We start from the raw sequence: 144179 nt of genomic DNA, 5'->3' as shown, positions 1-144179 counted from the left end.
TGAACCATACATAATAATAATAATAATAATAATAATAATTCCTTACATTTATATAGTGCTTTTCTAGACACTCAAAGCGCTTACATAGTCAGGGGGTATCTCCTCATCCACCACCAGTGTGCAGCATCCACCTGGATGATGCGACGGCAGCCATAGTGCGCCAGAACGCCCACCACACACCAGCTTACTGATGGAGAGGAGACAGAGTGATGAAGCCAATCAGTAGATATGGGGATTGTTAGGAGGCCATGATGGTCAGAGGCCAATGGGCGAATTGGGCCAGGATGCCGAGGTCACACCGTTACTCTTTTCGAAAGACATCCTGGGATTTTTAATGACCACAGAGAGTCAGGACCTCGGTTTAACGTCTCATCCGAAGGACGTTATGAAAGTTATGTTATGTTATGTAAGTTATGAAATTTGGTACACTGATTGGGGTTGTCCTGAAAACTATTCTGACCACATTATGTGTCTCTTGGACAAACTCTATAGTGTCACCAACATTTCAAAATTAACTTTTCTTTTAATCATAAATTTTCAACCCTTTGCTCTAGAAATTAAATTCTTATTCCCTTTTTACTCTTTCAATAAACACTACTTTATTGAAGTGGTATTCAGGAAGTGTGAATAAATTACTGAACAAATGACAGCAAATGAATAATAATAATAATAATAATAATAATAATAATAATAATAATAATAATAATAATAATAATAATAATAATGACATCCTCAACAAACAAGAACAAAAAAAAAGAGATTACCTTAGTTTGATTAATATGTACATACAGTACCAGTCAAATGTTTGGACGCATTACTATTTTTATTGTTTTTAAAATAAGTCTCATCATGCCTGTTCACCATTTAAAAAAACTGTCACCCTGGACCACAAAAACATTCTTAAGGGATCAGACAATGTTTGGCAAAGATACAACAATTTGAAAATCTGGAATCTGAAGGTGCAAAAAAAAAAATCTAAATACTGACAAACTCGCCTTTGAAGTTGTCCAAATAAATTCTTAGCAATGCATCTTACTAATCAAAAAAATAACTTTTGATATATTTACCATAGGAAATTAGCAAAATTACTTCATGGAACATGATTTTTACTTTATATCCTAATTATTTTTGGCATAAAAGAAAAATCTATAATTTGCACCCGTACAATGTTTTTTGTTTGGCCATTGCTAAAAATATACCCCACCAACTTAAGACTGGTTTTGTGTTCCAGGGTCACAATTTTCCTAATGATGGTATTTAAACGTTCATCTGTCAGCACAAATTTTGCTAGAGATCATCATCAGCATGTCATAAAGGTGCCTGAAATCTGTGAAGTCCTATAATATAAAGATATAAAACAACTTACAAAATAACGTTGATGGAGGAATGTAATGACACAGAGAAAATGAATTTGGGCAGCAATGTCACCATTTTGAATTATATGGATTTTTTCCCCCTCTACTCCTTTGTCTAATTTGGTCCAAAATCTAATCTTTGGACTGAACTGCACGAAATTACAATTATTTGATATTTACTATTAATTCCAGGAAACACATTTTCAAAGTTGACCGTTTTTGTGTATGTTAGCTTAGCATGCTAATTGGTTAACATGCTAAAACCGACTTTTGTTTCTAATGTGGCTCTTCAGCATTCAGGTAAGCTACATCAACGGTTAAGTTAGCTTAGCATGCTTATTGTTTAGCCTGCCAGATACTGCTTTTGTGTGTTCCTTCTCACATTACCCAGATAGCAAAATACACTTGGGCCAGTTCCGGTTCGATTCTTGCATGCCGGACACTTACCCTTCGCCCTGACTCTGTCTGCTGGACTTGGGCCAGATGTATGTGTACTCACTGACCTCTTTTTAAAATCAGTGCAACTGTTTACTTGGCACATATAAGTTATGAGCACCTTACGGTTTGTGGATTCAACGGATGTGCGGCACATTGTAGATCCTTTTGAATATCATCTGACATGCCTACTCTATTTTCTGTGACTTCATTGCTTTGTTGAGTAATGCTGCTTGCAACCATTTAATTTCCATCAAGATGTGGGGGGGTTAAAATATCTTTGATATTAATGCAGTAATAGTGAAACAGAATGTCCAGTGAGGTTATTAAAGTTATGAGCATGTTTGACTTGCATAATTGTGTATAATCAAACATAGCCACTTGAGCGGTCTCTGAACACCAATGGGAGTCTAATAGAGCATGACAGCTTGATTACAGTGCAGGCAATGGGATATGCTATTATGAATAATGTGTCTTAATTATTCTTACTCCTCCTTTAGCTTCCTCCCAGGTGATAACACACACCCATGCATGCATTCTTATTTATAGACTCATTATGGCAGGCATGCCATGGTTACATTAGCATGCATCAGTATTCACAGAGCTCTATAAATATGATGCCTTTTTTCAGATAACAGCTCTGCGTCTAATTTAAGGTGTGCATGCTGGCATGAAGCAGCGATTTTATGTCCAGCTGTTTTCAAGGGAGCAGTTATGTGCTGCTTTATCAATTAGACTAATGGCTGACCAGAAGAAAGTGTGTGTGAATCTATAAGAACATCAATTGTGTGAGATGTAGCAGGTGGTGTTCCATATAAGTTCTGCTCTGCTGCTGCGGTGATGCTGTCCTTTCCTCAGCTGCCTTTTCTGTCAGCCTGGATTTACATTAGTGAAAGGCTATATCACTCCGAGTGCTATGCTGACAGCTGTGTCAGGAGATAATATTTATTTTACTGAACTGCCTCCCTTTCAGCTTTTTTTGTTTGTCCACACCCTCATCTTCTCCCCCTGGCGGCTCTCTAGCAATCTGTCTTTCTGTCTCTCTATCTAGCAGTCACCCAGAACACCCCAGTGATTCAACAGTAAAAGAAGGGGGGGGGGGGGGGTAACCAAATAACCCCCCCATCTGGGAGAAACCCACTACCTAAAGTTTCAAGTGGATTAAAATTGCCCTTATAAAATATGTTATACCTTAAATTTTGACATATCCTCACTTTTACTTTTGCTAGACTGCTGTTTGGATTTATTTAATTAAATTAACTAGAAAAAGAAGTGCACTTTAGCAAAAATAGTACTTATTACAGGGATTTTTTTTATTTTTTTTTTATTATACACTTAAGTGTAAGCTGAATGCAATTTATGTATGTGTATTTATAGATTGACTGATTGATTTATTTGTAGTTTAAATATATATTTAATGTTATCAACTGATCTTTAGAGTGCTTTTTGACCTAATTAAGTAGGATTTAAGATTAACTTTATTGAATATAATGACATTTGTAATAATATGACCTTTGTAATCATCGGGAAGAAGGAGGCGGGAACCGGCACACAATCAAAACATAATTTTAATATTCAAAATAAACACAAAACAGCGCACCAGCCCCTCGCGGACGACTGGTGCGCGCAAATAAAAAGCAAACATAAAATAATGTCCCAGGCCTGGTCCTCTCTCGTCCTTCACGGTCGTCGCTCCAGTTTTATATCCTTCCATCTCCTGCGTGGGACTCGATACCGGCGGTGGGGCTCAGGTGCAGCTCATCTTCAATCACTACACCTGGCCTCACTCCTCGCTCCCACGCCTCTCGGCCCCGCCCCACTCGCCACATAATTCTTTAATGGTTAGCTAAAATACACTTTAATGTCATTTCTGTTGAAACTTGCATGTCATTTATTTCTTTTTTACATTTGTAATGATGTAGCGGCAGTTCAGTACATTTAAAATATTAACTTTAAAGGTAAAATTGAATAACACACTGCAGTTAATATGTTTTGCAGCTTTAATGTGTCAGCACAACAAAATAAGTATACAGGACGGAGAAAATAAAGGTCAAATCATGTCACCTTTATTTATATAGCGCTTTAAACAAAACAGATTGTGTCAAAACAACTGAACAACGTTAATTAGGAAAACAGTGTGTCAATAATGCAAAATGATAGTTAAAGGCAGTTCATCATTGAATTCAGTGATGTCATCATCCAGCTCAGTTCAGTTTAATTAGTATCTGTGCAATCATTTGCAAACAAGTCAACGATATCGTTGTAGATTAAGTGACCCCAACTAAGCAAGCCAGAGGCGAAAGCGGCAAGGAACCAAAACTCCATCGGTGACAGAATGGAGAAAAAAACCTTGGGAGAAACCAGGCTCAGTTGGGGGGCCAGATCTCCTCTGACCAGATGAAACCAGTAGTTCAGTTCCAGGCTGCAGCAAAGTCAGATTGTGCTGAAGAATCATCTGTTTCCTGTGGTCTTGTCCTGGTGGTCCTCTGAGACAAGGTCTTTACAGGGGATCTGTATCTGGGCTCTAGTTGTCCTGGTCTCCGCTGTCTTTCAGGGATGTAGAGGTCCTTTCTAGGTGCTGATCCACCATCTGGTCTGGATACGTACTGGATCCGGGTGACTGCAGTGACCCTCTGATCTGGACACAGACTGGATCTGGTGGCTACGGTGACCTCGGAATAAGAGAGAAACAGACAAATATTAGCATAGATGCCATTCTTCTAATGATGTAGCAAGTACATCGGGTGTTATGTGAAGTGTTTCCGGTTCCTGTTTACCTAATAAATGCAGCTTAAAAATCCTTTAACGGATTTGGATATTAAAAGTATATTAGTATGTTATGTGTATGCCAGGTTAAAGAGATGGGTCTTTAATATAGATTTAAACTGCAAGAGTGTGTCTGCCTCCCGAACAATGTTAGGTAGGTTATTCCAGAGTTTAGGCGCCAAATAGGAAAAGGATCTGCCGCCCGCAGTTGATTTTGATATTCTAGGTATTATCAAATTGCCTGAGTTTTGAGAACGTAGCGGACGTAGAGGAGCATAATGTAAAAGGAGCTCATTCAAATACTGAGGTGCAAAACCATTCAGGGCTTTATAAGTAATAAGCAATATTTTAAAATCTATACGATGTTTGATAGGGAGCCAGTGCAGTGTTGACAGGACCGGGCTATTATGGTCATACTTCCTGGTTCTAGTAAGATATACAACCACGATCAGATGATAAGAGCAGATCATTTGTAACTCTAAGGAGAGCAGTCTCAGTACTATGATACGGTCTGAATCCTGACTGGAAATCCTCACAGATACCATTTTTCCCTAAGAAGGAATATGATTGTGAGGATACCACCTTTTCTACTACCTTGGACAGAAAAGGGAGATTTGAGATCGGTCTGTAATTAACTAGTTCTTTGGAGTCAAGTTGTGTTGTTTATTTATTTATTTGTTTTTTTATTTTATTTTTTATGAGATGTTTAATAAGAGCAAGTTTGAAGGTTTTTGGGACATATCGTAATGACAATGATGAATTAATAATAGTAAGAAGAGTGTTACAGACACGCCAGGTTCCAACACCAACCAATCACAGTGCACTCCCTCACCTGAGTACTAATCACTCCCACCTGCTCCTCATCTGCCTGCAATCACCTCCTCACTGTAAATACCACACACAAGCACTCAGTCAGCGTCTGGTCTCGTTCGCAACAAGGTCTCACCTGAATGCCTCTCTCCAGCGATCTCCAGAAGCCCCCTGTCTTTGTCGTGCGTGTGTGTGGTACTTCCTCCAGCATCTGAACCCCTTCAATACGGATCCCTTTATCACTGCCTCCAGCACCATCACATCACCCAGCACTACCTGCTCCTCTGACTTTGCCTCAATAAAACTGTGTTTCTGTTACTTTCAGCCTACTGTCCTGGTTATCCGTAACAAAGAGGATCTATGACTTCTGGAAGCACCTCTTTTAGGAGCTTAGATGGAATAGGGTCTAACATACATGTTGTTGGTTTAGATGATTTAACAAGTTTATACAATTAACAATAGTAGAGAATGAGTGGAATTGTTCCTCAGCCAATCTATAGTATGCTATCTGATGCGATACTGTAGCTGACGGCTTCATGGTTACGATTTTACCTCTAATACTATCGATCTTAAAAGTAAAGTAGTTCATAAAGTCATTACTGCTGTGCTGTTGGGAAATGTCAACACTTAGTGTTAATTTAGCCACTGGTTATGTTTGTTTTCTTCGAAAAGAGATGAAAAGTAATCAGATCTAGCAGTTTTTTTTTCTTATGTAGGATTGGTTACTTTCCTGCCAAGCAATATGAAATACCTCTTTTATAGAAAGAGAGTGAATTTTATATATTTATGGAAAGCGAATGATAAAAATTTATAAGATTAGATTTATAGATAATATCAGAAATATAGTGGGAATTAAGTTATATTTTATCCATTTAAACAACAAAGAGTGATAGTAAGATAAAGATTCTACAAAAAAAAAAAAAAGAAAGAAACAGACCTACAATCATAAACCAGCAGCATGAAAAACAGGTAGCAGGAATAAAACTGTCCCAGTGACACAAAAAGGTAATTATAAAATTTTAAGATTTGATGTACACTACAGGTGCACATTTAATACAATTAAGTGCATTTCTTATTACACGAGGCTAAATATTTTACTAAATCTGCATATTATTTCTAAAATAAAAAATAAAAAAATAAAAAACATCCATGCATTAGGTTTAACCAGGGTTCCAGCTCATTTCATCACAGATTGTTTTGTGATCTTGTCACATCTTGTAATCCTGAGAGCGGGTAGAAAATGCTCATGAAAACCAAATTATGTCAAAAGCCTTAGTAATATCATAAGGGAACCACAAGGGGAAATGGAATATTGTCGGCTATATGTGCCTTTAATAATATGTGTGAGGCAGTTGACAGGTACTGTCTGCTCCCGCAGGGAAACTGAGGAGAGCCTGAAACAACTGAATCATGAATTCATTACATGGACAGTGTGACAATTAAGAAACTGTGCTTTCATGATGATCTAAGCTCTATTTAGCATTCTGTTGCAGATATATGGTTAAGAAGCTGATCTCATCTTATTTCAGCCCAGAATAAAAGATGTGCAGTAAGACCACATTGGATTTACATCTAAACAGAAAATCAACAAACAAAATCTAATATAAAATGGAGAAAGTTTGCACCCCAGTGTATATGTGTAGTATATGTATTTGGGCTATGTTATGGAGACACTGAGCACATTGTCAGTGGAACTAAAACTGGAAAGCAAATTAGTGCAAATTAGATTAGTGTGCTGCCACTCTCGGGAAGGGAACCTAATTAACCAACGTGTTCTTTGTCCTTGCTGCTAAATTCTCCTTGATAAATTCGCCACTGAAATGAGAAAGGAAAATCCCAAGGTAAAACACCTCTTCAAACTTTGTTAGGCTGGTATTTTACTGGTCAGTTAGTTAATAAAAATTATAATAAATTGTAATACAATGAGATGCTATTAGGTGACAACTGACATTTGGTTACTCTGTAACTGCATAATTTACTGGGATTAAATGACAAATTAAAAAAGAAATCATACTGTACTATGAAATGTAGACATGTATCTAATCTATTATTTTCTATCACCACAGAACATGGGAATTATATGGAATTATGCACATTTGTGTCATGCAGTTAGTTTCTAGTCTGTTTTTTGAATAAGTGTTACAGTTCACATTTTTCGCACATGTGTCATTTGATATCAACAAAAAATGGCATCTGCTTTACCAGTCAGGTGGCTTTATATTTCTGTTTGATGTGTCATTATATTAGAGGCACTGTTACCTAGTGCGCTTCAATATTTCAAAAGAGGATATAGACGTGCATTAAATAAAGTAATTCTACTGTCAACAACAAAGTACTCTGTTGGATGGACCCATTTGCATTTATGAGTGCTGTCATTAAAATTAATAATCGTGAGTCCCGGGACAAGAGCAGCCCTAAATAGAATCCATAGTTGTCAGTTGCACCCAAAAACCTCAATATGCACATAATACTGTAGGTGTTGACACTAAAAATACATAGAATGAAATGTATATTTGTAAACAACAGATAAGGAATTTACTGCATATAAATCCACGTCATTACAAACGATGTTTCAGTTCCGAACGCATAACTTTGCAATGCTGTTTGCGAATGATCATTGGAACTATGGTTTTGGGGAAATACTGAATCGTTGAACTCTGCTGGTAATGACAAGTCTTGCGACCACAGAAACAATGCTTTTTGGAAATACACCCATGTTTGACAGTTTCTTCTGATGAGCACTTAACAACACACAGGAATTGTTACATCTATGCTCTTTTCAGAAACTCACCAGGTGAAGGTATTGTAGTAAACACGATTAAGAATAAACTACACGACTTTTGCACAGATTTCGACAAGTTGTTGCTAGTATATGGTAAAAAGCAGAGCCAATTTGTAGATTTTGGGCAATCGAAGTTCAGACAGAAATTCGTGTAGTGTATGATGGGCACAGACTTTGATTTTTTTAGGATGAGACTTTAATTCCATCTGGTCAGAGAATATAATTTTTTTTTTATATGAGAAAGTTTTAAAACACATTGTTTTCATTTGTCATATGTCTCATAGCAATGAAGCAGTAGTTTCTGTGTGAGGCTGTTGAGTTCAGAACAACTTGAAGGTCTGGTAGTGGATGTGTATATTGATGTATTCCAGCTCTCAGACAGTAATTCTGACACAAATACTGCTTTAATTGCAAATGAACTCTGGTATTGAATCTGATTAATGTTCTCTGTCTGATATGCAGATATGTTAAGCAGAGAGAGATGGACATCAAGGTCCTTAAGTCTATACCATGTGTAGAATTCCTGTCTGTTTCACTTGTGTGCTATTTCCTTTCTTCTTTCCCCTCCCGTTCCTGCTGAAGTGGGCTTGTCCTGGATGTTGGATGATATCTCACCAGACTGCATGTTTATGTTATGTTTTTCAGCTTAGTAGAGCTGCAAGTAATAAAGCATTGTTCTGACTGGCCGGTACCAAGGTGGGCACATAAAGGTGGGCACATAATCATCATCATCATCATCATCATCATCATCATCGTCTAGGCAGTTAGAGCCCACTGCAGCATCTCGCCTGCTTGTTTTAGAAGAAAACTTAAACTGCACTCAGTCACATGAGACCAGCCTCCATACTTACATAAACATTCGTTCATTTTGATCCATCTAAATATTTAATAATACACGAAAAATTTAATTTACACAATAACTTCGGTAAATATACACATTGTATCTGTTTTATTTCTGAATTAAATTTCATTTAGATGCTTTTGAGGGGTGTAAAGTAAAACATTTTCAGGTGGTGTAACTGTCCAGAAATATGTGGCAGTGGGCTCATACCATAGACAGTAAAAGAAATGGACACAGCGACCCCATTGGAACTCAACTGAGACAAGTGAAGCCCATTTTTAGCGTTTTTTAGCACTTCTGTTTCTGACGCGCAGACTCAAACGAAGCTTGATGACGTCAGCAACCTGTCTGACAGATGTAAATCTTCTAGTAGCTGTGCGTGCAAACTGCCATCGTTAATCTTGCAGAGACGGCGAGCTTGAGCGGGGAGTTCTTTGTCGTGAGTGAGCAGGAGTAAGTATTCTGATTAATTATTTTGTGTAGTATTTTAAAATATAACGCCAGTACGCCATATTAAGTTAATTGCCTGCGAGCTTCTCCTCCTGTCTGTACGGTAATTTCTTTACTGTGCTACAGAGAGTCGAGTGGTTATGACGCAATCGTTAGCCTATTTTTACAAAAACTGTTTCTACGGGGCCATAATGTAACATAGAAGGTAATGGAGTCCTATATACATTGTTGTGTATCTTTAGAAATAAAAAATGGACAAATGGAGTCTTTAAACGCCTCAGATGTAAAGTTACTCGCTGTCAAAGTGATGCCAAAATGAATGGGAGTCAATGGGATGCTAACGCAAGTGAAGTTCTGCTACAAGATGGCGGCACGCGGCCGACTTCAACTTCCAGTCGACTTCCTTGCCGCCTGGCTCATACAATATATTTAACCACAAAATTATTTAAAAAAAAGGGCATAGTTATATTTATATTCATAATATTTTGTCTATTTAAAATGTGTTTTTTTTTTTATTTAAATGTCAAAATGTAAGATAATAAAATGTTATAAAATAAAAGTGAATTGGTAAAATTGGTTAAAATATTTCACCATTTCACCATATCAAACAAGGTCATTCATGTTACATACAAGTGTTTTAAAAAAGTGAGTTTAAAGAGTTAATTTAAAATAAAAGCACAATTAAGTTATTTTTTCCCTTCCTTTTTTCCCTAATAAAGCCTATTAAAATGCAATCGGGTCATGTTGAAATTCCAATGAAAAACAAGCATTTAAAAAAATGTTTTCATTAAAACTGTATTGTCTATCAAATGAGTTTACCACTACAAGTTCTGTGTCTGTGATTAGTCATCTTATTCTGAGCGAGCAAACTTAAAATCTCATGCAAATATTCATAAGTCATTTATCAATGTGTGCATTTAAATCATAACGCGTAACACAATTACAGAGAGATGAAATGGACTGAGCTCTACGCAGATTAGATATTTCATCTTTGCCCAAATAGACTGTCAGCATTAAAAGGTTTGAATGTGTTTCAAAAATGAGAGTTATAAAATATTCACTGCATGCATAATGGCTGATCACATATCTTCCATCAGAGCCACTTCCAAACTAGTGAGATTCGTCTCATCTTTATTAGTAAATTTCTGCACAGCTTCTTGTTTGTGTCAAAATGACTTGTTTGTGCAGCTGCAGTGAATCACGACGGTATTGATCGTAAGATCAGAGCGGGGTCATCCTGTGGGTCTAAGGGTCATCAGGCTGGAAATGAAACAATAACTACGGGCCAGAGAGGCTAATGGGTAATTAGCGCCAATTTTTGAAACTCTGGGGATACATTCACTTCGGTTACTTCTTATTTTTACTTACTTAAGGCCTGTTCGCACCAAGGATGATAGCTATAAAGATAACAATAAAGATGTAGTTCTAAAAAATCGTTCTCGGTATTAAATGATAAAGTCACAGAGAAACAATATCATTGGAATCACTTTCGGAACAATTTTTTATTTTATTTTTTCCATCTGTTGAATGTTATAACAAGCTTGAGTATTTTATCAGCTGTTTGGACACTCATTCTGGTGGCACCCATTCACTCCAGAGGATCCATAAGTGACCAAGTGATGTAAAGCTCAATTTCCCAATACCTTCCCCATACAAATTTGACATGCAATTCAATCAAATACATACATTATAAATTTAGGCCTAAGTATTTTTTGAGTGTGTGTACTGTATATCATTGGCTAACAAAAGCAATTGAAGTGTTGACTGAGTATCAGCATACACAAACACTGCATGGTTTTTGGTTTTAACAGCAGACCTCTGCGACTTACTGTACACCTCAAGAATCACAGTGTGCCACTCAGCTTTACAAAGCCCAATCATCAGACTCATGGCTGGAACAGAGCCGGCTGACTGCATCTGACTGGATGAACAGACTGAACATACTGAGACTCTGACACTTGTTTTCCTGAGGAAGAGAAAATCAATTGGAAAGTAACTGCAGACAGACCTAGCATTGAGCAGCAAAGCAGTGACTCCATGCATCAACCCAATCGAGTTTTTTTTTAGTAAAACGCATGGATTTAGACTCACATTTGATTTAAGTTACTAGGAATACAATAGCATAACAAGCAACAAAATACAGAGAACACACAAACATTTAAGCCTGACACATCAAAAAATAGCGGCGGTCTGACTGATGAGGTACAGCAAGATCATGGATCAGCATGCAGGAGATTTGGAGGCATGTGACCTCAAACATGTATCAGCCGCACAGCATTCAGTGACCTCCGAGTGACTCAGCATGAGAGGCTGCTGTAAATCTGTGCGTCACGTGTTTGTGGGAGCAGCAACATATGCTTCTGTTCAGCTGTTGGATATTATCAGATTACAGTCTCATTACTCATTCTTCTCTATCTTTATATTTTCTGTAGGATGCTTTGGTTTGACCTAAACCTGTTTTGACACTGTCCTCCTAAAGGCAGCAAATCTTCCTTAAAGGGGGGGTGAAATGCTATTTCATGCATACTGAGTTTTTTACACTGTTAAAGAGTTGAATTCCCATGCTAAACATGGACAAAGTTTCAAAAATTAAGTTGTACGTTTGAAGGATTATTTTTGTTCCCAAAATACTCCTTCCGGTTTGTCACAAGTTTCGGAAAGTTTTTTTTCGAGTATGGCTCTGTGTGACGTTAGATGGAGCGGAATTTCCTTATATGGGTCCTGAGGCACTTCTGCCGGAAGAGCGCACGCTCCCGTATAGCAGAGCACTGAGAGCAGAGACATTTCACTGATCAGAGCGAGAGCGTCGCGAAAAGTCACAAAAGAAGTGTGTTTTTGGTTGCCAGGGCAAGACAACCCTGCACAGATTACCAAAAGAGAAACAGCATTAAGGGACCAGTGGATGGAGTTTATTTTTACAGAGCATCAACGGAGTTGTGCAAGTGTTTTTGTTTGTTCCCTGCATTTTCGAAGATGCTTGTTTTACAAACAAGGCCTAGTTTGGCGACGGACGTATCGTTTATTTCTTAAGGATGATGCAATCCCAACGAAAAAGGGTCACGATCGTGTGTTGAAACCACAGGCGGTGAGTAAAACTGCTTCAAATATCTCTGCCTCCTTGTTAGTGCGTCCGCCTCCCATGCCGGAAACCCGGGTTCGAGCCCCGCTCGGAGCGAGTCGTTGCTGCTGCTGCTTTCGTTCAGTTTCAGCCTCGGCATCTGATTCTGGATCATAAATAAACGGCTGAATTTGACTGTTAGCCATGGTTTATTTTGGATGATGGGTTTTCCCTCAAGGTAATGTCACAGTTTCCAAACGCTCTCAACGCAAAAGCCTACTGGCGCTCGTGATTCTTTAGCTCCGCCCACACGTCACGCCTCCAGACGCTCGTGTTTTTCCGGGAAAAATCGGTACAGACTATCTTTCTCTTATGAATATAATAAAACTAAAGACTTTTTGGAGTTATGAAGGATGCAGTACTACTCTATAGGTACTCAAGATTAACAGGAGATTGAGTGAAAACGAGCATTTCACCCCCCCTTTAAGTTTAGATCGAAACCCACAGTAATCAGACTTTAGATGTTTATTAAACATGTTCACACTGTAGAAAAAATGTGTTATTATTGTAGTAGTATGCTCTCTGTACTGCAATCTCATCTGTGAATGAGACATGTTCTCATAAGATCCCACCCTCACAGCAAATCACTCTCCAAAGCCACGCCTCCTCATTGTCATGACGAGAGACGGTGTAGATGGAGGGTTGAATGCAATGTTTTAAGATCAACCCTCCATCAACACTGTCTCTCGTCGTGACGCTGGTTAGTTCATGTGTTTGAGGAGACGTGGCTTTGGAGAGTGATTTGCAGTGAGGGTGGGATCTTATGCTTGCTAACCTCTCCAAAATTGCCCATCTTACCTTTAAGAAAAGTTTATTTTTTTTGTTTTTAAGACATCTTGAAATGAGATGTACTTACTGTAATGAGCGTGACGATATGTTGCACTCTCCAATTTTTAATTTGAATTTATTTCAAACTTGAATTGCTGAGTCTTAGGAAATTACGATCAAACCAATTGAGAGGACGGAGGAGTGAATGGGCGTCAAAAACAGTTCTGTCTCAGTATCTGTATAGAAGTATAAGGCCCAGTGCTTGCTGAGGGAATGATGGGATTGGGATTAACCTGCTTTCAGTCTGGTGTTCATCTTCATTCAGAGAGCAGCTTTTAATCCAGATCTCGCTCCTCTGCACCATCTGTCCCATAATCCCACCGCCTTCCAGAGCCAAAGTGACGTTGGTCAAACGGTACAAGCGTCTGCGTGATTTTCATTCACCTTCTTGCCTGCCCTCACTCTCACACCCTCATCATCATCATCATCAGTCGGTGTCTTTTCCAGGAAGAGCGTTGGCAAGCCCACAGTAAACAACATCAGCACTTTACACAAACTGCGGCCCATCAGGACTGAATCATGCTGAAAGTTTCATGAGCTCTCGACTTCTGCTACAATGCGAAAACAAAATGAAGTTTGAAGCATTGCAGCCATTCTGCTACATTACAGCTTTATGTGACAGCGCCAATAAATCGACTTCTGCAGGATCTACACTTCTTTTCCGCAGCCATTTCAGCCAAACATGGAGGAGTTTGAGTGCTGACACTTTTATTCTGAAGAACTTTTTGGCTCAAGGAGTTTTGTATTCATTGTGATTAAGTTATGATAGTTAATCAGGACAGATATCAGTGGGAAATCTGCTTGTACTGCTTCTCTATTTAGAATACATCTGAGATTATAATGAGTTCAAATAAGACTCAGTTGTTCAATACAATTTTTTTTAATTGTTATACCGAAAAATGTCAAACATACCTGTATTAGCTATTACTGTGAATAATTGATGTGACTGGGATCATTAAATATATTATTATCGCATGCTGTGTAGCAATTTCATGCACAAATCCTTACATAAACAAGCAGGTATATGACAGAATTTTGATAACCACAACAGAATTGCATAATGAGTTTGTAATGTAATTTAGTGACGGTCTTTAAAGAATATGAAAAAAGAAGAATGAAAGAAGAATGTATCCTATATATAATGGTTCACATGTATATTTAAAGCAATCATCAATTATTTTATTTGATTTTTAATCTGTTTTTGCATACAGGATTGGCAAAAAGTTGCTTAAGAGAAAAACTATATAAAAAAATAAACAAATAAAACTTAAATAAGCTATAAATAAATAAACCTAATCCCAAGCCTTTCTTCTCAAGTAAATCTGCCTGTTTTAAAGATCTTTAGAATTTTTGTTTTGTTTTGTTTGTTTTTTTGCGAAAAAACAAGACAAAATCATTGAGATTTTGCTTTACGTTCTATTATGTAAAGCATTTTGAATTACCATTGTGTACGAAATGTGCTATATAAATATACTTGCCTTGCCTTGCCTCCATTTGTTGTCAGTGAGGAACAAATGAGATCTCATTTATGTGTTTTTCTGTCATATGACATTCATGGCAAAAGAAACCCCAAAAGAATAACATTTAAAAATAGTAATAATCGTTTAAGCGCTGACCTGAAGTTACTGCTTGATTACAGCACCATAGACACCCTGCAGGCCTACGGTGGGTTTTGTTGCCTTGTCGAGGGGAAACCCGAAATCCAAGGACAAGGACCAGGGGAAAATGTCACAGGCTTAATTTGGAAGCGCTGAGGCTGGTCCCAAGTGGCTCTCCTGCGAGCGGTGGGAGATGATTAAAAAGAGTGAAAATAGCTTCCAGATGAGCTGTTGAGTAGAGTAGGGTTGAGAGCGCTCCTGTACACAGAGGTCATGTTCACCCGCTCGTTTCTCTTTTCCCTAAATAAATAGAACCTCGTTTTTGTTCGATTTAGAAAGTTCTACATAGGCAGCAGATGTGCAACACTATTCCAGTACTTACACTTTTCTGGGGAGTCAACGTATTTATGATTTACTTGTACTTATGTTTGAGTTTATATATACTTATGTTCTCTTAGGCAATGCTATTATAAAATCAAAATATGCTGCTGACACTTATAACTCTGCTAAACACGCTGACTAAACAAAACAGCAGCAACTTTCTCTTGGCGAATTTGAAATATAACTTTCTCGTAAAAGGCGATAAACTTCTTAACAGACTTGGAAAAGGTTTTAAAATCATTTTCAGTTTGTGCGTTCTCCCTTCTGGGATGGTTTGATTGAATCTGTGCTTGCAGAGACCTTGTTAAAAGATTTCAGATTTCAGATTTCAATACAATATTAAAAATCGTAGTTTTACTGTCAGTATAGTATCCTAGCTGTACTAAAATTGTTCTATACTAACAGTTAGTCGGGGGGGTTGCAAGCACATTGCAAAACATTTACATTTAAGTTGCTAAAAAAAGTCAAAATCAAACATAATTAATTTCTTCAAAAGCTTTTAAAAGAATAACAATATTCGTCCACATCTAAATTTTTTACAGTGCTGTTATTGATTTAATCGAAAACCAGATTTTCAAATATATATTTTTTTCTAAACCTGGGAGGTTTCTGCTTCTCCATTAAAAGTCTAGGTAACCAAATCTTAAAAGATGCAAATAAACGGTCATCAAAGCATCATAAAATAAATGTAAACGAATCAAGAGCTTTAACCCAAGTCTTGTGAAGAGATTTGGTCACATTATGCATAAGCATCACACCTTTCATAATGCCTTTATGATCTTTTTGGATCATCTAAAGTAAGTCTTGGTTACCTGACTTTCAGAAGAGGGAGAAAAAATGTGTTTAGAAGATTAACCAAGTCATCACATAAGTAACAGAATTAAACATTTTTGTCTAACTATCCCTTCAATGGTTGTTGTAGAGAAAAAAAAAAAGGATGACAATTCTTCAAACATCCTCCTTTTGTGATCCACAGAAGAAAACAGTCACACAATTTTTATATTGGTGTGAATTCTTCCTTTGACAAAAAGCACTGCGAATAGCATGACGTGTTGCTCTAGCGCAGGGACGTTACCTGAAACCGCAGGCCCTGCCCCAGCCACACGTCTGACTTTGAGCTTCTGTGGAGGGTTGTGCTGGGGCTCCGAGAGCTTTGAAGCAGGCCTCACTGTGATGCTGTCACCCTCACAATCATGCCGACACGTGGGGAGGTGGATCTCTCCACTGTGAATTCATGAATAAATAACACCACTGGAGGCTTTGACAAATGAGGGCTGATCAGACAAGCGGCTTGTCAGCTCAGCAATAGGGCGAACAGAAAAATGAGTTTGAGAGAAAGACAGAGAGACATGGGAAGATCAGAAAACAAGACACTTTTGAATAGAATAGTGGGTGATGAAATCACCAATGGCTTATACACTTTTTTGTGGACTCAGGTGGCAATAATAAATATTGCAGTCACACTTTATTTTAACATCCAATTGTCACTATTGGCAGACCATTAACTACAACATGTGCCTTAATAAACTCCTAATTATGGTTTTATCAGTTAGTAAGGTCGTTTTTAAGTTTAGGTATTGGGTAGGATTAGGGATGTAGAATATGGTCATGCAGAGTGTGTGCTTTATAAGTACTATTAAAAAGCCAATATGTTAATACTAATAAGTGTCACGTACGGTGATACAGGAAACGAGAAGAGATCCAAGTGCAGGTATGAGTCTTTATTCAAGGGCAAATCCAAAAGGGTAAACAGTCCAGGCAGGGTCAAAACCAGAATATCCAATAACATCACAAACAAAGACAAGAAAACACACGGCAAGAGCAGTCTCAGGAAAGTATCACATATAAGACAAGGACTCTGTGACACCGACTCAGACAGACCGGGTATAAATACACAAAAGGACAAAATAGAGACCAGGAGGGAGGCGGACAGGTGGAGGCTCAGGGGGAGGGACGGAGGGCCAGAAAAGAAAAACATGGGGAACAAGTACCAGAATGAAAACACAACACAGGGAGACCAGGAGGGAGGAGGACCAGAGGAGGTTCAGGGGTAGGGACGGAGGCCCAGACTAACAGAGGGGAACAGGGACAGGAGTCAACACACAAAACAAAAAATAAACAATAACATGAAGCCCCCCAGAGCGGAGCAGAAGACCACCATGTCCGTGTGGTCAGAGCGGAAGCCCCACAGGGCGGAGCAGAAGACCACCACGTCCTCGTGGTCGATGCCAGAGTCCCCCAGGGCGGAGTGGAAGACCACCACATCCTTGTGGTCGACGTCGGCCAGACCAGCGGAACGACGAAGCTCTGGTAATCCTCTGGTGTTCTTACTGGACTCCAGAAGATCGGTGCTTGCCTGACTCCTTTCGCGAAGATAATTGGTGACTGGTACTTGTTCATGAAGATCACCGGTGACTTGACTCAGTCCTTGACAATCACCGGAGACTTGACTCAGTCCTTGACCATCACCGGTGACTTGACTTGACTCTGAAAGGTCAACGGTGACCAGCCTTGTCTCTGGAAAGTCCATGGTACCTAGCCTTGACTCTGGAAGGTCATCGGTGACTTGACTTGACTCTGAAAGGTCAACGGTGACCAGCCTTGTCTCTGGAAAGTCCATGGTACCTAGCCCTGACTCTGGAAGCTCATCGGTGACTAGCCCTGACTCTGGAAGCTCATCGGTGACTAGCCCTGACTCTGGAAGGTCATCGGTGACTAGCCCTGACTCTGGAGGGTCAGTGGTGACTAGCCCTGACTCTGGAAGATCATCGGTGACTAGCTCTGACTCTGAAGGGTCCACGAACACCTGACTCGACTCTGGAGGGTCAACTGAAACCTGACTCGACTCTGGAGGGTCAACTGGAACCTGACTCGACTCTGGAGAGTTCACTGGAACCTGACTCGACTCTGGAGAGTTCACTGAAACCTGACTCGACTCTGGAGTGCCTGTGGAGACGTGAGGCACCTCGGCTTCGGGCACCGCCTCTGGAACGGCCTCGGGCACCGACTCGGCCTCCGAAACAGCATCGGGAGCGGCATTGGGCACCCCCTCGGCCTCCGGAACAGCATCGGGCACCTCCTCGGGGACGGCAGCCGCCTGCTCGGGCACCGCCTCAGCATCGGGCACCGTCTCGGCCTCCGAAACAGCATCGGGCACCGCCTCGGCCTCTGCAACAGCATCGGGCACCGTCTCAGCCTCCGGAACAGCATCGGCCTCCGGAACAGCATCGGGCACCGCCTTGGCCTCCGGAACAGCATTGGGCACCACCTCGAGGACGGCAGCGGCTTGCTCAGAAACGTCCTCCTGGACGGCAGCGGCCCGCTCGGGAACGTCCTCCTGGACGGCAGCGGCCCGCTCGGTAACGTCCTCCTGGTTGACAGCGGGCTGCTCAGGAACGTCCTCCGGGCTTTGAGGAATGGTAGACGCCTGTCTCTTCCTCCTCCGCCCTCTATGATGGCGAGTCAGTGGCACCTTGACAGAAGACTCAGGCGTTGAGTCAGCCATCTTGTCTGGCAACACAGGTGTAGATTTGGCCATCCTGGCGGCCATCTTGTGCTGTGGCGCTGGGCTGGCGGCCATCTGGTGCTGTGGCGCTGGGCTGGCGGCCATCTTGTGCTGTGGCGCTGGGCTGGCGGCCATCTTGTGCTGTGGCGCTGGGCTGGCGGCCATCTGGTGCTGTGGCGCTGGGCTGGCGGCCATCTTGTGCTGTGGCGCTGGGCTGGCGGCCATCTTGTGCTGTGGCACTGGGCTGGCGGCAGTCTTGTCTGGAGATTCAGGTGTGGTTTTTGAGCTTTTGAGTCAGAGCAGGAACCTAAGTAAAGTAAAGTTTAAGCTATAAGCAAAACTAAACATGCTGGCTATATTCTTAGAAAAATATGTGCTTTTATGATTTATAAGGTCATCAGTAGTAGGACTGTGATCATTGGGACATACAATTTATGGCTGCATAATTAATATAGATTATTGAAAGTTCTTATTTGATATTGCAGAGAAACTCAATGTGCAGAGTGAGAGAGAGGGGGATTCAAGGAAAGATGATAGAGACAGTGAATGCCTTGATACTTCTTGATACTTAATTTGATTATTTTGCCTGTCCACAGTCTAAGGATTAGGATTTTGATTTATTTTTTTAAGTATAACCCAATTCAAACCACTGAAAGAGCCAAATAGTTTATCAGTCTGGTGGACACATGAATTGAGCGGTGGTGACTGCAGCAACAGAAGAGGCCTGGGGTGGAGTCAGATTCCCGGCCTGATTTACTGTCCCAGTCCACCACTGGTCCCTATACTAAAGTGTTACCAATATTTCTTACCAGCAGTGCTGGGGAAAGGGGTCCTGGTATGCTTTTTCACTTTTTCAACTTTAGTTAGTCTGTAATGTTGTTGTTTGGGTATAAAAAAAGATCTGCAAATTTACAAAGCTCAAAGTCCACATCAAAAAGAGATACTTTATTTAACAGAAATCACTTTCCAAAACTACAACAAACGACACAATTACTGACAAATGGAGTGAGATCTGATCCTTGCTATGATAAGGCGTGCTTTCATTTGATACAGAAACTATTCAAGACGTCAGTAAACACTGACATAGGAGGCAAATATAACTTCACGCAAGACAAGGAAACTGAGAGAAACACAGGGCTTATAAACACAGAGAACATAATCAGGCAGAACTGAAACAGATGGAGTAATTAATCTAAACAGGTGAACAGAATGGACTAATCAGAAAACAATTTTGTATCCAATGATTGAATTAGCTAGGGGTTTATTCATTTTTATACTCAACCCACATAAAGTTATGACAAAACAGAATTAAAACAGATGAAAATATAATAAACATGACATTAGATATAATGACAAACACTGAATTCTCCCATTTGCTTTTCCTATTAGCTGTAACTCAGTATCAACAGTGTAACATCAAAGATTCTAAACCCCACACCAGATGGCATACATCTGTGCTTTGTGTAATTGTTCTGTGTGCCTCAGACAGAAACCTAGTGAAAGTATCATTGGAAATCTGCGAAAAGCTCCTTCAGGTGTGTCTACCATTGGAAATGGTAAAAACTGCTTCTGGTGTTTTACAGTTTCACAACATAAATGTTGTTCTCATCATATTTTCATAAGGGGGAGTGAGATCCAACGATCCATTAGCTGCTAGATGTATGAGATGAATCATACATCATCCATCGGGTCTTCACAGGCTGTCATGTTAGTCATGCCCTCATCAGTGACCTTTCAGAGACGGCCAGCACATGATGGAAATGAGCAAAGGTCATGGGTAACAAGCTGTTACTTCTGTCTAGTGCATGTAAATTATTTCTACACAAGCAAGCACATTAAACAGCTAGCTTCAATTCACTTGAGCAGAAAATTAGCAAGTATATTCTTTTGCCTTTGGAGATTTGCTATTTGTGTTTCTGACCATTGTGGCACTTGTTTTTATTGTATTTTTGAGTAACACTTTATGATTACTTTCATTAATAAATCATTAACAAACATTTTATAATGCTTAAAGCTTAATGCATATATATATATATATATATATATATATATATATATATATATATATATATATATATATATATATTCAAATAGTTAGAAACATGAGATATTGTGCTCGTTAATGTTTGCTAGTAAACTTATTAAACATTAGATTATATTTAAAGACATAGAGGTCTACACAACGGACAAAGACCAACAAATGAAGATCATGTGAACTGAAAGTTTACTGACATCTGTAAGCATTTCAGTTTACAAGAAATAATCTATATGTTAATATGTTAATCATTACGTTTAGTATCTTTATTAGCAAACATTAATAAGAGCATTATCTCATATTTCAAGCTATGTGAATATATATTAACCAATGTTCTGTCAAGCATTACATAATGTTTGTTAATGATTTATAAATGAAAGTTATTATGAATGTTACCTATTTTGTATTTGAATTAATGAATTAATATTTTGCCTCAAAGACAAAAAACGTTCAGTAAATGGTTTATTTATTATAAAGACTATACTTAATATATTAACTATGATGTGAGACTAGAATTATATTTTAAAAATTTTAAGATAAAATTCAGTAAAAAAAAAAAAAAAAGTAAAGACCTTAATATCGTTAATATCCAAATTTGTGTAAAATGTAAACCCTGAAGCAAAGCCTTCAGAAAACCACTAAGCTACAGCTGTGCTGTTCTTCACACATCCACCCACTGATTTTTTATTTTATTTGTTTGTCATTGAACAATCTCTGCAGTTATTCCGTTAGCCCTTGATCTGTTGTTATTGCTGTTTTTACTTCTCATTGTTTTCCTTCCAGCTTCACCATCCTCTACGGTTGCTGCATTATGTATGAGAGAACGAGGGAAAGAAAGAGCATAAAGCAGCGGAGAGGTCGTTGTGTCGTTCATAAGGGTGCTCTTGCTTTTAGTTTTCTAGCGGACTGCAGCGCTGCACTTCGGGTCAATAACTCAAGCCTCGGGCCTCGCTCTGCAGGAAGGCCAGCACACATTACCTCCCTATTACTCCCCCACTTACAATTACCATTAATGACTTTCTCCCACTGACAAGCGATCTCTCACTCCTTCCGCAGTCTGCTGCACTGTGCTGTGGGGACTGCGGGAAATCCCAGGTTCATCGTGCTGGAAGAAGACTGGACCTACAGTAACAATTCACTTGTTGGTCTTCGTCTTTCATAGACGAAGAGAGTAATGGTGGGAGAGAAAAAAAAAACATTTTCTATTACTTTATTATAATCTATTAAGCCAATGGATAATACATTTTGTCTAAGCGCATTCAACTTTTTTTATCATCCTAGATTGCAGATTAAAATATATATGTATGTTTAAGGGAAAGTGCAGTAAAAGTTCACCATTATTTTTTTTCACCATTACAAATAACCTTATTTGTAAAAGCCCATGTCATAAAAGAATAAAATAAATAAAAACATAATTATAATAAAATAATGAAACAAGTCATAATAAGTCATAAGTATGACTCACTAAGTCATATTTATGAAATAAAAAGAACAAATTATACTTGTCTCATACTTTTTTTATCTCATAATTTGGACTATTTATGTCAAAATCTTAACTTTTATGTCATTATTTCATAAGTATGACGTAATTATGACTTGTTTGTGATCATTTCTGTTCTTTCTCAAAATCATGAATTTCTTATAATTGTATAAGTTTGTTAAAAAAAGGTCATTTTTGGAAAAGGTCATTTTATGGAAGTGAGCAGCGGGAACATTCTTCAAAGCTTTTCCTTTTTTTGTTTCACAAAAGAAAAAGAGGGTTTGGAATGACGTGAAATGCCTTTTAGGATGAACTATCACTATACTATTGTATTGGTGTCCAATTATATTAAGTAAATAAATAAATAATAGTTAGAATAAACTGTGCAGTATGCAATAGCTAGACATTTTCTTTAAATGTCATGTTTGTGTCAGAATAACAGAACTCAACATCACACTCGTTGGCTTGCTTCCGAAACACAAATAGGATCAAACAGTTGTTTTCACTCAGTGCTTGTTTTAAAGCTGAATATGCAGTGTGCACTATTTGAGACAGTTTCACCTCTATAAGCTCACAGGCTTTATGCAACAAAGATTCCTCCATGCAGTTTCTTTGGGGAACTTTTTTATTGCTTTTCAACCTTTCAGGGTAAAAGAGGCATCCAATATGATGTAACCTCTGGAGTTCAACCCAGGACAGAGTCTCACCTATTCCAAAGATGTTCCCGAAGGTAAAGTGGCATGCAAACAAGAAAGTGCAAATGGGAATCCCCCCTGATACTCACATATCTCTCTCCACTCAATCACAGAATGTTCTCAGCCTCTCCTCAAACGTTGACAGCAATATGGTGTTGTGATAAGAACTTTCTGATGTGGAAAATGGAAGCTCACATGTTGCTTGATGCATGAGAACCAATGCAGTTTTGTCTTGTGTGTCAAGCATGCAAGACTGAGCTTCTCTTTACCATATCTGATGAGCCCCATGTGTGTTGATGTATACTGAGATTTAAATTAAATTGTGTCTCATATAAATGCTCTCATGAGTGAGTCTCTTCAGAAGAATTGGATTAAACTGCTTGATTCACATGGATTGCTTTTAAGTCTGTACTAATTTTATGAAAATTGTGGTTGGTATTACTTTTTTATAATTCCATAAAATAAAATAAATTGTATTCATATTTTGAACATGATGAACAAAAGTGGGTGAGTAAGAGAATACGGAATTTTGGGGTGTACAGTAACATATCACCACAACATTATAACAATGTAACAGACAGATAAAAACTTAGGATCAATGGAAAAACATGCCTGTTGTGAAATTTACGAATAAAATGATATTATATGCTTCTGGCACGTTTACAACACTTTCAAAGTGAAATATCCAGTGAATGGTGCTAAAAGTTTCAGTGCCATTTAAGCTGGCATCTACAAGTTTTTCAGCTCTTTTATTGTGACGTGTCTTTCGCAGGACTCACAAGTGCAATACTGTACCAGGTGAGCTATCAAGCAAGTTTACTAACTGACAAATTCCATTTGAGGCAAATGCCAAAATATCGTAGTTTCAAATCATGCATAAGGCAAAAGGGTTTTGAAGTAATAAAATACTGTGCAAGGAAGCACATGAAATGAAAATCTTTATTAATCTGTAATCTGTAATCATTATGAAAATTAATGAATACATGTATGTAGAGGCACATTTTTCATGTTGCAGATAAATGTACAGTCACAATGATTTATAAGAAGAAGAACAATTACAACAAGACAACAAAAGAGAGCTTGGCAGAGCATTTTTGTTATGTGTTCCCTATCGTGAAGCTTGCCAGATCTGCTCTCAGTTCAGTTTAATGGAACCTGATAAGAGCCCTTCTATAACATGGATAAGGTGTAAGTGAAGGACCCGAGGAGCTCTGCATTTTCAGAAGTTAAAACGCTAAATGATAGATGCTCCTCGGCCCTATATGCTCTGCACATCCACTCACGCAAGCTCAGTCCTTTCATTCCTGTCTCTATATTTTACATTTCCTCCAGTCCCTGCAGACCTAATGTAGCTTCACACATAATCTGGTAGAGGACACACTCCACTGACCAGTCACAAAGTGAGTGCACCAAACCTCCAGCATATAGAAGCCTTCCCTTCTAAAGTTGTGTACATGTCAATGGCGCACTGTTCTTGAGTTATATCCATGAGGCAAAAAAAAAAAAAAACAGCTTTTACTCTCAGAAGGTTACTCTCTCTCAAATTAAACTGTCACATTAAGTTACATGTTTTTCTAAAATGTTTGGACATGCTCTTTAACTTCTGTTAAAGAGCTTTTGGTGTAATGTAATGGTAAATGCTCGGAAGGTTGCCTGTTTGATTCCTAAAAACAATGAGCCATTGTGCATTTGAGAAAGATACTTCACCCCTAGGTTACTCTAACTGGACCAGCCCTGCTCATTTGGCAATAACTAAAAATTATGTTCTGTTTTGCTGTGATTTTATTCATACATTAGCTATTAACACAGTCTAGGCCCTTACTTTGACTTTTACAGTTTATTGATCAAGATCTGCCCAGCTAATATTACCCTTAAAAATCATTTTGTTGGTTTAACCTAATGCAATCATGTATGGATATGTACAATGTTAACATATTTCTTGATTATCTAAATCTGCTACACACATTGTTGCTGCCACTACAAAGCATTTTTGACTTGCTACAGCCAAAAGATACACAGGCAAGCTGTAAGAATGTAAGATATACTGCTCAAGCAGGCATACATATAGTAAATGCTGTAGCAGATTTAGAAAGGTGGAGCTGGGGGAGGTAGAGGGTTTCAGAGAAACTCTGATGACATGCTTCAGGACCAGTTTACAGCAAAAGGGTGGCCACACACTTGAAGACGGAGCACCTCAATTTGAGGCTTCCTGCAAATTATTATTTTGTTGTTGTTGTTGTTGTCGTCGTTTTTATCGTTTGTATTAGTGTGTGGTCTGGCAGTCTGATTGAATCATCTGTCGTGCGCATAAAAATCGGTCAAAACTGTCTACATGTCTGTGTTCTCCCATGGTTTTAAAATCTGGGGATAGTGTGTTCCAGGCCTAATTTGACTGTTTAAATGTTGAACAAGCAATCTCATTGGCTGCAAAATTAACAGAGGCCAGTCAGCCTGTGCCATGTTGTAAATTATGTAATTGTGTTGCACCATCTAGGGTTTCATGATTTAAATCTATTTACTTGCTATTACATGCCACTTTAATTTGTCTTTTAAAGATTTGAATCCAATAAGTAAGCAAATCCAGTACACACAACAGTTGTTTAAAATCCAGTTTCCAGGTAGGCTGGTGTAACCAGACAAACTGCATCAAAGTCAGCCACTCAGTTTGGAACTGTTGATTTTTAAACAGTTATTGTCAAATTTGTATGTCGTCTTAGACACTTCTGGGCACCATATGACTGAAAAAGAAAGAAATAAACACAAAAAACACCAGATAATCTGTAGGCTTTGAGGGGAATGTTGGCACTTCTCACATACTCCTTATAAAGGACGAGAAAGGATGTAGTAGAGGGAGAACTTCCACATGAAAGACAGAGGAAGTCTTTGAAATCACACCTGAGACCTGAGAACAGCAGGGGTTGGGGTGGAAAGCACTTGTCTCACATGTTACTCTTTCCCTTTTTAAACAAAGAGTGGAGCAACACCCTCCCAGTGCATTTGACACAATTAACAGTTATCATATAAAATAATGCACCATCTTCTGCCTACATCGACCCATTAAAGGTGGAAGGTGGATCTCATGGATACAAAGACTTATTTTATCCAGTCTATATTCTAGATCTCTGGAGGATGTATCGCCATGGCAACACAAAGACTCTCTAACCCCAAAAGCACAGAGAGCTCAAGGGCTTGAGGAGCTCAGCTAAGGCCAGGAAAAGGTCCACGGTATACAAACACATTGGGGTCAATTTGCTAAAAAAGTTGCACCACTTCAGAGTATGGATGCAGAAGTACAGCAGAATATTAAAGATTAAGAGCATTGATAATAATACTGTTAAAATAGAGTAATTGTCATTCTTCCTAATGCAAAATAAGCATTTTATTGTGGAAGATTCATAATCTAATTAACAATAAAACTTTCAACCTTTACATCAAAGGCTGCATCCAAATGTCATACTGTCAAATGTCATCTAATGTCAAATGTCATCTAGTTTATACTTCTTTTAATTTAAAAGTTTGTTCTAGTATGAATGAAATCCAGGCGTACTACATGCGTCACTGTCATGGTATTTTTACTGTTTTATGAATACTGTGAATTTTGGTCATTCTGATGTTAAACTAGGTAAAACATCCAAAAGTTGCATCTTACAATGCCATGTCAAAACAAAACCCTATTAAAGAATAAAGGTTTAAACAGGGAAGAGGACTGAATGAAGTTCACTCTGTTCAGCTGCCAGTTTGATATTCAGACCACATATGATGCTGTTCACCTTCTACACTCACGCTCAAACTTAGGTCATGTTCGTCAGATGTCCTTTGTTGCTTTACATGACATATTTTCTGCCATGAACGAATCGTTAAAGGGTTCAGGTTGTGGAACACTCTGTTCAGATTTGAATTTGACGTCTAGTAGGATGCTCTACTCTTCACAGCACAAAGCAGTCAAAACTAACCTTTTGCCCATGGTAACTGTAAAACAACTTGTTCAGAAATATAAGTAATTTTTTATATATATCCTAGTTTTTCTTAACTTGATTAGGACTGTAATTCAGGTGGCATTGTTATTATGTTGTCAGCATGCTAGCAGTGTTCATTCATTTGCATTTCCCCCTCAGAAATATCCTCCCGTTCGAGCTTTTAGCTCTCCGTCAGGAAGATCAGTGTCAGTGCCTGCGATGCGTTCAGGGGAGGCTGCCAAAAACAAGCAAAAAACTAGAGCAAAACATTGCAGTATCACAAATCATCACAGCTTTGGATGCATGCTAGTCACTGCCCAGAACACTCAGTTACTAGATTAAAAATTCAGTGAAAATGCCTCAGCCTTAACACTGGGGCTATATTCATATATCAATGTGACAGATCAGAGAGAGAGCTTGCTGGGCATTTTGCCTGAGGAGAGTTTCCTCCGATCCATGTTCATCAAAGACAGCCCTGCTGTGGGCTTGTCATGGGCTGGTTTGTGTTGGTCTCCTGGGACTATTCACAGTCATGTGCAGCGGGTTACCAACCAGCCAAAGGACACCAGTTAAGAGAAAATGTGAGGTGTTTATGTATTCATACTTTGATCACAGATGGACCCCCAAAACCAGTGAGCAATGTGTCCAAAGATTACACCACCTCCACAAATGCAGCTTTTATATAAAAAGATTTCCAACTTATCATCCAGAAAATTGATCACTGAGGCTTCATTTATGTGCTTAAAAATATATATATTTACGCATATATATATATATATATATATATATATATATATATATATATATATATATATATATATATAAATGTAAAATCAATTTGAATTGCTTATAAAATTTCAGTCTTTTGGATTATATATATATATATATATATATATATATATATATATATATATATATATATATATATATATATATATATGTATATATATGAGATGCATATTTGTCAGTTATTCATAAATGAAATGGTTTGTTTACTCAAAAAAAATAATAATTCATGATTTAGATTACCGTATTTTTCGGACTATAAGTTGTTTCAGGATAACAGTGGTGGCAAACCCTTGCAGGGAGCCAACCCTCTGGGGACCATCACTCCTCTTGCACCTCCGAGCCAGTGGAGCAACCCACGGAATGCGCTGAGCCCTCTTCAAAAAGCGTACCAGCGATTTCCAGTGGGCCTTCCCCGACCAGATGTCGATCTCAGCATCAGAGGGAGAGCTGTCAGATGAAGATTCGGCCATGCTGCCGCCCTTCGGGATGGTGGCAAAACCTGAGTCGGATCCAGATATGGCAGCTATGCTTTCCCGGGCCGCCGAGATGGTAGGGCTTGAGTGGAATTCTCCAACTTGTCCCGAGCCATCCAGGCTGGATGATTGGTTTCTCTCAGTGCCTTTCTTCCCGGAAGTGCATGATGAGCTTACCAAGTCGTGGAAGGCACCTTTTACTGCAAGAAACCAGCCGGTGAGCTCCTCCTTCCAAACCACCCTTGATGGCGGTGCACCGAAGGGGGATCTGGTGATCCCACCAGTGGAGCGTGCGGTAGTGATGCAATTGTGCCCTAAGTCTGCCTTCTCCTGGCGTCGATACACAGTACTGTCTTTCTGGGCTGGTAGACATTAATTGGGTCTAAACGGTGGTGCCTATGTGGCTTGTGGGGAAGCTGCTTCTGGCTTACATGCCATGGCGTTATTGCAGGTGCACCAGGCTCAGGCACTGAAGGACTTCTGGAAGTTCTGGAAGAACTCTGAACCGCCACTGACCTCGTGCTCTGAGCGGGCACCGGACCTCACTCATCCTCCTCCTTCGCCAGAGAGCGTCAACAAAGGCCCTAATCATGCACCCTCTGCCAACCTGTGGAAACAGGTGAGCCCTTCACCCCACACTCCAGCCTGCTCACAAGCTACCCGAGTTGGGTCCCTGGGTTCCAACTCACTGCCCTGCCACAGGTATCCGCTTCACTACAGTGAAAGCCGCCGATGCCCCATTTTGCAGGCAGAGATCGCAGCCCTACTGGCGGAGGACACGATAAAGCTAGTCCCTCCAGGCGATATGAGGACAGGGTTTAACAGCCCTTTCATCTAACATTCCTTCCATGCCACAGACCTTTTCTGCAGTTTGTGTTCGAAGGATGGACATATCAGTACAAGGTCCTGCAATCTCAGGGGTTTGGACGGGCCCGCAGCTGCATTGGCATATCAATTGCCTAGAATTGTTAGCATTGTTCCTTGCCTTGAAACGGCTCAAAGGTCACTTATGAGGCAAGCACGTTCTAGTCCGAACGGACAACACAGCGACCATGGCATACATCAACCGACAAGGAGGTCTGCGCTCCTGTCGCATGTTGCAACTTGCCCGCCACCTCCTCCTTTGGAGTCAGAAGGTTCTGAGGTCACTGCGTGCTGTTCACATTCTGGGCCTGCTCAACCGTACAGCCGATGAGCTGTCTCAAGCAATGCTCCTGGGAGAATGGAGACTCCATCCCCTGATGGTCCAGCTGATTTGGAGACAGCTCGGAGCCGCTCAGGTAGACCTGTTTGCTTCTCCAGAGAACTCTCAAGAACACTTGGCACGGACGCACTGGCACATAGCTGGCCGCAAGGCCTATGCAAATATGCATATCCCCCAGTGAGCCTTCTCACACAGACACTGTGCAAAGTCTGGGTGACGAGGAGCAAGTCTTGCTAGTGGCGCTCTATTGGCTCACTTGGACCTGGTTACGGGAACTAGTGCTCCTCATGACAGCCCCTCCCTGGCCGATTCCTCTGAGGAAGGATCTACTGACTCAGAGACGGGGCACTGTTTGGCACCTGCGTCCAGACATTTGAATACTCCATGTCTGGTCCCTGGATGGGACGCAGAGGTTCTAGTTGACCTACCCCAGGAGGAAGTGGACACCATCACTTCGGCAAGAGGCAACGATCTATGAGACACGCTTATGCCTTGAAGTGGAATCTGTTCGTCGAGTGGTGTTCTTCTTGCCGAGATCATCCCCAAAGATGCTTGATTGCGGTCGTGCTTTCCTTTCAGCAGCAAGGGCTGGAGCAAAGGCTGTCTCCCTTCACCCTCAAAGTCCAGATTGCTGCTATGGCTGCGTACCATGACCCTGTGAATGGGAAGTCTTTAGGTAAGCATGACCTCATCATCAGGTTCCTTAGAGGGGCCAGGAGGCTAAATTTTCCCTCTATACCCTCTTGGGACCTGACTCTAGTGCTTAAATCGCTACAGCAGGGCCCATTTGAGCCTTTGCATTCAGTTGACCTAAAACAAATTTCATTGAAAACTCTGCTCCTGCTTGCACTGGCCTGCATCAGGAGGGTTGGGGACCTGCATGCATTTTCGGGCAACAAATCATGCCTAGAGTTTGGGGTACGTTTTCCCAGTGTTATCCAGTCTCAACCAGTGATGTAGTACTTTGACAATGGTGAGTGGAACTACTTGTTCCGAGCCCCGGCACACACCTAATAGGGTCACAGGTGGCTCACACAGGGCACTGGAAGGGGCAGCACCCATGATGCTTTGGTAGGGATCCCCGTTTCATCGGTCACTGATGTGACATTGAGAGTGACCGACTGAAAGGGAATGTCTTGGTTATGTATGGTAACCCTCGTTCCCTGAAGGAGGGAACAGAGATGTCACTCCCGTCGCCACAGTTGCTGTACCACCACTGAGCTGCCAGGCCACCAGCTCATCTCCTCAATGAAAAGCTGGTATGCATTGCACCTTCTGCCTTATTATACTCATGCTGTGATCAGTGGCAGCTGGATGCAATAATTGCATGCCAATGTGCATTGGCTCATTTAGTTATCAAAGTGATAACCCAATTTCGTCGGTCACCGACGTGACCTTTACGTTCCCTCCTTCAGGGAACGAGTGCTACCATATGTAACTGAGACGTTATTTGTTACAGTATTTATGAATCTTTTTAACATGGGTAGTTCATGTCAGCTGAAATCCAATAAATAATATAGAACAGATACACTTTTAGAAAAAAAATTACAGAGACTTGGTACAGCTAATACATCCACAGACAGTAAGAAATACACCTCCTGCACATATAACAAATACAGAATAAACCCCATGTATAACATACACAAAGTTGTCCTGTGGCAGATCTATACAGGTGGAGTTGGGGATGGTGGAGGGTTCTGAAGCGCACTCCAACTACTACAGCAAGCACTAGACAAGTTTCTGAATTTTGAGCAGCAAGCTCATTGGCTGCTGATGTGAAAAGAAACCAATCTATTATGTTATGTGAATAATGATGTGATTATATCAGCCTTCTAGAGATTCATGACAAGATTGTATGGATCTGATTAAGTGATATCATTCAGCAGTGCCATAAGATACACAGACACTGCACAGAAATTACTATAATGTTACAATTACACACATATAATACATAATCTCTCTCTGCTGTAGACAAATGGACACACTGATGCAAACATGTGAACCTGCTGACACTCTCACACTGATGATAACACTCTACAGAGACCCTTACAAATGGGAAGCAGAGATAAAGGCCTGTGATCAAAGAAGGCTGCTGGAATAATGGAGGAGAAGAGGGAGGAAACTGCAGAGGGATAAGGAGGGAGAATAATTGGGTGTTTATTTCCACCACATCTGCTGTAGGTCTCTCCTCCTCTCTGCATGAGTCTGCGACACTCTGAAGATCAGAAAGAGAGACAGCTGGATCATACTACTCTAAACAAGTGAAAGAGAACGAGACCCAGCTCAATCCCAAAATCCTCTGCTCATCGGGTTACTCAGATGTTAGTCTTTAACAGCTCTGAATACTTAATGGAGTTCTACGGTAGGTGATCTCTTAATTAGGATGATTTCTCCTTAAAAAAAAAAGAAATATAGGAGAAATAAAAGTAGACACAGCATTAATTTAAACAAATGGTCTTGTGATTATTTGATAAGAAATGTTTGAGTTCATATTGAGAACTTTTTATTGCATGCTTTGGTATCAGAGAGTTTGTGTAATTATATATATGCTTGTGGCTTGTTTTTATTTTCTCAAATAAACACTAATGTTCAAAAGTCTATTATGATCACCAGAGATGCATTTATTTGACTTGAAATACAGTAAAAACTGTAATATTGTGAAATATTATTACAATTTAAAGTAACCGTGTTCTGTTTTCATATATTTAAATTTGTAATTTATTCCTGTGATCAAATCTGAATTTTCAGCAACATTACTCCAGTCTTCACCGTCACAAGAGCCTTCAGAAATCATTCTAATATTCTAGAATAGCATTTATTTGAAATAAAATGTTTGTAATGTTATACATGTTTTTAACTGTTTGTTTGAGTTTTTGCTAATATCTCTTGAAACTCTTGAGGAGACGCGTCTTTTTCTCATGAGAACAGCAGAAGCAGGTGGCTTGGTTTCCATTAATTGCTGGCTGGGAGAAATAATTGAGATATTGAATTGAGAGTCCCTTTAGGATATATATTTTTTTTTTAAGTATAGCTTTCCTCCCACTCTGTTCTCTAACTCATGCATGTGAACCCGTCCTTACCTGTTCCCTACAGGCAGTTATTCGCAGTTCCTGCCAGCTGAATCTTTTCCAATTAATAGTTTTACAGTCTGCAATGCAGTGACTGGAATCAGGCTGTCCCTGAACTAACAGGTTGCCATGACAACTAGCCTTGTTATCGTCTGATTAAATTTCCGTAATATGTAATAAATTCACCGGAGTGGCAGGCGTTAGAAGCACAACGGCCGAGCTTTTATTGTGGTACAGCCGTCCAAGGCTACCCTTCTGTTCTGATCAGACAGGAGAATGAATGGCTGATATTCAGACAGCTCTGAGACCGTCTGAAAACTTTCACAATGGGAATTCCATTTAAAGTTTCAGCATTATGCAACATTCACCCCAAATTTCACAGTTGGTGCCATTTTATCTTCTTTCGACGAAGCCAGAGCGACGACTCACAAAAAAATGTTTAATGTATGAATATAGACAGATAGAGAATATATTTCTGGCTGATGAAATGAACCTTGGATACACTGTCATACATTATGAAGTTCGGCCAAATTCAGAATCTAGGAACTGGCTTTCTTTCAAGTCACGAGTTGAATTTGAACAATAAAGTGGTCTTTTATTGCTGGATAGATTACTTATAAATTGTAGTCTGTTACTGATTCCAAATGATTTCAAAATCCAATACATAGGTAATATAATAAGACTACTTTCTGATTACTTTTAGATTCATTTTGACCTAGCTCATTAATCACATTGATTTTAATAGGATCATATTTTACAATATTAAAATAAAAATACAAAGGGAAAGAAATACATGTAAATATATTCCATTCGTTGCTATAAACAACATGAAGTGCATTAATTATTTTAAATAGTAATTAATTATTAATGTAACATTAAAATACATTATGTTCATCAGAAGCTGATATAAGTGGTGGGCTGGTAGGCAGAATTAAGGCAAATCAATAAATTATGAATAATTTATTGCTATTGCATGAATAATATGTATTCATGTAATTAAATTACCTTATTAGAAGTAATTTAAAATGTAATAGAATCTATTTACAAGTGCTTGATTATGTAATCCAGATTATATGTTATCCCAACACTAGTACAAGTACAGTTTATTAAAATTAAATATTAAGATTTGCAGTACTCATTGGATTGCACATTAAATACAATTACACACACTTCTTTTTCACAAAATTGACCAAGTACACATTGATTAACATGTATACATGCTGGACAAAACCAGATACAGATGCATTAGTCAAATCTGCTCATTTGATTTTGGCAAAAACTAGAATGGACTTGTTTTTGATTTCACTCAAACTAAAGCATTGACTTAAATTTTAAAAAAGAGGCAAATTATTGCTTTTGATTGACTGAAATTGATCTTTTAAAGTGCATGTAAACACACTTAATGAAACAGCCCACTAAAAGACGAGATCTGATGATGAAAGGTAAACACAAGGGTCTATAGGCACACAAAACAATTAACATACAAGAAAGCAAAGGCGTAGGTTAGGTTTGAAAGTTATTAAGGACATGTTGAGAGGAGGCAGGAGACAACCTTGACATTATCCTTTTTAAAACAAATCAGCGATTAAAGCACTGAGTCACAAGACCTTGATCGTATTCACAAAATGCCATTGCGTGGATGTAAGCAACACCGCTTTCATATTCTCCGTCTCTTTCTCTCATCTGAAAGCTTTCTGTTCCTGTGAAGTCACTAAATAAAATGCAACCAAATCTGTGTTTTTGACAAAACTGTTCAGTCAAGCAAGAATCACACTCACAACCTTTGGCACTTAAGGGAAGACGTGCTCCATTGAGCCACAGCAGCTCATGTTCAGATTTAGGACTGACTCTCTTAAGACTCAAATATTTAATACAACTGTTTGTATCATCGCATTTCTAGAACCACTCCATGTTGTGCATGTGAATATGTTTATGCATAATTCATACCGAACATTTGAAGTTCACACTTCAAAGAAGTTTCTACTTGCCAAAATTGAAAAACAATCAGCGTCTCACCTGTTACCTCAATTCAAATTCAAAAACCTAATTTCATTTTCAATTCATGGTTCACAGCGCTGGTTGTTATGGTGACAATGAGGGAGAGTTTGAGTTATTTTTCTAGTTCTTTACCAGCTCTCAGTCTCTCTCCTCTCGGCCCATCAGATAATGCCATTCACAAGCACTTGACACAAAACACATCTGCAATCGCCAGATCTAACAAAGGCATGTGTGAAAGATTTGAAGCTCTTCTCTGCCCCTTTCGTCCTGTACCCACACTCCTCTCAGAGGTCTCATATTTTCTAACACAAGCCTCAAATAACACACTTTTTCCATTGCATGACACAGCGTTGGTGATTGATTGACAAGTCTGTAAATGTTGTTTTTTGGCGTATGTGTTCTATAGGATTTTGTGGAAGGTGGAACCTAAAGATTTCAGAAACAGTGACCATGTCATCTCACTGCTGGTGGGAAAAAATAATTGCATAATGAACGAGATCTCATCTGTAATTTTTAATTCCTGCCAGTGTTAAAAAGATATTTTGAAGAACGTTGGCAACTAAACCGTTTCTGGTCCCCACTGACTGCCATAGTGTGTTTTTTCCCTGTACTATAATAGTCAAAGGCTCCCAGCAACTGTTTGGTTACCAACATTCTTCAAAATATCTTATTTTGTGTTCTGGAGAAGAAAAACTCATATACTGTATGTTAGGAAGTTTTACTGTATGTTATGTCCATATTTTAGTTCGCTTAATCTGACCCCATAATTAAACTAACAACTAGTTATTGAGCAGCAAATTAGGAGTTTATTAAGGCAAAAGTCATATAGCGTTACCTGAAAAAAAACAATGTATTTGAATTGTTCCAAGAAACATGCATAAAAGGGCCAGTAAATGTTCTAGATCTGTTACTATGAAGATTGAAGGACCTTCTCTCTTCAGAAGTATTATGTTATAAACAACAAAAATGAAACTTCTGTCACTCATAATTTGGGAAACAAAGTTTCTGGTCTCCTTTTATTTCCATAGTACTTTTCCTCACTATAGAAGTCAATGTGAACCAACAACCATTTGGATGGTCACATTTTTCCTTATTAGCCAAGAGACACTAAGCTTTCAAAACAAAACAAAAAAAAGTTTAAAAGCACAACTAATTTGTAAAAAATAAAAAATAAAAAGCAATTTCCAAAAACTATCTTTCAGAAGCTAAGCAAGGTTTGATTTTGGTAACAGCAAACTGGCAGCAGGTGCAGAGTTAGCAGCAGCACATTCAGATGATTTTGGTGTTTCTAGAGGGGGTCTCTGTCGTGATAGAAATCATGTCCCGGGGGGCCGACTGGCCATACATCCAGGGTGTTTCCCTGACTACACCCCAAAAACACTGAGACAGGCTTCTGTGTTCCTGTGACCTCCATTGGACAAGCAGTTTGGAAAATGGAAGGATGTCAAAAGTAATCAGAGCATTCCTGACATGATAAATTATTATTTAATAACATCATATCCAGGAAGCCAGTGAAATGCAGCTTTAGGGATTTACTCTGTATAATGCAAAAATATTTCCCCCCTCACTCGTCTCGGATGGAGCGGCCAATCTCACAGTCACGCAGAGACAGCTGACAGCAGCATTGCTTTTCTCTCGCTGATGTCACTACTGATTTGTGAGTGGGCTTTCCCGGCTTTCCTTGGCTCTGTGGCGGAGCAGCTCATTAATGAAAATATGGAGAGAAGAGAGAGAATTATCAAGTTCTGCGTGATTGTTGGAGGAGTTCGGGGGTTCCTGGCCTACTTACACAACCAACCTCCCGATCCACCCTCAGACGATGAGACAAGCTTGACGGGTTTCAGAACTATAAATGAGAATCCATAGGAATGTAATGATGGACCAGCGCTGTATTCAGACTATTTTAGAATATTTAGGAGGCAGTCAGTAATAGATCATGAAAACAAACATTATGCAAATCATTCCGATTATTTTATATTTAAAAAATCTGTCCAGTTCTGAGCAAGAAACTGTTTGCAGTTCAATCATGACTCCAATGTGCGCCCATAGGGTTGATGCAATCCTGTAACAACATTACATCCAGTGTCTTTGCCTGTGAGACAGATACACAACACAGTATTTGATTTCGGGTTGACATTTCAAAGAAACCAAAAATATAGTGTTGCGTAGCTAGAGGAGAAGATTCTCGTGGCAGATAAAGGTAGATCAATTAGCATTTTAGTGCAGAATCACTCTAATATTGATGAAGGGCTAAATGATGACATCTTGTAACTCTTGGTATTAAAATAGCAGCAGATAGGAAGGCAATGAATACTAGAACTTTCTCCAGTTTTTTTATTATTTTTGTATTCATTTTTCATCTGTTTATGCTGTGCCATCAACTATAAGAGTGTGGCTGCAAAACTTTTGAAATAGCCTGGAAACTTTCTTACTGTGAGGCAACAGTGCTACCTACTTAGTCACCTGCCACATAACATTAAAATAATAGCTCATCCAAAAATGTAAATTCCCTCATCATTTACTTGTGCAATTCCAAATCTGTATGATGTTCTTCAATCTGCAAAGTGCAAAAGAAGATATTTTGAAGAATGTAGGTAAACAGACCGTTTTCTTCTTATCCTGCAAAGCAAAAGAACACAGAAATGTCTGCATAATGCTGCCTTCAGATTTAGGTTATTGCCCCCAGAACCTACAAGTGTGTGTTTAAAGACTCTGTAGAGATGTTCTAGTGGGCTTTTGTCCATGAAATACTGCTTGCAAGGATTTTATGGTAATGGTCTGTGATCAGCGTTGAGGTGAGAGTAGTGTGTAAAGATGATGGGCCAGTGGGGAAAACTGTGGGTCAGCGAATCTGGAAGGTTGTATCACAAATAAATTGGTCCTGAGACCTTGATGGCATCATTATCACCATTGTCGGGGAATAAACTTTCATTATACAGTATAAACTGACATTTAAAAGTGCCATGTTTTTGCAACTCTAGTGTCACCAATCTGAACTGCAGCAATAAGGATAGTTTTCAGACAGCCTTTGGATGAGCCTGAAGTTCAGTGTTGGTCTAGTTAACATGAGCTGGTAGATGCAACTCCATTATGGGAGCGAAAAGCATCTTTCTCCATTGACGGCCATCTAATTGCATGTAAATATTTCATTATACTATTATAGATGTTTTACAAGTGCCCATTTCGAAGTGCTCTTGACAACATAAAATAGACTTATCTTTCCCTGTCTGCTGTTATTGATGTCACAGAACTGTATAGACTAATGCTGCCTTCAAGTGCTCCTGGAAAACTCGTACCTTCAAGTGTTCATTATTACCACATGCCATGCATTCAAGTCAGAAATTATATGGAAGTAACCTAAACAATTCACTCTGCCATCATCGCGATTCAGCAACTCATCTAGAGTTTCCCATTTGTAAACATGACTTCATTTGATCGTTCATGTGCTCAGAGCTCATAATTATGACATTTCAGTCTCCACAAAACAACACAATAGAGAAGAGTTTGAGTCTTCAGCAGCTATCAGTCAATTAATCAATGCTATCCTGATGTCATATTTGGACAGAGTGAATTGGCTCAAAACTAATGAGCACCCATAAGCAAAGATAGCCGAAATCTTATCCTTTCAAGGGGCTCTGCACCAACCGAGCAAGTGCTACTGAGTTAATGTAGCCAGGTATTATATGAAGCTAAATAAAATGTGTCTGCAACCCATGTACACACTTTTTTTGAATTGGCTGCAAAAATCCTGCCTTAACATACTGTGTCAGTTCTCCCCAGCAACTGGCGGAGTAAAAGAAGCAGTCATCTAAAAACTGTTCATGTCATGTATTATTGACGGAAGACAGAAGGGAAGAGAGACAGAGAGATAAAAACAGAGGAGGATATGAACATGGATGCACACGAGTGGCTCTGTCCTAAATGGCACACAATAAACTGTGGTTTTAATCCAAGTTCACAGTTTCTTGATATAATGCAGCTTTTTTTTTCCTGAAACCTTAAATGTCAAATGGGACACCCTATAGTCTTAACTTAATTGATACACACACAATATTAAGAACATAAACTTGAAGAAAAGTCAATACAAAGAGGGCTCAATGAAAACTGGGCACTGGGCAATTCTGTACCTTATTTTCCCCTTAAAGGTACATATTGGGTACAAAGCTGTTAAATGACCTGATGGATGTACATAAAATGAGTACAGTCACTCCTGAATTAAATTAAACCGCCTATGGGGGCTTGTTTAAAATCCTATGGGTAATGGTGCAGAGTCAATATAAGAGATTCTCTCTAATCACTATCAGTTTAATTTCTTTCTTCCTTTCCCCATGGGATGAATTTAGATTGGATTTATCACTTTAATGTAATGTGGCTGATAATAGCGTGAAATCAGCTAGTGTTCTAGATGGAGAGAAAAAAAATACAGTTCATCTACACCTGACAAAGATAGCTATAAAAGCATGTCTTTAATTGTTTTACCCACAATTCCACAGTCACATGCACATTAGGACAGCCGCTGCAGAATGACCTAAATTTCACAGTTTAAGCGAATGTAAGTGGCCACCTTTAGCACAGATACGAGACTGTGGCGAGAACCAGAGACCTGTCAAGTCTGGTGCATGTCGTTGTTTTCATTGTCCCTTGTCAAAAACAAAATGCACCTGTCAGCCCCATCATTCAATTTGGGCAAATATTACATTTCATGGCTGTCAGTTGCAAAACGTTGTCAATTCAATTCCTGGTATCATGCCCCAAAGGAAAGAGGCAGCTGTGGTTGGTTAAGCTATAGAGTAAACTTCAAATTCCTAACAAATGTGCAATAACAAATCAAGGAATTACTAGCTGCTCATGTTATAAGTGAGAAAATAGCTGAAATAATAATGCAAAGCATAATGGTAAATTCAAGTACCATGTGTGAGGTATCAACTGCTGGGTAATGTTGGTGTTGAAACATTTATCCTCACTCCAGTTTGTTTTCCCACATGCAGCTTGTTACCTTGGCGTTCTTTGCCACTATGAAAGCCGCTATTAAGACCCTGAGTGATTTTTATGACTCCAATCTGTGTGAAAAAGCAGCCACTCTCTCTTATGGGTCGGCCCAGGCACTGCAGCTTCCGGGAAAACCGTTAATCAGGACCCTCAACGCACGACCCCTCTGTCAAGACAGCTCTGCCAGGACCTAAAATAAAAAGGGGTTGTTACAATACTAAATTTGTGTTGCATGGCTCTGCAAACCAGTCTGCAAAATCATTACCTGTTGCTTATAGCCAGCAATCTGCTGATCATGAGATGTGGGGAGCCAGATGTAAAACAAAGGCTGTGTACCGAAACCTAGTGACAGTATTTTAAGGCATTGTAGGTGTGTTCCCGAACCAAAGCATGTTCCAAAAAAGGTATAGCTGGCCTTATTTTGATGCCTTGTAAAATGTTTTGCATTGTGGAAAAGGCAATTCCATGATGCAAAACTGGGCACGCTTTATTTAACATGAAATGCATTTTAGTTTGTGGAAAAGTAATGTTTAGTATCAAGGTAGGAGAGAGGAGAGGAGAGGAGAGGAGAGAGAGAGGAGGGGAGGGGAGAGGAAGATGAGAGGAGAGGAGAGGAAAGGAAAGGAAAGGAAAGGAAAGGAAAGGATAGGAGAGGAGAGGAGAGGAGAGGAGAGGAAAGCAGAGGAGAGGAGAGGAGAGGAAAGGAAAGGAAATGAGGAGGAGGAGGAGGACAGGAAAGGAAAGGAAAGGAAAGGAAGAGGAGAGGAGAGGAGAGGAGAGGAGAGGAGAGGAGAGGAGAGGAGAGGAGAGGAGAGGAGAGGAGAGGAAGAGGAGAGGGGAGGAAAGGAGGAGGAGGAGGAGGAGGAGAGGAGAGGAGAGGAAAGGAAAGCAGAGGAGAGGAGAGGAGAGGAAAGGAAAGGAAATGAGGAGGAGGAGGAGGACAGGAAAGGAAAGGAAAGGAAAGGAAGAGGAGAGGAGAGGAGAGGAGAGGAGAGGAGAGGAAGAGGAGAGGGGAGGAGAGGAAAGGAGGAGGAGGAGGAGGAGGAGAGGAGAGGAGAGGAAAGGAAAGCAGAGGAGAGGAGAGGAGAGGAAAGGAAAGGAAATGAGGAGGAGGAGGAGGACAGGAAAGGAAAGGAAAGGAAAGGAAGAGGAGAGGAGAGGAGAGGAGAGGAGAGGAAGAGGAGAGGGGAGGAGAGGAAAGGAAAGGAAGAGGAGAGGGGAAGAGAGGAGAGGAGAGAAGAGGAGAGAAGAGGAAAGGAAAGGAAAGGAAAGGAAAGGAAAGGAAAGGAAAGGAAAGGAAAGGAAAAGAAAAGAAAGGAAAGGAAAGGAAAGGAAAGGAAAAGAAAAGAAAGGAAAGGAAAGGAAAGGAAAGGAAAGGAAAGGAAAGGAAAGGAAAGGAAAGGAAAGGAAATGAGGAGGAGGAGGAGGACAGGAAAGGAAAGGAAAGGAAAGGAAAGGAAAGGAAAGGAAAGGAAAGGAAAGGAGGAGAGGAGAGGAGAGGAGAGGAGAGGAGAGGAGAGGAGAGGAGAGGAGAGGAGAGGAGAGGAGAGGAAGAGGAGGGTAAAGGAAAGGAAAGGAAAGGAAAGGAAGAGGAGAGGAAAGGAAAGGAAAGGAAAGGAAAGGAAAGGAAAGGAAAGGAAAGGAAAGGAAAGAAAAGGAAAGGAAAGGAAAGGAAAGGAAAGGAAGAGGAGAGGAAAGGAAAGGAAAGGAAAATAACTACTAGGTCATAACTGCTATAATTTTAATTGTGTGAGCCGTGTCCTGGGCACCTATCAGCGTCGCCTCGGCAACGAGGGAGATTCACCTGCACGCAATCACAGCGGGCTAATCGGTCCCAGCTGAAGCGGATGAGGAGAGGACTATAAAAGCTGCGCCTAAAGGTGACACAGGGAGATAGGATCTCCAGACGACAGAAACTAATGTTGTGTCTCTTATTCCTCCAGAAAGTTGCGGATCGACCAGCCAGCCACCCGAGCACCGGACACCAAGTTCCCTTGCACTCAGCCGGCCGGCAAATAGGATCACGTGGCACCGAGGACGGACACTGGACACTACTGGCACCAGCACAGTTCAAGGCACCTGTCAATAAATACACCCTCCGGGTGCACTAAACCCTGTCGTGTGATTCTTCAGCCCGTGACACTGGTGGAGGATGCGGGCAGATGGCTGAAGGATAACCGACCCACACGATTGTATTGGATCACCAAGTTGTTGTTTTTTCCCACTCTGCTTTCTCTGCTTTCCCCTCAGCGGGCCCCGTTGCCGGACCCCCGCACTCAAGCCACCCAGCTCCTGCCAAAGATGACTGTCTACGACGATGTAGAGCATTACCTGGGCATGTTTGAATCCATCGCCGCTCGAGAGGACTGGCCCCGTGAAGAGTGGGCGCGGATACTGGCACCGTTGTTAACCGCGGAACCCCAGCAGGCCTACTTTTCCATGCCAGCGCGCCAAAAGGAATCCTATGACAAATAATGGAAGGAAATTCTGGCACGCGTGGGTTTGTCTCCCATTGCCGCGGCCCAATTGTTCTGAGCCTGGGAATATAATAGTCGGTTGCCAGCCCGCGCCCAAGCTGCCAAACTCAACCACCTCGCCCATCACTGGTTGCTCGCCGGGAGGCCCAGCGCCGCCCAAGTGGCCGAACGTGTCGTCGCGGCCCAACCATGTGAATTCCAGCCAGGTGATTACGTCCTAGTCCTTTTCCCAACAGCAGCGTGTAAATTCCTAACCAAATGGCAAAGCCCGTACATCATCGCGGAGAAGGTGGGGCCCGTGACTTACAGAGTGCACCAGCCGGGGTGCCGGAAGGAAAGCCAACTGTACCACATCAATCTCCTGAAGTGCTGGGAGGGGACGAGGACTCAGGTTGCGGCCCTAGCCACCACCTCACCCGTGGTTGTTGACGTCAGCCCCCACCTGTCGTCCGCCCAGAAGACAGAGCTTCAACATCTGGTCAGTCAGTTCTCTCATGTGTTCTCTCCACGTCCCGGGCGGACCCACCTACTGCAGCATGATGTACGCACACCGCAAGGGACCATTGTACGACAGCGGCCCTACCGAACCCCGGAGGCCCGGCAACACGCAGTCGAAGGGGAGGTACGAGAGATGCTGAAGCTAGGGATCATTGAGCCCTCCTGCAGTCCCTGGTCCAGTCCCATAGTTATGGTCCCAAAACCGGACGGCACCCTCCGGTTCTGTAACGACTTCCACCACCTAAACGAGGTCTCCGAGTTCGACGGATACCCGATGCCCTGTGTCGATGAGCTGCTGGAGCGGCTGGGGAGAGCCTGGTTCATATCCACGCTCGATCTCACCAAGGGCTATTGGCAGGTGGCGTTAACAGAGACCGCCAAACCAAAGACCGCCTTCTCCACCCCCACTGGCCACTGGCAGTACCGGGTTCTCCCCTTCGGGCTGCACGGGGCTCCGGCTACCTTCCAGCGGATAATGAACATCGTGCTGAGACCCCATCAAGCTTACGCCGCAGCCTACATCGATGACGTCATCCACTCGGAGACCTGGGAGGACCACCTGGAGCGGCTCCGGAGGGTGCTTCTCGAGCTGCGGCGGGCAGGGCTCACCACCAACCCCAAGAAATGCCACCTCGCCCTACCTGAAGCACAGTACCTTGGTTTCCAGGTGGGCCGGGGCCTGTTCCGTCCGCAACAGAGAAAAGTGACAGCCATTCTCTATGCCCCGAGGCCCTCCACCAAGAAACAGGTATGGTACTCCAGGTGTATTTTACTTAACTTCTCTTCCCTAGCGAAGGACACTAATGCCTGGGTGACGCGGTGGTTCCTGGCACTCCAGGACTTCCACTTTGATGTGCGACATCGAGTTGGAACCGCCAACGCCAATGCGGATGGACTCTCCCGCCTGTGGGCAGCTTTCGCAGGTCTGTGAGGTACTCTTCCTTCCCCAGCGCCCACCTCCCCCCTCGGGTTGGAACCAGGACGACGCTTGGGGGGGGGGGGGGGGTGAGCCATGTCCTGGGCACCTATCAGCGTCACCCTGGCAACGAGGGAGATTCACCTACACGCAATCACAGTGGACTGATCGGTCCCAGCTGAAGTGGATGAGGAGAGGTATATAAAAGCTGCGCCTGAAGGTGACACAGGGAAAGAGGCTCTACAGACGACAGAAACTAATTTTGTGTCTCTTATTCTTCCAGAAAGCTGCGGATCGACCAGCCCGCCACCCGAGCACCAGACACCAAGTTCCCTTGCACTTAGCCGGCCGGCAAATAGGATCACGTGGCACCGAGGACGGACACTGGACACTATTGGCACCAGCGCAGTTCAAGGCACCTGTCAATAAATACACCCTCCGGGGCTTCACTTTTGCACTAAACCCTGTCGTGTGATTCTTCAGCCCGTGACAATTGGTATATAAATTCTAATATTTATCAGCACATCTGTTTATAATAGTTTACTGTTTACAAACAACACTTATAATAGTAAAAATATTTTTCAAGCAGCAAATCAGTATATTAAAATAATTTCTGAAGGATCATATGACACTTAATTACTATACTTACTATAAATTGTAGTCATATTTCACAATATTACTGTTTTACTGTATTTTTATTCAAATAAAATTATTTCAAAATCATCAAAAATTTGTATTGCCTGAAAATTTGGTACAGTAGTGTTTATAAAATATATATATATATATATATATACAGTTTTGTGTCCACAATCCCCTTTTCCAGCTGCTAAATGTTAATAACAAGGACATCTATATGGGCTGAATGCATTTTAACACGCTGCAGAACAGCAATACAACTGAAGCAGATCTTTACAGGCAGCTAAAGAAGAAAAAAACTGTAGAGTCACAGATTCTTCAATGTGCTCTGCCTTCGTGATCATTTCATCTATTTCCATGTGGGCATTGTGGGCAGCAGGACATCCTGTGTTTGACGTGGTGTGCTAAACCTGAGGTACTTCACAGCAGTGACTACACTGGTTGTGCTGCTGCTGGCGAGGCAAGACGCCGAATTAAATCTCAAACATACAGCATGAATCATTTAGCACTGTTAATTCAAGAGTTCCCTCAGGCAAGAGAAGAGAGGAGCCACCATGAATAGAGGCTCAAAGTGTCACATAAATGAAGTGAATGAGACGCTTCAGTTAATTCTGTCATCCAGAGCATCACATCTTGTTTTGACGGGAGTTTAGGGAGAGAAAGAACTTTTTGCTAATTTCTGGTCTTTGATAATGAAGGGATGAAGCATTATACTGATTTAGTATCTACCTCTGTGACAGATTCTCTGCAGTCAACATCTTCTCTCTAAACCTAGAGCGGCACCTAGTGGTCACCTAGTGATTGCATCCTGTGATCTCCTTTTAAGAAGCTTGCAAGCCAGAGGCACATATTGACATTTGTTTTCAACTCATTCCCTTTAATCATGCACCAAGCATGCCTTGTGATGTCAAGGTCACTTGTGCAGAGGCCTTTCTGTGGCCTCTTGTGCTGAAGGATGAGGATGATACTTTTGCTTCTGAACACTGGACTCAGATATGTTACCATTGAGGTCACATTTCTTCAGAAAAAAAATTGTGTGGGCAAACCATGGTAAAGTAATTGTACAAGATGGTAATACCATGCTTTTCCATGATAGTAAATGATTAACATTCTCATATACTAAGATATTTACATTGTCTGTCAATGTTCTTCTAAAATGATACATACATGTCCACAAATGCATATAATTTCTATGGCAATACAAAAACAACATATCATAATGCAAAAAGAAAAATACATGGCATTGACATAGATAATATAAGTGCTACCAAGCAAACTTATAAAAAAAAAAATGTTCCATTTCTAAAATACAATGTGTTAGTATGGTGCAATGCCAAAATAAATACATTCATAAATGTTACCATTAAAACAAAAAAGCATGTGTAACATAGTACACGTACACAATGTGTAGTATTGTCATGGAAACATTAAAAAAAAATAAAAAAAATAAAAATGGTAATGCCATAGTACACACCACTTATAAAAAATAAAAAAATAATGAAATAAAATTGAATATTAAAAGAAAAACCTAAAATAAAATAATAAAAATAAACTATGTAAGTAATGAAATGACTACAAATAAAACTGAATAAACAATACATTTTCAATATTTTAATTATAATATTACAAATAAATAAAAAAAGCACTACAGACTTTAATTAAAATTAAAATTAAAACTCAAAATATATCAATTCAAATATATGAATTCAAAATTCTGGTGCAAACCTTAATCAGCGCTGATATTGTTAACTAAAACTGAAGGCAAATTATCTTGGTACCTGCCCAAAAATATATGTAATTAATTTACATGGTGCTTGCCGGAAAAACATTGTATAATGATAAAAATTTAAATAAAAGATATTTCCATTGTGTTCAAAATCAAAGAAATATCCGGAAATGTCTGGTTTGTATCCGAAGGCAGATGTGGTATAACTGTGGAATGTGTCCTAAAACACCTAATGTGACCAAGGAACATGTCAAGAATTGTGTAATGTGTTAAAAACAGGGTGCTACTGTGGTACACGTGTTTGTGCTGGATGGATGCCACACCGCTGATGTGCCTCAGAAAGCATCATCTTGATCTAAAACAAGAGGCCTTTGAGACCCGCCATAAACAGAAAGGTGATTTTTTTTTTTTTTCCAAGGGCCTGGACGAATGAAGCATTCAAATACACACATCCTGAGGAAGGAACACGTTTCCTGATGCACGTTAAACAAAGAAAGGCGGTTCCAAGTGAAATGTGCCACCATTCTGCCCTTCTCTTCATCCTTCATCCATCCCCTTCATGCGCCCTTCACATTCATGAACACTCACCTGGAAAGATGAGCGTGTGTCTTCTCTGGATCGGCCTGCTCCACATCAGCCTGAGCGCACTGTGTAAGGACTCCTCGCACTGATGATTGACACCTCTCATCCTCTTTTTGTTCACTTGTCTCACCTCTTTCTCCCTTTTGCTCTCACCTGCAGGGCAAGCAGCCAACATACAGGCCGGTAAGTCCTCGTTTCACCTTCCAGTTTCAATCTGTACTTTATATTTGCATGGGAGAGAAACAGTTTCGGGACGCTAGCTTCTGTAGGGTTATTTTTACCTCAGACTAACCTAACTGCTTGATTTATATAGCTGGGAAAAGGGAGCAGTGAAATATTTTAAAATAGTTATGTGCTTTGTGCTTTTCTGAGACTTTTAGGATGTATTTTTAGTCAGAGCAGATCTGTGATTCCCTTGGATGCGTTGTTCCTTCAGAGATACTTTGACACGCACTGTTTAGCCCCTCACAGGAAGTGTGGACTTCAATATCAAGATGTTTAGTCTGCTTCTAATTGGAGGCTCAAACATGATCAGTGATGCAGATTCTAAGCCACAGAAACTGTGTTTTCCTGGTAAACACGCCACCATTGAGTCTGGGTTCGGATTATCCTTGTTTTTCCAGCTTTTAGTGGTGTTTAGCAGTGAACTCCAGTTGTGTTTGTTGGCCAGGTTGAGAGTTGTACGGCAGAAATCACAGGCTCTTCACTCCTGAGAGGGAAGTGTTTAGTGTTTGTTTATGGGATTTTACTTCCTTCCGCTTCCTTCTGTTGAGATCGCTGCTGCTTTACACACTTTCTTTAAGGAAAAGAACAGTGTGTTCTGCTCAAAGTAAACACACAGAGAACATGAGTCTTTAGAAGGGTTTTTTTTGTTTGTTTTTGTTTTGTTTTTGAGAGCCGAAGAAAGCACACGTTTCTTTGGGAACAATGCACTGGCTCTGTCTGACGCTTCTTTTTAGCCAAATTCAGCATCGCATGACTGATGAGACAATACCAGAACACACCACTTGTGAAAAGAAGTGTGCTTAATTGAAATAAATGTACATTTACTGCGAGTCTTTAAAATTGGACTTGTGGATAGTATATTATTTCTAAAATTAAAGGCTGCTTAAGTGTACTTAAAGGGGGGGTGAAATGCTCGTTTTCACTCAATATCCTGTTAATCTTGAGTACCTATGGAGTAGTACTGCATCCTTCATATCTCCAAAAAGTCTTTAGTTTTATTATATTCATAAGAGAAAGATAGTCTGTACCAATTTTTCCCGGAAAAACACGAGCCGCTGGAGGCGTGACGTGTGGGCGGAGCTAAAGAATCACGAGAGCCAGTAGGCTTTTGCTTTGATAACGTTTGGAAGCTGTGACACCGTGAGGACAAAACCAACCAAAACAAACCATGGCTAACAGTCAGATTCAGCGTATATTTATGATCCAGAATCAGATCCAGCGGCTGAAATTTAACAAGAGCAGCATCAGCAACGAAGTCTCTATGTGGTATGTACTGAAACTGTATATATTTGCTTAGCGGTTTTGGAAAATGACTAAGTTCCACTTTGTCGTCTTTTTTTTTTTAAGCTGTACATGTGGAAAGTGCAGTTTGATGACAACATCGCATGTTGTTTACTTGATGTGCTTACACGCCGATAGCTAAGTTAACAACACAGAGATATTTGAAGCGGTTTTACTCACCGCCTGCGGTTCCAACACACGATCGTGACCCTTTTTCGTTGGGACTGCATTATCCTTAAGAAATAAACGATGTGCAAATCCGGTGTCAAACTGGGCTTTGTTTGTAAAACAAGCATCTTCGAAATGCAGGGAACAAACACAAACACTTGCACAACTCCGTTGATGCTCTGTAAAAATAAACTCCATCCACTGGTCCCTTAATGCTGTTTCTCTTTTGGTAATCTGTGCAGGGTTGTCTTGCCCTGGCAACCAAAAACACACTCCTTTTGTGACATTTCGCGACGCTCTCGCTCTGATCAGTGAAGTCTGTTGTGCTCTCAGTGCTCTGCTATACGGGAGCGCGCTCTTTCGGCAGAAGTGCCCTCAGGACCCATATAAGGAAATTCCGCTCCATCTAACGTCACACAGAGCCATACTCGAAAAAAACTTTCAGAAACTTGTGACAAACCGGAAGAGGTATTTTTGGAACAAAAATACTCCTTCAAACTTACAGCTTAATTTTTGAAACTTTGTCCATGTTTAGCATGGGAATCCAACTCTTTAACAGTTTAAAAAACTCAGTATGCATGAAATAGCATTTCACCCCCCCCCCCCCCTTTAAAGAGAGTACACTTTAATGACAGCTTCTTTTAAAAAGTGCACTTGTAAAAATATAAAATTCAACGTTTTACACTAAAATAAATTTTTTATCATTACGTTTTAATAATCTTTTCTCGTGCTTTAAAAGGACCCTACATAAAGTACACAAAGTTCTGGACTATAATTTTAACTGCAGTGTGTTATTTAATAATACTTTTAAAGTATGTATATTTGAAATACACTAAATTGCAACTTCGAAACTGCATTTGCATAATAAATATATTTTAAATAGTGCTGTCAAACGATTAATCGCGATTAATTGCATACAAAACAATCATTTTTGAACAATCACACATAATATATGTGTGTTTTCTGTGTATATGTATTATGTATTTATAAATACACACACACACATTTATAAATACACATACAGTTTTTCAAAGTATTTACATTTACATGTATATATTTATATTCATATAATTTACATTATTTATAAATGTAATATATAAAGATAACACTGAAATATATACATGCATGTGTGTGTATTTATATTTACATAACCTATAGTAGTGAACTGTTTATATTCATTATGTAAATATTTTCTTTTTATTTGTATTTGTATTTTTATTTTCGGATGCAATTAATCACGATTAAATTGTAATTTTTTCGCGACATAAGTTTCAGTAGAAATTACATTAAAGTATATTCTACTGATTTAACATTTTTAATACATATGCTTTAAATATATAATATAGAAATATACATTATATATAATAATTACCATAAATATGTGACAGTAAGAGGATGTGCAGGATTCACAGCAAGTTTAACTTAAGTTATAAGTTATTTCAGAGCCAACAAGTGTTTTTTTTAATTGCCGTTCATTTGACTAAATGTGTAAAATAATTTTAGAATAATTTAAAAAAGATTAAATATTTTTTTTTATTAATAAAGCACTTTTTCTTGACCAATTTCTTGATTTGTGTTTTCTTGTATGTGTGTGTTTGTTACTTCTGGATGTTTCTGAGCAGCAGTGACCATTGATGAGGTGAAACTGACTGTGCTTCCAGCTGATAATGTGAAGAGTGGCACTAAAGTGACCTTGCGTTGTGAAGCCAGTGTCAGTCAGAGCCATCGCCAGCCGCTGACACACTCCTTTAGCCTCACGCAGGACGATCAGGTGATTTACTCCAAAAATACCAGTGACTCGTGGATGGAGCGCAGTTTCTCTAATGCCAGGGTTTCCAACTCTGGTGGCTACCAGTGCAGTGTCCACATCAATGACAAGCACAAGAAGAGCAACACTTTGCCATTGAACGTCACAGGTGAGTGACATAACTTACCCTCCACTAAGCCCCATCTTAAAGAGATAGTTCACCCAAAATATGAATATTTGCTGTTAATTTACTCACCATAAGGCCATCCAAGATATAGGTGACCTTTTTTACTTCAGAAGAATATTACGGATCTTAAGTGATTCATTAAATTCATGTCAATGGCTTCCATCAATTTGATTCAAAAAAAAAAAATATTAGGCAACACAAACTTAATACCCGTGGCTCCTGATGATATATTGAGGTCTTATGAAGCGAAATGATCAGTTTGTGCAAGAGTTTTTACGCTAATTTACGCTGTTAATTTAATTGCTTAGCTCTAAATTACGTCAATGCATGATGTAAACAAACTGGCCAATCAGTTATTTGAACCAGTTCATTGAAACTAGCTATCCAAAAGAACCAGTTCATGGAAAAGAATTGGATTTGAGGTGAAAATGTTGTAAATAAAGTTCAGTTTCTTGCACAGATGGATCATTTCACTTCATAAGACTTCAGTATATCATCAGGAGCCAGGAGTATTATTTTGGTCTTGTCTTTACGCATTTTTTTACTTCTCAAAGTAACAGTAGCCATTGACTTGCAGTCACCTACAACTTGGTGGCCTGAAGGTGAGTAAATTAACAGCAACTTTTCATTTTTGGGTGAATTATCCCTTTAAAAGCATTACTGATCAATTCTTACCAATTCTGGTAGTTGATACACTAATCTTAAAATGTTTTCGTTATCATCTTCAAAATCAGTATTTTGTTTGATGACAACTTCGTCATCAGAACAACCATTGAATGATGCAATTTGATATGAACAGTACATCAACAAGCCTTGTCAAGATTTGCTGATGATACTTCAGAATTATTTTGTTTTAAATTGTGTGTTGATGTGACTGATTATATTCAGTCTTTGAAAGTCTTTAAACCCATACAGGACTTCAAATCCCAATGCTGAAGGTGAAGTCTGACATTGTGTTTGAGGGGGGAGACGTTATTGCCACATGCAGTGCACCAGAGGAGATGGGCAGTCTGGTGTTCTTCTTCTACGAAAACGATCGGGAGGTCAGGAAAGCCTCTAGTACCATCAACTCTGTGACAACCACTCTGACCATGCAGAAGCTCAAAGACATCTACCTGCATTGTGACTATATGGTATTGATGCAACCGACAGAAGGACACTCCAACAAAAGCAACATGGTGAATGTTACTGTACAAGGTAAAAGCATATTCAAGTTACTTTAAAGAACCCCATATATATATATTAACTAGGGGTGTAACGATACGCGTATTCGTATTGAACCGTTCGGTACGACGCTTTCGGTTCGGTACGCGGTACGCATTATGTATACCGAACGGTTCGTTGGAGTAATTAATTATATTTGAAAAAAAAAAAAAAAAGAGAGAGAGAGAAAGAAATATAATGATATGCGTTCAACAAGGTAGCCCAATAACCCAAACAACGTAACAGGAAACGCCCCTGACACTCCAGAAGAAGAAAAAAACACCATCTTATATGTTTATGTTAGGCTACTCAGCAGGCGCTCGCTCACTCAGTACACGCTGAAGGCTCGTTGCAAAATAGCCAATGCGTTTAACAGACTAGAAATGAGAAGATCCTCCAATAACCAACAGGTCTGGTGTTTGGGTGCACTTTGGATTCCCTTTAAGCTATAATGGTGATGGCAAGAGAGTGGTGGATAAATAAACAACGGTATGTCGCATCTGCAACATGACAGGGTACACCAGCGGGATTACAAAAAAAAAAACAAAAAAAAAAAACAGCGGGAATATCTGGGATATATGCGTCAGTACTATCTGGGAAAAGACGAAAAAAAGGAGAAACATGCACGCAGCAAACTATCCCTGCAGCATTTAGACACTATAGCTTACAGGGAATCCAACCCAAACACCAGACCTGTTGGTTATTTTAGGATCTTATATTTCTGGTCTGTTAAATGCATTAGACATTTTGCAACGAGCCTTCAGCGCGTGCTGAGTGAGCGAGCGCCTTAGGGGCCGTTCACATATCGTGCCTAAAAACGCATGGAAAACGCTAAGCGCGTCTTTCTCCTCCTTTCCAAAGCGCTCGGGCAGAAGCGCTCATGAGGCGTCTGTCTTTGCTAAGCAACAATGACGTGCTCTCTCCATGAGACGCGGAAATTTCAGCGAAGGATAAATGGATTTGCAGCTCTAAAAATCGCTTGCAGTAGCTCTGCTACTGAATTTATTTCAAAATTGCAATCCATATACAACTATGATCAGCTGTTCCTTCATCTTGGCTGAGCTCTCAACGTTGTTACGGGAAAGGATGAAGCTGATTGGTTGGTTCTTGTCACATGACCCGCGGTGCGCTTGCGGCATTCTGAAAAGTTGAGATGTTTTTACATTTTGCTGTATCTAAAACGTATCGAACCGAACCGAACCGTGACATCAGTGTATCGTATCGAACCGAACCGTGAATTTTGTGAACCGTTACACCCCTAATATTAACACATCTGATGATATTTTGCATTAACAGTGAGACGGACTTTCTTTTTTACAGATCTTGATGTGATCACCCCACAAATAAGCATCTCCCCCAATGTGAATGTTGTTGAGGGTGACAGGGTGCAGATCACATGTAACGTGCAATTATACTCAGATCTTAGATTGTACCTCACCAGAGACAAAACCATTCTTAGAGTATCTCATACAAACTTCACACACAGCCTCGTAGTAAGATCTGAGGATTCAAGGGACTATGTGTGTAAAGCAGAGAAAGGCAGCGTGCAAAAGAAGACATCATATCAGCTAAATGTTACAGGTATAATAACACCAAGTTTTTATTTTTAAAAAATGTGCATCAGATTTTCACGCAATTCAATTATTTGTTGTTCAGGTTGTGCACATCGCAAACCATTTGTGTGTTTTTTACTTAACATTTTGACTAATCTTAAAATGCTTTCAGATACTGTTAGCTACAGTACATACAGTTTATTTGATTTTTTTATGTTAAGTTATGGCTTCGATTTTAGTTTTAGTTGACTATAATAACCCAGGACTGCATGATAATAAAAAAACAATTTTGTCGCCATCTTCACTCATCAGAACTGTTCTCGAAGCCAATTATGAGAATGATCCCAGACCAGGTTTTTGAAGGCGAGCGCTTCACTCTGACCTGCAGCAGCGATGTAATCTCCCCAGCGAAGATCAGAAAAGCAGATATAAAGTATGTTTTGCTGAAAGATGGTCAAAGCATTGCAGAAATTGCCACATACGATGACACTGCAAGCCTGGCCACCAATGGGAACTACTGCTGTATGGCCATGGCTAAAGAAGTCAATAAGACCAGCTTACCGTTTATTTTAAAGGCTAAAGGTGATGATTTTCTGCTTTTGTTAAATCTTTGTACTCAGGGACATGTATATATTACCCATATTACTAACTGACTGCTATATAATAACTTTTTTTTATATCTATGTTATAACATGTTATAATAAAGTAATAACAAAAGCTGTTTAAAAAAAAATAGAAATACAGTTGCTCCCAATACTGCCAATACTCTTGAAAATAAAGGTTCCATAAGGGGATTTTTGTAGTGATGCATTTGAAGAAACATTTTGAGTTCCCCAAAGAAACTTTCAGGGAACATGTCTTAAATAAAACATTAAAAAAAATAATAATTCTTAGTCAGAAATCTAAAGAACCTTTTGTGGAATGGAAAGATTCCATGGATGATGAAGGTTCTTCATGAAACCATGAATGCCAATAAAGAACCTTTATTTTTAAGTGTAGAATCGACCCAAATAGATTTATTCCAATTGATGTGGTGCACTGCAAGACCACGTTTTCTTTTGTGCATGCTTCTTATTTTTCCTCCTCTCTTTTCCAGTGCCTGTTTCTGTCCCAGTCCTTCGTGTTGTTGATAAGGTGATTGTTGGTAAGCCGTTCAGGGTTTCATGTGAGGCTGAAAATGGAACGTTTCCAATAACCTACACCTTACTGAAGACCAGTGTTCCAGTGGATCAGAAAGTGGTTGAGGCAGCTGACAGGGCGATCTTTAATATAACCTCCATCAGTTTTCCTAAAGATATCGACAACTTCAGATGTCAGGCTTCTAACAATGTGCGATTGCTCCGTAAGACCAGCAAACCCCTAAGAGCAACAGTCATAGGTAAGAGGAACACATCCTGACAACTTCCTACCGAAACATCTGGGTTGTTACTCTTTTTGAATTAATTTGGAAGTGCATGTTGCCATTTTTAGATGCTGATATTAGCTTTAATCACTGATGGACCATTGAGTCCCGTACCATTGTATGTCACATTCATTATATTCCTGTCCTTCACATCAAAGCCTGCTAAAGTTTCACTTTCAGGAAAGGTATTTCAAGCCATTCAAAGTTTGTCATGACAAATCTTCGCAACATAGGCTCAAAAAAAACAAAACATCAAAAATAAACCTATATTATTATTATTATGTTTGAACCTCAAAACACTTTTACCATAGTGTAAACTAACACATAACCAGCTCTGTATGTATGGCTTTTTTAACATAGTCAATTGTATAAGCGTTCAGTGAAACACAAATCACGTTAAAAGAGCTGAATGATTTATAAAAGCATGTGTTACAGTGATTTGGTCACAGTTTTGTATCCTTCCTAATGTCACCATCTATTTGTGGTAAAATCACTGCAATGCACCTCCTCTAAAGCTTATTCAATACTCTTTTGTTTTCATACTAGAGGACATGATATACACCTTTTTTCGCTAGTACTTGTTTTGTTTGCTTTAACCAAGTTTAACATGAGTCACTTTTGAAGAACCATAAAAATTATTAATCAACATCAGTGAATTCTGTCATTATTATTTATTCATGTTCTTCCAAAAACATCATGCTGGAATTTCCATGAAAAAAATAAATGAACACACACACACAAAAGCTGACCATAAAACAATGGCAATACTTAAAATCTCCTGTGATCATCCAACAGCTGCATTGTTACAGAAGTGGATATTTTTATATATGTCACTCAGCCAAACCTCTAAAATCTCATTCTTGTTCACAATCAGATAAAAACATGACAATGACCCCAAACACCATTTGCTCTCACAAATTTTGAATTGGAAGTTGCAATGGAGCTGGTGATATTCAGTGAATAACAACTGAAAGATGACTTCAGTGTTATTGTACTTACATAAAAAAAAAAAAAAAATCTGTCTACCAGTACCTGTTTCCAGGCCTGAACTGAAGCCGGAGGAAGTTACGGTCACAGAGGGGACAGATCTCATCCTCATCTGCAGTGTACACCAGGGCTCTGACCCCATCACCTTCACCTGGTATTATAACACAGTTAAGCTCCCTTCCTCCACCCAAGAAGTCAGATCATTAGAAGGAAGATACGTCGTTAAAGCCATCGAGCGAGGCCAGAGAGGCGACTACTACTGTGAGGCGTCCAATAACGCCAATGAAACCAAAAAGAGTTTTCCAGCCAGAATTGGCGGTAAGTTGGTAAACACACACCGACTTACCATCTGATCACTCTGAAGTCATAGTAGAGCTTCTATGTTTAGATATAGAGTATTTTGAACTGTAATGCATAGTCTATTCAAGTACACAGTCGCAGGTGATAAAGTTAGTTGACCTGAAAGAGTAACTGACAGTGGAAACTGCCTGTTTATGCTAATGCTACGCTAACAGCACCCCTTGCGGCAATGCTGAGAATGTAATGCTTGTATTTGTCTTGTGTATCTGCAGAAGATGTTCTAGTTATTGTTCTGTTCATTTTTGTGTGTTTTATAGTCAGTTTAGCACTGTGGAAGAAGGTTCTTATTGGAGTGTTCTGTATCTTGCTTTTGGTGGCTAGTGTCATAGTCCTGACAGTCTTTTCAAAGAAATTGTCAAATCCACACAAAAAAGAGCAAGCAACTGAGTTATCAGTGTAAGAGGCCTCTCTTCATCTCTGTTTAACATCTACTTCTTGAATTAGCATTAGAAGCTTTTTTCCATTCTGTTTAAACTGCTTTGTTTCTCAGAAAACCTCCACGACCCAAATCAGGTGACCCCATGAGAATAAGCCTTACTCTCGACATTGAAGATAACACTGCTCTCAATGGTAACAGATGTCCCCATCCTTGTTATATTAACATTAATACACTGCATTTGGCTATGATTTAAAGGGGGGGGGGGTGAAATGCTATTTCATTCATACTGAGTTTTTTACACTGTTAAAGAGTTGGATTCCCATGCTAAACATGGACAAAGTTTCAAAAATCAAGTTGTACGTTTGAAGGAGTATTTTTGTTCCCAAAATACTCCTTCCGGTTTGTCACAAGTTTCGGAAAGTTTTTTTCGAGTATGGCTCTGTGTGACGTTAGATGGAGCGAAATTTCCTTATATGGGTCCTAAGGCACTTCTGCCGGAAGAGCACGCGCTCCCGTATAGCAGAGCACTGAGAGCACAACAGACTTCACTGATCAGAGCGAGAGCGTCGCGAAATGTCACAAAAGAAGTGTGTTTTTGGTTGCCAGGGCAAGACAACCCTGTACAGATTACCAAAGAAAAAACAGCATTAATGGACCAGTGGATGGAGTTTATTTTTACAGAGCATCAACGGAGTCGTGCAAGTGTTTGTGTTTGTTCCCTGCATTTCGAAGATGCTTGTTTTACAAACAAGGCCCAGTTTGACGACGGATTTGCGTATCGTTTATTTCTTAAGGATAATGCAGTCCCAACGAAAAAGGGTCACGATCGTGTGTTGAAACCGCAGGCGGTGAGTAAAACTGCTTCAAATATCTCTGCCTCCTTGTTAGTGCGTCCCCTCCCATGCCAGAGACCCGGGTTCGAGCCCCGCTCGGAACGAGTCGTTGCTACTGCTGCTCTCATTCAGTTTCAGCCTCGGGATCTGATTCTGGATCATAAATAAACGGCTGAATCTGACTGTAAGCCATGGTTTGTTTTGGATGATGGGTTTTCCCTCACGGTAATGTCACAGTTTCCACATGCTCTCAATGCAAAAGCCTACTCGCGCTCGTGATTCTTTAGCTCCGCCCACACGTCACGCCTCCAGCCGGTCGTGTTTTTCCGGGAAAAATCGGTACAGACTATCTTTCTCTTATGAATATAATAAAACTAAAGACTTTTTGGATTTATGAAGGATGCAGTACTACTCTATACGTAGTCAAGATTAACAGGATATTGAGTGAAAACGAGCATATCACCCCCCCTTTAAGGTGTTGTGTGTTCCTAAAATTAAGTGACGTTGATCTTTATTTAGATTTATGTCAAAGTAGGTCCATTTAAGTTAAATTAAAGTGAATGAACTTCCAGTTTTGCATTACCAATGCAATTGCAATTCAGGTGGAGTTTGTTACATGCAATAAGTGCTATGCAGATTGTTACATAATACCCCTTTTCTGGTATCATTGTGCATTGGGCTGAGAAAGGGAGGGGTGTGACTTTAGCTCCAACCGGCTTTATAGGACATTGAATTGGATATGTCTGGCTCATTGGAATGGCTGAATATTGAATCATACTGAAAATTGTATTTTATTGATTTTTCTCTGACATTAGAAGTTGAACCCATATCCTGATTTCTGCCTTACAGGAACTCCCTGTGTGATGGGCAGGAATGTCTGGAGTGAAAATGTATCTGCCTCAGGTAGTACAGATTTTACACCAGATTATGCCAATGTGATGTGAGTTACTCAGATGACACCCTCTGCTTGCTGTTCTACTAGATTCTGAAGATCATACTGATGAAAACTCTGAGCTGCTTCATCCACAGGAAGTCGATCCCAGCGGAGGTGAGTTGCTAAAATTTCAATGTTCTTCGACATGAATTCCTCGGATGGAATCATTGTGAAAAATCTGTCAATTGAATATATTGGATGATTGGATTTGGTTCTGTTTTGTGAAAATAAAATCTCTTTGGAGCTTGGGCAGTTCTGCTTTGTTGCCTTCCTAGCTCCTTCCGGGCCTCTCATCAGCACACTTCCTGACAGTTCTTCTTCAGGAACCAGATTTTAAACTCAATATCGATGGCGATCCAACACAGTGCATTTGTGCTGCAAACATTGACATTTCTTACGTTTTTTTATTTTTATTTTATTAGACCTAATTTACAATTTTATTTCAATTCCATATAGCCGTAATTTCCATCCATTTAGATTACACATGAGTGGATTAAACATAATCTTGATGGCAAAGTTTATTTAAATGTAGTCTATTTAAATAATTATATTTTCAGAATGCATTTATTGTTTAGCATCAGGATAAATCTGTTGATTGTTAAAACAACTAAATGTATTCAGTCAAAAAGTATAGACACGGTTAAAATATGGTTAACCAGGGCACAATTAATATTTAAATAAAATGTATAAAATTGATGATAAATATATAAACTTGGTTGTTGTGTATTTATTATTTGTTTTATCTGAAGTGTGACTGCCAGATATTCATCACATTAAGTTTATTAGTTTAAAATTAAAATAATGTAAATTTTATATGGAAATTCTAATTCATATTTTTAAATGTTGTTTTGTTTTGTTTTTAATGTAGTATTTTTATTTCCTTACTGATTAAAAAAAGGAAAAAACCATTGGATCCTTTTTCATTTCAAATCAGTTTTATTTGTATAGCACTTTATATGATACAAAATCATAGCAAAGCAACTTTACAGAAAATTAATGATGATTAATCATGACTACTTTGAGAATTTCCTATCAACTCAACTTTCTTGACTACATAAATTCCATTTGAATGCTAAAAAAATGTGTGAAAATGTGTCCGTATTTTTAATAGATGTTCCCGTGAAGATAACCACAGAGCCAGAATACAGTGTCCAGGACACAGATGTCCAGGTGTCCACACCAGGTGAGCTTAGATGTTTGAATCACGTACATTACAGCTTGACCTTTACAGGAAGTAAAAGAGGTACGCTGTTAAACTGTATCCAAACTGACATTGTTAATGAATGTGTGGTGTTTTCATCATGCATGAGATGCCAGGTGGCTACTTCCTGCACTGGTGGGAAGGAGCTTCCTGTTTTCACAATGGGCCCTGGAGCCTCATGTTCCTCTGCCTAAACGACACAGAAACTTGTCTATTGTTTTCTTCAGTGCAAAGAAACACTCCACAGTCCCTTTTCCCTGGTTGATTAATAGCAAGACCTCTTACTAATCATTGTGGTATGTGTCTGAAACAATGCTGAAACATAGCAGAGGTCACGCTGAAATGGGTTTTGGCATGCCCACATAATGCCAAACAATAGCTGCATCTGGAGGGAAACAGATTACTTACACAGGCACATTAGCATGGCACTAACGCGATAAGCCTAAGGCGGGCACCGCACTCCTCTTCCTTGGGAGTTGATTATAGTTGGTTCAGGAAGCTGGGCTGAAGTTATTAAATATTCATCCATATTCCACTGCGCCTCTTTTGTGACGGTGGTTCATTTGTTTTTGTTTTTTGCAGGAGTTTCGGAACAGGCTGAGGGCGTAAGTGACGCACATTGTTGACACACAGACACAAAAGTCCACATGTAGGTATGTACAAATAGTTTTGCAACCGGGAGGCCCTCTTGTGGAAGAAATAGGTGCCACAGAAGAAATCTCAATACGTTGTATCTGATTTGGTCAGTCTTATGAAGCCTGTCAGGAAAACTTCCAATCACACTAAATCCAAAGAGGAAAATGAAGTAATTTAAACATTTGACATGTAGTTAGCCATCCAAATATTTTAAGTTCTCATTGCCATCATTGTATTACACTAAAAATGCTGCTCTAAATTACGTATTTTTATTTTATTTTTTTGTATATAGAACTATTTTAGATTTGTTTCATATAGTAGTAATGAATATGAGAATCAGACTTTATAATTATAAGGTTGTTGTTTTTTTCTCATTATATGGTATATAATTTGGGGGGAAATGAATTATAAGTACAAAAAAAAAAACTAAAGCTGCATGTATTGTCCACAGTTATATTTCTGTATTAGTTTGGACAGCCAGGTAATTAAAATGTAAAATACTGCTTAAAACATTATTCTGAAAGCTAGTTTGTGAAGTGTGTGTCTTTCCCAGCAGGTGACTCTGGAATATGCACAACTCAACAACAGTGAACAAGAACCAAGAAAGAGTTTCGACACTTCACACATAACTTATTCAGCTTCTCCGCCACCAGAAGCTGATTTTCAATCATGAATATGAATATTTGTTGGTATAATTAACATTACTTTGGGCTTGGATTTGTTACATGAGTAAGATTTGTTGTGATCGTTGTATATCAAAGATTAAAATCTGAGCAGTCAAATGAAGTCTTTTGCTGGATTTCTTTGTTTTTCCTCTTTGGTGTGTTTTTTCAAGAACTATGAGAAACAGGAAAGGCATTTTGCTTCCAGAACACGAGGGAGCCACTGAACCACTTGAAAGATGAAGACTTTTAAAGTGGAGCCAGCCCAAAGTGTCCTTTAAACATTTAGGATCAAAAGCACTGCTTACTTTTTACATAGGAGTTGGTTCCTAGGAAAAGCTGTTTTAACTAAATTCCAAGAATATATAGTTATATTAATCAAGGAATTTCACCCAGACTTTCATTCTCATCATTAATTTCTGTTGTAAACAAACTGAGAGAAGTGAACACTGTCTTTGAAAATATGTGCCATTTTTCTGGTGTACCACAGGGTTTTATTTTAGGACCTCTGTTATTTTTGTTTCTCTATAAGGTTTCCTTTAGGAATTGTAAGTAGGTAAAATATGTCAACCCTGTCTTAAAATATTATACATATATATATATATATATATATATATATATATATATATATATATATATATATATATATATATATATATATATATATATATATATATATATATATATATAAGACTTGCTAGATCTGTGTTAGTTCCATCATGCAACCTAAGATCTGCACATTCTACAAGCAGTACACGCAAACAAAAGATGTGTTGAGAAAATTCAATGGCTACCCATTGTGGTTACCTTATATTAGAGGAAACAAGGGAATCCCATAATGGGGTGCCACTTTAGCAGATTAATAGATCTTCAGGGGTGCCACAGTAACTGCTAGGGCTTTGTTACAGAAGCCATATGAGGTGTTTACACTGAGCTTTTCACCACTCTCTGTGCTTATTTTAGGGAAGGGGAACATCATGTACCTCTGTTTTACTGCCATAAAGTGTCCCTCACTTGCTCTCACTTGTTCATAACATGAGCCCTGAGTCAATGTCATGCAGAATTCCAGTCCTGTAGTTAGCTGCAATGCTAAAATTGGCACGCTGACCCCTGTGAAATGTATTCTGGGAACATGTTGTGTTTTACTTTGCATTATGGGGCTTGTGCAGAATGTGGAATCTGGTTAGCATGGTAGCAATTTATATGGTAAAGATTGTAAGGTAACAACTAATGTCACTGTTTACAAGCTTGCCAAACCTGTTTTTCAGACGACTCTGTTTTACAAGGGTAAAACTCAAACTGAACAGATTGGAGATGCTCTCCATTATCCTTTCTATAAATATGGAAGTAACAGAAAATGAAGGGCATATGTATGATAACACTTTGCATGTATATGAATGGAAGTGAATGTGTGTGCACATATTTAGGGGCCTATCATACACCCGGCGGAATGCCACGCAAGGAGCAGCGCAAGTGTGTTTGCTAGTTTCAGTCCGGTGCCATTTGCATTTACCCGTCCAGCACCATGCCGTTTAATTAACAAATGCATTTGCACTCATTTGTGTGCCCATGATGCCCATCTAAAAAAAGATGGGCATCTAAAACAAGAGGTGTGTTCAGGTGCATTGCTATTTTAAGGAGCTGAAATTAGACTGCACCATAGACTAACTCAAACATGGTCTAAAGTCAATGGTGCAATATTTTTTTGTTATTTTAAAGGGTAGAAAATGCGCCTCTGGGCTGGTTCACAGTGTGCATTGACTTTGTTTATTACACACAGGGATGTGCTATAGATAACCTGCCACTTTCAACGAAAAGCTCCTGATGGATTGACCCGATGAGAGAACATGAAGGTGCCTGGATTAGGCCATCATCCAACTGAAGATGATATCTGTGTTATGCAATGAGATCATGTGGGTAGTTCACTCTTCACTAACCTTCACCCAGCCAGAAGATCACATTCATTTTCCAAATGGATGAAATGAATCGCTTTAGTAGAAACTAGAACTCGGTTTACATCCACATATGTGTATACTTTGTTTATGCCCTAAACTCAATCAAAATAGCCAATAACATATGCATCACATGTATTGTGAACGAAAATTGATGTGCATATGAAGAGCAGCAGTCCATTAATGGCAAGGCTTGTCGATCCTGTCTATGGTCCTGTCAGGCTTGTTAATCCGGTTTACCAAAGAACACTATTGCCTTTATAACATTGAAAAATATGATATGAAACCTCATGTTCAAAATTACTGAGAATTACAACCAGTGTCCTCAATATATTAATTTTGCTTAAATGTTTAATATTAGCCTCATGCCCATTCCTTCTCTAATATCTCTGCATGACTACTTGAGTGTATGAATTAAATTAAATTTAATTGTGACAACTGTCAGACTTAAAGATTTACTGTGTAATTATTTTTTAAAGGATTGTGGTACTATTTTAGCATTTACTACTGTGTGAGATCTGGAAGATTATTTAAAGTTTTTGAAAGGTGCCTGTGATTACAAATATAGTACAGTAAAAGCAGAAATATTGTGAAATATGATTAAGGTGTAAAATAACTTTTCTGTTTGAATAAAATGTATTTATTTCTGCAACGCAAAGCTGAATTTTCACCATCAAGTCTTCAGTGTAACATGATCCTTCAGAAATCATCTAATATGCTTTTCTTATTAGTATCAGCATTAAAAACCATTGATCATTGATCAAGATAACTCTTTCAGAAACCTTTATCAATGAACAACTTTTCTAAATATTGGTTGGATGCGTGTTCCTGTTTTTGACCGATCACTGATCCACTTTATCCCATTGTGAAGTGTAAAGCACTAACATGTGTATGTTGTAACATGGCACCTGTTTTGCTGAGTGTTACTCTGATGATTTTTCTCCTTTGGCTAATTTGGTTTACCTTGCACTGTCCTTTCCACTTCCTGTTTCTTTGCTAAACACACACTCATTGGCTACTGATGGCGTAATGGGCAAAACTCATGCCCCCATTGTGTAAGCAACATAGCGACCGTACAAAGCACCCACATTTTTTTATTTTTTTAGAATCGGGAACTCAATCCCCACACAAACAAGCATACCATCAAAGCTCTTTCAGCCCACCATATGAAATCAGCTACACACATGCGCCTGCAACACTTTGAAACAGCTGCGTAGCTCTACTCAGAACTTCAGGCTATTCCCAAGCTAGCATTCTTCATACCTGCTCAATGTCAGCGTGTCCCCACTCACATTTGACAAAACAAACCGCAGTCACACAATACAGTAGACTAGCGAGAAAACAAAGAGTCATTAAATCATTAAACACATCATAAAAAGCTTTGAGGGGATCATTGTGTGAAGCTCTTTGAAGTGGACATCCTATATCTGTGGTTTGTTTTGTTTGGATCTGAGAGAAAGAATCAGGGATGTTCTTTCATTCATAATATTAGCATGAACTAAGAGTGTTAACCTGGCTGCTACAAGACCAGCTTGAGTTTCCATCATGACCAAGTTAGTCGACCTGGTGTGTGTGTGTCAAAAGTATTGTTAACGAGTTCAGTCTTTAATCAACAGAGTTCAACAATATGGTGTTTTCCAAAAACAGTTCCAACGACAATCGCAAACGTCTCCGCAAAGTTGTGTGGTTGGAAAAACAGGTCTCAACCTGTAGTTCTTGTTAGTGTGACGTGGATTTAAATATATCATATCGGCGTGGGGGTGTGAGTTTGGTAAGATGTTGCTAATTGTGGCTGTATTGTAGATCCGTTGTAAGGCCTGGGGTTTTATTGGCCTGTTTCTTTTCTTAGTATGGACTGTGGTACACTATTTACAATGTATTTTTGGATCAAAATGTTTTCTTGGAGTTCCTTCTGTACTGTGAACTGCTGAAACAGCTAAGTTGTTTTACTTCTGATGTATTTAGGCTTCAAAGTTATTAAACGTCGTGTTCATTTCTAAAGATAATCATGAAACAAATTTGTAGGAATCATAAACTTTTGTTGGTCACAGAGCTTGTTTTCTGCAGTAATCCAGATGCCGATGGAAAAATCCTATAGTGTTTTTGTTGAGGGAACCAGTGTGATTCCAAAAATAAATCATTGCGACAGTGACGACAGTCGTATATTGTTGTAAAAAGTAGTTCGAGTAACAGATGTGCGACCATGTTACTACAGTTTTGGGGAACTTTCGTGTCTTGCTAGTTAATTTATCTAGTGATGCATTGTAGTATGATAGTTAAGCAGCCAGTTTGGTGGTTGTGAGAGAAATGCTGCTCAGAATGGACTTTCTGTTCAAAACCTATTGGCCAGAAGTTCTCACTTGTGCAGGTCAGTTTATGCTGATGGGCCATTATAAGCATGGTGTCAACCTACTTGACCTTTCTGTTTAAGCTGGTTGATCAAGGATGAATTTTTGGTTAATCTAAATAAGAAATATGGTGAGATCACCAGCACACCAACATCCCATTCTGGTGCTGGTCTTTGCACCAGGGGTGTAAATAGTCGGAGAAGAAGGGACTTCTGCTTTGACACACAGACGCGAGGATGGTGGCCTATTTTTGGTAAAGCCCACCATCAAGCTTTAAGCCATATCAGCTAAATTATGCTAATTCTATAGACTCAGAAAAACAGATGTAGTTGATAAAATAATGGCATTTTATACCATTTGCACATTTATTTCACATATTCATTCAAAGGCAAATGACAGGCAATAAAGTATTTTTATGAGTTGAAAATTAACAAGATTTGGTATAAATCAATAAATAAATATGTTTTCCCAGATTTCTCAAAATTTGCATTGAAATGTTCACATTGTACAGATACAAATATTGATACAAACATTCGTATGCTCTAAGAATTATAATAGATACAGTTAATTATTATTAATTTTCTGTATATATGATTTTAAATGTGAATGTTATAATACTTTTACAATTTATATTCAGTATTCAATATAAAATGTCTAATCTTAATGTATAACTAAATATTTAACTTATTTGCAGATTGGTGACATCCACTGAGTATTGGAGAAAGCATCTAAAGCAAATTAGCAGTGTCTGTGCAACTTAACTAACCTATTAATGCTTAAAAAATGAAGTTCTGTTTTTTGACCTGCAACAGGAAGCTCAATGGAAAACATGTGCTGGTGACTAACTCTGGGCAACTCTACAGTCTATGGAATGGGGTCCAGGTGTCTTTTCCGTGCAACCAGAGCCAGGTGTGGAAAAGTCTTGTTTTGCTGAGTGTAAAGCTCAGTTTAAGCCACATTAATATTGCATTTAAATTATTATTTTTTTGCATATAAAGCACCACCGTATCAAAATTTGCACTATCAAACACCTGAACACAGATAAGTGAATCTGCCAGGTTATGTGAAGTGTTACATGGTGAACGTTATTTCACCAAGTACAGCATGTTCCTGGATCAACATCCTCGTTGATCCAGGAACATCATTCCAATCAATCAATCAATCAATCAGAATTGAAAGATAACTTTTCAGGAAATGTCAGTTTTAGGCTTACAATCAGGATTAGGTGATTCTACACCCTTGTTAACCAGCTATCATTTCCCTCTGATTTTAATTATGGGTAAGGTTAGGTTTAGGGGTAGGGATTGAAGTCTGTATTTTTGGAAAGATGTTGATCCAGGAACATGTCTTACTTGGCAAAATCAAGTAAGACATGGGTTACATAGATGTCATTAATTTAGTTAAATTAGTTTTGATGGACGTTATTTGAAAAAAAAAAATGAATAATGATATTATATTGATATTCATTTTTCTAATTTAGGATATTTTGAAATGCAGTTTATTCCTGTGATGCAAAGCTGAACTTTCAGCATCCAGTCTTCAGTGTCACACAATCCTTCAGAAATCAGTCTAATATCAAAGATCAGACAAACTAGAACTGAACGCACAGCAGTTAGTGTAGTGTATCAGTTCTCTGTTCTTTGTTTGTGAAGTGTGCATCATGTAAACTTTAGAGTGGTGTGCATGTGGGAGTGTGGGTAGGGCTGCTTGTACTATGTTTAACAAGCTGTATTTGCAGTATTGACCCGATCACCTATGAGGTCGCGTCATGTATCCAAGGGTGATGCAATGTTACAAGAAACAATCCCTTCCAGCCAATCGTGTTAATATTCTCCTCAACTGTGGGCGCAAGCTGTGTGGCACTGCCATAAAAGAGAGTCTGCAATATGATAGTCAGGGTAAAAACAGCCACCCCTGACTGGGAAATTCAATTATCTCCACCTTAATAATATCTCTGTGTCTAGACTTCAGCTCAGAGCTACTTGGAGACTACTTCAAACAATAATTTTCTAACATATTGCACTTTTTGATACTTTAGTCATTTAAAGAAAGACTTTACAGGTCACACTTTAACTTGGGGACAAATTCTGTCTATTAAAATCCAAGCTCTGTTATGAAATTCTAGATGGTGCAGGCTGATATGTGCTTACGGTAACTGATGATATTCTTATCATTAAATTACTTCTCACAAGCTGATTGATTCATGTTGCATGCACAGCCAATGATCTTGCTGCTTTACATTTAAATGGCCGAATTGCATTTGTTTGAGCATTGCACCGCTGAGCATTGCAAACCCTCCACCTTCCCCATCTCCACCTGTATAGATCTGCTATAGGCTATTATGCTATTTGTGCAGCAGCAGTAAACATTGGCATATCCATCACCATGCTAAAATCTTTCAGAGAATTCTCATGATAGAACTATTATTAACTATGGGCCCTATCATACACCCGGCGCAATGCGACACAAGGCACAGCGCAAGTGTATTTGCTAGTTTCAGTTCTGCACCGTTTGGTGGTGCAATGTTATTTTAAGGACCTGAAATAGACTGCGCCATAGACCAACTCAAACCTGGTCTAAAGTCTGGCGCAGTGTTTTTTCTTTGTTATTTAATGAGCGTGTTAGTATAGGCGTAGGCGGGTCCACAACACGTGTACAAGCTACTTATTAAACACAGGGATGCACAGCAGCACACAAACATGCCAAATATAAAAATTAAAGGATTGCAATGCACAATAATTTTTTTGTAGACTAATTAAATATTAAATCATTAAATCATCGTGTTTTCAGGAATAAAATGTCAAATAAATAGGATGAATGTTATATAAGCAAACTCCTTTTTAAAAACCTTGAGAATATCGACAGGAATAAAATTAGTGCAGGAGAAAAAAATAATTTTGAGAAATGGAAGGCCATCAAAACTAACTACAGGAGAGGTGGATCCCCAATATATATATATATATATATATATGTGTGTGTGTGTGTGTGTGTGTATGGTGAGGTATAGCGTATCCTATTTTCAAATTCATCCTCAAATTTGTTGACATCAAGATGTCTTGCTATGCAATATTACTGCATGCTGGTTGTGTCCTTTTCAGGTCACAATAGTGTTGATAATATGAGCTGAGAGGGATTATGTCCTTGCTTTTTCTCTTGGCTGGATGACACCTCTTGTGAAATACTGTAGCCTGAAACCATGGATGGACCTGGAGGACAGCTGCAGTGGTGTGTGTCTAGTTTCAACCTCAGACTTCACGTCCACAGAGAGTTGGCTTGAGGTCTGATGCTTATGGGACACAAAAGCGAAAAACACTTCAGGAATGTCGAAGTCATCATAGGATTGGTTGAAATGTACAGGATTTCCGTGAGACGCGTATGTCACGTTCTTTAACGTTCTGCCTGAAAACAAAGATACCATGGCGCCAAACCCCCTCACGAAAGAAGAAAGCCGCCATGTTTATAATGGTGACGACCAGTGCTTATCAGGATCAACTAAATGCTGGATTTTTTAAAGTATGTGAAATATTTAAAGTTCACGGCATAGAATCTTTCAAATACGTCCGAGAGTTTTACATACTGGTCTGTTATAGTGGTGACATTTCCACGCCCCAAAACATGACGCAAAATTTAACAAACAATGATTGGTTGTTTGACATGTTGTACAAATGGCCTCATTCAACTGCCTTGGCCAATGAAAGCTGCCATGAATTCCAGACCTTCAGCAATCAGTCTGAAGGTCTGGCTACGCGAGACTCGTGCAGGTCAGACCTGAGGATCAGAGGATGGTGAAAAGACACAAATGAATACTCAGAAAACAGACAAGTTATGTGAGAGCAGGCACGTACATCAGACTAACCTTTTCAAGACCTTGAAGTTCGTGAAGAGGTACTCAAATTTGCCAGGATTTAATTAAAAAGGGAAAATATATCATCTCTGTGTAATGGTGGTATATGACTGGATATGGGGAATTTAGGAATGTCTGAGCTGCTCAATGGAAGTATATACTGATATAAAAAAATATATATAAAAAAATACTTATACTTACCATACTTTTTACATTGTAAATGAACAAATAAATATATATATATATATATATATATATATATATATATATATATATATATATATATATATATATATATATATATATATATTAAATAATAATAAAAATCAATTCAGTTTTAAAATCAATTCAGCTGCATTATCACATAATGAATTCCTCATGTAGGATGGCTAAAGCAGCTTTGTATGTCCCAATCATGACTTAAGGTTGAATAAATAAGCTTTCCATTGATGTATGGTTTGTTACGATAGAACAATATTTGGGTGAGATTCAACTATTTGAAAATCTGGAATCAGAGGGTGCGAAGAATCTAAACATTGAGAATATCGCCTTTGAAGTTGTTATTCTTAGCGAAGTTCATAGCGATAAAAAGTTTTTATATATTTATGGTAGGAAATTTACAAAATCTCTTAATGTAAAGTGATCTTTACTTAATATCCTAATGATTTTTGGCATAAAAATTTTATTAATCTATAATTTTGACCCATACAATATTTCAAATAATGCCGTGAACTAGACACTCATTTGGATACTGTCTTGTTCACTCAATGCATGTTCAGTACATCAGTCCAAAACAATGTATGTTTTCAGCTCTGTATCTTGTTCAGTCGCAGTGCTCTAGAATCAGTGCACAGTGTTTTCTGAGCTGTGTGGATATCCTAAACCTATGATCAACCTGATTACAGGTCTCTTGGAAGTATTAGAATCAAGCTCCTCTCGTAAAAAAAGGCTCATTCCCTTCAGCTGTTGCCCATGTGCTCAATCACGCCATCGAGGATGAGCTCATTTATGTGGTAAACACACACTGTCCAAGTTTTTCAAATGAGACCCTCAGGGTACATTCACTGGTGCAGTCACAGATGTTTATTAGGGGGTGGAGATGAAACTTGATGTTCACGTGAAAGTATGTTGGGAGGAGTTACTCCACAGTCACTCGATACAAGGGACGACATCCCTAAAATAACCTCACAAAGGGTATATAGGACCCTGCTTTAACTTTCACTGTCAGAAGAGCAGACTGTGCACACCGTGCAATAAAGTTGGAGAAACAAGTGGTGATAGGACAAGTAAACTAACAAAACTTCGCAAGAAAGCAAAAAAAAAACGATTCTCTGGAAAGTGACATTATTTCAGAATTGAAGCGGATTATAAAAACTGAAGACAGTGTGAACCCAAAGTGAAGGTTCAAGATCCAACCCCCCAAAAAAGGATTTTACTCTTGTGTGGACTTATACTTGAGTTTCGGAGTTTATTTCGTCCTCCTCTCGAGTCTAGAGCCAAGGGGGGGAGGCAAAGCCGTGGCGTCTGCGGGAATGAAGTACAGCTACCAGTACCCGGTGTCACAGTACACACGCTCCAACACACATTACACACCGTCACACTACTCCAGCAGCTCGTACTCACCTGGCTACTACAGTCCTGCGAAGTACAGCCCTACTACACTCCACACACCATCATACTACACTCCTCCGGCTTACACACCTGCATACAAGCCCACCTCCACTTACACACCCATCTATAGCAAGCCATCCCGGCAGTGCAGCACGCCCCGGACAAGCGTACAGCACACTCCTACTGTAGCCCTCAAACCTGCCCGGGTTGTGCACTTCACAAATGATGTCATATTCCAGGATTTAGTCCGGCACAGCGAGCTGGAGCAGATCGGTCGGTTTATGAGGGCGAGGAAAGTGCGTCTGGACACCATCTTTCATTCTGGTGAGTGAGCATCTTGCATTCATGCAGTGCAAACAAATTCATTCACTTGTATCGTCAATCACGAATCACGGAGGTGAAGTGTGTTAAACTGAAGTGGTCCATTGGTATGTCGATTTCCTGTAGACTGTAAAACATTGATCAGATATAGTGGTCTGACATGACAATCTCTGATTCAACCAATGGTAGGAAGTAGGGGCAGGGCCAGTGGGGGTCAAGGTTAAGCTTCGGCAGTTATGTTGGGAAAATAATATTCATGAGTTGAGTGCACCAAACAGTCAATGAAAAACTCAAGAAATTCTCTCGGGGGATGTCAGTGGAAAAACAAGTGAAACACAATGGATGCAGCATCTGTATTGAGGATAAATTTGTTCAAGTTCAAACATTTAGAGTGTAACTAAGTTGCACGTACAAAACAGCATAGTATTGTATGATTGTGAATGTGAATAATAGTTTGACACTAATGCAGTACCATTAAAGGCACAATATTTAGACCTTCGAGTAGGGATTATTTTGCAGTTGTGTTTGGTGTGGCACAGAAATTACACACTAAACTTTGAAAATTAAAAGATGATTTTTGATTTGTCTGTCTAGGGCGAAAGAGTTAAAGCTTATTGCATCTGTTTGAGTCTGAAGTATTTTCCTGAAAGGTTTAAAGGGGTCATATGATGTTGCTAAAAAAAAAACATTATTTTGTGTAATGAAATGTGTTTGTGCGGTTTAAGTTTCAAAAAACACATTTTTTTCCACATACTGTACATTATTGTTTCTCCGCTATGCCCTGCCTTCTGAAACGCATTGATTTTTACAAAACTCATCATTCTGAAAAGCGAGGTGTGCTCTGATTGGCCAGCTATCCAGTGCATTGTGATTGGCCGAATTCCTCAAGCATGTGACACATGGCATACTGTGATATGATACTGTTTGAATCATTAGTGGCAAACTCTTTAAATATGAAAACGTACTTACAGGCTGTGAGTCAGAAGCACCAGACTGTCAGCTTTAGGGATCTTATATATGCACAAACAGCTTGTAACACTCCAAAGAGAAAGAAAATCTCAAAATCGCATCATATGACCCTTTTAATCTCACTGCTATCAGGAAAGAGAAATTGAGCAACCCATCCTAACAAAAGCTGTTTTTTTCTCAGGATTGGCAGCACTTCATGAAGCCGTGCTCTCAGGAAACCTGGAGTGTGTGAAGCTCCTGATAAAGTACGGAGCTGACGTTCATCAGAGGGATGAGAAAGGCTGGACACCACTTCATATGGCATGCAGCGACGGTTATCCTGAGATTGCACGGTGAGAGCAAACTTACACAAACGTATTATTATCCCGTGCTTGATTAGGTCCGGAGCCATGTCTTATTTTGAACTTGGACTAATTGTGTATGTATGTTATTTTTGTATTGTTTGTTTTATGTATTATTGGTTTTAGATTGAAGTCTGCTGTACAGCACTTTGGGCAACTGTTGTTGTATTAAATTGTGCTTCATAAATAAAATAAACAAACAAACAAAAATTTATGGACTTCATGTATGAAAACCACGGCAGAACTCTAAATAACATATTTAGCATTTTTAATTTAATTGGACATTTTTATTGTAGCATTGGGTCGAGGAACAGAGAAGATAATTCTAATAGCTTAGCGTTCATTTTATCCCCCTTGTGAAAAAAATCTTTAACTTGTTTTGTACTTCAAATCTTAAAAGAATATAAAAAAAGGATTTGCAGGTATATAATTATGAAATAATAGATCACTTAAGTGATTTTAAAGAAAGTCACTTTCATGACTGTTTTACAGTACTTTGTAAGCACTTTTTAATAATGTCGAACATTTGATTTCAAAATACATTTTAAATCATAATGGTTTCATATGCTTCTGCCATGCTTTAAATAAGTACACTTATGTTGATGTATTTGATGTGAAGACAGTAGAAATAAATATTACATTACAGTCCTGCTCATAAGAGGGCCAGATAAACACATAAGCTATAATCTAAAGAATAAAATTTAACTATAAAACACTATAATTTAATTGCAGTTAACATCAATGAAGTGTCCACAAACATTAGTTCACTTAAGCATATTATTTCTGTACTCATTTTTCAAGTATTTTAAAGTGTACTTCTTTCTTCTTTATCAGACAGTGCATGATCAGATTGTTAATGTTTGCTAAATCAGTTGTATTCAAATGTCAAATATAATTCCTCCTTCAGGTACCTTCTCTCTCTGGGTGCCAGTGTGGAAGCGGAGAATGAAAACGGAGAGAAGCCCGCAGACCTCATCGACCCAGACTGCAAAGATCTGCTCAGGCTCTTCGAGACAGGCTGTGTCTGAGAGCTGACCCGCAGATCTTGCTAGTTAAAGCTAGCTTTAAACAAAACAATGACATTCAGATCACTCTCTCGAGATTTTGAGTGGTCTCTTTTATCTTCTGGGCAGCAGGAGAGCACAGAACCAGAACCTGCTGTCAGTCTCGCATGTGAATATTGAATGTCTCTTGTCAAAGTCTTATCTGTATCTTATTTTTTACAAGGTTTTAATTAATAAAGCTGCTTTTATAGAAATGTTGAGTTGTGATTTGCATCAAACCCTTTGAACATTATGAAAATCAGAGTTCTTAACACTGCAGAATAACTTATGTGTGGATGACTTCGTTTAGTGTTTTATTTATTCTGTTTTAATCTTGTGGCAATATATGAGGTGTGTGTTGATATCTGTCCTGTCCATGTGCTTTGACCTTAAAAGGTTGTGATTTTCAGAAAGAGGAATCTTCATTTCAGCAACATTGTTGAAAGTAGATTCAGAAATCAAAGATTAAATTTTAAAAACGTTGTTTGTCACTAGCTATGCAAGAGGAGGAACGATATTTAATAACTTTCGTTATGCACCCATAAAAGAAGACACAGTAATAAACGTCAGTATTTTTTTATAAAATTGTATTTCACAATATAATTTTACTACGGCCATTTTCCTTACGATAATCAAACGTGACTGTCCAAGGGGAAGAGGCGTTTTGGTTTTGACAGCTAATCAGAATTATTTTACAGCTAATCAGAAGCACACTCTGTCAGTGGTTTGCATATTCAGGTCTGCATCATCAGGATTGCTGACTGAAGTGAGCCACACCGCTATCCCTTTTAATATGACTGACTAGATATTATAAGAATTTTTTCTGGAAAAAAAAAGATTAAATTCATACTGAGCTTCAAGTTGATTGGCTATTTAAAAAATTAAAAGTCACTTGCAATTCATATTTGCAAACAGTCTTTATGAAAAAAATTTAAATACGCATTACTGTTCGTTTTACACACGCAAATAAATGAAAAAACGTTAGCCTACTTGAAAGTTTCAGTTGTATTTGTGTTGCTTTCATGCATCTGTTCTGTATTTTAATCTAATGCAAAGGTGTACCGATATTGCCATGTTGTTGGTTTTCATTTTTATTTTTATAATAATAATAATAATAATAATAATAATAATAATAATAATAATAATAATAATAATAATAATAATAATAATAATAACAGTCCTGTTTGCGCATGCGCTTCTCTCTCAGCCTGTTCGGCTGAACCGGAAATGATTAGTTGGCATTAGCAACGTCTCGGCCGAGCCAGGCCTGAATAAAGAGCTAGCTGAAGAAAGAGATACAGACAGACAGGTTTGAAACGGTTCATATACGTATTTTTCGCCCTGTGAGCGTTAGTCTGAAGGTTTTGTGATGTGTTCGCTTTTTTTATGCTCAGATTCCTCGTGAAGTCAGCAGCAGTCTCCAGCTATGAACACAATGCTAACAGACTAGCTGCTAGCAGCTCATAAACAATAACAAAACGCCGAGCTGCTGAACTGCCTTCCTGAAATCAAACCCTGTTCTCTCGCTTGTGACAGAAAGATAGTAGCTTGTGTCTGTGCAGCACGTCTAATGCCTGGCCAGCCTTATGCACTGACAGATATAATACATGAATGTTTAAATCACTGATGCTCTCGCTGCACTGATTGATTCGAACATATCACCTATTGAACATTTTTAGTTCAAATGCAGTTTCATGGCAGTCGGTGTCTCGTTTGTATAAATTCCTTCCATCTTCTCCCCCAGAACACCCTGAAGAGCAGTTGATCATCTGTCGAGCCTCATCCTGAGATCGTGAGGCGAGAGACTGTAGCAGAATGACCAGGTGAAGCCAAGTGTGTTTGTGAAGTCTCATCAGTAACTACAGCAGAGACAATTATTCAGTGAATGCCTTTTGAATTGTAACATAGAAGCACAGTTAAAAACAATCGACTTGAGTTACAATCAAGTCGTTTTTCTACAGTAAGTTATGATTATAGATTGATTAACTGTAGCAAAAATAGGACTTTGTACACACATTATTTGTGGCGCTTAAGTACAGTTTCTCTTATTGTTTTCCCCCCCAGCTCCTCTACCCCTAGAATGCACACATACAAGAGGACGTCCAGCCCTCGATCTCCACCGAATGCAGGAGAGCTCTTCACACCAGCACATGAAGAGAATGTGCGCTTCATCCACGACAGTAAGACACAATACATCCAGGCCCAAGAACATCACTGAAACTTATAGTTATGCTCTGCTTTTAAATATTCCGTTGGCTAGAAATGATTCTTTATGGGTGTGATATTTACAAAAGAATTTTAAAAAATCCCTATCCCATAATCATGTACATTTGTTAGGTAAAAAGTGTAGGAGCCTTGTAACGAAGACATTAGTGTTGTTGTGAAGCTTCTGTGTTTTCTCTTTCCAGCTTGGCTTTGTGTTCTGAGAGACATTAAATCCCCACAAAACAGTGAACGAAATGATCGTGGACCGCAGGAGTATGTGGAGAAGAACCCAAATCCCAACCTACATTGTGAGTTTAGCTTGCCAGAAGGTCTTCATATGGATAGAGTTCATGGCGTGTTTTTTAAAAGCTTTTGTTTTTATCTTTTATTTCTTTTAGCTTTTATTCCAGTGGACCTGAGTGACCTTAAGAAGCGGAACACACAAGACTCCAAGAAGTCTTAGACCGGTCCCTCTCTCTCTGATCCAGCAGGGTTTTGTTGTAGTTTTTTTGTCCTCCCTTTTACATTTGGGACCTTTTACTTTCTCAGTCTTCTGTTGGCCAACAAAGAGCCTCAGGCTGGGATGTTTGGCCACATTAGTCCAGAAAGCTTCTCTATCTCTGCCTCATGGACCTGTGGTCTGGACTTACAGGCTGACAGCTATTTATGAGTAACATTTTCAAGAGCCGTTTGAGCGGCCATTCCCTGTTTTCATGTCCATCCGGGCTCTCTGATCTTTGTTTTTGTATAGTTTTTTTTGCAGATGGGTAAATAACAAAGACCTGTTACAGGTTATTTTTTTTGTTTTTTGATGTGGAGATGGGAAAGAACAATGATGCTCAAACTGTTGGACAGACTCTACAGAGACTTTCTCAAAATGGGCCGCAGGCCTGGAATTGATTGCTTTTTGGAAACGCGCCGGCGAGCGACTGAATGTTCAGTTAGTTTCATAGCTTGATTGATCCGTAGAAGAATTTAGCGAGTTTTGTCTGGTAGGACAGGTAAGTTGGGCTCGGCAGATATTTTTAGTAAATGTACCTCCATTTTTAACCATGAATTGATCCCTTCAAGAACCCTGAGTCCACTTTTCCAAATCTTTCATTCCCAGCCTTTAAAATAAAATGAAAATAAAGATGACTTTTATGTTATCTAGGACTCTCTGCATTGCATTTATTATGGAGTTTTGTCTGTTGTCTGTGAGGCTGTTTGTATGGGTTTTGTGCATGTTTTCTTAAAATATAACAACAGGAATGTTTAGCAGATAAATGCATTTAAAGTTAAAATCCTTCTTTACTGGAAACGGGTCGGAAATCCTCACGACACGCTTTGAAATCACAGCTATATCCAAAATGATGTCTAAGCAAACACTCTTTAGAATGGCAACAAATCATGTCGAAAAAGACTGATGAACATTTTGGGAAAAAGTCTAAAATGAACTGAATGTTTAACAAATGCATCTGCATTCGGACCGATTCAAGATCGGATCTAGGTTTTGGTTACCCATGGTCTTCAGTGCTTGTTTAAAAACCTGAACATTACATTTAAGAGAAGAGTTCAGGTAAGGCTTTTTTTGAGACTATATGATTTAAATAAACTCAAATCCTTCTCGAAAGAAAGATCACAAGCTTCTATTGTATGTTTATTTTTACAGAAATGCTGCATATTTATGGTGGGAACGTATTTGTTTTCGGTATTTGTTTATAAGTTGATGATATTTTTATATATAAAATTAAATTAGTTTGTTTTTGGATGTTCAGACATGTTCATGATGAGGGCAAATTAAAAATAGAAAACCTGAATACGGTCAAATGTACGGCATCCATGCCTCATGCATTTGCCCTTGGTTTAAATGTGAAGGATGTTTTCAAGTTTTTAAAACAATATTCAAAGAACACGGATATCACTTCTCTTTTGTTTGTTTTTTTGCCAATAAACTTTGTTGAAGGTATAGTTCACAAATACAAATGATACATATACAAGCCTTGAGCACAGATGAAAGTAGGTAGACTACAATAAAGAGTGTATTTTTATTAAATTGAGCAAATTTCAAGTGTTGATTAATTTGTATTAATATAATAGAAAGCTAACGAAAAAATTGACACATATTTTTAAGAAAATCTACAACGTTAAGTACCTAACTGTTATTAGCTTGGTATTCTTGGGGAATTTAAACCGGAAGTGTTCGTCTCACCGATGTGCGTCACGAGCGTTCCCGCTATAAATCTGGCGCTGGCGGTTGATCGTCGTTTCCGGTTTTGTGAGCGAGTGAGTAGTAACGCGTCATACGAGCGGAGTTTGTTTTTAGTTAACGGCAGTTTTTAAGCTTTAACAAAGGCCAAACGATGGCAGACAAGATGGATATGTCTTTAGACGACATCATCAAGCAGAACCGGCAGCGCGGTGGAGGCGGACGCGGCGGGAGAGGAGGCCGCGGTGGGCGCGGAGGCTCGGGCGGAGGCCGCGGTGCTGGCGCCGGGGGGCGGCTCGGAAACACAGGCGGAGGCTTCGGAGGCCGCGGCGGAGGATCGGGCCCCATGAGGAACCGGCAGAACCTGAGCCGCGGGAGAAGCAGACCCACGCCGTACAGCAGGGTAGGAGACCGCGGAGAGAATCACTGGCGCGTCCGCACGCCTGGGTGAAGCCCGCTTTATCTTTCTAGGCTGCCAGCAAACACGGCGGCGGCTAGCTAGCCAGCCGTGCGGGCCCCTGGAGCTTCTCTGGGAGTGTAGCTCGGAGAAGCAGTTAGATATATTCTGTGCTTAATGTGTTCTCTCCCTAAACCCATTGTCTTGCCATCCGTGTGAGCGTCAAACATCGCGGTGCATCTGGAGCGGCGCGTGTCTCCTGTCCTGAGGTCGTCGACGCCATTTTGGAGACGGCTGATCCCTCTAACCTCTCTTTGTCTTCAACAACATCCAGCGCACATCTTGTGATTTTTGAAGAGTCCACGTTTTTTGTTTGTGAAAGCCCAACTTGAGAAGGCCTTCGTTCCTCGCTGGAGCTCGGCTTTTGTTTGGGAGGGGTTTCACGGTCTCTAATATCATTGAAAGCTGAGATATAATTGAATAGTATTGGGAGCCATACAGGATAAACGGACTTTGATCATCTGTGTCCAGCGGTTCTGGAGAGCCCCCTCGCTGATCGTTAGTTTGAGTTTAGTGAGGGCTTTGTTAATAGGAGCGACGTCAGACGCCGAGCACGGATGCCTCTCATCGCCCCGGGTTAACACCGGATCTGATCTGGACTGTGCTGCTGCTCACCGGGGACCGGAGGAGACCCGTGCCCCCTGACAGAGGCCTGCTGGGGCTCATCCGGGTGAACGGCGAGAGACTCTCGGGGTCGCTGCTAGCTAGTTAGCCTGCTACAGAAGAGAAGAGCAGCTGAGGGAATGGTGTTTACTATAATAGGCTTCCCTGAGTTAACGTGTTAAACCACTTTTGTAACCGGTTATTTTGACATTTACAACTATAATGCATGATCAGTCTTCTGAATTAACCCTCTGGCTCTCTTAACCTCAATTCTTTGTTCTTGAAGAAAAAAAAAAGGAACATGCTATTTTCTGTCAATGTTCATTTGTGTTCTGAATATTTTTAATGGTACCACACTGTTTCCCTAAATTGTGCTGTTTTTATATAAAATTTGTTTATAAGTAAGTTTAAAATTAGTACTGAGATTTGCAATATATAAAGTGTATTCCATAGTTCCTTTTTAGTTAATATGGGCTGGTTTTGTAGGTCTTACCCCTCAGATTATCTTTTGTTTCCCGCTCACTACTTTTACTGGTAGTAATTTACTTTTTTATAATTTAACAATGAAGCTCATATGTGACTAAAACCACGTAGTCTTTTATGTACTCATTTGTCCATGGCAAGTGCCACAAGTCATCAAGTTTCTGATGATGTAAATCAAAATGTAAACCAGTTAAATGCCAAACACCCAGAAGGGTTAAACTCTGAGATCTTCTGAAGTGTACCCAGTGTAGTTGGAGCATAATTCAGACCAGCTGCCAGCTGTGTCCTGCATTGGTTTACTTGTTAGTCGTGATGGGGTGGGCAGGGACTGCTGGAAGTCACAGTGAGCGCACTGGTGCCCCTGGCCTTGTAGAAGCGGAGCCCCCTGCTTGCCCCAACACCCAGCCGACTGGACTGGGGACCCGAAGTCAGCAGGTGCATTTCTCTCATCTGTTGCAGCCCAAGCAGCTCCCAGACAAGTGGCAGCATGACCTGTTCGACAACGGCTTCAGTACGAACGCCAGCAGCGGAGGAGGAGGCGGCGGCGGTGGAGCGGGTGGCGTGGAAACCGGAGGAAAGCTACTCGTGTCCAATCTGGACTTTGGTGTGTCCGACGCAGACATTCAGGTAGGGGTTACCGTCACGTGTGCAGTGAAGAGTCCAAGTGTTTGTTGGATACTGGAGCTGAGGTGTGGTTTGTGCTGCAGGAACTCTTTGCAGAATTTGGCACTTTGAAGAAAGCAGCAGTGCATTACGACAGGTCCGGACGCAGCCTCGGCACTGCAGATGTTCACTTCGAGAGGAAAGCAGACGCCCTGAAAGCCATGAAGCAGTACAACGGTGTTCCCCTCGATGGTATGCGTGCGTCATTGGAAAGCCTGTTGAATTGATCCGGTAGCAGTTTTCGGTCATGTAAACGCTCTCTCTGTTTCAGGTCGCCCAATGAACATTCAGCTTGTTACATCACAGATTGACGCACAGCGGCGGCCTCCAATGCAGGGGTGAGGATGAATGGGTTGTGTAGTTTCTTGGCTTGTTTTCTAATGTTTGGTGAAAACTGAAGTGTTTGTTCTGTGTTCTCACAGTCTGAATCGCGGTGGTGGTGGTGGCATGAACAGAAACAGACTCGGAGGCTTTGCTGTGCAGAAAGGTCGCGGGGGACGTGGTGGTGGTGGAGGAGGGGTCAGAGGTCGGGGGCGAGGCGGTCGAGGCGGCGGCAGCAAACAGCAGCTCTCTGCTGAAGAACTGGACGCCCAGCTAGACGCATACAACGCCAAAGTGAGTTCACAAATTCAAAGATGTGCTTTTGTTTAAAAAAAATAAATAAATAAACTGCTGGTAGTAATCTCCTTTTTTTTTTTTTTTTTTTTGTCTCTTGTTTTTCGAACAGATGGATACCAGCTAAACACCAACACGTCAAGCTGCATTACAGTGATGCAATGGTTTCAAACATGTCGGCTGTTTTACACTTGTGTCTTCAGAAGTGATTGAAATTTGTGTACTGATCTTTTTCTCCTTTTAAAATGCTCGTGTTTTTTACCTACTTTGTTTTACTTCTGTTTTCCTTTTTGAGGAAAAACCTGCTTGGACTGTAGGATTTGAGGGATGGGCTAATCTTATCCATCCGTGTGTAGATCATTGAAATAAAAACCTGCAGTATTTAGTAACCACGTGATGTGTCTGCTTCCTCACTATATACACACACACCCTTGTTTATTACAGAGACCCAGCAGTCTCTCTAAAGATAGGAAGTAATGTTCTTTTTCTAGCTGAAATTTTCTGCAGTGAATATTTGTATTTAGGTATAGTGGTTAAAAATGTTCAAGCAGAGTAAGGGGGTGGGGGTGCTTGACATGTACCAAACACTAGGAAGCGTTGCACACTGCACTAGAGAACTGCCAAACTCAAGTTAATGTATCAGTATATAAATCTCTTAGTAAGCACACCACTCATGTCAGCAGCAATGTGTTGCTATTTAAATCAGGAAGTGGCTGCAATGCTTCTGTAGAGTTAAAATTAGTTTATTTTGTTTTTTAAATGCCAAATACTTTTAAACCCCTTTTTATAAAGCTGTGTTAATCACACTTTTAGTGTGAAAGGGCCTTTACAGTTAACAAAAAAATTGAAATAAGCAGTCCCAGGTAACGCAAAAGCTACGCTATGCGTTACTTTCCACGATAAGTAATTCAATTAGTTACATTTTTAATCTAGTAATGTGTTATTGTAATGCATTTCTTTTAAAAGTAACTTTCCCCGACAGTGGTTATAATTAGTAAATTGATTAATTTGTAACTTTACAAGCCACACCGTTTATGTAATGTCAGCTAATTCAAAGGCTCAAAATGATTTCAGCTCACTTCTGATTGGCCAAAAGAGGGCGGGCTACATTCCTGAAACTTTTCCTCTTGTTTGCTACAGAAACGAGATCTTTAATGGTGCTTTCACATCTCTAGTTCGATTCATTTGGTCCGAACCAAAGGCAAATAATCATACATAGTAGCATTTTTCAGCTTTTTTGGTTCCTTTTCACACCACACCGATTGCTTTGGTCCGTACCAGTTGAAACGAACCAGCTCTCAGCTCTCAGTTCAGCTCTCAGTCCCTCCATTGAAGCTGTGTGTACGGTATACTGTCCATGTCCAGAAAGGTAAGAAAAACATCATCAAAGTAGTCCATGTGACATCAGAGGGTCAGTTAGAATTTTTTGAAGCATCGAAAATATATTTTGGTCCAAAAAAAGCAAAAACAACGACTTTATTCAGCATTGTCTTCTCTTCCGTGTCTGTTGTGAGAAAGAGTTCAAATCAAAGCAGTCTGGATATCCGGTTCGCGAACGAATCATTCAGTTCACCAAATCGAACTGAATCGTTTTAAACGGTTTGCATCTCTAATACGCATTAATCCATGCCAATTAATGTGGCTGACACTCCCTCTGACTACAAACAAACCAATATCCCGGAGTAATGCATGCACTCAAACAGTACACTGACTGAACTGCTGTGAAGATGAACACCGAGCCGAGCCAGATAACGACCAATAGACTGACTCGTTCACGAGTGAAGAACCGGTTGCATCGATGTTCGGATCACCAGTAGTTCTTTCGGACAGTTCGGTTCAATAAAACGTTTGAAGAAAACGGTTCACCAGTTCTTTTGCACTCTTGATTCAAGCCTTCGGTTTACCCGCGCTCATAACATTAGCACAGAATCAGTTCAGAATCAATCACCAAAAGAATCAGTTCAGTTTAGACGCTCTGTGTGTCGGTCTGCTTCACGCTGAATCACACATGCGCAGTATGGTCAGCTCCTCGGTTCATGAATCGGACGCGTCTGACAGAAACGGTTCTTCACTCCTGAATGAGTCATTATCTGGCTCGGCTCTGTGTTCATCTTCAGTTCTCTCTTCACAGCAGTTCAGTCAGTGTACTGTTTGAGTAAATGAATTACTCCGGGATATTGGTTTGTTTGAACTTAGAGGGAGTGTCAGCCACATTAAAAAAGTTAACAGCTTAAGTCATTTGTGGATTAATGCGTATTAGAGATGCGAACCGTTTAAAACGATTCAGTTCGATTTGGTGAACTCAATGATTCGTTCGCGAACCGGATGTCCAGACTGCTTTGATTTGAACTCTTTCTCACACAGACACGGAAGAGAAGACAATGCTGAATAAAGTCATAGTTTTTCCTATTTTTGGACCAAAATGTATTTTCGATGTTCAAAAAATTCCAAATGACCCTCTGATGTCAAATGGACTACTTTGATGATGTTTTTCTTACCTTTCTGGACATGGACAGTATACCGTACACACAGCTTCAATGGAGGGACTGAGAGCTCTCAGACTAAATCTAAAATATCTTAAACTGTGTTCCGAAGATAAAAGGAGGTCTCACATGTTTGGAACAGCATAAGGGTGAGTTATTAATGACATAATTTTCATTTTTGGGCGAACTAACCCTTTAACTCTGACATGCTCATGGTCATCTGACCAAATTTCTATGAGGCTCCGCACTTCCTCTCTACTCCAAGTTTGTCCACGAGCTGCCATGCTAAAGTGCAAACTGTCAACAAACACTTCCTTATCCCATAATGTACAATGCAGCTGGTTTAGTCCAAAAATGATCAGTACTTTTTGCAGTTGGGTCTGTTCGAGGTCGGATCACATTCTCACCACAAACAAACCGCTCCAGAGTTCGTTTGAAAGCGTACCGAGACCACCTCTTTAAGCAGGTCTCGGTACGCTTGTTTGGTCCGCTTTTAGTCCGCACCCGAGTGCGATTGCTGCTTTCTTACCTGCCCAATCGAACCGCACCAAAGGAGGAAACGAACTCTGGTACGATTCAACTGAACTAAATGAGGCAGGTGACTAGCAACCGGGTTCGATTGGTGTCAGAGTTCGGTTCGTTTGGATGATGTGAACGCTGTCTTCCAAACTCTGGTGCACACCCGTGAACCTTACCCGACTCCAGTGGTCTGGGGAACAGTTCATGTGAACTCTGGTACGGTTCGCTGCCGATGTGAACGCAGTCGTACCAAATCGCGGAAGTGAACCGCGATTAATGACATATTATTTGATGAAAGTGTGTGTCTGTGTGTGTGTGCTTCACTCACTTTCCTGACGAGCGTGACTGACCGCCGCAAACAGAGAGCTGTATGTCTCATTTCTGTTCGCCTTCAGCGTTCTTTAGAACATTTGCAGTACATTCGTTAGACAGACGCAAGTGCCGTTATGTACCGGAGATTTCTAAACAAAACGAACGGTTCAAAAACTTAAATACATAAAAGTGCAGAGAGTAACGTTATGCTTTTGCCGCCTTCTCCTGCGCCGTCGTTACTAAGCAACGGGGTATACAGCTGCTGGCTTGATGACGCAAGCGAACCGCGGATCGGACTCAAATATTTTATAATATGAACGCAGTCCAGCGGGAGCAGGGGAGGGGGGAGCCATCGAACTCGGGTTCGGACTTCGGAGCAGGCAAGCGAACCAAGTGTGAAACCATTATTAATTCTTACATTATCTTTATATAATATCGTTTTATTATGTGAAACAAGTGAAGCATTCTGAACCAGATCACTGCGTTGGTTACATCTAAAATAGGCGCTAAAATAATAAAAATAAAATAACATAGAGGCGCTATATATATATATATCTGAACTCTTTAATTTCTCTGCACGAGTTCTTCATATATGCGTCGGTCCGTTTATGTTCGAAAACAGAAAGAGCGAGTGTTCTCGCGCATGCGCAGTGATCGTGACGCGCTCGACGACATTCCCGGAAGTGTGTCTCTCTCTGGCATCGCGCCGCTCCCTCATCGCGCCATTGAGAAGTCCGGGACGCGTTCTCTAACATATTGACTCGCAGCACCCGCAGGTCCACGGTAAGTTTTCATTACAGAAACACCACTAAGATCTCATACAACGCGTGCAGAAAATATCACACAGCGTTTTCGCTCGCGTTTTTTTTCACGGTAGTTTCGTAGCTCCGTATCTACTGTAGGTTGACAAGACAGCAAGTTGATACATGCATTTCCTGCCTGCTCCACTAACTGCGTTCAGCCCTTTAGAAAAACGATCAATGAAAATATCTGTATGTGTGTAACGTTAGTTGTATGTCTCAGAATGGAGGGATTGTGTTTGTCTCAATCTGATCACATCCTGACCAGCCCAGATCTGACCCGATCCTCAGGCGGTGTCTGAACATTAACATTAACGTTAGTTAAAAACATGAGACTGTCTTTTTTTTTTCTACGAAACGGAGTCTTTCAGAGATTTAACTTTAAGAATGTTTCATAAAAAATAAATAAAACATTTTGGCAGCATGCGATCTGATCTCGTGCCTGGGTAAAGTTGCGATTTAGATCCTCTTTTTGGAATCATCCAGAAAACAAGACGCGAGCTAATGTAATCAGGTCATACACTGGAGCGGTACATCTCTGACCTGAGAACGAAGGGCCAAGATCAAGGAAGCAGTTTCAGAACTGGTTTTATTTTTATTTTTTCCTGCCGCGGAGACAAACTTTCACACAATCGACGGACCCGTTGCATGCATTCGTGATGTGTGTGTGTTGGTCTAATTAGAGTCATGTCTAGCAGAAAGCTTATTTAACTTTTTCTTCCTGCCGCTAAATGAAGTTCGATTAGCAGCATTAGCTTGCTAACATGAGGAGGAACTTCCTGGATCAAAGATGCACGTTCATCTTGACTCGGGGTGTGTGTAACGAAAGCTAATTTGCTGCATCTGTATTTTTTTCTTGGGCGTAAACGACGACTAAATAAAGAGCACTGGGTGTAAAATTAACAACAGTAGGAAAATGTGTCACGGTGCTGATAAATTAGGCAATCAGCAATCTTCATGATCTTTTTGTCTTCCTGTAAATCTCGTTTAATTTAATCTGTCTGTTAATGTGATGCTAAATGCTTGTCTGAGCACCGATTTAATGCTAGGAAGTATTTACACAACATTTCTTGTGTTCTCGAAGGGAGCCCTGACTTGATTACCAAAAGCCCTATGCTGAAATCGGCCGAAACAAATAAAATCCAGTCTGATTTCCTTCCTGTGCAGTACAAGTGGCGCGATGTATTTTCTAGTTCCTTCTCTCTGAGGCCAATCTACGCTTCTTACTATGGGGACGAATCGGCTCATGAATATTAACGACGTAACTTGACGGGTCGCCCTGCAAGTCTAAACTGATTGGCTGAAAGCGGAAACAGTTAGCGAATGAGCGAATCGTACTTGGCCTACGTATATTAATCAGGTCACGTGATTGGCAGCGTCGGCAGTTCTGAATGAATATTCATGAGGTGTGCCTTCGCCGTAGTATCCGTGGTTTAGGTTTGAGTTTGTCAGGGCGGTGTCTGCAGGACGTTGTCCTCAACTGTGTTGAGCAGCCATTTGCGTTATTACTGTAAAATATTTGTCTCTTAGTATACATCGTGAATATGTTCTTGGTTTAAAGTTTGCTCAGATGTGAACGAGGGAGGGTGGTGTCTCTGTCCTATATACTTGAGCACAGTTCAGTATTTCAGCTCTTTTCACTGATCTATATATTATATTCATCTATGTATTATAGATCAGAGGCTATATTAGAGGAATCTGAAGGCAAAGCAGGTTGCCAGTTGAGTTTATGATGTTGAAAATGTCTGTACGTGCACCTTTGCATGACTTATGTCCAAAATGAGTATAAGTAGCTATCTTTTTATAACCACTGCGGTGTTCAGGATTTTGTTTTATTGTATTATTGAAGGGAATATGTAAAGCAAAAACAAACAGGATCTCTTAGTGTGGTTGTTCATGTCTTTGTCTGAATTGTATAGCTCAGCCGATTGAATGAATAATAGATTTAGATTTCCTTTATGTAGTTTTCCAGGCAGACATCAGTGCGCTGTGATGAAGCCACATAAAGGTCAGGTCTGGTGGGTCATCTCTGATATGAGCGCCTCTGTAAGTGCCCCCGCGGGCACCGCACGCTTTTATTGACCCCGGTCAAGATAGAAGGCAATATAAACTTATTTTAGGGTTTTATTTTTATTTTTAGCCTTCTTTGTACAGACAGGCCTATGTCTATTTCTGTATGTACCCTGAAGCAGCTTAAAATTGTGCTTTTATTTCTTCAATCAGAGAAGCCATCATCACAACAACAAATCATTCTAGCCAAACAGATCCTGTTTTTAATAATAGGCCTAAAAGGGTTAAAAATAACACTGTTGTTCACTAAATCAGCTTGATGTTTATTCATATCCGTTATGCATCACTAAAACAATACACTGACTGTACTATACAGCAATATTTCACCACAACTGTTTTTTGGCAAATCATTTTAATATTTCAAAGCTGAAACTGACCGTTTAAAAGATTTGTGCACAGGGCAAGTTAAGTTTCATACGCAGCACTGTAAAATGTGTGAAATTCATAACGTGAATGCAAATATGTGTGGCATTTCTGTAAAGGGGTTACGTAACGGGCATCAGTTTTAACGGTCGGTTTTCTCGTTTCTCCTGCCACAGCGAAGCAGCAGTTTGAGGAAAGTCTTGAAAAGCAGGTTAGTTGTGCAATGTTAAGTATGTGGACTGGGACGGTAGCAGTGCGTTTTGTCTTCTACACCTCTGTACATTTATTAGGAGATGGGCTATACTGGTAAAAATGGAAAAACCAGTACAATTTCAAACTAGTTGGAGATTAAGTGTATATATTGGTACAATTTCTAAACTGCAGGATGTGCATAACATTTTCGTATCCTGCTCATATTAGTTTTTACTTAAATTATGGAGAATTGTGGATTTTTTACTGGTATCTAAAAATTTGGATTTGTAACAACCTTATTTCAAGCCATAAACAATTACACAATGATATATATCGTTGTTGTTAAATAAAATTACTTTAAAAAAAATTAACATTAGCCTACATACACACCCGAACATCTGTCTTTCATAGCCATGTTTTCATTTGCAAATGTAAGTTTAATTTGAGGGCAGTGGTTGTTTCTATGTTTTAAAGCTAATGATAATGTGATATGATAACGAATGCTAACCTAAGTTATTTGAAACACATCTAACACAGGAAGTTGAAGAAACAGGAAGATGAGTTAGCATCACCAGTAGCACCAGTTTCAGTTTTGTCACAGCTGTTGTAGTTTCCACCACCGCTGTGTTTGTCCTAGTATGTTCATGACAGGAGCCATAGTTGGGAAGGGCTTCTTGAAGTGTGATCTATTCCTGTCTCTTCTCTTCTCGTTTCTCTCTGTCTTCAAGGACCTCTATCTTTTCTCAAGCTTTCTGCAGCCTTAGGTCTGTGGACACAAATGTCTCTCAGTGTTGGAAATCACACTAATTTCTTCCCCCTGTTACATCCAAACTCCGCCTGAAAGACGTCCCTTAGGGATCTCAACTTTAAACATCCCCTCCACCCACTTCAAACACTTCTCTGGCTCCATGTTTGTTTTCAGTTAAGCCAATCCCGAACTGCAAATCATCACTGCTCCCCCATCTCTGATGGAGGCTATGTTATTGATTGTGGAGTATGAGGCCATGGCTGTTGCTAGGGAAGTCTCGTCACAATCTGCCCAAACCATAATCACCCCCCACAGTGAGGCTGATGGATCTGAAGACACCTGCTCAACACAGCATTGACCTGCTTTCACTTTCTTCTGCTGCTCCACACTTGTCACTGGGTCCTTTTAATAGCTTTTATTCAAACATAATTTGGGTTTCTGGTGCTCCCTCTTCAAATCGTCACCACGTCAAAGCTTTTGCTTTCAAGTCGGCATGAAACCGTGATCTTGAACATCTTTTCCTCATTGTGACGGATAAGCGTAATGAAACAGCTTCTCAAAAGAAAGCTGGGACTTGATTTTGTCCATTGATTGGATCGTTGATTTGTTGTTAATTGCGGTGATCGTTTAAGGACGCTTGAGGGAAGGGATTGAAACTGAGAGACTGTTAGTAGGGAAGCTACCTTAAAATTGCTTCTCTTTTTAGGTAACTAAAGGCTGGGAAGGTGATTCGGTTCAAAACCACTTTTTGTTATGTTTGTTGAAAGTCGCATCCTGATAGCAATCACTAAGTTATGTGATCTAAATATATTTATATTGTCTGTGGATGGCCTAGGACCATAAAAAGTTTGTCTAATAATATCTATTGGTCCGAGGACTATGATAGGCAGTCCTACCTGCTTGTCAACGGATGTATTTGCACACCATGATCTCGCAGACATCAAGTCCATTTCATGATGCTATCGCAGGCCGAGCGAGAATGGAAAAGCTTATTATTATAATATTAAACATTTTGTACTATGTTTTCTCACCAGTGAATGAGACATGAGGTATCATCTGCCATGATTTTATTAAAAATAAATAAATGACTTTTTAAACCGTTTAACCAGTTATTAATAAGTCAAAATTCTTAACGGTTGGTTAAATGAACCAGTGGTCATTGGTTAAATGAACATCCCTAGTCTGTGCATGTTATTACATGTTCGCTCGAAGTATGTGGACAGTCTTGTAGCATTTCTTTACAAAGTCACATCACAACTACTGGTCTGGCATGAATAATACAGCGCTTTAGTCATTTTCCTGGATCCATGCGAACTGGGATTGTTTTGAGAAAATAGTTGTCTGTATGCGAAACATTTCTGTACATCGTTGTCCTGTAAACATTTAAAACGAGAGTTTAATGTTGTCTCAGAAGGCAGCTGCCTACGTAGGAAGAGTTGGAAAAGAATGGAATGTTTACATCAGAAGTTTTCCCTGAGTTCCAGGGAGCGGCAAGGATAGGAACAAAGTTCCTTTTCCAGACTTTGTTTAGAATACAACAGTTTGGACATGTGTTACGACCCCATGATAGCTAAAATAAGAATTCAGGTGGCTTTTAGTGCTTCCTGAATGTGAACAATAAATATAACCTTCGGTGGATAACCATATTTAACATTAAACTGCCTGTCTCTTCTTGGAAAACTGAAGATGTTGTTGAGTCATGCTGCAGTTATGGGTGTATCCTGTCAGATGCTTCCAATAATGGGAAGTTACCACCATCTAACACCACCTGACACTAACAATTATCGAATAATGGTTCATCACTGTAATGAGACTACTGACTGCTGAAGACGTGCCCCACCCCAGCTTCCTGTTTTAATAGGAAATCCATCAGCAGAGGAAAAGAGCCATTTCATTGGGTTTTATTCAAGAGATGATCAGTTCTGTGCCGCTTTTCTTACCCTGCTGTCATTCTTAATCATGTTCAGCATAGGATTTGGGTTTTTTATGTGAAGTTCAGATGGTTTCAGGTGCCCAGGAACATTATCATCGAGTCCTGCGGTGTTGTGGTGTGTGTCAGAGTGTTTTTCTTTACTGACTCATCCACTCTCTAATTAATTTCAGTCATCTTGAGTTTGAGCCAAGCAGAGTAAGTGCTTGTGTGGTGCTCTGTTACCCACAGTTCCTCCTTGTGCTGAACGGTGGAGACTATTGTTGTTCTTGTACATTGTAGACGTTGAGGCTCACTTTAGTTTACTTTACGTCTGAGATTAGCAGTTAAAAAATTCTGTCACTTTTTTACCTCAACCATTTTGTTTTGCACTTGTCTTTTTTTCTGACACAGTGTTGCAGAGTTTGGAGTTAAGTGGGACAGGAACTCATTTTCTATGCAATGGCACGCATGCAACACAGTTGTGCATCTATGAGGAGCTTTGGATGTTTTCAATAAAAGCTTCCTTAAAGTAAGGATAGGCGATTTCAGAGAAGCTAGCAATAGCAAGCTAACTTTGAAAGCATAAGATCTCACCCTCACTGCAAATCTCTCTCCAAAACCCATGAACGTGCACAGACAGAGCAGAGGCTTGAAAAACATTGTCAGAATTTAAATGGCAAAATGTCCTTTGATCATAACGCCCAGCCCTAATTAGACACAATTATTCTGATGTATAACTTCCTATAATATGCAAATAAAGTTAAAAGAATAACTTTTTGATGCAAATATTTTGGCAATTCTCTCCTCGTAGTTTAGGTTTTAATACATCATATCTGGTCAGATGTTTACCTTCAAGCTTAAACATTAAAATGTTTCAATATCAAAGCACAAATGAGATGATTGGAAGCCCGCGCAACTCAAGTACTGCTTTCTATTGGAAATAATCAACCTCCAGACTGTCAAAGATCATGCAAAGATGGCATTAATGATTCAAATGAAGAGCCAATGGCTTCTTACTTTCTTTTTTTTCTTTTAGTCTGAAGCCCTGTCAAGGGATTGAAAATAGTTCTGTCTGGAAAAACGAAACAGCATCTAGTGAGACTCTCACTTTCCCTTTCCTAGCGGATCAGACCTGCTGTTTAATTAACACTAGTGCTCTCCATAGTTACAGTTTCCTGGCTGTAAGATCACCTTGCATAACAATATTAATATCCAGGAGTCTTCTGCTTCAGTTCACTTGGACACTTGTATGGATGATGTTACCACAGTACTTTATCATGTATGTCTAAGGTGTTTGTACACCTGAAAAGACCTATTTTCCAACACATTTGTGTTGCTGTAATGGCACAAGGTGTTAATGCTACTGAACAGCCTTGAGTTCTAGTATCTAACCTGGTCGTCCTATCAGTGCAGAACATGTTCATTCACAGGTCTTTGTGTAGACCTGAGGATAAGCCGGTCTCTTGAGGAGACTGATGAGGTTTGTCAGGTAAATCCTCTTTACCTGGCGCCGTTTGACATCCCAGCAGTCTTACTGACACTTCCCTTCTTTAATTAGTACTAATCTTGACGACATAATCTTGTTGGGTTTCGTTGTTGCTCGGTAACGAGCCTAATCTCAGGCTTTGTAACCCTTAGACTAGCATGTTAGTCTTGCTCAGACTTCCCTGGTGGTATTAGTTCTGGATGATCCCTCATTAGAGTGAATTTAGCTCAGATGCACAGAACTGAACGGAGAAGTCTATGGTGCTAATATCCAGTTTGAGTTGTTTCCACTGTTGAGTGTGAGAACTGGCGTGACAGCTAGCTTTGTTTTCAGTGACCCTAGGTTATGTACCTGCTGCCCATGTTTAGGAAATAATTGTTACAACTATGTTAAATGGCCAGTCCATCGTGCTCAGCTGTGTGAAATTAGCCTGCGCTCTCTAGTGCATATTAACATTGAGACGACTGCCAAATGGCTAATGGTGTTTTTACTCTGGCAGCTAAAGTGATGTGATCTGGGCATGAATGCAGTTTGATGAACTGTGCTTGCTGCAGGACCTGTTTTTCATGTTTTAATGATTCTTCAGCAGAAACAGATTGTACTCCGTGAATGAACCTTTTCAGCTCCAGAAGGGACATGAGCTGTTTTTTAATTATTTTTTATTAAACACTGATGTTAATAGATAGATAGATAGATAGATAGATAGATAGATAGATAGATTCTGCTTCCCTTCTGCTTTCTTCTTCTTGACTAGAGAGGTTACAATACTATGAAAACACTAGTTTTTAGATTTTAGGGTGTTAAAACTTCTGCTATATCTTTACAAATTGATTCCAATACAAAGAAACTAGGGCCATTTACCAAAAAATGTAATTGTTTTTTTTATTATTATTATTTGTCGTTTATTTTCACAATGGTGTTTTTGGAGGTCTGAAAACATAAAATAAAAAAAAGAACGGGGTGTGCACATTTTTGAAAATGATTCTGGTTTAGTCTCTGTGTGAACAACAAAAATGCAAATTTATGAAAACGCTGACAAATGCGTTTTGTGTGTATGAATTAGTATGTGTGGCGATACGTAGTGTTTTATTGCAAACCTCGCCACTTACTGGCCTGGCATGCATAATGCAACGTTTTTAGTCGTTTTCGTAGATTTGTGTGGATCGGGAACATTTTGATAACATTGTCGTCTGTGTGTGAAACTCTTCAAAAACACACAGGAAAAACGCATCCATCTTCAGAACATTGTTGTCTTGTAAACGTACCCTCTAATACAAAAATAACTGACAATAAAGGCACGTTCACACATAGAACTACGAAGATAACTATAACGGTAACTATACCAGTGTCCACAACAACACACAATAATGTTCTGTTTATTTGAAGTGTGTGCTGCAGTTTTGTCATCTGCCGCTTTAAATTTTCAAGCTCTTTAAAGGAGGATGCATTCCGATTGGCTGTCGACGAGTCAAATAATAAAAAATATTCTGAAAGTAATTCCCACAATACGTTCCTCTTTGTCTTTATCATTATACTTGAGTTGTGGATGTCCCTGTTCTCATGTAATTACAACAATTGACACAACACTTTAGCTATTGTGTTTATTTTATAAATAGCTTTATAGCTATTTTATTTTTAAGTAGCATAAGCTTTAGCACAATTTGCATATTACTTCGATGAGAACATTGGGAAAGACAAGAAATAGTTTTGTTTTATTAAAAATAAATCAAATTAAGATTAATATTATCAACACTGATATTATTCAGCCCTAAAACAATTACACCCCTACATCAAGCTCATCAATTTGCAGAAAAATCTTGGACATATCCACTTTGTCAGGATTTCTGCGGGTCCTTAATAAGTCTTAAATTTAGGTATATCAAATTTAAGGCCATAAGTTTGAAAAAAAAGTACAAGAAAGTCCTAATTGTGATTTCAAGAGGTCTTCAATTTGGAAACTGAAAGACAAGGATTTCGATTTGGTGATTTCTGCCGTTCTGAAAGCGCCCCCTGCTGGCAGAGAATGAGTGTGCACTTTCAATCAGCCCGTCTGCTGGTTTTGTTCAGTGTGAAAATTAACCCATGTTTTTAAGCAGAGTTGTAAATGTGAACTGGTGGATTAAGAAGTAATGCATTATGAAAGTGTAAACAATTAAGACGGTAAAATAGATATATTATTTCATTAATAATTTATTGTTAATAATAGTTAAAATTAACAATTGATACAGTTGTGAAGTACATTGCTTAATAAATCTGTTTGTTTTTGTGGAAACCTGTATCTGAACTGTAAATTACCATAGACATGGAATTAATTTTATTTGAGCAGGTCTCAATAAAGGCCTTCTTAAGTCTTAAATTTGGGCTAAAAAAAACAGTGTCTTTAGCATCACTTCAAAACTTGTGGTCAGCTAGGTTGAATCTAGACTCTGCAGTGAGGTGGCCTCCAGGAGCAGGATGGGACACACATGGTTTAGTGCTAAGAGGAACATGGCAAGCCATCATGTGTCTGTCACGCTTCTGATCCTGAACTTCAATCCCCAGCCGCTGGAGCAGGGAGCCAGAGCTCGCTGATGAAGAACAGCCTCTCTCGCTGTCAGGGGAATGGAAAAAGACATGCAGTGTTATCTGAGTTCCTGTCTGACCGTGGCCAAAAGCATCCCCTGCCAAAACTAGACGAGGACTGCTTTCACAATACCAGGGTGACTGGAATGTTAGGCTCTTTTATTGATTACATTGTCATTTTTCTAGTTAGGGCTAGCACAGAAAACTACTGTGAGATTCATCAGAACTGCAATCTGCTCAAAGAGGGGAGAATTTGGGAGTCTCCTAAAGTGTTACGCAAACAACATCTGTCTTGGATATACACACCATATGCTGGAGGACTGGTGTTGTGTTGTTGATCACTGGCTGTCGGTTCAGATCTCATGTGTTGGTTCATATGTGGTCCTCATTACAGCTGTTCGTAAGATTAGCTGGCAGATCTCTTCTCTTTGTTTGAAACAAGTGTTTGGGTTTAGAGAAATGGTTACGCTGTTGGCAGCCAAGTGGAATTTCTCTGCTTGATGTCTTAAAGGGCCCTTCCAGGGTAACACTTACACACACACACACACACACACACATGCAGCAGAGGCCCCTGAAGGGACTGTTTTGATATTAAGAAAGGTGATTACATAGGTGGCAAAAATATAAAATAGCCATTTTTGATGGAAAGAAATGAATAGCTACTTTTATTCCACATTACATTGATCGAAGGTTATTGTAACAATGTAAGAAGTATTTACTACTTTTGAATTTTGTTCATTAAAGAAATGTTTAATGAGCAGCAAATCTTATATTTTTTTTTGAAGGATCATGTGACACTGAAAGCTGGAGTAACGATGCTGAAAATTCAGCTTTTTCATAACATTTATAATAAAAATATAATATATAATATTTCAGAATATTACTGTTTTCGCTGTATTAACTAGGGCTGCCGGATGTGTCGTTTAAGCATCGATATCGCGATGTACGAAACCACGATAGTCACATCGCACGATGTGTGATGTAGGCTGTCGTAGTTGATCTGTTATTCATTAACTGTACGGGCCAGCTGCTCCCCGGCCCTTGACTAATGTGATTCGCGGATTAATTGCACAGCTTAACCATCATAGAGTAAAAGTTTATCATTCTCTTGTGTTTTTAAGTCCTGTCAGTTTAACAGGGCAGAGAGAGAGAGAGAGAGAGAGTGAGCCCCGGCCGCACACTCACCGTCTTCAAACAACACGAGCGCTGTCTTTCGCGCAAATTAATCACTTGACATGATGGTGTCGATGTTTAAATCATTTAAAATGAGAATGTAAGTGTCCTCACCCCATTTTTGTTTGTAAGAAAAATTTATTCGATTTCATATCGCAATATATATCGCGGAAAAATAAAATATTGCCATGTCATTTTTTTCCCAATATCGTGCAGCCCTATATTAACTGTATAATAAATGCAGCCTAAGTGAGCAAAATAGGCTTCTTTCAAAAACATTCAGATATCTAATATCTTTCAGAACCCAAACCTATAAAATTCAATATCAATACATTTCGAAATAAACATTTCTGAAGTGCCTGTTTCCACACAACTAAGTTTATTAATTCTGTTTTAATGGTTTAAATTTAATAATCAAAAACAATCTCGAATCAGCTGAACTTGTAAAATTTTAACAATTGTATAAGTTAAAATTTTTTTAACAATAATATTGCCCTGAAAAATGTGCTTTAGTTTATCAGAAATGATGTTGCCTGTTTTATTTATTTAGATTCGCTGTGATAAATCATAATGTTCTTGTTTGAGTTTATTATTATTATCGCCAGTTCCATGACAATCTTTATATTATTAATTATTTACTTTTTTTTTTTTTTTCGGATCCTCCAATTCCACCCACATTTCATCATTGTGGAAATCATAGGGCTATGCAAATTATATTTCTATTAAAAAAATCTGCCTCAAAATTAGTTAACCTGTTGCACCCTGGAATTGTTAAAGTAAAAAAAAAAAAAAAAAACCTGCAGCGGTCTGTTTGGTCTTCTGCAGATGCATGTGTGGCGTGTCAAAGCGAGCTGATAGTGATTGAGTGGTGTTATGAGTCTGATTTGGTGTGTTTAGCACGCCAGTACCATGTAAGGAAAGGAAATCACACAGTGAGGTGTCTCTGAGCAGAGCGAGCTGCACTTCTGCAGAACAGGAAACTACAGAAGCTGAGTGTTGGGTCACAGCGAGAGAGCACCAGCGCAGCTGCACTGCAGCACATCCTCTGCATTCACTTCATTATTAACATCAATCTTTGAAAGACGTACGAGTCTTAGGACACGAGTGTAAACATCCAGCAGTGAGTCAGATGTGAATGAACTGCTCAGTCGAGATGTACTGTTTATACACTACGGTTCAGAAGCGGTGCTATTTGTGTTTGTTTGTATCATAGCTTGTTTTTATAGAAATCCTGTACACATCTGAAATAAATATATATTCAATTTGAAATGTGACTATCTATGTACCCTCCTTGATCTCTGAGTGTGTGGTTAATTCATTTGAAATGCATTAATATTATTAAAATATTCACAGGTTGGAAGAAGTGATCACATGACTTGATGTGGGTCAGATCTCCATTGCTTTAGTGATTTCTGATCAGCGTTTGGTAAAGACAGTTGGTTTCCTCTCCTCTGACCTGTGTGTGTGTGTGTGTGTCTGTTTTCCTCCAGCTGTCAATCATGGCCGAGCAGGAGCCCACTCCAGAGCAGTTAGCCGCTATCGCAGCCGAGAACGAAAACAGCGAGTCGGTCAACTACAAGCCGCCGGCCCAGAAGAGCCTTCAGGAAATCCAGGAGCTCGACAAAGATGACGAAAGCCTCCGCAAGTACAAGGAGGCGCTGCTGGGCGGCTGCACTGTTGTTGCAGGTGTGTGTCGCTCTACTGTACTCGCTCCCGCTGCTCTGACCCAGTTTGATGAAAGTTTCACACTCCTCACAACAGTCCCTTTCCCAGGATTCGTCCCATGGACCAGCTGTATTTTTTTTCTCATTTGATTAGTATGTCTTGGCATACAGCTGTAGTTTCACAGAGCCCACACTGACCTTCTCATCCCGGGTCAGTCACATGACGCTTCTTTCTAAGATGATCTTGAAATAAGCTTGCAGAAAATAGCTGTGTATATATAGCCAAATTTTTTGGGTTACTTTGCTGGATGTTAAAGATAAACGGTGCATGCTTAGTTTCGTTAAGTGTGCGATTGATCACACCAAAATTGTGTGATTTAATCAGATTCAAAAAATATATTTTTTATCGATTTACAGCCCTAATTTTTTCCCATACTTTTATTCAGCATGGACAGTTAATTGATCAAAGAGACATTTCTGATGTTCCAGAAAATTCCAGTTCTTTGAACTTTCTATTCATCAAAAAACCTTAAAATCACAAAGATGTGAATTCATATTATTTTATATTGTAACACTTCACACTTTATTGTATATTTGTTCATATAAACGCAGCCTTGAGCTACAGAAGAGATTTACCGACCACAAACGTTTGATGGGTATAAAGTTTTATACTTTTGGTAATGTACATAATATATTTTACTTACATTTTAAGGAAAAAAGCGTATTACTTTTAATATTTGATTATTATACCACATGACACTTAGAGCCGCTGAACAGAAACCATTTTTTTAAATCAAACCTTTTCTGTGTAAAAGTCTTTCAGAATCACACGAACCCAACATGATTACAAAGACTACGTTTCTAAGAACTTGATGCATGTTTAAAACTAGATTTTTATTTGATATTGCTTTGAGGTACAATTAGCATCTGTTCTTCATTCAGATACACATGTTGTTCCAGTTGCTTATAGAACAAGCGACATCTAATAAATGAGTTTTACATTTCTGGAGAAACCTGCGACACAATGCGAAGGTTTAACAGGAAGTTTTGAGTGGATGCCGGAGCATTTGTGGAAGGTTGCTCTATGGTTGTTTACCGTCCTGACCACCAAATCTGTATGATGTCAGAGCCTGAATTTAGCTGCAGGGATTGCAGCACCCACACTCCAACAAATATCTGCAAAAAATGTATTCACTATGATATCTGGGTTGAACAAACCAATCGACACAGATCAAATTAATCATTTTTAATTCATTAATCCCCCAAATAATCACTGAAGTAGTGAATTCCCTCCCATTTACCACAGTGAATTTGAATATACTGATGTCAGTCTAAGACTTTCCTCATGTACTTGTTTGTTTTGTGTTGTTTAGTGGATCCCAATGCTCCCAATGTTCTGGTGACACGGCTAACTCTCATGTGCGAGACCGCTCCTGCCCCGCTGACCCTTGACCTCCAAGGTAAGAAGAGATTACTAAAGTAATCCATATGAATCGAGCCATTTAGTCCAAGTCTCTTGAAGAGACACACTCATTTATTTTAGCTTTTTGTTGACTTATAAACAATGATCAGTACACATAGATAAAGAAAATCAAATATTGTATTGTAAACAGAAGCGCGAACATACTTGCTTGGTTACACTGGTTCCTGCACGTTTGAGCTTCCGTTCATTATTGACTATATATATATATTACATGTATATAGGTTTGAAAGTAAGTCTACAGCATCGATAGGTTAGAATGAGAGCTGTAATGTTACATAAAAAGCAGTGCATTGCATTAACAGTCTGAGATCATTTCTCTTGGATGCATCTATGTGTTATTTGTGATTTATGTTTTCACTAAGTCAAACCTGTGATGAGACATAATCTTACCGTCACATGACCCACATAAAGCACAGCAGTCTGAAAGCGAGAGAGCTCTGTGCTGGCAGAGAGAGGGGTGAAGATGAGCAGGCAGAGGGTGTGTGTGTGTGTGTGTGTGTGTGTGTGTGTGTGTGTGTGTGTGTGTGTGTGTGTGTGTGTGTGTCCTGCAGCCATCTGCTGGGAACAGCATTTAACTGCAGTCTGTCATACATTCACAAACAGACACACAATTAAACCCACATGGTGAACTAATGAGCTGCATCTGAGCAGAGTGTTCTGTATGTTTTCATAGCTGCGCTAACTTTGTGTTTGTGTGTGTGTTTGCTCCACTCTCAGGTGATCTGGAGTCCTTTAAGAAGCAGTCGTTTGTGCTGAAGGAAGGAGTGGAGTACAGGATAAAGATCAGCTTCAAGGTTCGATGAACACAACTGGTAACATTTAGATGCAGTAATTGCCAGGAATGGATGGTATCGCACAACTTTTGTCATCGTATGACGATTTCATAGCAAAGTAATTGAATATTTGAAGTTATTTCTACTGGAAAACAATGTCACATCACCTGTATTTTATAACTGTGTACAGGTAAACAAAGAGATCGTCTCTGGGTTGAAGTACGTACAGCAGACCTTTAGGAAAGGGGTCAAGAGTAAGTGTCCTTTAGAAATTACGATCTGATATTCATGTTCAGGGTACAATTCACCCCAAAGTCAAAGAGGTGAAAGTGTTGCTTTCCATATATATTTTTGATGCAGAGTGCAAATACAAATGGTTGTGTGTTTATTTGTGTTTAACTCAATGGGATCCAAAGGAAACTTCTGAATCTGAAAAAGACGCTGTTGTGTTGTTTGTCGCCCCTCTGCCTCCTCCACTCTGCAGCGCACCACGCCAACATTTGTAGCACTTTCCAAAACTGTGATAAAAACTAACAAGGTTTTAGAAGAAAAGCCACTAGATGTGGAAATCTCTATTGTACTTCCCTCATTAAACCAAAGCCTCCCATTAATGCCAGTTCTTCATCCGATTCTTTCACAAACATGGATTTATTCAATAATGAAACAACGCTGTGCTGCTCCGAGGTGGAGAACGGTTCTTCCATAACTGAACGCTTATTATTGTTGCCAAATGAAGAAGAAAACAATACTGTGTCTAAAATGTAACATACAGTATTAACTTATTTATTTTTGTAAACCGAATGACACTCTATAACGTCAGCTTCCACAAAGAAAACATTTTACTGTAACACACTTGCACTATCTTTGATAGCTGAAACAACCTTTGAGAATTAATTAACTTCACCTGTGTCTTGTTTTCAGTTGACAAGTCTGACTACATGGTGGGCAGCTATGGGCCTCGACCGAATGAATACGAATTCCTGACACCCCTGGAGGAGGCACCCAAAGGCATGCTGGCCCGCGGCACTTACAACATTAAGTCCAAGTTCACTGATGACGACAAGCACGACCACCTGTCCTGGGAATGGAACCTGAACATCAAGAAGGAATGGAAAGATTGAGCTGTTTTCCTTCTTGCCATTCTCCTATTTCTTCCTCCCCTCCCTTTCTTCCTCTCCAACCTCCTCCAGTTCATTCCATCACCACCACCACCATCATCATCATCATCGTCATAATCCTGGATTAACTGCTTAACCGATTTAAAGGAAAAGGATCTTTCTCACTCCGTCCATTTTCCTACCGTTTTCTTCCCTCCCTCTCTCTCTCCCTCCATTCCTATCCCTTTCCCCTCCCAATGAGTATTGAGGCTTTTCATGAAATATATTTGTGACAAACAAAAACGTGCACAATCCATATTTTGTGTTTTGGTTTGTTTGTATATAAAAGTAAAAACAGAGGGAAAAAATATTCAAAAAACCTCATGAATACTTTTTGACATGGTTGTTATAAGTAATCTTCGCTGCCTGCTCCCTCGTCTTCCTCTTGTGTCCTAAACCCTTCCCTTGCATCATTCCTTTCATTGACATTTCTTGTTTTCTTTTTAACCATGATCTGCCTTTATGAGTGGAATTGTAGAAGGTGCCATTTACTGATATTTTGCCACTGGCATTCCCTCACAACTCAAAAGTTTACCTTTGCCCAGAGTGAACGTGTCGATGCCTTTTGAGATGAGCCTAGGGTTAGCGTAGCATGGGTAACTGTAGAAATGTCAGCGATATGGTGGAGCAGGTCTTTACTAGGCTCTCGGTATGAATGCATTTGTCCAAATATGGTTTTAGCTATGTAGGGTTTGCAGGATCTGAACATCCTGTCCACTAGGGGACCTGTACTAAAAATCAGCCTTGCTGTGAGGACGTGTTATTTTTTTTTTTTTTTTTACCATTTCATCGCCATGTGGCCTTAAAAAAATATTCATGTAGCAAGACATGTAGGAGCTGCCTTTTAGCGTCTAGGTTTAAATCCAGTCAGATCTTTTGTCCTTAAGAGGCTGGGGTGCTTTACCGACTCTTGCTCCCTCATGGGACTGGCGGTTACACCTGGTGCCTTGTTTAATTGGCTCGATTCAGGATGGACCAAACTTAATGGCCAGTAGAAGTTTGTGAGCCTTGAAGCAGTTATCCAGTTATCACCGCCCGCTTTTCCAAAAACTGGTGCTTCATTTGCAGAATGTGCCCGTTGTTTGTGGTAAATGCGAGTTGCCAGTTAAGACCTTTTTAAAAAGCAGAAAAGGGCTGTTTTCACTAACAGATCTCCTCAAGTATTGAACAACTCGACTGAAAAATTACCAACACCATAGACTGTGCCTCCAGTATTGATAAGTATGAGCTGCTCTCGCTGTGTTGACCTAATGGAAAGAAGAAAGTCAGGACTCTAAAGGAGGTGCATTGTAGTGGGACAAATCTGGAGTGAACCTAATTCTAATCTCTCAGCTCTAGTCCAGGTGTATTCTAACCTCGGTGTTCAAACAAGAGAGGATGTGCTCATGCATAACTGTACTGTTTTATACACGCTTGTCTTTTCTTCCTTTGGCAACAATGCCTGCAACGTTGTTGTTGCAACATTGCCTGCTTGTTGTGCTGGTCCAGAATGCTGCTTCTGTCTTCATCCGTTTGTACTTGTCTCTATAATAGCTGGGGATTACTGTTCACCTGTGTCAATATTAAAGTGTTCAGAACAGATGGTTTCTTTCGTCTTCCATTTACCAATATGTATGCTGCACCATTGATTTTTTTTGTTTTACTTCACCAGGGTGATGTCTAGATGGGAAGCCTTTTATCCTGTAAAACTTTTACAACATTATTAGCTTAGGAGTCCTGATTATTGGCATTAGGTCTGGTCCACATTGCAGCATGGTTTACTTGTTTTTCAGCGTTCACTGTCGAGCACATCAGCCATTCAAAGTAAACTCTATTGACAATGAGTGCCTAAAACAACACTCTGAATATCTTCTGAATAAGACTTGATGAAACTGACCTGATAAACTGTAGCAAGTTCAATGAGTTGTGCTGGTGCTTTGTGCTTATTGTAGCAATCTAATACCTTGTGACACCTTTAGTTCCCGATGAACTCATTCATCCAAACTCCTAGACATTACATAAAGACAGCATGATAAGAACTGTCGATTCTCTGCTATTTCGGGCCACATTTTGTGTGAAATGTGCGTCAGGTGGATGGTAAATGAAGACTAGGAGTAGGGTTGTTTTTAAATGTTGCACATAGGATTTCTCATGGAACAAGGCTTTCCATCTAGACACAACCCTACAGCAGATACATCCTGGTCACTCCACTCATTCAGCCATGCTTAAGGTAATAAACTCATAAAACAATCTTATAAAGCAAAGTGTGATTTAATATTGAACAAGGTGGTTACATAATGCTGTGTTTATTCATAACGTGTAATACATGTGAGAAAGGAAATAATCAGCAAAGATACGCATCATGTCTTCCTGTGCTTGATTAACTTTAAGTTGAATATGATAACGGTTAAACCGATGTGTTTAGCAATACGAGTAATATGGTCTACCCCCAAAAATGGCCAACTTCGCAAAAGCACGACACTCGAAACGTCCAGAAAACTACCACTTGTCTCTACATGTGTGTAACCAAATAATACAGGGATGAGTGGTACTACATAACAGACATATCTGAACATCTTTCTGACTGTAGTTTCTGAAAAAATTAAGATATTACATGAAAGACCAGGGAAGGAAAGCAGTGGCACGAATTTTAAGAGCAAAATTGATTATTTTCCGCTTTTCCTCCCTTTGGTGGATTTTATATCGCTCTTGGTCCTCTGTAAGCGTGAGAAGATCTCCTTGAAGAGAGTTTTGTACTCTGGAGTGTTTTGGCTCAGCCGCTTATCCACAGCCTCCACCTGTCGGCTGATGCCCTCCAGGGCCTCTGGAGTCGAGGGCGTCTGCGGTGGAGTGGGGGGCTGCTGGGGCTCTGCGGCCCGGCATTCCTTCATAGACGGGTCCCTGGACACGGGTCGGGAGGTCTGCACCTCAGCGTGGCATAGACTCTCCTCGTGGCGCCGGCACTTCCCAAGCAGCTCCTCGTACTTCTCCAGAAGGGCGTGATACTGCTCATCCACCTCTCGGAGGATGGACATGCCCCTTTTCCGGACGCCGTTGGCGTGAATTGCGTAGCTGCCTTTGCGTCTCCCTGAGGCGTCAACCGCAGAGATGGCATCTAGAGCTGTATCACTGCAACTCTTCCGGACGGGTACCGCTCCATCATTTGCATCCCCGTTCTGCATTCCAGCCATAACTGCATCATCCGGAGTGTCAGTCTCGGGGGCGCAGTTGAGCAGCGTCTGCTCCAGGCCCTCATCTCTGCTCAGAAGGCAGGCTCGGGACTTGCGGAGCTGGTGCATCTCCTGGAGCTCTGCCTCTAGCTCGTGCACGCGCCTCTGGCAATTCTCGGCCCCCATGAGGCGCTGTTCCAGCCGCTCAAACTCCTGTATCACCGCAGAACATTCCCGCTCTGCGGCCTCACGCCGACCGCGCTCAGCCGCCACAGCAGCGCGCAAAGATGACACCATCACACGCAGATGTTCCTTCTCTTCGTCAGTGGGCTGACACTCCTCTAGGTCACCACTGCCCGGGTAAGACACCATGAAACAATCCTCATACCTGCACAAGAAAAGCCAATAAGACTGAATGATTGGAGAAGTCTGGCAGGTGTCACCAGAAGATTTATTATATTGATAATAAGTTATTATATTGATTAAAAATTATACATGCATGAATGAATTATTTGCAATAAGATCCATAAGGTGCATTTAGTTTAAAATTTAGAATTTTCATGGTTGCCAAAAAAATTTAAAGGCATTTTTAGACTGCACTTGCAAACAGCAATTTCTAAACACCTAAATATTTTTTTTGGCAGAAACTAAAAATTGCATGGTTTAAAATTGCCTAAAATAATCTGAAATTAAAATAATTCCTGGTTATTCATGACTACAGGGCCTTTTTAAAAATAATAATTAAATAATAAATATCCTTCTGTAATGGGCTTTAAAAAAAAGCACAAAATTATTCAAAAGATATTGCATGTGCTGACGATTTATGGTGGGGGGGAAATGCTGATCAAGGAGTTTATTGAACTAGAACACTGGGCCCTTGTCAGATTGCTATAGTGTATGTATTTATGATATATTTTATGATAAGCCTTATTTTATTATACATTTTATGAAAACCTATGAATTTCATGATAAAACCACAGCTGTGAGGGACAAGCACTGATTAAAGGTCCTGGGTCGCATGACATTTCCAAAACAGTTTTTTGGTGTTCCTCTACTTAAAGGTTTTTTCTTTTTTTCAGAAAAACTATCAACTAAATCTGTATGTTGTTAAACAGTCCAGTCCATTAAACGCACCGTACATCTATCCCTCACAACCAGATTCCTGTCAGAAATTAAATATGTTGCCTCCCTGACCAAGGTCTTTTTCATTCAGTTTTTTTCTTTCTTGGAGGCTGTTTATCCACGGTGAAACATTGCTTCCCGTGTCGTTCTTCCCCTGTGGACACATTTTTAAATGACACAACATTACTCCACTGCAGACCTAATAAATCGGAACGTGCCTGGGAGCGGTGCACAGTTCTTTGAGGCAGGGGAACGAGTGCACAGTCTTTCTCCTCTCTTTCTTCTCTCGGTGAACCCTGAGCTCTTCCAAAGTGCGCAGTTCCTCCACGCGAGCAGTTAGCGTGTCCACCTGCCCCTGCAGCATCTCCATAGTACTTGTCAATCTGTGTGAAGAGATTTGCATACAATCATTCAATCTATGAGCTTCAGCCAGCCACCAAAACCACAGGCCAGCTGCTTTAATTAGTCTTGCTTTTCAATTTCAAATTAGACCAATCTACCTTTTCTTATATAACATACTTAAAGTTATGACTAGTTTTGGAAAAAAGACAACTAAGATGAATTTCATGCAACCGGCCAATTGCAATAACTGAATAAGGAATACATTGGGAAAAATAAAAACGTTAAGGCAGAAGTGATGTACTGTCATGTTACAGTTTCACAGCTTTTTCCTAAAGGCAAAAAATAGTCTCATAATAAACAAATCCTCTTATAGCTACGGGTTAGCTTATGAATATTAATAGTTTGAGGCTCCAGAAATGTTATAGTGCAAAGTCAGCATGAGCAAATTAATATTCATGAGCTGAGCCTTTGCAGGGTAAGACTTCTACACCTATCAGTGTTATGACAGATCCAATAGAAGATTTGGTATTGTTGCAAATTTTACGCTTTCGAATACTTGTGATGTCCTCGTTGTGTTGCGTGTTTCCCATGATGCTCTGACAGCGTATGGCTCACCTGTCGATCTTCTGCTGAGAAGCTTTGCTCTCCAGCACCAGTTTTTCATTGGTTATCTCCAGCTCTCGGGCCGTCACGTCCAACTGCTCGTACACTTTAGCGTGCTGCTCGTTCATCTCGCGCAACATCTCCATCTGCTTGGTCAAGTACTAACAAAAAGAGACACCTGCATAAGCCTGCCATAACATTGTTGCGAAATAATGTGCTCTACAATTAAGCAACAGGGTAAATATTAGTGAACGTGCTTTTTATTTGCTTATTAAGTTACTTACAGATGATGTTTTTGTAGCATTGAATGGGTTACTAGCTATGTTTCCATCACCCTGTTTTTACGCACATTTTGAAGTATGGCATCAGAAACGAGTGATGGAGATGGAGAATTTCATATAAAAATCACTTGTTTTGCAAAAACTTATTTACGATCACTTGAGATGATTTTAGACTTGTGTGAAAAAGTGTTAATGTGAATAAATGGAAATGGAAACGCATTTGCGTAAATTCCTTCATGCGCATCAATAAAGTCACGTGACTGCGCTATGGGACGGCGAAACATAACCAATGGACCAATCTCGTTCCTTTACATCTGAAATGTTATGGTTATTTTGAAATGTTCGCTCTGTAGCGCAAATCATTTATTATAATAGGCCTATTAATTTTTTTTTATTCAGGGGTCTCTATTACTTTTAATAGAGATATATAACCTAGTGCCAGTTCTACCAGGAAGTGACGATTTTGTTCTCTTTGACTCGCTGGATGGAAACGGTGCTTATTCACAAATGTTTTATGCAATATTTCAATTGTATGTTGAAGTTAAATTCGCAACTTTGGAAGGAGAGCCAGCTAGGGAATCAGTCTGTATTAGTAAACTGATTCAAAATTTGATATTATGTTAACCTAATGAGAAATATTCATGAAACAAACTGCTAAAAGGAACATGTCTCTTAGATCACACAATACTTTGATGAAGAAATCCTACAGGATCTGTTCAACAATTAAACTGGCACCTGTGTTCAAGCCATTATGAAGAAATGACATGCTTGTGGAAAGCTCGGTAATCTCCTGTGAAATGAGTTTTTGTGTTCAGCGCTACACCCTGAACTTTCCTTCACTAAGATTAAGCCCATAAACCCCTTACAATTTCTTTTTTTCTTTTTCATACGGCTGCAGCCAAATCATTACAGTTCCAGCATTACCGGTCTGAAATACTGAAATGTTGTGCAATCTGTACAGAATGAGGCGAGTATTCAAACAGATCTGAGAAACAGCAGCTCATTGTTCTCAGATAAGTAACCGAGTCTTTGTTCAGTGGAGCGGGCACACAGACAGACCCGCCGCATAACAGTCTCATCTACAAACACGCTTCATGCGCTCGTTAGCATCATGCTGATGTGTAACTAGCTCATCAGGAGACCAGCACTGACAGGAAATCAGGAGAAATGATTCTTCACTGAAGCATGCAGGTCAGAGGTCACGAAGGGGTTCAGTGCAGTTCAGAATGTAATTAAGAATCATTTTAAATTCCGTTCAGTTACTGAATTTGAATATAGGCACAGCATTCTAACAGGATGCAACATTCTAATTGTGTTTTTTAAGGAAGCAGAATTAATTCTAATAATTGCTTTGAATACTAAATGACATGGCTGTTAACTGTTTTGACAGAACTGAACTTATTTTAGAGAAACACGTCTAATTATGCGAATGTTTTGGATCATGAAATGATGTATTCACAAGCACAGACACTTCTTGAGCTCACGGCTGCTCTGTACCTCGATCTCCTGCACCTGCTCCTCATTGTTGATGTACATCTGCTGCAGTGAGTCCTCCAGCTCCTTGTTGCGCTCCAGCAGGGTTTTCCCTAACTCAGCTGCCAAGTGCAGATCTGGGATAAAAACAGTACAACATCAGGGAAGCTGCAACAAAACAAATCCTGGTTACAATAGTAATCAATTCATTTCTACAGGGAAATTAAAGAGAATGGATCGCATTTTTTAGGTTTCTTTTGTTCTCCACACCAGTATATGATGCACTGCTGACTGTATATATATATATATACATATACACCCCCCCCATCCAGAGACACAAACACAGTCCTCCAGTTCACTCAGATGGCGTGGACTCAGATGGTGGGACTTGCTGACAGAGATGGTGTCACACACAGGAAGGAAGTGACATCGTGGGAGGTGGTGAAGTATTGAGCTCAGAATCACTGACCTCTATTACACTGATATGAATGCAGAGATTTATCATGAGATGAGACGGTGTCAGAGACGATGCTAACACACTATAGTAAGGAAGCACACAGAGCACCATGTGCATAAATCACACAGTATAACACACTTTCCTCTGTGTGTGTGGAAACTGATCCCATGAGAGTCTGCTGGAGAGAAGCACAGATGATAGTGCTCAAAACACAGAGCTGAAGATTCATTTACAATCCACTGCATCTGGCTTAATTGTAGATCATAAGTATATGCACCTCTTTACTGATACTGATATTGGCTGATACTTTTAAGTGATGACTAAAAAAACTATAAACTCGCTATTAGTTTTAATCTATTGTGTTTTGTTGTGTCAATGAATGTGTTTTACTTGTTTTTATTCTTCTGCCAGGTTAAATTAGACTTTATAACATCAGTTAGTGTTCTTTTGTTTGTTGTTTTGGCTTCTCACTTTTATTTGTTTATTTATAGTTTTGTTTGCACTATACAAACATATATTCAGTTGCAATTGCGAGTTATAAAGTCAGAATCGTGGAAAATCTTAGAAACAATTAAGTCAGAATTGCAAAAAAAAAAACTTTATATCACAATTCCGAATTTATTTTTTTTCTAAGAATAACAAGTTTTAAAGTCAGAATTGCGAGATATAAAGTAACAGATATCTTGTTTAATTGTTTTATTTAGTGGAGGAAATGGGCTTTCATAAGAGGCTTAGTAACTACAATTTTTTTTTAAACTAAATCTATACATTAATCGGTTGCAGCAGTTGTTCGTAAAAATTGTACTTAGTGTAGGGAGTGCTGGGACTGAGTCTGAGAATGGTTCAAACTGCACATCTGTCATTAAACCAAGTCGGTCCAAAAATAAAAGACTGTTGTTAATGACGTAGTGATCAAATTATTGTTTAATTATTGCTCTAATTATTGAGCATGCATCCATATGCAGTAGATTATATAAACTTGCAATTCTGACTTTTTTCAATTGCAATTGCGAGTTATAAAGTCAGGATTGCAAGTTACTGTATAAAGGTTTAGAATGAAATGTGAAAATATGGAATAAAACATATAGAATGTACTGCATGCCAGCTTGCTTATTTTGCCCAAGAAGAGCATGATCTGTTTAAGTCTGTGTCTCATACGAACTGACTATTCTTCTAACTACAGGTCGAGAGCTGTAGCTCCAACCACACAAGTTTGTAATGTTCATTGGAAAAACACTGAATCATTCAACTATGTTGCTATCCATGGAACTTATGACCATAGCTGGCTAACAAAACTTTTGGGAAACAAACCCCAGAGCGATATACAGTACAGACCAAAAGTTTGGACACACCTTCTCATTCAAAGAGTTTTATTTATTTTCATGACTATGAAAATTGTAGATTCACACTGAAGGCATCAAAACAATGAATTAACACATGTGGAATTATATATGGAATTATATACATGACAAAAAAGTGTGAAACAACTGAAAATATGTCATATTGTAGGTTCTTCAAAGTATCCACCTTTTTCTTTGATTACTGCTTTGCACACTCTTGGCATTCTCTTGATGAGCTTCAAGAGGTAGTCACCTGAAATGGTCTTCAACAGTCTTGAAGGAGTTCCCCGAGAGATGCTCAGCACTTGTTGGTCCGTTTACCTTCTGTCTGCGGTCCAGCTCACCCCTAAACCATCTGGATTGGGTTCAGGTCTGGTGACTGTGGAGGCCAGGTCATCTGCAGCACCCCATCACAATGATCCAGATACCAATATGGTTATGATTATTGTGCATCCTTACTCTGTTACTGATATGTAAATGACTGAATATAATACCAGCACAATCTGATATTCAGTACAGTGAGAGATATTTTTAGTAACAGCCGTGAAACAAGGTCAGCTGTGATCTCTGAGGAACCACATCCCAATTCAGGATTTTTTCCTTAATTAACTTTCCCAAAGAGGACTTGCTCATCTGAAGAGTATTTTCAAGCTAACATGCACGTTACCAGGCACACCAGGCTGGAGGACATATACAGGCCTCATGTGCATTTCTGCACGTGTGGTTTCACATCAACACATGACAGCAAACCAAGCACAAGAGCAGAGCCATTCATAACTACTGCTCGAGCTGCATCAATACCACCTCTACCTGCACAAAACACAAGTTTAATCTCGTTATACTGAGTAGTGCTTGTGACCGTAAGTATAAAGTCTTCTACATGCTCCCTTCACAGAGTACACATCTTTGCATATAACGTAAAATGCACGGCATTGTAAGTGTATAAGATATTTTGGTACTACTGTCCCTATGATTTACGCAGTGTGGAAAACACGGACAGAATTGTAGAATACAGTCATAAAAACTAAATTAACTCTAAAATTTAGTGAAAATTGGATTAGTCAATCAAAAGTAGCGCTTTATGATTATTCAAATACTTAATTTTCATATCAGATACACACAGAAACTCAAAGGTCTTCACCACAACCCAAAGTAAACGTTCAGCTTAACTTGAAGAAATCATGACAGACAATATTACATAATATATTATTGCACTTTGTTTGCAAAAAATGTGAATCCACAGTAAAGTGGTGTGTTGTTTGGTCGGCAGGCTCAATCACTCTTTAGGGTGAAGTGATATTAAACTGCACTCATAGTGTCCGCCCCTAGGGGACGAACGCCACCAATCCACTTCAAAACCAAAGTGTCATTGTGATATTTATCAAAAACGCCACTGACCGAGCAATGGAGATATTGCACTCTTTTCAGCGCGGGCACTTTCTGAAACGGCATTTCCTCTCATGATGGATGGCTTTGAATGTTGAGAGAGTCTGAAATGGATCAATATGGAGTCTCTGGGAGATATTGTGTGCTAGGCCCCCATTAGACCATTAGTGCATGCATATTACTTAGCTAATTTGATTGTGAACAAATATGCTTCTAAACATGGTTATCAGAGGCCTTGCCTAGCTGGTGGTGCATTTCTGAAGTACGTCTTACATGCAAACAAAGCATACTGTCAAGTAAAGACATGTTTGTCTATTTCACAGGTGTGTTTTTACCTGCAGGGAGCATGTAGAGACAGAAAAAATTATTTTTAGAAGCGTCATGAAATATTACAATGAGAAAAGATCACTATCATTTCCTTACTTCCAGAATGGATTAACTAAACTCGCTCCCAAAGAAGCACCTCTGCAATCCTTCTCGGCCAAAAAGATCACCGTTCCAGATTCCCTTTCCACCAAACGTTTGCCTTCCTTTCCCAATCCCAGCGTAATGACTACAGGCCAGATCTCTCAGAAACTGACTCATCACTTCTAGAGTACAGCCAAACAAAGTGTCCTGAAATTCATAAAGATCGCTCACAGGCTGTTCTATGGATCAGCATTTTAAGGTGATTCGATCCCGAGGGCAGAGAGAGGGCAATGACATCATCATAAACCCACAGAGACAGGGAGAGAGAGGTGCATCGGAGCAGAAAACTACTGGAAAATAACCACATCTGACAGGTCAAACTTGCTGTTGCATTTTATGATCAACATTCGGTCCAGAAATCAAATGTCTCCCATTGGACTAATGAGTTTTCCAGTAGTTCCTAAGGAACATCAAAACTAATTTTACTTTAAAATAACAATACACCATGCATTATCCAAACTGAACAAGCCCAAATAACCCTGTCTGGCTGATGCATCTCTATATACTCTGAGAATGATGCTTTGACACTGCAGTTTTTATGATGAGGAGATTAAAGCAGACTAATGTTGAGCATCTGGACTGACACAGATCCAGAGGAAGACGGTGGACTTCTCTCACCTTCAACCTCAACCCTTATTTCTGACTGTATCTCCAAATAACACACGACCAAGACAAATATATCCCTATATAAAGACAGAGGACAGCATTGTATCTACACCCAGTGAGCACTTTCTTTGTCCACGGTTTGTCATTCGAGCACACACACACACACACACACACACATACACATAAGCTGGCTTTGTTGTCAAACTGATGCGGTTTTGTGGTGTATTTCTCTCACCTTGCTCAAGGTCTCTCTGGTCGTACCAAGGCTCATCTTCTTCCGTCACAAACTCGTCCATTCTGCCGGCTCGGAGCATCAGTGTGTCGCGGTTAACGGGAGGCCGGAAGCTCACAGATGCGCGGATCTATCAAAGAGATAAAGATGATACATGAGCTGCAACATCTGACTTTTCCAAGCGCTTATGCCGCACACTTACACTTGCGCAAAACACAGACTTTTGTAAGAGGGAAGCAGCGTTAAAATCCACTTTTTATCCACCTATTCTCACGGTTTCTTGCTAAATGAATGTCCGTTCGAGCAGCATCCGCGGTCGAGTGATCCGCTCAACAAGGCAACAATGACAGCGTTTTAACGTTACTGCAAACACTCGCTCCGTTACCGTGCAATGTTTCCGACATGCCAGGAGAAATTTCCCTATGAAATGCAAAAGATGTCACGCTCCTGCTATTCAGTCCTGTCACACTCAACCCCTCCCACTCCTCATCCTCATTCCCAACAACATCCCGTTGGTTTCGCCCGACAGATAAGGTACCCACGATTATACTATTGGGAAGGTTGGTCCATTAATATTCATAAGCAAACGCTTCACCATTGGATGGTTGTAGTGCCACGTCAACAGTCTGTTTGATATTCAAAAATCTGCGTTCGCCATTGGTAGTGCTTTCAAGCAACGTCCTTTCGACGTAATTAATATTCAACAGTTAAATTTGGGCATAAATACCTAGTTATGTTTCACTCCGGAATAACAAGTGGGAAATTAGGATACTATATTTTTATTTCACATTTCTTTTAAACAGGGTGTTTCTTGACACTGGTAAAATTGATTACAAAATCCCACTTTTAGAGACACGCGCAAACATATTCTTGTTTTATTTATTATGCACTAGCAAAATCCTTGCCGCTGAGAAATGAACTGACACGTCACCAGAGCACATTAATATTCATGACTCAGTTTACCCCGCAGAGCCTTCATTATAGTAGGATTCGTGGCTTCTCCCGCCAGCGCTGCTGCTCTTCTACTGAGAGGAACCGCCAAACACAACAATCTGTTCGTCCGGGAATCTGAGGGCTGCTTTTAATCTGAAGAGGCATAATTAGGGGGTCTCCATTCAGCAGCTACTGTGGGCTCAATAGAGCGTTAAATTCGTTTATTTGGAACAGGTTTCCCGCAGGGGAGAAGACTATATTTAAGGTGTAATTTTAGAAGTGCCTAATAATAGCACAAAACCAGATTTAATGAATAGGGACTTATTTTTAAGGTTCGGAAAGAAAAGAAAAAGAAAGACAAATGAAAAATTAAGAGATGTAGGCAACCAATAATGTAGCATAAATATCTGAGAAATGTATTAACTTTAACAGAACAGTAAGGTTCTTCACTCCCTGTAAAAATCCTATTCATTTGCTTAATAAAGTACTGAATTTTAACAATATCAGACACATTTCAAGACAGACCTCTAAGGTTAAACAATAATACATCCTTATTTAGACGTCAGTGTGACCCCTGTCTTTGCAAAAGTGTTTAAAGGAACACTCCACAAAAAACAAATAGGCTCATTTTCCAACTCCCCTAGAGTTAAACAGTTAAACTTTACTGCTTTTGAATCCATTCGATCTCCGGGTCTGGCGTTATCACTTTTAGCTTAGCATAGATCATTGAATCTGATTAGACTGTTAACATTTCACTCAAAAATGGCCAAAGAGGTGTATTTAACTGTTTTTATTAATTTTGTTGAATATTGAATCTGTTTTTGTTGTTGTTGTTGTTGTTGTTGTTGTTGTTTGTGCAAGTGAGATATGAGTAAATGCATGCTGACATTTAGTCCAGAACTACAGTAACGTCATGTTCGCATTTAGTCCAGAACTACAGTAACCTCATATTCGCATGTAGTCCAGAACTATAGTAACCTCATGTTCGCATGTAGTCCAGAACTACAGTAACGTCATGTTCGCATGTAGTCCAGAACTACAGTAACGTCATGTTCGCATTTAGTCCAGAACTACAGTAACGTCATGTACCCATGTATTCCAGAACTACAGTAACGTCATGTTCGCATTTAGTCCAGAACTATAGTAACCACATGTTCGCATGTAGTCCAAAACTACAGTAACCTCATGTTCGCATGTAGTCCAGAACTACAGTAACGTCATGTTCGCATTTAGTCCAGAACTACAGTAACGTCATGTACCCATGTATTCCAGAACTACAGTAACGTCATGTTCGCATTTAGTCCAGAACTATAGTAACCACATGTTCGCATGTAGTCCAAAACTACAGTAACCTCATGTTCGCATGTAGTCCAGAACTACAGTAACGTCATGTTCGCATGTAGTCCAGAACTACAGTAACGTCATGTTCGCATTTAGTCCAGAACTACAGTAACGTCATATTCGCATTTAGTCCAGAACTATAGTAACCACATGTTCGCATGTAGTCCAAAACTACAGTAACCTCATGTTCGCATGTAGTCCAGAACTACAGTAACGTCATGTTCGCATGTAGTCCAGAACTACAGTAACGTCATGTTCGCATTTAGTCCAGAACTACAGTAACGTCATGTTCGCATTTAGTCCAGAACTATAGTAACCACATGTTCGCATGTAGTCCAAAACTACAGTAACCTCATGTTCGCATGTAGTCCAGAACTACAGTAACGTCATGTTCACATTTAGCCCAGAACTACAGTAACGTCATGTTCGCATGTAGTCCAGAACTACAGTAACGTCATGTTCAAATTTAGTCCAGAACTACAGTTACCTCATGTTCGCATGTAGTCCAGGACTACAGTAACGTCATGTTTGCATTTAGTCCAGAACTACAGTAACGTCATGTTCACATGTAGTCCAGAACTACAGTAACCACATGTTCGCATGTAGTCCAGAACTACAGTAACCACATCTTCGCATGTAGTCCAGAAATACAGTAACGTCATGTTCGCATGTAGTCCAGAACTACAGTAACGTCATGTTCAAATTTAGTCCAGAACTACAGTTACCTCATGTTCGCATGTAGTCCAGGACTACAGTAACGTCATGTTTGCATTTAGTCCAGAACTACAGTAACGTCATGTTCACATGTAGTCCAGAACTACAGTAACCACATGTTCGCATGTAGTCCAGAACTACAGTAACCACATCTTCGCATGTAGTCCAGAAATACAGTAACGTCATGTTCGCATGTAGTCCAGAACTACAGTAACGTCATACAGTAACGTCATGTTCACATGTAGTCCAGAACTACAGTAACCTCATGTTCGCATGTAGTCCAGAACTACAGTAACGTCATGTTCACATGTAGTCCAGAACTACAGTAACGTCATGTTTGCATTTAGTCCAGAACTACAGTAACGTCATGTTTGCATTTAGTCCAGAACTACAGTAATGTCATGTTCACATGTAGTCTAGAACTACAGTAACGTCATGTTCACATGTAGTCCAGAACTACAGTAACCTCATGTTCGCATGTAGTCCAGAACTACAGTAACCTCATGTTCGCATGTAGTCCAGAACTACAGTAACCACTTGTTCGCATGTAGTCCAGAACTACAGTAACGTCACGTTCGCATGTAGTCCAGAACTACAGTAACCACATGTTTGCATGTAGTCCAGAACTACAGTAACCACATGTTCGCATGTAGTCCAGAACTACAGTAACGTCATGTTCGCATGTAGTCCAGAACTACAGTAACGTCATGTTTGCATGTAGTCCAGAACTACAGTAACGTCATGTTCATATTTAGCCCAGAACTACAGTAACGTCATGTTCGCATGTAGTCCAGAACTACAGTAACGTCATGTTCGCATTTAGTCCAGAACTACAGTAACGTCATGTTCGCATTTAGTCCAGAACTATAGTAACCACATGTTCGCATGTAGTCCAGAACTACAGTAACGTCATGTTCACATTTAGCCCAGAACTACAGTAACGTCATGTTCGCATGTAGTCCAGAACTACAGTAACGTCATGTTCACATTTAGTCCAGAACTACAGTAACGTCATGTTTGCATGTAGTCCAGAACTACAGTAACATCATGTTCACATTTAGCCCAGAACTACAGTAACATCACATTCACATTAAGTCCAGAACTACAGTAACATTATGTTCACACAGCGCACACAACACCGCTGTACTTACTCCCAATTTCTCTCAGCTTGAGAACAGGAGAGCTGACAGTCAATAAATAGGAAAACAAAGTAACTGGTGTTACATATTTGAAAACGTATTGCTCAGATATTTAAATGTAAATTAAAACGTAATGCGTTCCTTTACTAGTTACTTGAAAAAAGTAATCTGATTAGGTAAAATTACTTGTAATGCCCCTCCTCCACTGCTACTTAATTAAAGCTGTTCCACATTAGTTTGTTCGTCTTATTAAGTGCATTATCCCTCTCAGGCTCAAATTAAGTTTTAGTAACACGTTTTTAGTACTCCAGATATATAAAATATGTATCTGGAGTAATAAAGTAGTTCGTTTTTAACTGTTGCAAATCAGCAACGCCTGCCTTGAGAGGGTTATTCTGGTATTTGTGTGTACTTTTTCCATTTTGAAATGTTAAGCTAATGTTAAACACTATTCATACTACAAAATGATACAAAATAGTGCATAAGAATGCAAATCGGGAAACATCTATTGTTGTGATTCATCTGTGAGTTGGTTGGATTGGTTCATGGCCTAAAAATGAAGGAATATTTAGAAATCCCTGTGGTGAAAAATAATGCGGAAAATATTTATGCAACCAAGGCTAATGAAAAATGGTTAGTGTGCCATTGAACACAAGCAAACTTACCAATTATGCCATAAATTATTCAGCATGAAGTATGCATGGACTTTTAATGTAGTTTTCATTACAGTTCATGCTACTTTGAGTGCATTATAAGCAACTAATGCTGCATAACTGCTGTTGCGGTCTGTTGCTTGACCTAAAAAATAAATCAAAAATTTTCAGCATTTCATATTAATGTGCGGTTATGCCATCAACATACACCTGAGATATACAGCAGCATGCTGCTAAACACACAGCATTTCTGACAATAAAGGGATTGGTGGAGACAGAATGATGGAGAACGCTATCTGTCCTCAACTTTCAAGTGTCTCCAGTCTGTCTCACTCTCCCAGCGCTGAATCCTGCTGAAGAAGCCCTTGATGAGGCTCTTTTTATTTCCATCTTCACTGTGGAGGAAAATCTTAAAATGCTAAATTATTATTTGAAAAATGTGTGTTGTTTGATTTTTATGAGGTTAAGGATAGCTTCACCTAAGCCTCGATTTGCAGTTTTTTCCTCTGTGAGATGATGGGAGAGGAAACGGGCAAAGGATTTAAACAAATCCTGAGGCAAATTATTAAAAATGAAATCTAATAGAAGTCTGCTATCCTCTGTCTCATTATTCACGTGTGTCTATCGTACAAAAGTAATAAAAACATTTTATTCATATACAATTCATATTATAATAAATATTAAATAAAAACATATCTGTGCAAGAAATAACCCACTGAAAAAAACATACTACCATTCAAAAAGGGTTAGTATGATTGATTGATTGATTTTGAAAGAAATCAATACATCTATTCAGCAAGGACACATTCAATTTAAAAAATATGTCTGCAAAAATATGAGGCAGCACATCTGCTTTCAACATTGATAATAACAATAAATGTTTCCTGATCATCAAATCAGTATAACAGAATGATTTCTGAAGGATCAGGTGACACTGCAGACTGGAGGAATGATGCTGAAAATACAGCTGCACATCACAGGAATAAATGACAGAAAAGAGTAATTTTATATTGTAATAATAATTCACAATATTACTGTTCAACAAATTAATGCAGTCAAAAATACAATAAAATCTTTCCACCCCTAAACTTTTAAAGTTAGAGTAGAATTAATTTAGAAAAATATATATTATCTTTTTTTGTTGTTGTTTTTCATAATAAATTAGCATTATTATTTTTATTTTTATTTTGCATTTGTTATTACCATCATTAAATTTGCCCTTTTTGTAGAACGGATCCAGGCATCACACCACGATCCTCTTCAGGCTCTGATATGAGTCTTCTTGTTTTTGTCTGAGTGGTGCATGCTACTTGCTTTTTTCCAAAATACTGTGACATCCAGCACATGTCTTTGGCCGAGTCTGCTAGTTCCTGCTGTTTCTTAGTGAGTCTTTTACTGGGGCTGCTCAGGGAGGAAGTGTGCTGGTTTTGGCTTTGATGGGAGACGAGTCGCCGAGTTCTGTGTTTTTCCTGTTTCCACCTCCTCTTCCTCACAGATGGTGTCTCCAGGGGTTTAGTCTGCGGCTACATCTCCTTCTGAGAGTTCTTCAGCAGATCTCCAGCTGTCTGAAACCGGCTGGACAAGCCAGGAAATCCCGTTCCTACACGCTTCCTCTTCAGCTAGAATGTGATGAAAAAGAGGACTGTTCAATCAGTTTTCTGCTTTCATTGAATTTTATTAAAATTAGAGTAAAAACTATACATTTATAACTATAATTTTCTTGGTCCAACTGAATTCAGTGGACAAACACAAGCCCTGCACTTTATTATTTCAGACAATGAATAGTCTGTTTAAAGGGATAGCACTTTTTATGATGGATGTGTGCACTTTCTAGGGCTTCAAAATCTCTACCCCCATTCACTGCCATTATAAAGTTTGGAAGAGCCAGGACATTTTTTTATATAACTCTAATTGTGTTTGTCTGAAAGAAGAAAAGTCATATACACCTATAGCTTGAGGGTGAGTAAATCATAAGCTAATTTTCATTTTTGGGTGAACTATACCTTTAAGTAGAAATTGCACTGTATTATGGAAGTTATTTACTGTGAATGCAGTTAATTACTTATGTTGAGGTCGAGATGATGAAGAGCAGGCCTCTTGATTCGATTCAGACCGTTTCCCTTCAGTTTTCTTCAGCTCTGACACCTAGTGTTATATGTGAATGACTATTGAGAGGAGGTTAACATGCAGTGGAGCAATAACACTCGCTCTCTTGAGAACTGCAGACTTGTACAGGTGATTTACTGGCTCCGAAGATCTCGTGCTCTGTTTCTAAAGCCTGATCAAGTGTGTCAGAGCTACACGTGTGAAGGAAAGAATATGAATTCAAATAAACACTGCATATGATATCAAATTAAGTATGACACTGATGGCGCATTGGTTGCTCATGGACTTCTGCAGTACTTGTGTGAGAGCTCTGCTGCCCCGCTGTGGTTGGGCAGACTCCTGCAGGAGAGACACAGTGCTCTCTGCTCCAAAACAACAGTCTTCAGCTCAGCCGCTCATATTCCCATCACAGCTTACACTTTGAACATGCAGAGGTTTGAGACATAGTTTGAGACTCCATGTGAGAATGATATGATGCTGTATACATCTGAGGAAACTTGAACAATGTGAAGCTTTACACCAGGGGAGTCCAGAACTGAAAATCATTCAGAATTCCTTTCTGTGCAGCTCAACTTTATGGGCGAGGCTTCAAACACACAGCTGGAAAACACATGTGGAGGAGAGAGAGAGAGAGAGAGAGAGAGAGAGAGATATGGAGGAATGTTCTGGAACAGACTCAGACTGTGAGGGTGAAGCGAAGGAGCATTGTAGTCGAGTTGTTTTTCATCTGAATGTCTCATTGTACTTGCATGACTGTCTATCATTAAATGTGAACACATTCCCCCAACTGTCATTATTATAATGCAAAAATCCCCTTTGCAATGTGAAAAAAACTAATATGAAGTACTTATACATCATGTTAGCATTTACTGCACTACTTTCATTAAAAAAAATATATATATACATATAAATATATATTTTTTTTTTCTTGAGCAGCTAATCATCATATGGTATTAGAATATTCAGCTTTGCGTCACAAAAAGATAGTTTTCAAATAGATATGAAAAGTAAATATATACATAAAGAAGTTCTTTCAGATGGTAATATTTCAGAATGGTAATGTTTTCAATATCAATGCAGACTTGGTCAGTATGAGAGACTTCTTTCAAAAACACTTCAGAAATCTTACTGACACCTAACTTTTGAAAGATGGTTTATTTCTTTATTTACTCTATTACTAATGGGAATCCTGGGAATTTCAAAAAAGCATGAAAAAATTAAAAGTAACTCGATTGGGCTGTGTACAAACCACTTTCAAAGCAACAATATTCCAGTGACAAGCATTGTTTTGTCAAAGCTAAAATAAATAATGTTGAACAAGGATATAACAAAGATATATCAGTCAATCAAAACCATGAGGCTCAGTTTGTCTCATCATGACAATCTCTTCCAACTCTTTAGAGTTTGCATTATAGAACTTCTTATATAATATCATTTATCCTTGGTTGGCAAGAGAATCTTTTATAGAAGCCTGTTTCTATCACTGAATAAACAATAAAACAACATAAGTGCAGCTTTTTATCTCACAATTCTGACTTTTTTCTCAGAATTGCAAGATATAAACTCACAGTTGCAAGTCAGAAAGTCAGAAATGTGAGAAAAAAACATGAAATTGCACAAAAATAGAGAAATAGTAAAAATAATAATAATAATTATTATCCTCAAAATGGAACTATTGGACAATAGCAATATTGGAGTTTATATCCCACGGTTCAGAGAAAAAAGTCAGAATTGTCAGATAAAATGTTGCAGTTACGCATGAAGCAGAACATGCTAATCACTTGCTAATTATACTAATGACATGCTATTATCATGTTAGTAACATGCTAGTAACTTGGTAATCGTTCTAGCAACATACTAGTCACTTGCTAATCATGCTAGCGAAATGCTAATCACTTGTTAATCATGCTAGGAAAATGCTAGTAACACGCTAATCATGCTAGAAACATGCTAGTGTCATGCTGGTAACTTGCCATCAAACTTAAAACTTTTTAAACTTTTTCAAACTCTCTACTCAGGCAACAACTGCTTAAAACTTCCAGGCTAGGCTTTCTCAAGCCAACCTAAAGTTTGTCTTAACTAATTTTTTATCTAGTTTGTTTTATTGTTTTATTATTATTATTGGTATTTAGGGACAGAAATGGGCTTCAATTATTCTTTGAGGTGAAAAGTTAACTGGAAATGTTTCGTTTATGCTAGTGAGTGCCCTGTCCCTGTCACTCTCATGACATGAAACACAAAAGATTGTGAATATGATAGTAATTTTAACGGTAGAGACGGTAAAATGCATAGGGTAAAAGTCTGTTATTTGGATGAGAGTAAATTTCCTTATTATGTACAGCAAAACACTGTAATAGATCTAATGAGGCAGAAAAATTCAGTTTTCTGTATAATCTTATCATTTATAGTGAAAAACAGTAAATTGACATTCCCAGAATTACTTCTCTGTGTGACACTTCACATTTGATTATCACTGAAAAACTAAGAAGTTGTTGCCCAGAGAGTTTTTTTCTCAGGTAATCCACTTGGTTGCCTTTGTGTCTGTTTCTGGGGACTTCAATCACGTGACACTGGACTCCTCCTTGTCTGCTTTCTTCCGGTATGTGGACTGTATTTCACCAGACGAAACAGGACTATTGATCTGCTGTATGCAAATGTAAGGGATGCATACATTGCCACCACTGGGGGAATCAGACCACAATCTGGTGCTGCTCCGGCTTCACTACGGCCCAAGGTACGGAGACAATTCACCACTGGGGGACTGTTTTCAGTCTACTGATTGGAGAATGCTGCAGGAGGGTAACACCAGCTGAACAACTGACTATATGAACTTCTGCATGGATGTTGTGGTCCCTACTAGAAACCCTGGATTACCAGCAACACCAAGGACCTCCTTAATCAAAAGAAGAGAGTCTTCGGGAATGGTGACCAGGAGGAGCTGAGAAAGTCCAGCTGAAAGAAGCCAAGGAGACCTACAGAGCAGAACAGCACAAGAGAGGGGTGGGATGGGATGAAGACCGTCACGGGATACTGCTCTGAGAGGGGCAGCACAGCTGAAGGGGATCTGGAGAAGGCCAACAAGTCAAACAACTTCTTCAACAGGTTTGATTCTCCCGCCTCCACTGCTGTAACCTGCAACCCAGGTCTCTGATGACACAGCAGGTGTTGGGTGAGTAAGGAATGGACCGGAAGAGGAGTACAGGAGCCTGATCGGGACTTTGTGGCATGGTGTATGTCTAACAGTCTGCAGCTCAGTAGCACCAAGACCAAGGAGATGATGGTCGACTTCACTGTCACCAGAAGTTACAGCCTAAATGATAACTTCTTTTCGAGAATACTCATTTTGTTTTGGTGAACCACACTTTAATAAAGAACTGGGGCTGTTTTCTACAATAATATAGACTTGTGCACAGACGTCCTGTGTAGTGTGAACTCTAAAATAGAGAAGTGCACTTCTCACTTCACTGACTTCTGGGTTTCAGGTTTAGAGTTTGAAATAGGGGGCAGAGAAGAGGCAGAAACCCTCCCAAAACACAGTTACATGGTCTGACACACAGAGACCCACTGTGCCAACACTGCCGCTCATAACCAGTGTCCCATTCCCCGCTCTCACTGTCCACTAGACCACTTTCCCATTAGGGATTTCCTCCAATGCTCTCCTCCTTTCTGAATCCAGACATGAAGACGTAAAAAAAGAAAAACACTTACACACTTACAAGGCGTGAAAGTTTCCTCAGGTGTGTGACAAAGAGAGCAAATAAACTAACTGTAACGTTTTTTCAATTATTATTGTTTTTTTTTTTCAAAATAAAAAGAAATGAGGAAAAATAAGCCTGTTTTTCAGGAACATGATATAATGATATAAATGATATAAATACATGATATACATTATATAAAACTACTATTTCTAAAACATTATTTTAATTGTCTTTCATTTATTCTGCTGTTACTAAAAAAAAGTACACTATGCACTATACAATTGTACACTGCTTTATTGTATTTTCCCTGTAAAGAAATTGTCCTAAATAGACTTCATTGTCTCTTTTATTATATTTATTTATTACTTATTACTTATTGCTTGCTTGCATTCTTGTAAAAATGTAACCTCAAAAAAGATGTTTAACACTATATCATATTTGTTTTCCAAATCCATTATGCACACACACACACACACACACACACACAAGACACCAAACAGTCTATTTCAACAGGACCTCCAGACTTTAACAAAAGGAGGAGAAATAAAAATAACAAAATGTTCCCAGAGTGATTTGAGGGGAGGAGAAAAGACGAAGTCAGACAAAAAGGGGGCGGGGATGGATGTGGTACACAGAGAGAGAGAGAGAGAGATCCAGTCTGACAGAACGTATTGTGTGTGTGTGTGTGTGTGTTTTACACAGCCCAACCCAGAAGACTCGTCATACTGGAAATCCCAAAAACTGGAGGTCAAACACAGCTTGCCTGCACAGCAGCGAGTCACTCAGTAGTCCACAACAACTGTGGGACAGGACCGAGCTCTCAAAACTTCACACAAGTCCATGTGAGGAGGGGTCCAGGGGAACAAAGCTACAAACTAAGGTGAGAGCAGAAAAATATCTGGATGATTGCGTCTATGTGTGTAGATCTATGTCCCTGAATAACTGCGAGCTTGTGAGCATGAAAATAATGACTTGGGCAGCAGAACTCAGTTTGTACTTGGAACTTCAACAACTTACAAAAACATGAGAGACATTAACAAAGCAGGAATGGGTGGGTAAAGGTTGAACTGCATAGCGGCCCACAAAGAACCTGAACACTCAAATTACACACAGACTTTGAAAGCATTAGATAACAAAACATTCAAAAGTGGCATTATTTTAAAAAGGGATAAAGTAAGTTAACGCAAATTAATTTTGTATTAATGAGCTTAATGCACTTTTTATTCGGTCATTCCAGCAGTTTTCTGAAGACTGTAACACTCGATTATTTCCCAAACAGCCTTTGATTCATAATTCATAGGAACAGAGACTGATTCATATCTGAACAATTCATTTGTGTCATTACCAACAAATATATGTCTTTTTAAAAATCTATTCACATTTGCAAAAATGTGTTTGAAAGTATTGCTGTCATATAACAGTGTTTCATCATATAGATGCATACGAAGAAAACAATTTAATGTGATTCTGGGGAGAACATGCCTTGATTTTACTGTATTTCTATACTTCTCAAAAAATGATTGTCTACTACAAATTTGATGATGATGAAGAAAGGTAAAGACCTTGCAAAATGCATAAGTCTAATATGGAGCCAAAACGGTGTCAAAATCAATGCATTTACAGAAATGTACTAAAACGTGTAAGCTAATTCCCAATTCACAAACTCAGAACCTAATTAATATTCACAAAACACATTTTACAAATGCACTACCAAATGCACAGATCATTCACCAATGCCAAGCATAACTCACAAGCACACAATTTTGCCAGCACATTTCTGAATGCTTCTACGTGTATAAACTAATTGTCTTTTCTCGGCGGGCCCAATTTACAAATTAGTGTTTTTTCAAACAGATGCTCTCTTTCTCTAATCAAATGGGGGTTTTCCCATCTAACCAATCATACACAACATTGCTAAATGATCCAATGCCTTGATTAGTGCACATAATAATAATATCTAGCAGGGCTGCACAATTAATTGAACGCGTTTGTCATGCGCATTTTGTTAGTAAAGCAGGTTCTGTAATCAGCAGTAAATCACTATCACATGCTTTCAGATGGAGCAGCATTTACTACACAGAGCCGCCGTTCAATGACAAGTTATGCAAAAAAATTGCAGATGATTTTATTGTGCGATTATGAAATCGAAGAAATCGATTTGCAATAATGACAGCTGTTTGCATAGCTTCTCAGTGAACTACGGCACTGTGTACTAAATAAAGAGCACCCTCTGGTCTTCGGATGGAGATTTACTGCTGATCACAGAACCGTACTTCACAGAAAGATATGCATGACAATCACAGTCTCGATTCCATTTAGATTTATAGTGCAGCCCTAATATCTAGCCTTGCAAACACCACATTTTATTATCAAAACTAAGTTTGGTTATCCGATTGACAAAACGTATCAAAGCACAATGCACTACAGACATGCCATGCTTTGTTTCCTGAGTCACAGCATGAGGAAGGGGAATTAAACTGTACCTATTATGGATTCTTGAAAATTACCTTTCACGCAGTGTGTAACACAGCTCTAAGTGAATGAAAACATCCTGCAATGTTTTAAATCTGAAAGTGCAATCGTGTATTAATTTATTGTCTCCCAAAAGAAAGAGTCAACTGAATCACTGAAACGAGTCAATTTAAAATGAACGTGAAAAAAAAGTTAAACATTAGCATATTGCCCGCCAAATGAATGAAAATGCAAATTCATTCTTTGCCACTAGGTGCTGTTTTTGGAGAGTAAAATAGCTGTTTCCCTGGTAACGCTGTAAACAAAGCAGCACTGTGCTCAAAAACACTGCTTTATCAGGCTTTACAGGCGAGATGACATTAAACCGAGACCAATCACAGCAGATTAGCATTACGCAAAAGAAGGGTTTGTAAAAATTAATCACTGAGCAAGTAAGGTAAAAAAAAAATGCATACTTTAAGACAATGAAAGTGTTTTTTGACCTGGCATGCATGTCAACTTATTGTTGGGGACTCCTTAAACCAAAATATGAACCTTTCATTACCCAAAATAGGGCACTTTAATGACTGACTGGGTTGACACTCACATGACTGGCTAAAGAAAATGCAAATTTTATAAAACTGCAATATGTAAACTGGTCCCTGGCAGGAAATTCTCAAAATAGGCGCACAGAAATACATATCGATTCACACAGACAGAGAGTTTGCAAATGCATACGGTTAGAAACATTCAAAAGATATGCATTGTGCATATTTATAAACTGCATTTTGCATTCATGGATCTTATTTTGTGAACGTAAATAGGGTTGCCATTTGCAACAGCTATTTTGTGAATATGAATTAGACTGAGAGTTTGTGAATTGCTGTCCGCGTGCATACATACACACAAACAGATATATTTCTGCTAGGAATAACTCACTCAACAGAATAAAATCACAGTGTTCTGATGAGCTTCTAGAGATTTTCTAAAGAGATCAGACAGAAATAAACACTGTGGTACACGTACGCTTCAAATGGGACAATCTAAATTCATTTTAAAAGGGAATTTCAAAGTAAGGAATGATTGTTTCATCTGCAGGGTTAATGTTATATCATGATGGCACACCCATGGGAGTCTGTCCTGTGGGAAACACCCAGATACAGCAGAAATTTAATGACTAGCTCAACTAGCCGGTTCTGTTTTGTTGTTGTTGTTTTTTTTTTTTTTTCCTATTTGCTTGAAGTACCAAGTCACATTCAGTGAACACAAAACTGTGAAACGGAAGAAAGATACAGTTTCCTCACAGGAAACACTGTGCATGGCCTCAGTGCTGATAGCTGCCAACACATTAACTAACAACACAATAGGACAAATTACTCAATTAATAATAATTCTTAAATGCTTAGATAGTTGAATGAGTCATTTGTGAACTCATAATGACGTATGAGAAAAATGCAAGTCTACTAACACCAGCTACTGCAGTGTAATCTAAAACATGATATGTGTTAATATATAATCTTATATAATGTGCTAGTACAATAATGAAGTGCTAATCTAAAACAGCTCCTTTCTAGAGGGCCCAAAGACCCTGGAAACATCTCTGTCATGTGTTTTATACTCTTGTGTTTGTGCTGACTTTTCCAAGTCTAGAAATCTTACTTTTAAAGTCCAGCTTCCTCAAATATCCAGATCACAGGAATCCAGGTTCTTCAAAGAAAGGGAGAAAAAAAAATGTTGATGAGGGTGAATGTAAACATCTATTCTGAGAACCACTTCCAAAGATTTAAGCACTGCTTAAATTCAGATTACACGATCATATGTTAATCGATGTAGTCCTGTGTGAAAAGTCTTCTTTGACTGTTAAACCGTATATAACTGATATGAGACTGTGTTTCAGTCAGAATGAGCGCTTCAGAGGAAACGATGGCGGTTCTCCAGAACGTCTGGACCAAACTGCAGGGTCTTCCTCAAGCCCACCCGCTCACGCAGACGGCGTTTTCCATCATACTGCTGTTCTTCTGTAAGAGCACTATCATTACATCTATGCACTGTGGCCACATCTAGAGTCATTCTGGAAGAGGTTTCATTTGAACACAAGGCGGACAATCTGCACAATCATACTTAGCTTGCTAATTCAGTGATGCACGGCACTTATCCTGACATTAGAAAACTCTCACAAGCAGTTGACTGTAAATGTGGGAGGACATGTCTTCATTATATTCCTGAGAATTGCCAGAAGCCACTAATTATAGCTCTTTCTGAAGAGATACCAGTCCATGCCTGTTGGATTGAGACATGTGACTAACTCTGTGTTTCGTTCGTCCTGCAGTGACATGCATCGCTCTGATGGTGACTGGATGTGTTTATGACTGCTGTGGCTGCTGTAAGACAAGGACCAGAAACAGAGTCTCTGCCATCTGAAACATGGGCTACACAATAAAGAGGAAGAGCCGAGCAGAGCACAGTGGGCTGAAACTAAACTGTGATAACACACACAGTACAGTGATCAGAGAAAGCGGCTCACGCTGTAAAGCTGCATGAATACATGACATTCATCAGCGACAGTCAATGAAGATCTTCAAATGAGAAACATTTTCCATCTTCATTATGAAGGTCACAAATAAACACTGGATTCCCAACTTCTCTCATTATGAAAACAGTGTCAAATACTGTCCTGTGTTTGATTACACGACTGCAGAGAAGAAGAAACCAGAGGAGGACTGGACCGTCGTGTGAAGATCAAATGCTGTTCTGTTGTACTTTCTGTTCATCAAAGGACCCTGAAAAAAACAGTTGTTTTACATTTCAATATTATTTCAATATATTACAGTTTTTGTTACAGTATTTTAATGGAATAAATGCAGCCTTGATGAGCAGAAGAGATTTCTTTAGAAAAAATGTATGTTAGCTAACGTTAATGTAATATTCAAGAAAAATGGTACGAATGTTGACTTATCATGTTGTAGTAAGATTGAGGAAATCTTGGTGAGATAATCAAATATGCAAAAAAAATACCAAATACTTAAAATGACATGTATTTGATGTGTATAAAGTGAACAAAAAAAATCATGTTTTTGAATGGCGTTATTGTTTTATTAAACATTTATTACACCCTTATCCAGATTTGAAGTGTCTGTGTTTGATCTCACCTTTCTTGTTCTCAGAAAGCAACCATTGCCTCAAAATCCAGGATTTTTTCCAGGAGCTTTCTCCTGGAAGTGAAAGTGTGAACTATAACGGCACTTTATTTTACAGTCCTGTTCCTCATGTACATACTATGTACTTATTATAGTAATTACAATAACTATGTAAAAACTAGGTACTAACCCTGAACCTACCCCTAAACCTAACCCTACTCCATGTAGTTACCTTGTATTACCAGAATTTTTTATAAATACACTGTAAGTACACTATAAGTACATGTTAGTACACGTACTGTAAAATAAAGTGCAACCACAATAACTGACAGCATATACAAACAAAAATCCAAAAGAAAATATTTACATAGTAGAATAAATGATTAAACATTACAATTTCCTACTCCGTTTATAAATAGTAATTTTCCCCCCAACCTTATTAAATGTGTCATCTTTCACATCAAATTCTTAATTTGATTCTATTAATTCAGTTAGAATAATAAGACTATAGAGTTGCCACCAATCATTAAATCAGTATCAAGAAACTCCATCTTTTCATCGCAGAAATGCAAATGCATAAATAATGTTATAAGATTAATGTTTAAAAATAGTTTTTTTAACATACAAATGTTGGGAGAAATGCCATATCTCTAAATATGAGACCAAATCACCAGTAGGTGGTGGAAAATGACTTTTTTAATGAGTTTGTCATTTATTCATTCATTCAACCCATTCGTTCAAACTGCTGATTCGTTCAGAAATGAGGCAAGTGTCACCGTCTTTCTGAATGGGTTACTGAACCACTGACTCACCATTAACTTAGTGAATTCATTCTCTAACAAAACAATTGTCGCTCAGAGACACAACAGTTCAGCTGTGGCTTTGATTGGATGTTCTCCTATAGACTGCTAGATGAATTAATGTGCTTTGTTGTCATTTTGGAGCTCAACAGCCTTGATCCTCTTACTCTATCTTTACACTGAAAAGAGTGGCCGGTCATAGAGGTTTGGAATGACATTAACAGTAAGTGATTTTTGGATTATTATTCCTTTAAACAGCCAAACAGACATGGTTATTGGCTGATGCCAGTCATCTAAATACAGTTTTATTAATATATTTGGCTAATTAATCAGTTTATCCCTGGTGCAAACCTATGATCTAGCTACATGTGATATTGTGTGCCTACATCTTATCCATGATAGGAAACATGTATGTAGATGGGATGGGTGTTTTCAACAGCCTGGGGGTGTGATTCACCTGAATGAGCGCGATCAGAGGCTAGATGACCAGCAGAGCAGGGAGCTGATAGCACAGAGTGGGCATGAGGACAAACACTTCCCTGTCACATGTGAGCACAGTCCACACACACACACACACTAACACACATCAGGAAACAGCATCACTGCCCTGTCACTGTCATTAAGCTGCACTAACATTCAGCGAACTCCTGGTATTTATTCTATAATAATCATATTAAAAATAATGAATGTGTCCTTTTCACCCTTATGCACTGCTTTCACGTGTTTCTGTAATGCCTGATGTACGGCACTCAACTACAGGTGCATCTCAATATATTAGAATGTCATGGAAAAGTTCATTTAATAGAGGTCGCCCGATGTATCGGTTTTGCCGATTAATCGGCAACCATAGTTGATTGTGGGAATCGTTTAAAATACATGAACAACATCTCCAGAACTGCTTATTAAATTGATGTGAAAATGTATAAGTTTCATGATTTTAATTAATTAGACTTAGGCCCAATCCAATTCCACCCCTTAGCCCTTCCCCTTTCCCCTCCGTTTCGTGCGTTCACATGAAGGGGTAGGGGTGTCTCGATTCTCTTTTAGTTAGAGGGGTAGGGGTAAGGGGAAGGGGAAGGGCCAGATAGCCCTTCAGACGAAGATTTTCAGGACCGCACTTCAAACGAAGGGGTATGAATTATCTCGGCAACATGGCAGCTACAGCGAACAAAAAGACACATAAATGTAAGCTTTTTTGGCATAAATAAAGATTTTAACGAAAAGTAATCATTTGTTTTATGTTACATTCAATTGTGAGTTCATGTTAACAGTCATGTTACTCAAAGAAATGTTTGCAAAAAATCGCTAATATTTGCTAACGTCATATCATTACACACTGCATGATAGTGCCACAGCATATGTCTGATCAGGGCGATAACTGTCGTAGACATTGATGGGGGCTAATCCCCCCAATAATTAGAAATCGCTAAACCATTTTCTGAAATATTGCCTAATTGAGAGAGAAAGAGAGAGAGAGAGAGATGGAAGTTGCGTGTATTCGCTTCTGTGCTTTTATCTTTTTGGAGTAAGTTTACTTAAAAACATTGATTGTATCACTTTTATTTTATACCCAGGGGAAGGGGTATAAAATAGAATTGGGATTGGGCCTTACTTTATGATTAATACAATTGAATTTAACTATTAAAAAGAAGTGGAGAATAATTGAAATGGAAAACACAGAATCCAGAAAATATGTAAATAAAAAAAAATTACGGAATTTGAAAAAATAAAATAAAATGGAATTCAGGAAAATGTTTAATTGATTTCATAGGGCCCTATTAGAGTGTGGTAATTTCAACATTTAACTATTATTATTATTATTATTATTATTATTATTAATTTTAGTTTTTGTTCAGTATCCATTTTAAAAACTATCAGATAATTAATCGGTATCAGTGTGGTCCAACCTATCTGTATCGTGTCGGTCGACCTCTATCATTTATTTCAGTAATTCAACTCAAATTGTGAAACTTTTGTGTTAAATAATTCAATGCACACAGACTGAAGTCTTTTTTTTTTTATTGTGATGATTTTGGCTCGCATTTAAAACCCACCAATGTTTAATGTTACTCAGGAAGAACAAGTCATCTCGGAGAGTGATTCGTTCAGTCGCGCATATTCTATAGGTTCTGTACTGAATTACTCTAGTAGTTCACCTGTTTCAGTCAATGCAGTCTGAGCTGGAAAGAGAATTGACTAGTTAATCTCATGAGTCTTCGGGTTTGAGTCGTTCCTTCATCACGTGACAGATGATGCGTACCAATGCAGTCTGAGCCAGAAAGATACTTAATAATAATAATAATAATAATAACCAACTCTTTATTATTTTTGTTACAACATTCAGTGATTGGAAAATAACCATCATGACAGATATTAACGATTGATTAAAGCCTTTTATACAGTCTTTTTATTATTATTATTAAACAAAACAAACATTAAAACATTAAAGCAGTACACTTAAAATCATAAAGACAATAAATAACAATAAAAAAATTATCTACACACAGATTTGTGCCAGGGTGACTTCTTTTATACAGTCTATGGTCAAAGCTTATGAACGACAGACAAACAGCTCTGACGTACTCTGCAATTGGCTCAGACAAATTGGATTGTTGAAGCTGATTCTTTAATGTCATTGTAACAGGAGAATGCAGAAAGTCTTATGCCTCTAAACCTTATTTAAATAGCACATTGTGAATGTACCATTGGTGTGAAACAAACAAGGATGTGACACCTTCAGTAGTCATAAAACATTGGATGCTTTGGCACATTCAGTGAGATTATTACATACAAGGCATTTTTCTCACGAACAAGGCATTAAAATGATCTTGCTAGTAAATCTAAAGTACGCTGTTGCACACTATTTTTATTTACACCTCCTGTTTGTGACTACCTCTAATAGAATTGTTTATTTAATATTGTACAAATCGGCCGAGAACTCACATTCACATCTCTTGTAAAATGATAATGTGTTAATTATTATTTTATAAGAAGCCTTAAATGATTGCAAGTGCTACATGGATATTTCAAGATATATTTTCAAAGATCATTGTGCAGCATTGTATATTTACACACATTACCCAAAATTTTTTGTTAAATAATTCATTTAATCGAGCAAATTCAAGGAATACTTACGTATATACGTATATAAGGTTTGGTGAAATATATGTTATGAAATTCAAAACAATAAACTATATAAAATGTTCTTAAATATATAAACGTCAGACATACTACCTATACTATACAGACTACCTAACATTGTTCTGGAGGCAGACACACTCTTGCAGTTTAAATCTAGATTAAAGACCCATCTCTTTAACCTGGTTTACACATAACATACTAATATGCTTTTAATATCCAAATCTGTTAAAGGATTTTTAGGCTGCATTTATTAGGTAAACAGGAACCGGGAACACTTCCCATAACACTCTATGTACTTGCTACATCATTAGAAGAATAGCATCTACGCTAATATTTGTCTGTTTCTCTCTTGTTCCGAGGTCACCGTAGCCACCAGATCCAGTCTGTGTCCAGATCAGAGGGTCACTGCAGTCACCCGGATCCAGTACGTATCCAGACCAGATGGTGGATCAGCACCTAGAAAGGACCTCTACTGCCCTGAAAGACAGCGGAAACCAGGACAACTAGAGCCCCGGATACAGATCCCCTGTAAATACCTTGTCTCAGAGGAGCACCAGGACAAGACCACAGGAAACAGATGATTCTTCTGCACAATCTGACTTTGCTGCAGTCTGGAATTGAACTACTGGTTTCGTCTGGTCAGAGGAGAACTGGCCCCCCAACTGAGCCTGGTTTCTCCCAAAGTTTTTTTCTCCATTCTGTCACCGATGGAGTTTCGGTTCCTTGCCGCTGTCACCTCTGGCTTGCTTAGTTGGGGTCACTTCATCTACAGCGATATCATTGACTTGATTGCAAATTAAAACAGACACTATTTAAACTGAACAGAAATGACATAACTGAATTCAATGATGAACTGCCTTTAACTGTCATTCTGCATCCTTGACACAGTGTTCCTAATGAATGTTGTTCAGTGCTTTGACGCAATGTATTTTATTTAAAGTGGTATATAAATAAAGGTGACTTGACTTGACTTGACATTACAACTTTGTAAAAACTTAACAACTGATATTTTAGCTAAATAAATGTTTGCTGTTGAAGACCGTAACTTCTCACTTTGTTGTTTTAATGAAAGTACATAAATTATGAAGACAATCATGACAACACGCAGCTGCAGTCATGTGTGTTTCCTGGATCAAACCTTTTGGTCTGATGAATCCCAAGTGTCAATCTTTTGTTTGTTATCTGGTTCGGCTCGGTGTTCATCACAGTAGTTCAGTCAGTCTACTGTTTGAGTGCATGCATTACTCCGGGATATTGGTTTGTTTGAACTCAGAGGGAGTGTCAGCCACATTAAAAAAGTGAACAGCTTAAGTCATTTGTTGATTAATGCGTATTAGAGATGCGAACCGTTTAAAACGATTCAGTTCGATTTGGTGAACTGGTTCAAAAAGATCCGAGTGATTCATTACATCGAATGATTCGTTTGCGAACCAGATATCACTACACTGCTTTGTTTTGAACTCTCTCACAACAGACACGGAAGAGAAGACAATGCTGAATAAAGTCATAGCTTTTGCTATTTTTGGACCAAAATGTGAATGAATGAACAGGTTTGTGTTCGTCATGCTCTCTATCCCATGTGAGGATTAGCATGAACTTGATCTGAACAAGATGACAAAATCAAGTGGAGTAATAAAAATATTATTTACGAAACTGCATCAAACAATGCTCGCATGGATCAATAATGGTGTGGCATGCAAGTACTTGTATCATAGGTGTCCGAGCCCACCACCCAGGTACAACTTTTAAGATCGCCCACTGCACCACCCCCACCGCTCGCTCCTGACATTACACCAGACAACGCTCACCAGCGCGAGCTCAGACAACCCTCCCCAGAGATGTATAGTGTAGGGATGCACCGATACGATACTGGTATCATTATCGGGCCGATACTGAGCTCCTATACTCGTACTTGTTAAAATACCCTGATACCAAACACTGATACCACACAGCATGTAAGTGCCATATTCAGACGAAGAAACACCAACAAAAGAACAACAGACAGCAGAATGGAGTTTTTAGAGATTAAGGTTGTTGACTTAAGATATTTATGCAATGTATATAATGTTAAACATTCAGTATTAACGCCTGTATAGCTGATGTGCAGTAGCTGATAAAGCACACTGAGTGGATTGAGTGCACATCGGTGGAGATGAGGGAGCTTGTCGAGTATACATTTCATCACCGGAAAGATTGTAGGTTGGGCGGATATGTCAAAAACAAGTAAAACAATGAACAAGTTACTTAACGGTAGGGAGGGGGAGAGAGAGAGAGAAAGAGTGAGAGGGAGTGAGAGAGAGAGAGAGCGAGAGAAAGAGAAAGCATGCTCGCGCACTTCTGTTGTGTGATTTTTGATGTTCACTAACTTCATAAAAATCATAAAAATACCATTTATAGGGACATTCACTATAAACATAATTTATTTTCAACGTAAGGCATACATGACTTTCTGGCGAAAGTGAATCTAGCAGCTTGTGTGTAATTCGTTGGGTAGTAGGCTACATTACTACTGTCCCTCTCAGTAAAACCTATACAAATTTGGGACCAAACCTATTCAGACCAAGTCTGGGGGAAAAAAATGTTTGTATGAACCTGAATGACAGCATGGCCAGGAGACTGCAGGCTGTCTGTCTGAATATTTTTTGGTTGACTGTAATCCATTACATACCTTTTATATCAAAGTTATCTAACATTATCAAGATAAATTTGTTCTGACACAGTTTAACTCTGAGTTCTTGTCATATTTTATTACCATCTTCTAAACTATAATGAATGAACTGTGATAATGTGAAATGTTGAAAGTGTCTGAATAAATGTTGGTTTGGGTGTATCTATTTAATAACTTAAGTTAACCAAATAACATTATACATACTTCTTTTGCTCAATATTATTCAATATTTAATTTTTTTTTTACAAATGCAATAAAAATTTTGGTATCGGTACTCTGTATCGGCAAGTCCCAAAAAGAAAAGTATCAGTATCGGGCGAAAAAATTGGTGCATCCCTAGTGTGGTGGAGAACCCGATCTCTGCAGAGCCTTTCTAACTAAATGCTAACTAAAATGTACATTATACACTGTAGCATTGTACACTGCTTTATTGTATTTTCGCTGTAAAAAGAATTTCCTAAAGAGTCTCTTTTATTACATTTATTTATTTATTTATTATTTTTATAGTTGTTTATTTGTATTTATTCATTTTTATTATTTTAGTTATTTTATTGTTATTATTGCTGGCTTGCATTCTTGTGAAATGTAACCCCAAAAAGATGTTTAATACTATATTATATTTGTTTTCCATATCCATTATGCACACACACACACACACACACACACAAGACACAAAACAGTCCAATTCAACGGGACCTCCAGACTTTAACAAAAGGAGGAGAAATAAAATAACCATTCCCAGAGTGATTTGAGGGGAGGAGAAAAGACAAAGCCAGCCAAAAATGGGGTGGGGATGGATGTGGAAAACAGAGAGAGGAAAAAAAGAGATAGAGAGAGAGAGAGAGAGAGAGAGAGAGAGATCCAGACTGACAGAACGTGTGGTGTGTGTGTTGTACACAGCCAAACCCAAAAGTGGAAATCTACTGGAAATCCCAAAAACTGGAGGTCAAACACAGCTTGCCTGCACAGCAGCGAGTCACTCAGTAGTCCACAACAACTGTGGGACAGGACCGAGCTCTCAAAACTTCACACAAGTCCATGTGAGGAGGGGTCCAGGGGAACAAAGCTACAAACTAAGGTGAGAGCAGAAAAATATCTAGATGATTGCGTCTATGTGTGTAGATCTATGTCCCTGAATAACTGCGAGCTTGTGAGCATGAAAATAATGACTTGGGCAGCAGAACTCAGTTTGTACTTGGAACTTCTACAACTCGTCCACTTGGAATTATAAGGTTCTATCTGACATTATTGTCAAAATTGAGTTATTCACATATTCTGTGTCAGCCTATTTACATTATGTGATAGATTTTTTAATGTTGTGTACATTATGGGACTTTTTATTTAAGAAAACAATAAGGTTCTATCTATACAGTCAAATGGAACACAAAAACTTCAATTATCAGTTCAATATCTCAAAACTACTCGGAATGCAGATAGAACTTTATAATTCCAAGGGGACGAACATACAAAAACATGAGAGACATTAACAAAGCAGGAATGGGTGGGTAAAGGTTGAACTGCATAGCGGCCCACAAAGAACCTGAACACTCAGATTACACACAGACTTTGAAAGCATTAGATAGCAAAACATTCAAAAGTGCAATTATTTTAAAAAGGGATAATGTAAGTTAACGCAAATTAATTTTGTATTAATGAGCTTAATGCACTTTTTATTTGGTCATTCCAGCAGTTTTCCGAAGACTGTGACCCTCGATTATTTCCCAACCAGTCTATGACTCATAATTCATAGGAACAGAGACTGATTCATATCTGAACAATTCATTTGGGTCATTACCAACAAATATATGTCTTTTTAAAAACCTATTCACATTTGCAAAAATGTGTATGAAAGTATTGCTGTTATATAACCGTTTTTTATTACATAGATGCATACGAAGATAATTTTATGTGAAATAATGTTTACTACAAAATAATTATTACACTTGATATTTCTTTCAAAAAGTACAATGACACTATGAAATATATATATAAAAATTATGAAAAAAGTTAATGCCTTGCAACTGTCACTTTTAATTTATTAAAGAGCCAGTAAGATGAAAATTCTAACTTCCCATCACTGTTTATAAGTCCTGTACATTAGGTTTAAATCCATCCAAGGTTAAAAAACATTGTCATTTTGTCAAAATATCATTTTGAAATTACCTAAATTCTCAGAGATCCCCAAACGGTTTGCGCGAAGCTGTTCAAAAGATTCAGTTTCCTTAAACCCCACCTTTCGGTAGCATACTGTGTTCTGATTGGTCAACTAACATAACCAGTTTGGATTGGTTGTTCTGCACACACCTCCTTTGGGGTGAATTATGTCTTATTCCTCTCATCGCGAAGCAAACAGTAAAATAAAAAACTTGAACAGTCTCACTGCTTTTTCTTCTGTGTGGGTGTATTCAAGCCGCGTGCTTCAGTTTGAGTCTGAATAGCGCGTTCAGCGCGGGGGCGTGGTCACATTACATATAACGAAGGGAGACATGAAAAACAGACATCGCGTTGTTTTCATATGGATTACTTTATCACAGAATATCTGTTTTCAGCAGCACTTGTTTAGTTTTAAAGTAGAAATGTCAAGCTCTCTATAGATATCTCTCTCATGTCTCTTCGTTGAGTATTCACGGAGTTACACTTCATTTTAATGACGTGTTTGTACATGACGATCAGCATAAACAAAAGCCGCAGGGATTTGTTGTACTGCTCTGGTATTGTGGTGAAAATGAATTTTAGCCATTGGTCCTTCTGATCTTCATTCTTTGGCAGTGAAAATAAAACACACTGTCTCCTCGACATGATGCTATCACACCAAACAGAGCGTCTGTGTGGGGGGTGGGGCAGGTCAGAGTTTTGTTTCTCCCATGGCGGTAGGCGGAGATTATTATGCAAAGTGTTCCTAGTGACGTACATAGAGATGGGCAAAAGATTTGAAATCTATAGCGACTCGTTTCAGTGATTCAGAGTCAACTCCTTACTTTAGAAGCCAATAACTTTATAAATCGTGTACTTTTTGGTTTAATTACTTTGCACATTGTTTACACTGATGGACAGCTACATCATACACTGTAATACAGGTAATTTTTGATTTCCCATCTGTGTGGCGCTTTAAGTCAAATATGGAGCTAAAACGGTGTCAAAATCAATGCATTTAAAGATATGTACACAAATGTGTAACCTGATTAATATTCACAAAACACATTTTATGAATACACTACCAAATGTACAGAACATTCATGAATGCGAAGCGTATTTCACAAGCACACAAGTATGCCAGTACATTTTTGAATGCTTGTAAATGTTTAAACTGATTGTTGAATCTGCATTTGCAAGTTTTTTCTAGGTACGCCCAATTTACAAGTTAGTGTTTTTTCAAACAAATGCTCACTTTCACCAATCAAATGTGGGTTTTCTATCTACCCAATCATACACAGCCTTGCTAAATGATTCAGTGCCTTGATTGTGTAACGCAATGCCAGCAGAGGGAGCCCTCACCTGAGTACTGACTGTTCACCGCTCCCTCTACTGTCATTTCCTGTTTGGAACTATTTAAAACGAGTCAGCATGTTCAATCGTTGCGAAGGATTGCCAGTTTACCTGAACTACATTCAGTTTCTCACATCAACCATGCCTAGAGTGGTGAGTTATACATTACCCGATAAGTTTGATGGTTCTGCTGATCGATGTAGAGACTTTGTTCAACAAGCAAAGATTTATGTAGAAATCTTTATGCCGTATATATTTATGCCGTCATGATGTCATTGTTGTCTGGAAAGGCAATTGACTGGGCTGCAGCCATTTGGGACACCGACATGCGATTTAGATGATCGTTTGACTACTTCATTCAACAACTGCAAGAAGTGTTCCAATATCCTGCAAGGATATATCAACCCAGCTTTTGCAAATGTCCCAAGGTAACAGAACAGCTGTTGTTTCATACGCTCTTTGCTCAGTGTGGATGAAATGATGTATTTCAGAAAAGTCTCAATGTTGACCTACAGGCAGAATTGGTATGTAAGAGAGAAAGTTTAACGTTTACTGACTTAGTCACACTCACGATCAACATCGATAATCTAATGAGACAAACCCCATGAAGAAGGCATATAAGAGAGATATCGCCTGTTACCTCAAGTGTTACTCAAGCAATAACTTCATCTACCGCCAAGTTCAATGATGAGCCAATGCAAGTGAGTTTTGGCAAACTCTCAGAGGGTGAAAGAGCAAGGCGACGCCAACTTTATCTCTGTTTCTACTGCAGTGAACCAGGCCATCACTGTCAGGTATGCCCACACAAGGCACAAAACACCCTGCTGTTAAATATGGAACATTTCTCACTACCTAGTAACCAGTCTTTCAAGCTTCCCCTGACCTTGCAAACTGAAGACATGTCTATCTCATTAACAGTGATGATTGGCTCTGGAGCTGCATTAAACCTCATCCATAAAGATATCTTAAAGAAATACAATATACCCACTCAACCATGTAACCCACCCATAAAGATTAAAGCCATCAACGATACTGCAATTGGGGGTGGTATCATTCAACACACCAAAACACTAACCCTTCAAGTTACATTTACATTTTTATTTGTTTAGCTGACGCTAGCTGAAGTTTGGCTTATTTCACCAATAAATCCATATCACCAGGAATCCATATCACTCTATATCATCGATTCTCCCAAGCATTAAATCATTCTAGGATTTCCATGGCTATCTGTTCACGACCCCAACATTTCCTGGCATCAGGGAGAGTTGACCAAGTGGTCTGCCTTCTGTGAGAGTCACTGTTTCTCCTCAGTTCCCCAACCATGTTATACCACTAGAACTGAAAGTCCCACAAGTACCAATGCAGTCACTATTCCCTCATGTTAAGATGACCTGGCAGAGGTCTTTAGCAAAACCAAGGCAATCCAACTACCACCTCATAGTCCCTGGGACTGTATTATTGGCTAACTGCCCAATGCCATGCCTCCCAAAAAAAGTGGTCTACCCTCTATCTCGAACTGAAACCCAAGCCATGGAGGATTATATTGAGGAGGCCTTGAGTTCTGGATTTATTCGACCATCAATGTCACATGCTGCAGCAGGGTTCTTCTTTGTGGAGAAATAAGATGGTGGACTGAGGCCCTGTATTGATTATAGAGGACTGAATAATGTTACGGTAAGATTCCGATACCCCCTACCACTGGCTCATTTAGCCATGGAACAGCTCCTGGAAGCTACCATATACACCAAACTCCACTTACAGTGTGCGTATAACCTGATCCGGATTAAGGATGGCGATGAATGGAAAACTGCCTTCCTAACCACTAGAGGGCATTATGAGTATCAGGTCATGCCGTATGGACTTGCCAACACTCCAGCAGTCTTCCAATCATTCATAAATGAGATCTTCTGAGACCTCCTGAACCATTACGTCATAGACTGCATGGATGACATTCTCATTTACTCTAAGTCAAAAGCAGAACTCATTACCCATGTCAAGACCATCCTCACTCGGCTCCTGAAGAATGAATTGTATGTAAAGGCTGAGAAGTGTGAGTTCCACGACAGGCAGACAGCGTTTCTTGGCTATCACATAAGTCACCAGGGTTTTAAGATGGATGAAGCCAAAGTGGATGGATGGCCACAACCATTCACCCTCAAGGACCTGCAAAGGTTCTTGGGGTTTGCTAATTTCTACAGGCGGTTCATTAGAAACTACAGTATGGTTGCCTTCCCTCTGACATCACTGCTAAAAGGAAAACCCTCAAAACTCAAGTGGAATGAAGAGGCCATTCAAGCATTCAACACTCTGACAGTAAGATTTACAACAACCCCCATTCTTAAACATCCAGACCCTAATCTCCCGTTCATAGTGGAAGTGGATGCTTCAGACTCAGGAATCAGAGCCTTGCTCTCCCAACGCCATGGCCAACCTGGTAAACTGTATCCCTGAGCATTCTTCTCAAGAAAACTTACAGCAGCTGAAAGAAACTACGAAGCTGTAAATAAAGAACTACTATCCATGAAGGTAATGCCGTATATACATGACCTATCATCCAGGCAGCAAAAATAACAAAGCAGATGCTCTCTCCAGGTAGTATGATCTTCCCATAGACAATCATACCCCAGAATGCATCCTTCCCCATCTGTAATCATTGCCCCAATTACCTGGGATATCATGGAGGAGATACAAAGAGAACAACTCCAAGAACCAGCTCCTACCAACTGCCCCCCTAACACACATTACGTTCCACAAACTCTACGTCATAAGGTAATTCAATGGGTCCACACCTCTCTCCGCTCTGGCCACCCTAGAATCTCCTGCACTCTCCACCTGATACGCAACTCGTTCTGGTGGCCTTCAATGTCCAAAGATGTGATTATGTCAAAGCCGGTCAGGTCTGTGCTCTATCCAAGACCCCCTCGGAGTTACCATCTGGACTCCTTCAACCTCTGCCCATTCCACAATGCCCTTGGTCTCATCTCTCCATTGAATTTGTTACTGACTTACCCTTTTCCAATGGTTTCACCACAATCCTAGTTATCATAGATCGATTCTCTAAGTCATGCCAGTTGATCTCCCTTGAAAGGACTCCCCACAGTCATGGAAACCGCACAGGCAATGTTGCACCATGTCTTCAGGAACTATGGTATCCCGGAAGATATTGTCAGTGACAGAGGCACCCAGTTCATGTCCCAAGTGAATCCTTGGATATCAACCCCCTATGTTCCTGTGGTCTGGCGAACCATCATCAGTCCCCCCTGGATGACTGGATTTGATGTAGTGAGAGGGTGTGGGACAATGCTCATGTCCACCTTCAACGAGCTGTCAAAGTACAGGAACTCCAGGCCAACCAGTGACATTGGCCACACCCTCCCCACCAACCAGGACAGTGGGTCAGGCTCTCTACATGGGACATCAAGTTGTGGCTACCAAGCAGAAAGCTCAGCGCAAGGTATGTTGGTCCATTCAAGATTCTATGAAGAATAAATGAGGTCACTTACCAATTAGAGCTTCCTGCTAACTACCGTATCTCTTCCACCTTCCATGTTTCACTGCTTAATCCGGTCCACCCGAATGCTGACCCCAATCATGAGACTCAAGACCCACCACTGCCTCTGGAAGTTGATGGAACGCCAGTCTCACTTGCCAAGGTCAATGAATTAAATTCAATGAGCTATGGACCTGAGGAGAGGTCATGGGTAGTCGCAAGCGACATTCTGCATCCCTCTCTCACAGAGCCAGACCCGATCAACCAGCGCCACGACCACAGGGACGTCTGCGCCGAGTGCCAGGAGGCACCCATAGGAAGGGGGATTCTGTAACGCCACACCAGAAGAAGGAGCCCTCACCTGAGTACTGACTGTTCACCACTCCCTCTACTGTCATTTCCTGTTTGGAACTATTTAACATGAGTCAGCGTGTTCAATCGTTGCAAAGTATTGCCAGTTTACCTGCCTTACCAAGCGTTTTCCTAGTGATTATTCTGACTGCCTGTTTGTGAATGATTCTGCCTGTTTTCATGATCTTGCCCCTTGGATTGATGTTAGTGTTTGACCTGTTCGCCTGCTTACTCATCTCTGCCTTTTGGATTCCCCTTGTGCATGTTGAAAGATCGGACTGCCATTACGGTACTGACTCTCTGCCTGGTTTGACGACTCTGTCTGTAAGATCTTTCCCTAATAAACTTCTTCAAATGGATTCTAACACCTCTTCAGCCTCCACGTTAGAGATTGGTGCACATTATAACAATATCTACAACACATAATTTAACACAATAGGACAAATTACTCAGTAACAATCATTACAGTAATAATTGTTCTTAAATGCTTAGTTTAATGAGTCATTTGTGAACACATAATGACGTGTGAGAAAAATGCCAGTCTTCTAACACCAGCTACTGCAGTGTAATCTAAAACATGATATGTGTTATATATTATAATATATAATGTGCTAGTACAATAATGAAGTGCTAATCTAAAACAGATCCTTTCTAGAAGGCCCAAAGACCCTGGAAACTTCTCTGTCACTCCGTTTTATTTTATCACAGCATATCTGCACAATTTTTCAAATCCACAGTTCACACCCAGAAGGTTCTTAAAAGAAAGAAAAGAAAAATGTTGATGAGGGTGAGGGAAATGTAAACATCTATTCTGAGAACCACTGTCAAAGATGCACTGCTTAAATTCAGATTACACGATCATATAATAATCTATATACTCCTGTGTGAAAAGTCTTTAACTGTTAAACCGTATATAACTGATATGAGACTGTGTTTCAGTCAGAATGAGCGCTTCAGAGGAAACGATGGCGGTTCTCCAGAACGTCTGGACCAAACTGCAGGGACTTCCTCAAGCCCACCCGCTCACGCAGACGGCGTTTTTCATCATACTGCTGTTCTTCTGTAAGAGCACTATCATTACATTTATGCACTGTGGCCACATCTAGAGTCATTCTGGAAGAGGTTTCATTTGAACACAAGGCAGTGAGCTTCTACTGCGATTAAAGGCTTCCACCAAGTGCACCATCATAATTAGTTTGATATTTCAGTGATGCACGGCACCTATACTGACATTAGAAAACTCTGACAAGCAGTTGACTGTAATATGTTAAAGATCCAAATATTTTAGTTCTGCAGCTGGAAAGGAGGTCATGAGTTCTAAAAGTTACAGTTTTCTTAGAACTGCTACAAGCCACTAATTATAGCTCCTTCTGAAGAGATACCAATCAATGTCTGTTGGATTGAGACTTGTGACTAACTCTGTGTTTCATTCGTCCTGCAGTGACATACATCGTTCTGATCGTGACTGGATGTGTTTATGACTGCTGTGGCCAGGGGCGGAGTGGGAGAAAAAAATCTACAGGGAAATTGAGTGGGCAAAAAAAAAAAACTACTACTACCGTCACAGACACCTTGCACGTATATGTCAATTTTTCATCACTCTCACAGACGCTGTATTAGAAACCCTCACAGCAGCATTAACTAGTTTCTTGTACATTTATAAAAAGGAACATAATAATATGAAATACAGAGTTGTAAAAAATGAAAAAAATGAAAATATAAAAAAACTTTCCAGGATTTATGCTGATGATGACCGTTAAAATGCGAAAAGGGTCCACTTTCACGGCGACACGACTCCTTGCTCGTTAGCTTCTGCTAGTGTTAACGTCATAATCCATATACAGTTAACATTGTTACATTGCCAAGGGAAGTTACACATGTTAAAACTAGGAAATCTGACAACCATTGAAGGACAAATTCAAGAGTCACTCAATAGTAAACTATTCATTTTTATATCAAAGGCCGACAGGCTATCACATTTGGGGAGGGGCCACTCACTGATCCCCCTATATTTGTGAAAATCCTAGACATGGTTGGACCTGCCGAACGGGTGGAGCACTTTTATATACTGTGTTGAGCAGAGAGGCTGCACAGTTTGACCAGTGAGAAGCATGATATATAACTACAGTATTATCAGACCTGCCGTCATGGACTCAAAACACTACCGGCCCACCGAGAAAATTCCCGTCTCGGATTACCACTACTAGCTGTGTCTGCTGTAAGACAAGGACCAGAAACAGAGTCTCTGCCATCTGAAACATGGGCTACACAATAAAGAGGAAGAGCCGAGCAGAGCACAGTGGGCTGAAACTAAACTGTGATAACACACACAGTACAGTGATCAGAGAAAGCGGCTCACGCTGTAAAGCTGCATGAATACATGACATTCATCAGCGACAGTCAATGAAGAGCTTTAAATGAGAAACATTTTCCATCTTCATTATGAAGGTCACAAATAAACACTGGATTCCCAACTTCTCTCATTATGAAAACAGTGTCAAATACTGTCCTCTGGTGTTTGATTACACGACTGCAGAGAAGAAGAAACCAGAGGAGGACTGGACCGTCGTGTGAAGATCAAATGCTGTTCTGTTGTACTTTCTGTTCATCAAAGGACCCTGAAAAAACCCTGGCTTTCCACAAAAATATGAGGTGGCACGACTGTTAATATTAATAAATGTTTGTTGAGCAGCAAATCATCATATTAAGAGTGATTTATGAAGGATCATGTGACACTGAAGACTGGAGGAATGATGCTGAAAATACAGCTTTAATCACAGGAATAAATCACATTATGAAATATATTCAAATAGAAAACAGTTATTTTACATTTCAATATTATTTCAATATATTACTGTTTTTGTTACAGTATTTTAATGGAATAAATGCAGCCTTGATGAGCAGAAGAGATTTCTTTAGAAAAAAATGACTTGACTTATCATGTTGTAGTAAGATTGAGGAAATCTTGGTGAGATAAAATCAAATATGCAAATATGCAAAAAAATACCTAATACTTACAATGACATGTATTTGATGTATATAAAGTGAACAAAAATATTCATGCATGTTTTTTTAACCATGTTATAATTGTTTTATTAAACATTTATTACACCCTGAATACAG

General features: G+C 39.3%; 6 protein-coding genes and 2 long non-coding RNA genes across 14 annotated transcripts; 7 read left to right on the top strand and 1 right to left on the bottom strand.

The window, feature by feature from the left end:
• The first annotated feature begins 46099 nt into the window (after positions 1 to 46099).
• On the top strand, positions 46100 to 60269 carry LOC113052829 (platelet endothelial cell adhesion molecule). 4 transcript variants are annotated; one of them, XM_026217281.1, is made up of 15 exons: positions 46100 to 46460; positions 46551 to 46574; positions 49688 to 49981; positions 50915 to 51196; positions 52523 to 52783; positions 53068 to 53337; positions 53852 to 54133; positions 55187 to 55462; positions 55762 to 55900; positions 55995 to 56074; positions 57566 to 57619; positions 57699 to 57764; positions 58762 to 58833; positions 59434 to 59456; positions 60041 to 60269. In XM_026217281.1, exons 1-15 carry the CDS (start codon positions 46286 to 46288, stop codon positions 60158 to 60160), a joined length of 2418 nt encoding a protein of 805 aa, XP_026073066.1. In that variant the 5' UTR covers positions 46100 to 46285; the 3' UTR covers positions 60161 to 60269. The 4 variants fall into 4 exon arrangements, with proteins under 4 accessions (XP_026073066.1, XP_026073074.1, XP_026073082.1 ...); XM_026217289.1 differs by having other exon boundaries at positions 46101 to 46460; positions 60044 to 60269; XM_026217297.1 differs by having other exon boundaries at positions 46102 to 46460; positions 59434 to 59504; positions 60044 to 60176.
• Positions 60270 to 69502: 9233 nt separating this feature from the next.
• LOC113052807 (protein phosphatase 1 regulatory subunit 27-like) lies at positions 69503 to 72793 on the top strand. Its single transcript, XM_026217267.1, has 3 exons — positions 69503 to 70228; positions 71376 to 71526; positions 72443 to 72793. Exons 1-3 carry the CDS (start codon positions 69826 to 69828, stop codon positions 72561 to 72563), a joined length of 675 nt encoding a protein of 224 aa, XP_026073052.1. The 5' UTR covers positions 69503 to 69825; the 3' UTR covers positions 72564 to 72793.
• Positions 72794 to 73775: 982 nt separating this feature from the next.
• On the top strand, positions 73776 to 75931 carry LOC113052818 (mapk-regulated corepressor-interacting protein 1). The gene is made up of 5 exons (XM_026217275.1): positions 73776 to 73887; positions 74323 to 74401; positions 74643 to 74758; positions 74987 to 75091; positions 75182 to 75931. The coding sequence occupies exons 2-5, from the start codon at positions 74394 to 74396 to the stop codon at positions 75244 to 75246; spliced, it is 294 nt and encodes a 97-aa protein (XP_026073060.1). The 5' UTR covers positions 73776 to 73887; positions 74323 to 74393; the 3' UTR covers positions 75247 to 75931.
• A 1086-nt stretch (positions 75932 to 77017) lies between these two features.
• Positions 77018 to 80184, top strand: LOC113052800 (THO complex subunit 4). The gene is made up of 6 exons (XM_026217260.1): positions 77018 to 77374; positions 78974 to 79141; positions 79222 to 79369; positions 79449 to 79515; positions 79600 to 79792; positions 79905 to 80184. Exons 1-6 carry the CDS (start codon positions 77126 to 77128, stop codon positions 79917 to 79919), a joined length of 840 nt encoding a protein of 279 aa, XP_026073045.1. The 5' UTR covers positions 77018 to 77125; the 3' UTR covers positions 79920 to 80184.
• A 3562-nt stretch (positions 80185 to 83746) lies between these two features.
• On the top strand, positions 83747 to 101071 carry LOC113052792 (rho GDP-dissociation inhibitor 1-like). The gene is made up of 6 exons (XM_026217247.1): positions 83747 to 83889; positions 95903 to 96098; positions 97450 to 97536; positions 98277 to 98353; positions 98523 to 98586; positions 99254 to 101071. Exons 2-6 carry the CDS (start codon positions 95912 to 95914, stop codon positions 99451 to 99453), a joined length of 615 nt encoding a protein of 204 aa, XP_026073032.1. The 5' UTR covers positions 83747 to 83889; positions 95903 to 95911; the 3' UTR covers positions 99454 to 101071.
• A 652-nt stretch (positions 101072 to 101723) lies between these two features.
• LOC113052772 (cerebellar degeneration-related protein 2-like) lies at positions 101724 to 111477 on the bottom strand. 4 transcript variants are annotated; one of them, XM_026217226.1, is made up of 6 exons: positions 111213 to 111477; positions 110952 to 111078; positions 106484 to 106596; positions 104718 to 104866; positions 103979 to 104143; positions 101724 to 103026 (listed from the first exon to the last, which is right to left on the bottom strand). In XM_026217226.1, the coding sequence occupies exons 2-6, from the start codon at positions 111028 to 111030 to the stop codon at positions 102135 to 102137; spliced, it is 1398 nt and encodes a 465-aa protein (XP_026073011.1). In that variant the 5' UTR covers positions 111031 to 111078; positions 111213 to 111477; the 3' UTR covers positions 101724 to 102134. The 4 variants fall into 4 exon arrangements, with proteins under 4 accessions (XP_026073011.1, XP_026072993.1, XP_026073002.1 ...); XM_026217208.1 differs by having other exon boundaries at positions 102135 to 103026; positions 111151 to 111477; XM_026217217.1 differs by having other exon boundaries at positions 102135 to 103026; positions 111170 to 111477.
• A 10670-nt stretch (positions 111478 to 122147) lies between these two features.
• Positions 122148 to 127091, top strand: LOC113052761 (uncharacterized). The gene is made up of 3 exons (XR_003277112.1): positions 122148 to 122412; positions 125881 to 126003; positions 126313 to 127091. It is a non-coding gene; the product is annotated as an uncharacterized LOC113052761 (long non-coding RNA).
• A 7500-nt stretch (positions 127092 to 134591) lies between these two features.
• On the top strand, positions 134592 to 143750 carry LOC113052767 (uncharacterized). Its single transcript, XR_003277113.1, has 3 exons — positions 134592 to 134807; positions 141996 to 142118; positions 142498 to 143750. It is a non-coding gene; the product is annotated as an uncharacterized LOC113052767 (long non-coding RNA).
• The last annotated feature ends 429 nt before the right edge of the window (positions 143751 to 144179 follow it).

The sequence above is a fragment of the Carassius auratus genome, chromosome 3 (assembly GCF_003368295.1).
Source record: "Carassius auratus strain Wakin chromosome 3, ASM336829v1, whole genome shotgun sequence".
NCBI classification, from domain to species: domain Eukaryota; kingdom Metazoa; phylum Chordata; class Actinopteri; order Cypriniformes; family Cyprinidae; genus Carassius; species Carassius auratus.
This window is presented reverse-complemented; position numbering and strand designations above follow the sequence as displayed.

Coding starts and splice junctions, on each gene's coding strand:
- LOC113052829 (XM_026217281.1), top strand. CDS start 46,286: ATGCACGTTAAACAAAGAAAGGCGGTTCCAAGTGAAATGTGCCACCAT. Junction 57,620..57,698: donor TGAAAATGTATCTGCCTCAG/GTAGTACAGATT, acceptor CTGTTCTACTAG/ATTCTGAAGATCATACTGAT. Junction 59,457..60,040: donor TTTCGGAACAGGCTGAGGGC/GTAAGTGACGCA, acceptor TGTCTTTCCCAG/CAGGTGACTCTGGAATATGC.
- LOC113052807 (XM_026217267.1), top strand. CDS start 69,826: ATGAAGTACAGCTACCAGTACCCGGTGTCACAGTACACACGCTCCAAC. Junction 70,229..71,375: donor GGACACCATCTTTCATTCTG/GTGAGTGAGCAT, acceptor TTTTTTTCTCAG/GATTGGCAGCACTTCATGAA. Junction 71,527..72,442: donor GGTTATCCTGAGATTGCACG/GTGAGAGCAAAC, acceptor TTCCTCCTTCAG/GTACCTTCTCTCTCTGGGTG.
- LOC113052818 (XM_026217275.1), top strand. Junction 74,759..74,986: donor TGTGCGCTTCATCCACGACA/GTAAGACACAAT, acceptor TTCTCTTTCCAG/CTTGGCTTTGTGTTCTGAGA. Junction 75,092..75,181: donor CCCAAATCCCAACCTACATT/GTGAGTTTAGCT, acceptor TATTTCTTTTAG/CTTTTATTCCAGTGGACCTG.
- LOC113052800 (XM_026217260.1), top strand. CDS start 77,126: ATGGCAGACAAGATGGATATGTCTTTAGACGACATCATCAAGCAGAAC. Junction 77,375..78,973: donor GACCCACGCCGTACAGCAGG/GTAGGAGACCGC, acceptor CATCTGTTGCAG/CCCAAGCAGCTCCCAGACAA. Junction 79,516..79,599: donor CGGCGGCCTCCAATGCAGGG/GTGAGGATGAAT, acceptor GTGTTCTCACAG/TCTGAATCGCGGTGGTGGTG.
- LOC113052792 (XM_026217247.1), top strand. CDS start 95,912: ATGGCCGAGCAGGAGCCCACTCCAGAGCAGTTAGCCGCTATCGCAGCC. Junction 97,537..98,276: donor GCTGACCCTTGACCTCCAAG/GTAAGAAGAGAT, acceptor CTCCACTCTCAG/GTGATCTGGAGTCCTTTAAG. Junction 98,354..98,522: donor GGATAAAGATCAGCTTCAAG/GTTCGATGAACA, acceptor AACTGTGTACAG/GTAAACAAAGAGATCGTCTC.
- LOC113052772 (XM_026217226.1), bottom strand. CDS start 111,030: ATGCTCCGAGCCGGCAGAATGGACGAGTTTGTGACGGAAGAAGATGAG. Junction 104,144..104,717: donor TCTCAGCAGAAGATCGACAG/GTGAGCCATACG, acceptor CTCTTCACACAG/ATTGACAAGTACTATGGAGA. Junction 103,027..103,978: donor GAACTGTGCACCGCTCCCAG/GCACGTTCCGAT, acceptor TTTCTTGTGCAG/GTATGAGGATTGTTTCATGG.